This window comes from Myotis myotis, unplaced genomic scaffold (genome assembly GCF_014108235.1).
Source record: "Myotis myotis isolate mMyoMyo1 unplaced genomic scaffold, mMyoMyo1.p scaffold_m19_p_1, whole genome shotgun sequence".
Classification (NCBI taxonomy): Eukaryota; Metazoa; Chordata; class Mammalia; order Chiroptera; family Vespertilionidae; genus Myotis; species Myotis myotis.
This window is the reverse complement of record NW_023416313.1, coordinates 164,295,692-164,439,870: the sequence shown is the minus strand read 5'-3', so window position 1 is coordinate 164,439,870 and position 144,179 is coordinate 164,295,692.

Genomic DNA, 144,179 nt, shown 5'->3' with positions numbered 1-144,179 from the left:
TTTAGACTCTACCACACATGCTTAAACAAATGTCTGATAATTAACAAAACAACATGATGTTTAAGAGTCTGAACAATACATCCCCAGGTTGCCTATAGGTAAGTATATCCTACAGGATTTCTTTGTGTAATAGGGTTTGTTAATGCCTTAATGCTGTTGTGCTATAGATTATACATGCAACTCATTTTGTAAGAAAAGATGGAGGAACAGTATGTCAGAAGTTAAAAGCGCATGATTCAGTGCCAGACATACCTATCTCTAAGTCCTGTCTGAGCCATATATTAGCCATTTGGCCTAGGGAAAGTAGCTTTTAACTGCTTAAAATATGACATCTTAGTCAATAAAACATAATAAGGAAGTGCCCAACTGCTACAGTTGTTGTGATAATTAAATTTCATAATGTAGGTACATATAAACATTCAATAAAAGTCAGCCATTCTTACCTAGATTGATACCAGATACATTCTCTCCAAATCACTCTTTCCCTGACTTTAAAATGATTGGTAGCTATGTGGGTATTAACAAAAATGAAAAGAAAAAAAATCTTGTCAGAGAACATCCTGAATAGATGAACATGACTTTTTACTTTTTATTTACTTAAAATTTGTATTAATTGTTTGCAAATGTACTTGTTAAGATAGTTGAAAAAGAACCTAAATTGATGGGAACCATCTATGGATGATGACATTTTGCCCCATTTTATTGCATTTTTTTTATGGTAACCCCCTTCTAAAGTAGACTTATGTCAAGTTTGGCTCAATATTGTAATAAATTCCAAATTAATAGAGTCCAAATAGAGATTTTTACCTCATTTTCTTTCATAGGCTATTATTGCCACCATTCATTTGGAATGTCAGTTCTGCTTAGTAGCTCTGCCCTTTGATAGCAAAAAAATTCTTTTCAATGAACAGAGCCAGAAAGACTTTCTATTCCATTTCTATTTTGCAAGACAACCCAAGCTTTTACTAGGCTGGAAGAAACTTAAAGGATCCTCACTCATCCACTGCATCCTTTGTAATATAAACCAAATTTATGCCAAGCTACAAAGCACCTCTCTCCAATAACTGTGACACTGCTGGAGTGATAACAATCTGGTTTCTGAACACGCACATGCTCCATACTCAGGCTATGTACTGTCCTTCCTACAGCCGGAGCAGAAGTACGCTCTGTAAGGGGTCAGGATGAACCTCTTCAAGAAAGAGCCTCAAATGCATATGGAGACCTGTTCTTCTCTGGAGTCAAGAAATCCATTGCTGTAAGGCAGGGTTGGGGAACAGTCAGCCTGTGTGCTATATAAGGTCCTCAAAATAATTTTGTCTGGCCCTGCCAGGGTTTTAAGGGTGAGTTAATTAAATGTTTGACTAAATATAGCAGGCTAATTTTTAAGTTGCTTATTTTGTATGGCCCATGAATCTATATATATATATAAAAGCCTAAACAACTGGTCAACTGGTCCCTATGATGTGCACTGACCACCAGGGGGCAGATGCTCAACGCAGGACTTGCCCCCTGGTGGTCTGTGCACTCCTACAGACAACCTCCCGTGGTTCCTCCCCCCACCCCCTGCCAGCCAACCTCCCACGACCCCTCCTCCCCACCTTGGCTGACCAACCTTCCACAGTCCCTCCCCCCAGCCTGCTGGCCCCAATCAGGACTGGGTGAGACAGCCCTGATTGGTCCTGATCACCAGCGAGGTCGAGTACCACCCATGCACAAATTCGTGCACTGTGCCTCTAGTGATATTATAAATATCCAATGGCCCTTGGCAGAAAAAAGGTTCCCCATCCCTGCAGTGTAACGTGTCTTCCTATGTGCTTCCTTTTTTTTTTTTTTTTTTTTGGTTAATCCTCACTCAAGGATATTTTTTCCAATGAGTTTTAGAGAGAGTGGTAGGGAGGGGGAAGGGGGAAAGAGACACAGAGAGAGAAGGGAGGGAAAGAGAGTAAAATATGGATGTGAAAGAGACATATCTATTGGTTAACTCCCACACACACCCAACTGGGACTGGGATCAAACCTGAAACCCAGGTACATGCCCTTGACCAGAATCAAACCTGCAACCCTCAGGGGTGCAGGCCAACTCTCTAACCACTGAGAAACACTGGCCAGATCTGCTTCTTTTTCTTGATGCTACTAGAAGAAATTATTTCTTTCATTATTAATGTAGTAATTAAAAGGTCCTAGAAAAACAAGTTATTTATCAGGCTCCAATTCAGGGTCTATTTTTGCTATATTTCAAAGTTTCAGCAGAAGACTGGAATACAAGATCTGGCGAGTACTGGTTGGAAAACCAATGGGACACATGACCTCTGAGAAATGAATTCTGACTTTCTTCACCAGAGCTCCCCACTGCAATTGTGCTCCCAGCTCCACAACTGTGATGCATGTGTAAATGTGTCTCTGTGCTGGCAAATTTCAGGTACTTGTGAGTTAGGGACCATGGGAGCATTGATGCCCACTCAACCACCCAACACTGGTTTGCACCAGAGCTAAGGATTTTTAAGTGGTAAGATGCTTCATGTAAACCCAGAATATAGGACATTTTAAAAAACTCTTTTATATGTATCTGTATCTATATTTATATCTATATCTATATCTATCAGCAATCAACAGAGAAATACAGAAGTCCATGTAACTACACACAAGCAACTTTTCCAATGTGAACTAGACTCCTATTCAAGGCTTAATATCTAATGATGAGTGCTTCCTAGTTGAGTTTCTGACTTAAGATACATTTGTAGACACTTGACTCATAGTCTGTTTTACACTTAACATTGTCTATGCATTAAAATACGAATGTGAAGCTTATTGTTTTTTGCCTTACAAGACCTTGTGGTTAACTGAAGATCACTTTAGTATCACTGTAGATTATGAAACACAAAGGTACTTTTTGTCTAATAAAATCAATTGTAAACTATTGCTTGCACATCAGGCTACAGAAATGACCTTACCTTCAATTTCTTAGTTTACATACTGGCGTGGGCATCATCATGCAACTAGATACTTAAAAGATTTTCTCACAACAAATTTGATGTGCAATTAAGCATTTGTTGAAGTATAACATGATAGCTAAAATACAAGCTCAAGAGGGGCCCTGATCAATCCAAATGATGATAAAATTATAAACTTAACAAAAATGACAATGCAGTCTTTGGATAAATGAACGACAGTGGGTGAATTCTTAAGGATATTTGTTAAAGTTCACCCCATGATAAGTAAGTGCAACCTAAAAACTGCTTTCACCATTTATATTTTAAAAATGGAAATTGACCACTATAAATTCAAATGAATATATCTCTAACAGCTTCTGAGGAAATTCATGTGGGATATTTGAAAAGCCCATTATAAAACATCAGGTGAGTGTTATCTGAACTAGCCTGGAGAAGTGCCACTGAGATTCCTTTCATTGCTGTCTCTTTTATCCATTGGGGTCTGTACCACACCCATCCAGGAATTAACTGAACCTTGTTTCTGCCAACCTTTGCTTAGAATTAAGAAAATATTTGTGATTGAACTAATAAATATGGAATTATCTGGCAAAGTAATCTATTGTGTAATCACTTCCAGAAATAATATGAAAGGGATTTCTTAAAAAAAAAAAAATCATTCATGATAGGACTATTTTAGTGGTGAAATGACAAACCCCTAACATGAGATAATTGGACAACTTATATCTCTTTCCCTCCTATTTGCCCCAATAACATCTCATACTCCAAGTATGCAGTAGAGCCTTATGGTTAGAATCTCTGGGGTCAAGATAGTCTATGTGCAAATATGATTTGGCCACATCCTATCTGCTTTTTTCTGGACATGTTACCTAATCACTCTATGACTCAATCTCTTCATTGTATAAAGAATGAGTAATTATTACATACATCTCATATGACCATTGAGACAGATTTAATGTGAAAATAAATATGAAGTCCTTTGCACATTCCCTAGAATAGAAAACAGTAAGTATATATGCATGCACATATCTAGATTTGACTTGCTCACTTTATTTTCAAATCATCTCTTTCTCCTGACATCCTCATCTTGGTGAATTGAGACCAATGTGTTTCTTAGTGCTAAGGTTCACAACCTTAAGCATTATCAAACTCTTAATTTGCATTGGCTTATTATCAGTTGCTGAATTCTGGCATTTCTTTCATGCATCATATATCTTCTGAAAATCTTCCTTTTGTTTTATCCACTCTCACAACAGCCATGCATTATTTTTCCCTAGGTGATTATGATGGTGTCCTTGATAAGCAGGCCTTTTCCTTTTCTCACTCTAATCCTTCCCACAAAGCACTTCCAAATTAATCTTCCCAAAATTTAATCTTGATAAGTATTTGTAGTAACAAACTATGATGCTTGCTTATACATTTATTTAACAGATATTGATTGATCAAATGTTATAATAAGCATATAGCACTGAATGAGATAGATAAGTATCTGCCATTAGGAAGCTTAAATTCTGCTGAAAATACTAATACTAAAAATCTGTATCCTATCTAATAATAGACCGTACCTTCGCTATGCTTCCCATTGGCTAATCAGGGCAATATGCAAATTAACTGACAACAAAGATGGCGGTTAATTTGCATATGTAGGCGCAATGCTGGGAGGCGAAAGGGGAAGGATGGAAAATGCCACCTGCTGCTGACGGTGATTGCAAACCCAGGTGGCAGGCAAGAGCAAGGGGGCAGGGGGTCACCTTTGCCCTGCCCCCTGGCCCATGATTGGAGAACCGCAGCCGAATTTGCCTGCCCCCCAGCCGGTGATTGGTGATCAGAGAAGCCGGGAGGGGCAGGGAAGAGGTGGCCACCAGCAGCTACCTCTTCCCTGACCCCCTGGCTGGTGTTCAGAGAAGTACCTGTATTTTTTTTTTTCAAAGTACCTGTATTTTTAATAATTTCTTGACTTGGTAAAAGAATTTTACATTATGATCCATGGGTGGTGGGGTGAGGAGAAGGAGCAGCAGAACAATCCAACAAACAAAAAGGGAAAAAAATGCATGGTGGAAGGAATTTGAGGGGCGGGTAGGGGCATTGCCCAACTAAAATGCAATTGGTTTGTTACTGAGTACTATTCATGGGAAGACACCATCCTGACTCCTTTGCTATACAGCATATTGGGAGTAAAAATGATGCATCCAGGTGAAAATATGATTAGGGATTGGAAGACAGACATGGAAAAAAGAAGTCAGAAATAGACACTGAGAGAATCACTGGCTGGCTGGCTGCAAATACTGACTCTCCAGTAGTGATAGAATAAAAAAGTGGGGGATATTTCTGGAAGATTCAAGAGATAGGGGAAACTCTTCTATGGTTTTGACTTGCCCAACAGATTACCACATACGCACATGTACATTACAGTATATTGTTAGAATTGTCCTATTTTATTATTAGTTATTGTTGTTAATCTCTTACTATGCCTAATTTATATGTTAAACTTTATTGTAGGTATATATATATATAGGAAACAAAGCAGATATACAGGTTTTGGTGCTATTTGCTGTTTTAGGCATCCAGTGGAGTCTTGGAACATATCCCCTGTGAGTAAAGGGGACTACTATAATTCCCAAGGCCCAGGGAATGTTGAAAGGACAATAAATTGCACTTTGCTTTTTGTAACTTTACAGATTGAAATTTTTTTGAAATAGTAGGAATTTTTAAAGAGCAATATTTTCTGATACAGTGAAGCAGGAAAGTCTCAGGTCAGAAACATCAGCTTTACCATAAATTGCCTTAGGGGAGGCCCAGATGTATTATCTGGAGGCCTCTTCCCTCTTTCTTTAGCCCTGGTGTCTGCCATAGCACCATCAATCCATTTCCAGCATTTTACTTAGCTATGAACTTATTAGAGTGACAAGAGAGTGATTCATAATATATAGTAAGGCTTCCAGGAAGCTTTTTTACTTTAGCTACAGGGCAAGTGAATCTGCCTCTCGCTTTCTCGCAGGAACTACTTATCTTCAATCTTTCAATTAAAGGTCAAAAAATGAAAGAAGACACGCTGGTTGTCTATTATAGTATTTCGTCCCCATTGTTAGAGACTGTTCTTTACACAGTTGTCTCTCAACCTGTTCAATAATTGAGCTTTTCTTCCTCTGTTTCTGATTAAATAGGCTACAAATTTTATCAGAAGGTCTGGAAAACTTTGTAAATTAAAAAAAAAATGGAGAACTATAATTACTTCCAAAAAGGAAAAACAAAAGTGAATACTACAATAAGAACAATGTTCTAAGCCTTCACTAAAGGAGATTACAGGCAAAAAATTATGAGTTAAACTAAAATATATTTTAGGAAGTTAAATCATGCTTTTCAGTGTCTTACTCTGTGTATAATTAAGAGGAGGCTAACTAAGTTTATGCAATAAAAACAAAAACAGTTAACAATTATTGGATGCTTACAATGTGCCAGGTTTGACATGAATTGCTATTTTTAATTCTCAAAGCAAAGTTCTGTGAGTACTCCTGTCCCACAGTTGAGAACTCTGAAGTAAATGGTCTAATTTCAAAGAGCTAGGAAAGAAAAGGATAGGGGCTTGATTTTATGAGGTCTGATTTCAGAGCCTATTCTGTTGACCACTAGGCATTACCATTCTATAATGCAGGAAACTGAAATGGAAAATTCAGACTTCTAGCATTAAGAATTGGTTTGACATCTGAAATATTTTAGTGACTCAACTGTTCATTTGCTCTATATATTCTAAAGTAAGATATTTCTATGAGCACATTTTCCTAGGTCTTCAAAAAACATTCAGGAACTATTAAATGCACCCTAATCCAATTCAATTCATACTTACTGAATATCCTGTGAGCTATTGTAGGTATTCAACAAATACTATTGGATGAATGTGTAAAACTAACATTTATTATTTCCACTTCATGTGTAGTTCACTGTGCTAGGTGGTTCTACATATCTTATCACAATATCAAAGAGAAGGATTGGTGTTTATTTCCCCTTTAAATGAATGCTTTAATAGAATTTACAATTGAAACCACCTCTTCCTGGTGTTATTTGTTGGGAGATTTTTGATTAATGATTCAATTTCTGTACTAGTCATTGGTCTGTTCAGACTTTTTGTTTGTTCATGACTTTTAGTCTTGGTAGGGTGTATGTTTTTAGGAATATCCATTTTCTAGATAATCAAGGATGTTGGCATATAATTGTTCATAGTAGTTTCTTTTGATCCTTTTAAATTTGTTGGTATCAGTTGTAAAGTTTCCTTTTTAATTTCTGACTTTATATATTTGAGTCTTCTCTTTTTTTTTCTTAGTCCAGATAAAGGTCTGTCAATTTATTTTCAAAAAACAAACAAACAAACAAACAACCCCAACAAAACTAAAAATATAACAGCGCTTAGTTTTGTTTTTCTTTAAAAAAAAAAAAATCATTTCTGCTCTGTTATTTTCTACCCTGCTAACTTTGGGTTTAGTTTGTTTTTCATTTTCTATCCTCTTGAAGTGTAAGCTAGGTTTTTTTGTTTGGCTTTCTGTTTTTTAATGTAGCCATATATTGCTATGAATTTACCTCGTAGTGTTGCAGAAGACCGGAGAAAAACCAAACCCCACTTAGAGAAAGGGAGTTACATTTTATTATTAAATTCTGTGCAGGCCCAGAGAAAAATGTGTCTTTCAAATTCTGGGCCCCCCAACATGGAGGAAACTTCTCTATTTTTACTTTTCCTAGTCCTTTGTCTCCCAAATTTGAAGTGAGACTTCCAGGCCTTCTGAGAAAGAAGGCCTATGTGCTGGGAAGGGGCCATGAGACCGTATCTCAAGGCCTGGCCTGGTGTCAGCACTGACAACTCTGTCTGGGGCATAGTGTATGGCCTCTCTGGAATGGGAGTTGTCTTATTTTCCTTATTATTTAAGCAAGCAAGCATTTACAGAAGCCATACTATCAGGGTTAAAATTTCAAACAGCAGTTTTTATATAAGATGGATGCTTCAGTAGTATTGCTTTTGCTGCATTCCAAGAGCCTTTCCATTTTCCTGGTTTGGTATGTTGTTTTTTTTATTTTATTTTGTCTTGAGGAGTTTTCTAGTTTCTCTTTTGATTTCTTATTTAACACCATGGTTGTTCCAGAATATTTGCTTTAATTTCCACATATTTGTGAATTTCCGGTTTTGCTTCTGTCTTGATATTTTATTTTTATTCAATTGTGATTTTAAAAAAAGATACTTGATATGATTTCAATATTCTTCAATTTGTTAAGACTTGTTTAGTGACCTAAACCATGATTGGTCCCTGACAAAGATTCCTGTGTACTCCAGAAGTATATATATTCTGTTGTTGGGTGGAATGTCCTATATATCTGTTAGATCTATTTGAGTTAAAATTTTATTCAAATCTTCTATTTCCTTTTTGACTTTCTGTCTAGAAGTTACCTCTTTATTGAGAGTGGGATATTGACATTTACTATTATTATTTTACTGCTTTTTATTTCTCCTTCAGTTTTCCAGTGTTTGCTTTATATCTGTAGGTGCTCCTGATGTTGGGCACATAAGGCTATATTTTTATATCTTCCTGTTAGATTGACCTTTTTATCATTATAAGATATTATTCTTTGTTTCATGTGACAGTTTTTAACTTAAAGTCTATTTTGTTGATGTAACCTGCTCTCTTTAATTTACCATTTGTAAGAAATACCATTTTCTATCCTTTCACTCGACCTATGTGTGTCCTGACCTCTAAAGTGAGTTTCTTGTAGACAGCATATAGTTGAGTCTTTTTAAAAATGTATTTATTCAGTCACTGTCTCTCTTTTGATCGGATAGTTTAATCTATTTATATTTAAAGTAAGTATTGATAGGGAAAAATTTACTATTGCAATTGGATAGTTATGTTTTGTTAATTTTGTATTTCTTTTGACTGCATTTTCCTCTTTATATTTTCCTTGTGTTTTGTTTCTTTTTTGAACTGGTATACTTTGATTCCTCTTTTTCTTTTGTGTAACTTCTAGAGGTATTTTTGTGTAATTACCTTGAGGCTTTCATAAAATATCTTATTGTTGTAACAGTCTATTTAAGCTGATAATTTAAGCACAATCACCTTCAAGAATTACCTGTGCATTGAACAAAGCGGGCACCTCTCCCATTTTTCACAAACTGGACTTCTATCGGTAAAGACTCCCACCAGTCAGCCTTGCTTGAGAGTCTGATTTCCTCTCCAGGGATAAGCATGCAGTTGTGTATTTTTTCTGTTTTCTTTGTGCTAAGCCTGGGGGGAGGGAGCTGTGGCATCAAACCACCATCTGAGTTCTTCCCCAGGTGGTTAGACTATTCCATACCCATCAGAGCTCCAAGACTGGCAAGTCACATGCCTATTCTTGGGCATCCCTGGAGAAGTTGAGTGTTATATGCATGGTTCAACTTTTCCCTTCCTAGGGTAAACTGAGAGCTGGGGTTTTTATACACGCATTCTGTGCTGAGCAAGGAAGGAAGTATCCATAGTGTAGATCAGATCAAGCCACCATCTCTTTTTTCAACCCCAGGTAACTACACTGTGGTGGATCCATCAGAGCTTCAAGGATGGAAAAACTATTTTGGATAGCTCTGGAAAATTCAGTGTGCTGGGTGAACAGATCAACTCTTTCCTTCCTGGGGTAAGCTGTGAACTTAATTTCTTAATTGCTTTATCTTCACTGAGTAGGGTAAGGATCTATGGTGTCTACCAGCCCAAGCCTCCATCTCTATTTTCCCACAGATATCTAGGCTATGTTGGGCTCATCAAAGTTTCAAGATTGGTGAGACAGAAGCTAATCCTCTGGGAAGGCCCCTCAGAAAAATTGAGGGCATTAGATAAATTTTTCAACCTCTTTCATACCATGAGTGAAGAAGGGAGCTAGGAAGTCTCTTTCTGATTATGAGGCACTGTACCTGGGGCAGGGACTTTGGTGAGAGGGTTTCCCAATCTTCCAACTGCCTTTGATAAGTCTGGTTTTACATCCTCAAGGAGTGTAAGAGCCTTTCCATTTTCCTGAATTTTTCACAAAGGAAATTTATCTGTGAATTATTGCTGAATTGATATGTTTGTGGACAAGAGAAGGTGCCTTCTTGCTGATATTATTATCATTAAAGTTTTCTCATTGTTATAATTTCATATATATATTGAAATAAAATTGAGAAGTTGTACAAATCCAGGGCCATCATTACTATAGAATGCAATGTAAATGGTGCCCTTTGTAACTTTACAATTATGTTGCCCTCTGTTAGTATGTTTTGTAGACTGAATAAAGGCTTCGATTAGGATGAGAGGGAAAGGTCAAGAGAGAAGGAGCTATTCAGCTACTGAAGTCTTTATCAGAATAGTATCTCATTGTGGCTTGGTTTGCATTTCTCTAATGTCTAAAGATACTATGAGATATTTGTATATATTTTTTGAAAAACATGTCAATATAAATCCTTGGCCAGTTAATAATTGGCTTATTTTTTATTGTTGAGCCCTTTGTATATTTGTTACTGTATGAGTTTGTTACATATTGTGGGTATGCATACTTTATCATACATATGATTTGCAAATACCTTTTTGCTGGTGCCCTTTATTTTACAGTACAAAAGTTTTTAATTTTGATAGAGTCCAATTTATCTTTTTTTTTTCCCTTTATTGTTTTGTTTGTTTGTTTTTTTTGGTGTGACATCTAAGAAATCATTGAGTAAGCCAAGATAACATAGATGTAGTTACATTTGTGTTTTCTTTCATGAATTCAATAGCTTTAGCTTTTATATTTAGCCAAAGATTCATTTAAGTTAAGTTTTAGATATCATTAAAGGCAGGGGGTCTAATTTCATTCCTTTGCATTTTATATACAATTATAATCACACTATTACAAAGAATTATAATCATTACAAAGAATTTGCATTCCCCATTGAATTGATTAGGCACCTTTGTAAGAAAATTAATTTACTGTAAATGTATAAATATAAAGGTTTTTATGTACTATCTATTATATTTCAGTAGCCTATGTCTATCTTTATGTCAGTATTATACTATCTTGATTACTGTAGCTTTGTAGTAAGTTTTAAAATTGGTAAGTTTGAATTATCAAACTTTTTCTTCTTTTTCGGGATTGTCTTGGCTATTCTTGGAGTTTTTCATTTTCATATACATTTTAGAGTAGGTTTTCAATTTCTGAGAAAAGCCAGCTAAGATTTGATAAGGATTGTGTTCAATGTCTAGATTTATTTGGAGAATATACCCATGTTGTGAATATTATCTTCTAATATTATTTATTTAGGTCACCTTGAATTACTTTCAACAACGTTTTATAGTTTTTATTGTAACAGTCTTATACTTGTTTTGTTAATCATTCCAAAATATTTGAAAATTTTTGATGCTGTTGTAAATGGAATTGTACTGTTAGTGTATAGAAGTTGATGTTTGTAGATTGATCTTATATGCTATAAGCTGCTAAAGTTCTTTATTCTGATATATAATTTGTACACTCGGGGGGAGGGGCCCTCAGCCGGGTCTACACCCTTTCCCAGTCTGGGAGCCCTCGGGGTATATTCAACTGATGGCTTAGGCCCACCCCCATGGGGAGCGTGCTTAAGTCAGCAGTTGGACATCCTTGGCGCTGCAACAGAGGCAGGAGAGGCTTCCACCATCACTGCTGCTCTCACCAGCCTTGAGTCCAGCTTCTGTCTGAGCAGCGCTCCCCCTGTGGGAGCCCACTGACTACCAGGGGGCAGCTCCTGCATTGAGCACCTGCCCCTGGTGGTCAGTGCTCATCATAGTGACTGGTCGTTCTGCCATTTGGTTGATTTACAGATAGCCTTTTATTAGATAGGAAATATTTAAATTTAGTGATTCCTTTTAATTTTCGCTATATAAGATCTGGTAATCTGTGAATAGACATAATCTTTCATATCTTGTTTATAGTCCTGCCTAGTATTACTACCACAATGTTGAATGAAAGTGACTGAATCAGATATACTTGTTCTTATTCTTAGGTCAAAAGCATTATCTTTTGTCATTATGTATGTTATTAGATGTTAAATTTACATAGCTGTCTTTTATCAGGTTGAGGAGGTTTCTTTCTATTCCTAGTTTCTAGTGTGGTTTTATAAAAAAGGAGTTTGGATTGTGTCAAGTTTTCTCTCTTTGCTTATTGAGATGATCTAGCATTCTTTCATCTTTTATTCCATTAGCACTAGAGGCCTAGTGCACAAAATTCATGCACGGGATGGTTAGGGGGTCCCCTCAGCCCGGCCCGCACCCTCTCGCAGTCCGGGCCCACTGGCTCCTAACTGCTGGCCTGCCTGATCACAACTAACCCACTGCAACAGCTTCATTCAGAAGGACATCTGGAAAGTCATTTGGCTGTCTGGTCTAATTAGCATATTATGATTTTATTTTTATAAATAGCTTAGTACAATGATTGATTTTTAGATATTGAACAACTCTTCATTCATGGGATAAATACCACTTGGTCCTGGAGTATAATATTTTTTTGTAATGTTTTACAAATTTTAGTTTGCTAGTATTTTATTCAGATTTTGGTGTTTATATTCATAAGAGATATTGCTCTTGGGTTTCTTTTCTTATTATGTCTTTGCCTGGTTGTGGAACTAGCATGATAGCTCATAGACTAATTTGAAAATTTGAAAAGTTTTATCTTTCTTTTTTTTTAATTTGAGTTTTCTAGCAATATTCTTTTTCTTTTTCTTTTTTAACATTTGGTTGACCTTACCAAATAAGTCACCTGGCCCTGGACTTTTCCTTGTAGAAAGTTTTTAAATTAATTCAATTCCTTATTATATGTGTATTCAGATTATCTATTTCGTATGGGATTGATTTTGGTAGTTTGTATTCTGGGAATTTATCCATTTCATCTAAGTTATCTAGATGGTTGGCATATGATTGCTCATGATACTTACTAGCTTACTGAGTTGGCTGAATTTTCCTGAGCAGGATACAAGGGTGGTTTCTTTTCTGGGTTCTTGTCTAAGTGGATTTGAAGAATGAAGCCATGTTCAAAAGGTGATAGATTCAAAGGGCGGAAATTTATTGGAAACAAGTATAGACTCCCATGTGGGGAGGGGGTCCCGAAGCCCCCCCTTTTTAAAGATCTATAAAGGCTGTAGTATTTGTCTCTTGACATTATCTTCTAATTGCTCACTATAGAAGCTTCAAAGCTTTAAACCCACAAGGAACCCCCTCTTCCTCTCCCCCTTCAGGGATAGAATTCTCTAACTCCTGTGGAAATCTGTTTTCCTCTCCCTCTCATTCGTCAGCATTTCTCTATCCTCTGTGAAAGTCTGTTTCCTCTTTCTCCCCATACCCTGTGTCTTTTCCCTATCTTCTGTGAATGGAAGTCTTCCTCTCCCCTTGTCCTGTAGTACCTTTATCTCTCTCTGTGAATGTATGCCCTTTGGTAGCTTCAAGCCCTCATGTATTGGCTCCAAGCCTCCTGCCCCCATGGACCCTCTTTATTTCCTAAAACTCCCTAAACCTGCCTATTTTACCCCTTTCATTATCTTCTAGTGAGAGGATACAAATAAATAGAATAATTTTAGATATGAATTATTATTATGAAATAATTGGTCTGCATTACCTATATGGAAAATCTTAACCTTTTTTTTCTTGGCATTCAGGTATCTCTATCATGGTTTTCTCCAGTTTCATTTCATTCAATTTTTTAATAGGAGATCTTCGTAAGTAGAAAATGTGTGGCACTCTAGTTAGATTTAAAGATCTATTAAGGAGATAAAAAGTTGATTTTTAAAATTTTTTTGTAATCTTGGTACTTAGCAAAGTGACCTAAAAATAGTACTCAGTTTACACAGCCACCCCAGGAGCCAAGCCTTAGGCAGCAAACTCAGATGCCACATCCACACATAAACAGCGAAGCCTTACACAGCAACACCATACACCATAACCACATTAGCTACCACCAAGCCCTATGCAGCAACTCTGGGTGCTGCACGCAGCAATCCCAGATGCTAGCCACCTCCAAGCCTGATGCAGCAACCCTGGGCGCCACAACTGAGTGTGAACAGGCAAGCCCTATGCAGCAACACCAGTGCCTCACTCAGCAACCCAGGTGCTGCAGCCACATGAATTGCCACCAAGCCCACCACTGCCGTCACAGGCCCATTGCTACTTGACACTAGATCCTTTGGTGAGAGCAATAATTGGGAGACGATAAAACAACCCCCAAAGGAAATGAAAGGGGGAATCTCCAGAAAAGGAAATAAATGAAATGGAGGCATGCAATTCGTCAGAAAAAGAATTCAGAATAAGGGTCATACAGTTCATAAACTGGAAGGATGAGAAATCAACAACTTATGTAAGAATCAAGAGGAAATTAAGAGTGATATAGCTACAATAAAAAACACTATGGAAGCTTTCAACAGCAGGCTAGAAGAAGAGGAGGACCTAATAAGTGAATTAGAAGACAGGGCAGCAAAACACATCCAATCTGAACTGCAACTGGAGAAAAAAGGCAGAAGGAGAGCCAAGGGAGTTTTGAGACAACATGAAATGAAACAACATGCATATAACAGTGGTGCTAGAATGACAAGAAGAAGAGCAAGTATTAGAAAGCCTACTTGAAGAAATAATGTCAGAAAACTTCCGTTTCAGGGAAGAAGAAAGTCACACAAGCACAGAGAGTCCCAAACAATATTAACCCCAAAAGACCCACTCTAAGACACATCATAATTACGATGGCAAATGTTTATGACAAAGAGAGAATCTTAAAGGCTGCAAGAGAGAGACAAAGAGTTACCTACAAAGTCTCTCCCATTAGATTATCAAATGATTTATCAAAAGAAAAACATCAGGCTACAAAGGAATGGAAGGAAGTATACAAAGTAATGCAGAGCAAGGGACTGAGTCCAAGAATGCTTTATCCAGCAAGGCTATCATTCAAAATTGAAGGAGAAATCAGGAGCTTCACAGACAAAAAAAGCCTAAAAGAGTCTATCACTACCAAACTAGTAATGCAAGAAATGCTAAATGGCTTGTTGTAAATAGAATAAATAGAAAGGGAAGAAGGAACACAGGCACAAAAAATAAAAATGGCTATGAACAAGTATCTATCAACAATAGCCTTAAACATAAATGGACTGAATGCTCCAATCAAAAGATACTGAGTGTCTGAATGGATAAGTAATCATGACCCATATATATTCTGTCTGAAGGAGATCCACCTCAGAACAAGGGATGTACACAGACTGAGAGTGAAGGGATGGAAAAATATCTTTCAGGCAAATGGAAATGAAAAAATAAAAAGATGGGTTAGTAATACTTATATCTGACAAAATAGACCTCAAAGTGAAGGCCATAATAAGAGATAAGGAAGGCCACTTCATAATACTAATGGGATCAATACAAGAGGATATAACTCTAGTAAACATATATGCACACAATGCAAGAGCACCCAAATACATTTAAAAAAAAAAAAAAACTTCGGGAAGAAATCAAGGGAGAGATTGACAACAATACAATCAGAATAGGAGATGTAAATACCCCACTGACATCACTGGATAAATCCTCTGGACAAAAAGTCAGCAAAGAAACAGTAATCTAAATGAATCACTAGATCAGATGGACTTAATGGACATCTTTAGAACACTGCACCCCAAAACTATGGAATATACATTCTTTTTAAGTGCACATGGAATATTTTCAAAGATAGACCACATATTGGATTACAAGCAAAGTCTTTCCAAATTCAAGATTGAAATCATATCAAGCATCTTCTTAGAACACAATAAAAAATATTATAAATCAACTGCAATAAAAACAATTTTATAATTCAAACACTTGGAGGCTGAATAGCATGCTATTAAACAGTGGTTTGGTTACTAAAGAGATCAAAGAAAAAACAAAAAACATCCTGAAAATTAATGACAATGAAAAAACAAAAATCCAAAATCTATGAGACACAGTGAAAGCAGTCATGAGAGGGAACTTCATAGCTCTACAGGCCTATCTCAAAAAAAAAACAAGAAAAATGGTAATAAATTATCTAACTCTACAACCTAAAGAATTATAAAGAAAACAGTAAGAAAATCCCAGAGTAAGCAGAAGGAAGGAAATAATGAATAGCAGAGCAGAAATAAATGAAATAGAGACCACAAAAAAAACAAAACAAAAAATCAATGAAACAAAGAGCTGGTTCTTTGAAAGGACAAATCTCTTGCCAGGCTCACCAGGATGCAGAGGGAGAGGACCCAAATAAACAAAATCAGAAATGAAAGAGGTGAAGTAATAACTAACCCCACAGACATAAAAATAATTGTAAAAAAAATACTATGAACACTTCTACTCCAACAAACTGGACAACCTAGACATATTCGTAGAAATTTACAAGCTTCCAAAACTCAATAAGGAAGAATCAAGAAATCTGAATAGGCCAATAACTACTGATGAAATTGAAACAGTAATAAAAATACTTCCAGCAAACAAAAGCCCTGGACCCGATGGCTTCACAGGGGAGTTTTACCAAATATTCAAAGAAGAACTAAAACCTATTGTTCTAAGGCTATTCTAAAAAATTTAAGAGGCAGGCACACTTCCAATCTCTTTCTATGAAGCCAGCATTACTCTAATCCAAAAACCAGATAAAGACACTACAAAGAAAGAAAATTACAGGCCAATATTCCTGATGAACATAGATGTTAAAATCTTCAACAAAATTCTAACAAATTGGATTCAGCATTACATTAGAAAGCTCATACACCATGACCATGTGTGATTTATTCCAGGGATGCAAGGCTGCTACAATATCTGCAAATCAATAAATGTGATACATCACATAAACAAATTGAGAGACCAAAATCACATAATCATATCAATGCAAAAAAAGGCATTTGACAAAAATCCAACACTCTTTTTTTATAAAAACTCTCAGCAAAGAGGGAATAGAGGGATCATGCCTCAACATAATAAAAGCCTTATATGACAAACCCACAGCCAACATCATACTCAATGGGCAAAAACTGAAACCATTTTTCCTAAGAACAGGAACAAGACAAGGATGCCCACTCTCACCACTCCAGTTTGACATAGTACTGGAAGTGCTAGCCATAGCAATCAGACAAGAAGAAGAAATAAAAGGCATCCAAATTGGTAAAGAGGAAGTAAAATTGTCATTATTCGCAGATGACACAGATGTACACAGAAAACCCTAAAGACTCCATCAAAAAACTGCTAGACTTAATAAATGAATTTGACAATATAGCAGGATACAAAATTAACACCCAGAAATCTTTTTATACATCAATAATGAACTAACAGAAAGAGAAACTAAAAACACTAAAAAAAAAAATCCCATTTACCATTGCAACATAAAATTAAGATACCTAAGAATAAATTTAACCAAGGAGGTAAAAGACCTGTACTCAGAAAAGTGTACGATACTGAAAAAAGGAATAGAGGAAGACATAAACAAATGAAAGAATATACCATGTTCATGGATTGGTAGAATCAACGTCAATAAAATGTCCATACTACCTAAAGCAATCTATAGATTCAATGTAATCCCCATTAAAATACCAACAGCATAGTTCAAAGACCTATAACAAACTCTCAAAAATTCATCCGAATAAAAAACAACTCCAAATAGCTGCAGCAATCTTGAGAAAGAAGAACAAAGTTGGAGGGATCACAATACTAGATATCAAGCTATATTACAAAGCCACTGTTCTCAAAACTGCCTGATACTGGCACAAGAACAGACATATAGACCAATGGAAAAGAACAGAGAACCCAGAAATCAACCCAAGCCATTACTCTCTATTAATATTAGACAAATAAATCAAGAGCATACATTGGAATCAAGATAATCTCTTCAATAAATGGTGCTGGGAAAATTGGACAGATACATGCAAAAAAAATGAAACTAGACCAGCAACTTACACCATACACAAAAATAAATTCAAAATGGAATTGAAAACTGTGAAGTTATCCACAAATATCAGTCCTTTTGTTAAAGGAATAACCTGAGGAAAATGTAAGTGACATGAACACATTATGAATTTAGAGAGAGAAAATTTGCTTTAAGTGCTTAAAAAAAAGCATTTTCCCACAGTAGGATTATTTTATATGGAAGTTTTAGGCAAAACAATTTAAAAAATATATGTGTAGTAGAAGACAAAGGGCTTAGAGTTTATTATAGCTTGGTAACATTTAATCTTTAAGTAAATGATAGATTTTTATAAATTCTCTGGTTTGGACTTTTCTTTGTAGAGAGAATTTTAATCACAAAATTCATTTCTTTACTGGTTATAAATTTATTCAGAGTTTCCTTATCCTTGTAAATCAGTTTTAGCAATTTTGTCTTTCTAGAAATTGTCCATTTCATCTGAGTTATATATTTTTTGACATAAAGTTATAAATAGCATTCTCCTATAATCCTTTTAGTTTTTGTAGGTCAGGAATAATGCTCCTCTTTCATTACTGAGTTTGATTTCCTTCTCTTTTTTTTATTTTTTGCTAGATCAGTCTAGCTGAAATTTATCAATTTTGTTTATTTTTCAAGTACAACTTTTGGATTCAATTTTTTTCTATTTTTGCTTGTTTTATTTCACTGATTTCTGTTTTAATCTTTGTTATTTCCACCTCTCTGCTTAATTTGAATTTAGTTAGCTTACTTTAATTTTTTTATTTTTAAATTTTAGTTGACATACAATATTATATTAGTTTCAGGTGTATAAACCCATGATTAGACATTTATATAATTTATGAAGGTATCACCCTGATAAATTCAGTACCCATCTGACACCATACATAGTTATTATAATCTTAATGACTGTATTCCCTGTACTGTACTTTACATCCCTCTGACTGTTTGGTAACTACCTATTTGTAGTTCTAAATTCATTTTTTACCTACCACCCTAAGCCCCCATTCACCTGGGAACCATTAATATGTTCTTTATATGAATCTTTTTCTGGTAGGTTTGTTCCTTCATTTTGCTTTATAGACTCCATATATAAGTGAAATCATTCAGCATTCATTTTTCTCTGCCTTACTTATCTCACTCAGTACCATACCCTCTAGGTACATCCATGTTGTTTCAGATGACAAGATTTTCTTTTTTTTTTTATAGCTGAACTATATCCCATTGCATATATGCACCACTTCTTCATTTTTTTAAATATATTTTTATTGATTTCAGAGAGGAGGAACGAGGGAGAGAGAGATAGGAAACCAATGATGAGAGTGAATCATTGATCGGCTGCCTCTTGCATGCCCCCTACTAGGGATCAAGCCCTGAAGTCTAGACATGTGCCCCTTGACAGAAATTGAACTCAGGACTCTTCATTCCACAGGCCGATGCTCTATCTACTGAGCCAAACTGGCTAGGGCTCCACCAATTCTTCTTTATCTGTTCATCTATTGATAAACACTTAAGTTGCTTCCACACCTTAGATATTGTAAATATGTCTTTTTGATTTAGTGTTTTTGTTTTCTTTGAATAAATACCCAGGAGTGGAATTGCTTGGTACTTCTTTGTTTATTGTTACAGTCTTTGTTTTAAAGTCTGTTTTGGCCCTGGCAGGATTTTCTCAGTGGATAGAGCATAGGCCCAAGAACTGCAGGTTCCTGTGTTGGGTTCTGGTCAGGGACACTTACCTTGGTTGCAGGCTTGATTCCCATGCTGGGGCCCATGCTGGAGGCAACCAATACATGTATCTCGCTCTCTCCCTGCCTCCTTCCACTCTCTCTAAAAATCAATGGAGAAATATCCTCAGTTGAGGATTAAAAATAATAATAAAGTCTATTTTGTCTAGTATACATATTGCTAACCCATGGAGTTCAGAGGATTGAATTAGAGTAAGTTTAAGTTCAGTTCATGTGCAGGCCCTTTAAGTGGAATTCCTGGGACTCCAGAAGCTCTCTATATTACTCACCCACAGTCCCCAGTGGTTTTCACAGCCAGAAGTTATGGGACCTCTCTTCCCACAATGGAACCCTGGTCTGGGGGTCTGGTGTGGGGATAGGACCCTTGGCCTCTTAAGGGGGGACCTCTGCAGCCAAGATATCTCACCCAACTTTTAACTACCACATGTGGGTGTGGGCTGGTGTCTCTCTGCTCCTCCTACCAGTCTAGATGTGGCTTCTTCTTTATATCTTTAAAGGACTTTCGTTCAGGCAGATTTCAGGTGGTTCTGAATGATGGTTGTTCTGTAGTATAATTATAATTTTGATGTGGTTTTGGGAGGTTCTGAGTACAGTATTTACTGACTAGTTAGCTCTTCTTTTTTATTTTAAAAATTACCTTTATTGTTGAAAGTATTACAGATATTCTCTATTTTTCCCTCATTGACACCCTCCATCCCACACCCACCCCCTTAGGCCTTTATTGCACTATTGTCTGCACCCATGGGTTATGCATTTATGCATATAAAGTATTTGGTTAATCTCTTCCTACCTCCAAACCTCCACCCCTCTTTCTCTCTGAGATGGTTAACTCATTATTTTAGTTTCATAAAGTGAAAGCTTAAATTTTTGTTTAGAAATTTTTAGAAACATCTACTACATAAGAAAAACTCAAAAAATCTGGTGGCATGGAAATTTGATCTGATACTTAGAAACAATCTCAAAGAAACAGCAAAAATGGGGAGACAAAGAAAAGGAGGAATCACCAGAAAAGGAAATGGAGGCAAGCAATTTGTCAGAGAAATAATTCAGATAAATGGTTATAAGGACACTGGAAAGGATGGGAGACAAATTCAACAACATGTGTAAGAATCAAGAGGAAATGAAGAATGACATAGCCAAAATAAAAAGATTTTTGTGTATTTTTTTTTAAATGAAAGCATTGAAAAATATGGATTGCCTTTTAGGCACCACTTTAGCTGCATCTTATAAATTCTAATGGTTTTGTTTTGTTTCAATTTAAAATATTTTCTAATTTTTCAATTAATTTCTTTTATCTAGGGGTAATTTTTAACTGAATGATCTATATGAATTTTATGAAAATTAAAATACTTTGAAGGAAAAATCTTTTATTTAGGTAATGTGATCTATTTTCTGACAACTAGTTCATAAAACATAAAAAAAGAATTGCTATGCTTTTGATAGTAATGAACAAATCAAGAAATCAAAAGGGTGTTCAGGTGGCCATATCCTGCAATAATCGTTTTGATTATGTTTAAACTACGGTGTTTGTAAAATTTTTAATGTGGACACTTTTTCAAGGGCTGCAATCTTCAGACTGTCTTATTTTCCATATTGCCTATCATCTTACAACAAAGTTGGCTTCACCCATTCACTTGAATGACCTTTATATGCATATGAGTTTGATACTCCTGACACTGTACTCCAGCAACCTGAAATAGTGTATGCCCCTTTAATAGTAGCCAATGGCTATTTCTCTAGAGAAAAAAATACCTTTAATTCTCAAAGAACTTCTAGCTTTAATAGAGTAGTATCCATGTCTCTTTACTCTAAAAATTGAGAAATTATAGTCTCTTTAGCCTCTTTTGAAAATCACAAGGTATTATAGCTACTGAAGGAGAGGAGCTGAAGAAGAGGTTTCTCACAGCTCATAGACAAGCTTTGAAAGATCCTTCTTTTCTACATTGTAATGTCTCTGTGCAGTTGCTTCAAAATTGAAGTTCTGAATTCTTTCAAAGAAAATTTTGATTTGAGCTGTTCATCTGTAGGAGATGCATAGAGCTATTAGCCACTATTGTGAAGCCTGCTTTTTTAGACTCTCCCTCCAATCAAACTAATTTACAATGCACTTATCTAGCACTGAAATTAAAATATCATATATATATATATATATATATATATATATATATATATATATATGAAATTATACAACAGCAAATAGAAGAAAATTTGATCACCATGAAATAAGTAATATAGATATTCTTCTTGATTTATTGAGGTAAAATTTTCACAGAGTAAAATTCACCCTTTTCAGATGTAAGTTTCTATGAAGCTTGACAAATTCATAAGTCATGGAACAATCACTATGCTCAATATATAGAATATTTTAATCATTCCAAAGTTTCCTTGCATCCTTTCATGGTCAGTTCCATCCTCTTTCCCCCAGACCTTGATAACCGCTGGTCTGATTATTGTCTTTATACTTTTGGTTTCTCCATAAAGTGATAAACTGAACATACAGTGACCATCCTTTTAGTTCTGGCATATTTTATTGAGCATAATGCTTTTGAAAGGAATCCATGTTTCTATGAAAATAAATAGCTTATTTATGTTTATTTTCTACTAGAATTACATTTTATGGATGTACTAGTTTGTTTATCCATTTACCAGTTGATAGACATTACTTTGTTTCACATTCTTGACAATCAGGGATAACGTGTCTAAGTACTTTCATGTGTAAGATTTGCGGGGGGATATGGCTGCAGCATTTTGCATTCTCATTAGCAATATGTGAGCATTCTAGTAGCTTTGCATCTTTGCCACTATTTTATGTACTCATCCTTTTTTTTTTGGTTTAAGCCCTTCTAATAGATATGTAATAGTATCTTATTGAAATTTAAATTTGTATTTCCCTAATGATGTCAGCTGAATTATTTCATGTGCTTCTTTACTAATTTGTATATATAACTTCTTGGTAAGTGTCTGTCAAAATCTTACCCACTGGGTTGCTTAGTGGGATGGAGCATTGTCCCAATATGCCGAAGTTGTTGTTTGATCCCCGGTCAGGGCAGATATAAGAATCAAACAATGAATGCATAAAGAAGTAGAACAACAAATCTCTGTCTCTGTCTGTCTCTGTCTCTCTCCTTTACCCTCTCTCTCTAAAAAATAAATTTAAAAAAATTAAAAATGTATGCACAATTTTTATTTTTTTTGTTTTCTTTATATAGATTTTGAGAGTTTTTATATATTCTGGTTTTATAATATTTTGTTCCAGCCTGTTACCTGCCTTTTATTTTCTAAACAATATCTTTTCAAAAATATTTTGACAAAAAGTTAAAAAGTTTTAATTTTGATGAAGTATAATTTAATATTTTATATATAAGTTTGTGTTTTTTGCATCACACCTAATAAATTTTTGACCAACCCAAGTGATAATGATTTTCCCTTGTTTTCTTCCATAAGTTGTATAGTTTTAGGTTTTACATTTAAGTCCATAATCTGCTTTGAGTTATATTTTTATGTGGTATGAGATCAGGCCTCCTTTTGGTTTATTATTCAATTTTTGACATGTAAGTGTCCAAGTGATCCAGCACCATTCATTGAGAAAACTACCCTTATTTATCTTGTATCCTTTTTGCAAAATAAGAGACTATACATGTTTGTGTCTGTTTGAATCTATGTCTGGACTCTCTATTTGTTTTCACCTATTAATATTTTGAATTTCAAGTAGCGGTACATATGGTTTTATAGAACTGAAATTGCATCATTGTTTTTATCTACTGTTTCTATTATTATATTATGAATGTCTCATTTTACTGAATATTGTTTGTAAACATTATAATTTAATGTTAAATATATATATGTTAAATATATATATATGTAATGTTAAATATATATAATGTTAAATATATATATATATGTAAGAGTTCCATAATACAGATGAAATATAATATCAGATTACTTTGTTAAGGTGGACTAATTTTTTATTTAAATATGTTTTTTCATCTTAAGTAAAACTAAATGAGAGTTAAATGCTCCTAAAAAGCATTTAAAAATAATGTTAAAGTGTAAATTCTAGCATCAGTAGTATATACACGCAAAATAGTGACAGTTACAGTTGAAGATTGTTACGAATTGGTCTGATTGGATTATGTTGATCTGAAAAAAATTCCTGAAGAAACAACCCCATTTTTTTCTTATCATAGTGCACCCAGAGTATCACTTGGTTATGAAAAAAAGCAAAACTAAAGCAAAGACACCTCATTAGCAACAGCTGCAACACTGAGCACCAGAGCAAGTGAAGCATTTTCAGCCTGTCTTGGTAATAAGAGCACAAGGCACACTGTGTGGGCTGCTTGTCAACTTCTAGGTACATCCCTGCCAGCTAGAAAGAACGGCTGTAGTCCCTTTGCCCACAGCAGAGAAAGACTATTATAGCAAAGGCTGGGCTGCAAAGAAAACCTTTTAGATGTATCAGAATATCAGAAAGCATCGCAGCCTTGCCTGATTTCCTTGTTCAGAATTGTCACATCCCCCTTTGCTGTGCGTACTTCTGCTTGCTGCAAGTGGCATTTTTTACTGAACAAAAGAATCAAACAGAAACACCAATATGGGGTAGCTCCCTATCCTAAAGCACATCTCAGCACACTTTGATCACAAACTCTGCATTAGTATTCTGTGCAGGAGTAAAAGGAAAGCTATTCATACTACAGAAGAGAAAACTTCCCCCAGGTTTTAATGAATTACCATGTTTGTTCAACTGTTGACAGGTGTTTGAAGTTGTTCTGTTGATAGTATAGTACTAGGTGTGTTTTATGAGTGACGGTTAAAACTAAATACAGAAGAAAATCTGTCCTTATATAATATGCTACTGTACATTTTGAAAATCTGAAAAGATCTGTAAATTACAGTTAAAATGAGCTGCCTGCAACCTGACTTAGAATCACTTGCTCTGATTCTCCAAACGTCTTAAAAATTTCTCCCTAAAGCTCCACATCAGTTAAAAAGTTGAATGCAGCTGTAGAATGAATGGTAAAGACACAAAAACAACTAAGTTCCCTATAGGCCAATCTAGAACTATATTCATTCAATTATTGTTTTCTTTATTTTAACTCAAAAAAGCTTGAGTAGTTACCAAGGATGGTGTAGACACAACTCTGTAGGGAGTCATTAGGAGCCCAAAGGGCAATAAAGGCAGCAAAGAGTGGCGTTTGAAATGTAGCTGAGTGTCTGAAATCAAATTGTGGAAGCTTGCAAACCAAGGTCTCACTATAGGGAAGCAAGGGCATCTATGCAATATACTTAGAAGCTTATCTGTTTCTGAATTCAGAGTTATAATTGCATTAGACATGCTATAAATGTATTCATGACTTGGGGATTGTTTGAGATTTAGTTATTTGTATTTTTTTAATATTTCAAAGAAAACTTTACATGAAAAGGTGTCACTCCTAAATATGCAAAAGAAAAAGCCATAGGTATGGACAAGTTTGTGGTATTTCTTGAATCTAAAATGGAATACCAATTGTAACTAATTAGTCTAATGGTATTACAGATCACTGACATAATCACACTGAAAGGGGTAGAGAAGAACAATGAATACGTTTAATATTAAAAAACAATATTTTGACTGTACATTTTTAAGGCTAAAGATACTAATAACTATAAAAATACTGTACTCCGGGTAGCAAATATATTTATCTCCTTGAAGACAAAGAGGACGGTTGCATAATATTCAAGTATTTTCCCCAACACATTTAATAAATGTAAATGGAATCTTATGGTGGAAATGCACGGCAAACTTTTCAAATATTCCTTGCTACCTCATTCTTTATAAAATCTACATAGCACACCATCATATGGAAGTGCATTAATATATTTAACTAGAGGCCCAGTGCACAAAATTCATGTACTGGGTGGGGGGTCCCTCAGCCCGGCCTGTGCCCTCTCACAGTCTGGGACCCTTCGCTCCTTACCACCCGCCTGTTCGCTGCTCCTTACCACTCAGCTCACTGCTCCTTAGCGCTGCTGCGGAGGCAGGAGAGGCTCCCACCACCACTGCTGCACTCGCCAGCTGTGAGCTCAGCTTCTGGCTGAGCAGCGCTTCCCCTGTGGGAGCTCACTAACCACCAGGGGGCAGCTCCTGCATTGAGTGTCTGCCCTGGTGGTCAGTGTGCATCATAGCGACTGTCGTTCTGGTCGTTACACTGTAACAGTCGCTTAGGCTTTTATTATATAGCACGTTAAGCGCCCTGTCAGTCACCGGTGACTGCCACTATACTTTCTGTCCGGAAGACAAAGCAGGCTGAGCGCTTAATGTGTTAGGCAATGCTTTATTAAAATGAGTGAAGTTAATCTTCTACTTGCATCTTTGCACAATTGTGTTAGTTTATCATATATATTCAAGAATGGAATGGATATAGGTCAAAAGGTATGCTTACTAAAAGGTGTGTATTCTCATATGTAATTGTCTGGTCATTTGTTCATTACTTCTTGGGGTTTAACATTAAACCATGTTGTTGATGTCCAAATGATTACTGTGAGAATTTTTCTTTTTATCAATTTGACTATAATTAGCTTTTATTTTTTCCTTTTTAGTTTTTTTGGGGAAATTCTCTTCATAAAGTTTAATTACCTGAGTATTAACTAAAAGCATCTTTGTTATAAAATTTTAAATAATAAATAATTATGTAGAATAAAGTATAAAATGTCTTCATGTCTTCCACTAGTTCCGCTTTTCTTTCCCAGGGCAGTCACAGGCAACAGCCTGGTGCCCATATTTACATTCTTCTATATTTTCCCCAATTGAGCTATCATTGTCAAATTTTGTTAAGGTATCAAACCATGTTTGAAATAAATTGATTAATATAGATTTACTGTCTTCTGCATATTTTCATACAATGGAATATTATTTACCCTATTTATCCAGTAAATACTTGAACATCTACTATGTGCTAGTACTCTTTTAAGTACTAGGAATACAGTCATAAAATAAATGGTATAAAATCTTGGCCTGCATGGAATTATAGTTTAGGAGTTTGTGTATCATTTGATCATAAATGATAAGCAAACAAGTAAGGTGTATAACATGTGAACTATGGTAGGTGCTTATAAGAAAAACTAAGTGATAACGGGGTTGGTAGTGTGAATGTAGGCTGATGCTATTTTAGACAGAGTGGACAAGATCAGGTGGTAAGTAGAATGACCCCCAAACATGTGCACACTCTGGTCCCTGGAACCTATGTATGTATTATGTTACATGGCAAATGGATGATCAGATATAATTAAGTTTACAGATTTTAAGATGGGGAGATTATCCTAGCTTATATGGTAGCCTCAATTTGATTATATGAGTTCTTAAAGCAGAGAACTTTCTCCAGCTGGAAGCAGAAGAGGCTTGGTACAAGGGTGCGTCAGATAGATTAGAGTATGAGAAGGAGAAAGTTTGTTGATTTAAAGATGGAGGAGCTAAAGTGATGAGGAATGCAGGGGACCTCCAGGCTGACAACCAGCAAGAGAGCAGACATGTCCTGTAGCTGCAAGGAACTGATGACCTTGGAAGCATTTTCTTTTTCCTAAACACTCCAGATAAGCACTTATACGGGCTGATACCTTAAGTTGGGCCTGGTGAAACCTAGAGAAGAGAAAGCAGGCAAGCCTAAGCAGACTTCTGACCTGTAGAAACGTGAAGAAAGAAATTTGTAAAACTTTAGACAATAAAAAAAAAAGAAAAGAAAGGAATTTGTGCTGTCTTGAGCTGCTTAAGTTGTGGTGATTCATTTTGGCAGCAATGAAGAACAAATACAGTCTCACTGAGAAGCTGACATTTGTACTAAACAGATGATGGAGTGAGCACCATGGTTATACGGGAGAAGGACATTCTAGGTAGAGGGGACAGCAAGTGACAGGACCCTGAAGCCAGAACATACTTTGCATGCCACAATAAAGACTAATAGAATGGTGTAGCTAGGGTTGACTTAGAGAAAAACACAAAGTTGCAAGGTAAGAAAAGCATTTATTTGGGGTCCTGAATTGCAATTTAGGAACAGATTCATTCTGTTAGCAACCAGAAGGCTTCCTTTCCAGGGATTAGATGCAGGGGCTATTAAAGGGGAAAAAGAATAAAGAAAAAAGAGCATTTCGGTTACATTAGTTTTTCAAGGATTATGATTGGAGAGAAATTTATCTTTCGCAAGTTAACTGGTTTTTCATAATCATCTCGTGTCATTACTAGGAAGAAATATTTTTGCCTAGCCCTTGAAAGGTACAGCTGTTTGTACAGCTCTTGAACAATTCTTTCCCAGTAAACACCTTATCTTTGACAAGTCAGCAAGGACAGTGCAACTCGTTTTGTCCAACAAGATGGAGTCCAAATACAAGATGGAGTCACTGTGGTCATCTATTTTCACTCTAGAAACTTTCTAAGTTTCTTTTATTCTCAAGTATATATTCAAGTTTTATGTCTCTTCTTGAGCTATTTTTGCTAATTATATCTTTAAAAAATGACCCATTTCCATCTAGTTTCAGATCTATTTGCAATTAATTGTACAAACTTTTCATTTATGTGTGGGCATAATACATTTTCTCTTTAAAATAATTTTTATGCATAAATATATAAAATACATATATATACCTAAATATATATAAAATACACTTACTTTTTAAAATAATTTTCCTATTTTATAAGATTATATTTCCTTACCTATTTATATTAATTAACATGGATGCTTTTTATTAAATTATTTTTCTTTTATCAAAGGTCCTAACATTAGAATTAGTATATCTATATTCTTCCCATTTTCTAACTCATATATATATAATGCCTCAATAATGCTTACTCTCTATTCTTTTTCTAACTTTGAGTTGAATGTTTAATATATTCTTCATTCTCATCTCTTTGTTAGTGGATTTATATGTTTAACAGAGATTTATTTTCACTATTGCAATTTTCAAGGTATTCTACAATTTGGTTTTGATTTTCTATTTAATTCAAGAAAGGGCATGAAGCCGAAACCGGTTTGGCTCAGTGGATAGAGCGTCGGCCTGCGGACTGAGGGGTCCCAGGTTCGATTCCGGTCAAGGGCATGTACCTGGGTTGCGGGCACATCCCCAGTGGGAGATGTGCAGGAGGCGGCTGATCGATATTTCTCTCCCATCGATGTTTCTAACTATCTCTCTCCCTTCCTCTCTGTAAAAAATCAATAAAATATATATATTTTTTTTTTTAAAAAAAGAAAGGGCATGAAAATAAACTGTAGAAGATTTCTATACAACATTTAAATTTTATTAAAATATAGGGTAATTTAAAATATAGTCCACTTAAAATGATTTATTAATATCAGAGCAAAATATTTATGTGGGGATATTTTTCATCTTTTTTTTTTAATTATTTTATTGATTTTTTACAGAGAGGAAGGGAGAGAGATAGAGAGTTAGAAACATCGATGAGCGAGAAACATCGATCAGCTGCCTCCTGCACATCTCCTACTGGGGATGTGCCCGCAACCCAGGTACATGCCCTTGACCGGAATCGAACCTGGGACCTTTCAGTCCACAGGCTGACGCTCTATCCACTGAGCCAAACCGGCTTCGGCTATTTTTCATCTTTTTATATAGTTAATATTAGTAATCATTTTATTCAGGTTATTTATCTTTATTTTGTGTTCAATTTTCAAGGAAATAACAAATGAGTTAAACACTGTTGTGTTTCACTTTATTTCTTCTATTATTTCCTGAATATGTCATTTATGTTGTTTAATGAAGTACAGTTATAATGTCCTTTTAGAGTGTGTCCTTTTTTCTGACTTTCTGATTTCTTTTTCTTTTTTTCCTTCAAATTCTTTATTTTTGAAATATTACATATGTTTCTTTTTTCCCCCATTGACCTCTCCCAGCCCTGTTGCACCTCCCAGCACTGGCCCTCACCCCCTATTGTCTGTGTCCATTGGTCTGTGTCCATTTATGCCTATATGTATGCATACAAGTCCTTTGGTTGATCTCTTCACCCCCCCCACACACACACACACCATCCCGTGCCTTCTCTCTGAGGTTTGACAGTCAGTACCATGCTTCTGTGTCTCTGTATCTATTTTTGTTCATTAGTTTATGTTGTTCATTATATTCCACAAATGAATGAGATCATGTGATATTTATCTTTCTCTGACTGGCTTATTTCACTTAGCATAATGCTCTCCAGTTCCATCCATGCCGTTGCAAATGGTAAGAGTTCCTTCTTTTTTACCGCAGCATAGTTTTCCATTGTGTACATGTACCACAGTTTTCTAATCCACTCATCTGCTGATGGGCACTTAGGCTGTTTCCAGATCTTAGCTATGGTGAATTGTGCTGCTATGAACATAGGGGCGCATATATTCTTTCTGACTGGTGTTTCTGGTTTCTTAGGATATATTCCTAGAAGTGGGATCACTGGGTCAAATGGGAGTTCCACTTTTTATTTTTTGAGGAAACTCCATATTGTTTTCCACAGTTGCTGCACCAGTCTCCATTCTGACCAGCAATATACTAGGTTTCCTTTTTCTCCCCATCCTCACCAGCGCTTGTCATTTGTTGATTTGCTGATGATAGCCATTCTGACAGGTGTGAGATGGTATCTCATTGTCATTTTGATTTGCATCTCTTGGATGATTAGTGACTTTGAGCATGTTTTCATATGTCTCTTGGCCTTCTGTATGTCCACTGTTGAAAAGTGTTTATTTAGGTCCTTTGCCCATATTTTGGTTAGATTGTTTATCTTCTTTTGTATGAGTTCCCTATAAATTTTGGAGATTAAACCCTTATCGGAGATAACATTGGCAAATATGATCTCCCATGCAGTGGGCTCTCTTGTTGTTTTGTTGATAGTTTCTTTTGCTGTTCAGAAACTTTTTTTAATTTTGATGTAGTCCTGTGCAGAAGCTTTTTGTTTTTATGTAGTCCTATTTGTTTATTTTCTCCTTAGTATCCATTGTCTTAGGAGCTGTATCGGTTAAGGTATTGCTACGACATATGTCTGCTATTTTGCTGCCTATGAATTCTTCTAAGATTTTTATGGTTTCCCAACTTACGTTTAAGTCCTTTATCCATTTTGAGTTTATTTTGTGTATGGTGTAAGTTGCAGTATAGTTTCATTTTTTTGTATGTATCTGTCCAGTTTTCCCAGCACCATTTATTGAAGTGACTATCTTGACCCCATTGTATGCTCTTGCCTCCTTTGTCAAATATTAATTGAGCATAATGGCTTGGGTAGATTTCTGGGTTCTCTGTTTGGTGCCATTGGTCTATATAACTGTTTCTTGTGCCAGTACCAGGCAATTTTGAGAAGAGTGGCTTTGTAATATAGCTTGATATCTGGTATTGTGATCCCTCCGACTTTGTTCTTCTTCTCAGGATTATTGTGGGCATTCGGTGTCTTTTTTCATTCCATATGAATTTTTGGAAAGCTTGTTCTAGGTCTGTGAAATATACCATTGGTATTTTAATGGGGATTGCACTGAATCTATAGATTGCTTTGGGTAGTATGGACATTTTAATGATGTTGATTGTACCAATACATAAACATTGTATATTCTTCCACTTGTTTATGTCTTCATCTATCTCTTTTTTCAATGTCTTGTAGTTTTCCAAGTACAGGTGTTTTATATCCTTAGTTAAGTTTATTTTTAGGTATCTTACTTTTTTTTTGCAATGGCAAATAAATGGGATTTTTTTTTAAGTTTCTTTTTCTGTGAGTTCATTATTGGTGTATAGAAATGCCATATATTTCTGGGTATTAATTTTGTATCCTGCTACATTGCCAAATTCATTTATCAAGTCTAGTAGGTTTTTGGTGGAGATTTTAGGGTTTTTTTATGTACAAGATTATGTCATCTGCGAATAATGACAGTTTTACTTGCTCTTTTCCAATTTGCATGCCTTTTATTTCTTCTTCTTGTCTGATCGCTATGGCTAGCACTTCCAGTACTATGTTGGACAAGAAAGTGGGTATCTCTGTCTTGTTCCTCTTCTTAGGAAAAATGGTTTTAGTTTTTGACAATTGAGTAGGATGTTGGCTGTAGGTTTGTCATATAAGGCTTTTATTATGTTGAGGTATGATCCCTCTATTCCCACTTTAATGAGAATTATTATCAAGAAAGAGTGTTGGATTTTGTCAAATGCCTTTTCTGCATCAATTTATGTGATTATTTAATTTTTGTCTCTTAATTTGTTTATGTAATCTATGTTTATTGATTTTCAGATATTGTACCTTCCTTGCATCTCCAGAATAAATCCCACTTGGTCATGGTGTATGAGCTTTCTAATGTAATGCTGGATCTGATTTGCTAGAATTTTGTTGAGGATTTTAGCATCTATGTTCATCAGGTATGTTGGCCTGTAATTCTCTTTCTTTGTATTGTCTTTATGTGTTTTTGTGATTAGGTTAATTCTGCCTTCATAGACACAGCTTGGAAGTGTTCCTTCCTCTTAAATTTTTTGAGATAGTCTGAGGATAGGTTTTAGTTCTTTGAATATTTGGTAAAACTCTACTGTGAAGCCATCTGGATCAGAGCTTTTGTTTGCTGGAAGTTGTTTTTTGTTTGTTTGTTTGTTTATTTGTTTTTATTATTATTGCTTCAATTTCAATAATTTAAATCGGTAGTTATCGGCCTATTCAGGTTTTTTGACTCTTCCTGATTGAGTTTTGGAAGCTTGTATTTTTCTAGGAATATGTCCATTTCATTGAGGTTGTCCAGTTTATTGGAGTAGAGTTGTTCACAGTATTTTTTTTACAATCCTTTGTATGTCTGTGGGGTTGACTGATACTTCACCTCTTTCATTTCTGGTTTTGTTTATTTGGGCCCTCACTCTTTGTTTCTTGGTGACCCTGGCTAGAGGTTCATCAATCTTGTTTATTCCTTCAAAGAACCAGTTCTTGCTTTTATTGATCTTTTGTATTTTATTTTTGTCTCTATGTTGTTTATTTCCTCTCTGACCTTTATTATTTCCTTCCTTCTGCTTACTCTGGGATTTTTTTTTATTGTTTTCTTTATAATTCTTTAAGTTGTATGTTTAGATATTTTATTACCATTTTTTCTTGTTTTTTTTTTTTTTTTTTTTTTTTTTTTTTTTTTTTTGAGGTAGTCCTAGAGCTATGAACTTCCCTCTCTGGACTGCTTTCACTGTATCCCATAGATGTTGGGTTGTTATATTTTCATTGTCATTTGTTTCCAGGATGTTTTTTATTTCTTCTTGATCTCTTTGGTAACCCAATAATTATTTAATAGCATGCTATTCACCCTCCAAGTGTTTGATTTTTTTATTGTTTTTATTGTAGTTGATTTCTAATTTTATGCCATTGTGATCTGAGAAGATGCTTGATTTGATTTCTATCTTCTTGAATTTGAAGAGGCTTAGCCTGTGTCCTAATATGTGGTCTATCTCTGAAAATGTCCCATGTGCACTTAGAGGAATGTATATTTTGTTGCTTTTGGGTGAAATGTTCTGAAGATGTCAATTAGTTCCATCTGGTCTAGTGAATCGTTTAATGTTTCTGGGTTGATTTTTTTGTCTAGAAGTTTTATCCAGTGATGTCAATGGGGTATTATAAAGTCCCCCACTATGGTCATATTGCTGTCAATCTCTCCCTTGATATCTCCCAGAAGTTTTTTTATGTATTTGGGTGCTCCTGTATTGAGTGCATATATGTTTACCAAATTTATATCCTCTTGTTGTATTGATCCCTTTAGTATTAATTTGTTGCCTTCCTTATCTCTTGTTATGGCCTTCACTTTGATGTCTATTTTGTTAGATATAAGTATTGCTACCCCAGCTTTTTTTTCATTTCCATTTGCCTGAAAATTTTTTCCCATCCCTTCACATTCAGTGTGTGTGAGCCCTTTGTTCTGAGGTGGGCCTCTTGTAGACAGCCTACATATGGGTCATGTTTTCTTATCTATTCAGCCACCTTATGTCTTTTGATTGGAGCATTTAATTCATTTATGTTTAAGGTTATTATTTTTTTTTAAATATATTTTATTGATTTTTTTACAGAGAGAAAGGGAGAGAGAAAGAGAGTTAGAAACATCGATGAGAGAGAAACATCGATCAGCTGCCTCCTGCACATCTCCCACTGGGGATATGCCCGCAACCCAGGTACATGCCCTTGACCGGAATCGAACCTGGGACCCTTCAGTCCGCAGGCCGACGCTCTATCCACTGAGCCAAACCGGTTTCGGCTTTAAGGTTATTATTGATAGGTGCTTGTTTGTTGCCATTTTTATTCTCTATGCCTGTGTTCCTTCTTCCCTTTCTGTTACTTCTTTTTACAACAGTCTCTTTAGCATTTCTTGCATTGCTGACTTGGTGGTAATAAACATAGTTAGCCGTTTTGTGTGTGTGTGTGTATGTGTTTTTGTCTGTGAAGCTCCTGATTTCACCTTCTATTTTGATTGATAGCCTTTCTGGATAGAGTATTCTTGGAGTTAGTCCCTTGTTTTGCATCACTTTTTATACTTAATTCCATCCCCTTCTGGCCTGAGGTATTTCTGTTGAGAAATCATTTCATAATCTAATGGAAGATCCCTTGTAGGTAACTTTTTGTCTCTCTCTTGCAGCCCTTAAGATTATTTCTTTGTCATTAATGTTTGCCATTGTAATTATGAGGTGTCTTGATGTGGGTCTTTTTGGATTCATCTTGTTTGGGACTCTCTGTCCTTATGTGACTTTCTCCAAATCAAGGAAGTTTTCTGTCATCATTTCTTCAAATAGGTTCTCTATTCCTTGCTCCTATTCTTGACATTCTGGCACCTCTATTATGCAGATGTTCCTTCATTTCATGTCGTCCCAATGCTCCCTTTAACTCTCCTACTTCTTATTATTTATTTTTTTCCAATTGCTGCTCACAATTGGTTTGTTTTTCTATCCTGTCTTGTAACTCACTGATTATGTCCTCTATGTCTTCTAGTCTACTGTTGAAACTTTCCATTGTGTTTTTTGTGCTGCTATATCATTTTTAATTTCCTCTTGATTCTTACCCATGTTGTTGATTTTCTCATCCAGCTGGTTTAGGAACCTTGTGACCCTTACTCTGGATTCTTTCTCTGACTCCATTTCATTTACTAGTAGTTCCTTTTCTGTGATTACTCCTTTTCTTTCCTTGGGGGTTGTTTCTTTGTCTCCCCATTTTTTCTGTCTCTTTCTGGTTCTGAGCACCCTGCTTGGGGTTTGAGAGGTTGAAAAATCTAATAGGCCAATCATCCAGAAATTACTAGCCCAGAGTCTGGGTCTGCCTTGAGCCTCACACCTTTATTTTCTCTGCTCTGAGTTGTTTCCCCTTCTCCCATAAATCTGGTCCCTCAGTTGTCTGCTTCAGATGCTTGGGTGGTGGACGCACATGCACAGTTCCTGTTGTGTGACTCTCTGTTAAGACCCAGAGCCCTCTGGCATGCAATTCGCTGTGCGGCCCCTGCACTTGTGTCAGGGTAGTGCCCTAGTTCTTTCTGCAGTGCACTTACTGCGTGGTCCTGTGGCCCATGGCTGGGCACACTAGCCTACTCCTGGTCATCCTGGCAGTGCTCTCCTGTGGCCTGGAGTGAGGCCCATGCTGGGTTGCTCCAGAACTGTCCCAGGGACTGGGGAGAAGTGAGTGCATGTTGCTCTAGGTCGCATAGTCAGAGGTTTCCTATTGCTTGGAATGGGGCATGTGCTGGTTTACTCCAGGTTGCCCTGGCAGCTAGTCCCTGGGCTCGGGGGTAAGTGGGCATGTGTTGCTCTGGGTCACACCATCCTCACTTTCTTGTGGTCTTGAGTGAGGTGCACACTGGGTTGCTCCAGGTCTCCTCAGCAGGACTGTGCTGGGGGCTGGGGTGAAGCGAGTGTGGGTTACTCTGAGTTATACAGTCTGCAGTCTCTTATGGCTCAGAGTGAGGTGCACACTGGGATGTTCTGGGTTGCTCCTCCAGGCCCAGGGTGGAGCGGGGGCAGGTTGCTCTGCGTTGCACAGTTTACACTCTCCTATGGCCTGGAGTGGGACATGCACTGGGTTGCTCTGGGTGGTCCTGGCAGTAGGTCATGGGTCTCAGGATGAAGTGGGTGCTGGTTGGCTCCCAGTCAGGCTAGCAGCACGGTTCTAGGGCCCAGAGTGGGGGTGGGGTATAGGGTCCCAACTGGCTTGCACTTACTGTGGGGCCCTAGAGCCAGATCCTGGGATGTTGGGTCCTGGTGGGCTGATGAGGAGGCTTGGTGCCAGAAGTCACTCTGGTGAGTATTCCTTGCAGATGTCTCTGGGTTAAACTTTCATGATGTAAAAAAACAAACAAAAAACCCACAAAAAATAGATTTGCATAGGTATGATACCTATATTTTATTGATTAAATAATATAACATTTTCCCTCATAGTAATATTTCCCCCATAAAATAGGCTACTGCCTATTTTCACTATAAAAGTAGAGTTCTTAATGTAAACAACAAAGCTTTACTATTAAATAGCAGTGGTTTTTATTGGACCATAAATTAAATTGGACAAAGGTGGTAATGGAGGACCAAGAGAAGCTCATTGACATGACAAATGGGAAGCTCTTGGAGCAATGTACACTGGGTGTGTAAGCATTTGGGAAGGTGATGGGTATGTGTATAATTCATACTAGCTTCTTGACCTAGTTTATATCTAAATTCCATGAAAATCAGGTTTAGTTTATATCTAAATTCCATGAAAAACAGATTTTTGTAAACAAAAAGGACAGAAAATTCTGTGAAATGTCAATGTTAATCTAGAGCACTCAGAGTACACATTAAAATGTGAATCAAAGGAGACAGAAGCAGCCTTCTCAATTTTGCAAAAGAACACCTTGGAGTGCATCCTCTTTGCGGTGCCAATGACTTGGCTGTAGAAGGCTATTACAGCTTCTGACAGAATAGGAGATGCTCAGTGATGACTGACAAGAGGTGAGAGGAACTTGGCAAACTTAGTGGCACCAGATGATGCCAAACAACTTAGCATCTGCATAACAAAATAGCATCTATTTCAGAGACTATGTGACACTCTGGAATTCTCCCAGAAACATGGATAGGATATTTTCATGGGGACGGGAGTTCTTTGCAAGAGTGGAAAGTAGGAACAAGATTTGAACCATTGTTATTAATGTGCTTTTATTTATACTCACAGGCTCTTTAGGCCTGAAGAAATGTGGGATATGCTTGTAACTTATTTTATACTACAAACATAAAATTTTATTTAGAAGTAAATATATATTTTGATGGCTGGAAAATCAGGGCATGATGAAAAGATAAGGTCTATGTGTAATTAGGTACCTTTTTACAGACAGTTAATATTCATAAGTCTTGATTGTTTCCTACATTTTTAACTATTTTTCTAACTTATGGTACTTTATCTTAAGCTCCAGATAGTTTTTGCATGATTTAATGTTTGTATGGCTATTTCTAAGTAAATTTCTCACATGGTATCTATATGATGAACTTTCTGCCTCCCCTTCATAAAGCCAACAGGATCATTTCAGTACAGTTTTATTTTTCTATAAAAGAGTTGTACATGTTCATTTCTTAAGTAGTGTAGAACAGTTGTCCAGTATAATTTCCCCTTCCTCCACTCTTTTAAGCATGAGATTTTCATTTGTCTATAGCTAAACACTTCTGTATTTGGACCAGCGTTCTGTAGTGTGAAGCCAGAACTAGTTGTTTTAAATTACAGATACTTGTTTGTTATACACATTGGCTGCCACCTTCCTTTGCTCCCGTTAGCAATTGCGTGCTCTTGATGGCAGAGTTTCTTGAAGTGTGGCACTTAGACCACCTGCATCAGAATCACTTGAGTTGCTTGTTAAATGCAACTTCCTGACCTTATCACAGACTTTATAAATTAAGTTCCCTTTGTTTTTTCCCACTAAAGTCAGTGAATCACTCCTATTGGCTTCACTTTGAAACTTCTGCTTTTACTTTGTAAAAAGAGGTGCCCCCCACTTTTGAAAATAATGCAGTTTAAATCAGCCAATTGATTTGGTTTCCAGAGGATACAATGGCGAATTTAAAAATCTTACAGTCCAATGGCAATCATCAAGAAGCTCATTATGATAATACAAAAACAAGAGATAGATTAGAAAAAAATGAAAAATATTCAATATTAATAAAGTGCCATAAGGGTTCAGCTGAGAGAGAGAGAGAGAGAGAGAGAGAGAGAGAGAGAGAGAGAGAGAGAGATCAGCACACATTGGGGAAGAATAACAGAAGGTTTGCGTGAAGGGGGCAACTCTGACATGTGACTTTTAATGACTTGGAAATTTAGAGGCGGGCATCAGGAGGGTCTACCAGGAGAGCAGCAGAGCAAAGGCACAGCTGTAAAAAGATGAGGATCATAATCAATGCCAACTCATAACTCAGCACAACTGAAGCATAAAACACACCCATGGGAGGTGTGGGTAATGAGGCTGAAGAAGTAGGTTAGAGTGGCACTGCAGAGAGTCTTGACGGTCTTCCTGGTATGTATTTAGCACTTTCTGAATGTCTGCAACATCTTAAGTGGTCTGTAGACTTAAATTAGAAAGTCATACATTTGTGCATTATAAGAATGATTGCTGATCTAGTCAGCCATATTTACAAAGTCAAATCAGAAGTGAGGTGGCCACATATAGAAGAAAGTTACAGCGAATCTCATTGCAACTTCTTGGTCTCCAGAGAACCTAATGGGGGCACACAGCATGTGGGTGACACTTTCTCTACCACCTAGCATTTTGCAAGTCCTGACAAGTTCATTTCTTATTGTGTGAGTCATGTTTTACTTTGGCGTGATTCATGAAGAACTTGTGCAATCTATGGGTTTCCATTAAATAACATGTGTGAGAAATAGCTTATTTTCTTTCAAACCAAAGTCAGTGCCAGCAAGACCACATTGTCGTCCTGGGTATAGAAGAGGAGTGCTTCATCAGAGGAAAGCACAACTGAGGCACTGGATGTCTGAGTAATATCTCTGCCTACTACCTCCCAACATGATTTAAAACAAATGTCTTTACATCCCACTGCCTAAGACACTTAACATCCTTTCTGTGATTTCTGATCTTCACTTTGTTCAAAAGTCTATAATAGAGCCATTTCCCCATCATATGTTATGAGATATCTGGAACCTGTGGGACCTACAAGGAGCAGGTTAGGATGAATAGAGAAGTCAGCCAGGCCATGCTTTCCTGGGAGACAGGCTACATTCCTGAGGGGCTGGCTGAGGACTTCAGTATGTGTGCCAAGTGCTGAACAAACATTGTCCAAATGAGAGGGAAGCATCCAAGGAAACCTCAGAAAACTTCCCAACACTCAGGAGGATGGTCAGTCTTTGGAGAATAGGTAGAAAATCCTGCAGGGGATGATGGGACCCACAAGTCACAGAGACAGCCCAAATTCAGGTGTGAGCATAAGAGGCAGGGTTTGAGCTCAAAGTGGGGAAGAACTGTTTTTAAGCTTAGCTGGAATGTGCATATATTGAAGTTCCAGTCTGGTTATCAACTTGTGTACTCATAGGTCAGAGTAGTATGGGCCTAAGGTAGAGTAGGAATTATAAAATAATTGATAAAAATGAGCCCATGGAACTCATGTTGCAATTGGGTGCATATATTTTGAGGGACAGGAAAGTGAGAAGTGGAACTCAGTGTACACATTGATTTTGAATATTCTTTAGGGGAGGTGGGGACTGGGAGAGAGATTTGGACTACAAACACATAGTTATAATGAAAACATCTAAACTGTAAAATACACTAGAACCTGTCATCTCTATTTATAAAAAGTAAAAGTGATAATATTTTTATAGTACTGCAAGTAAAAATACAATATTGCCTTCCCCTAATCATAACCACATCTGCATAGTTATTGTATGGATAATCCATAACATAGGACATTTGTCCTTTTTTTCCTAAAACTAAAATTATATAAAATGATTCCTCCTTGCTGGAATACTGTACCTGAAGGCAGTGTGGAGTGCTGCTGGAATGCACATTCTATTAATGGCTGAGAGATGTCACCTTGGCCTGTGCCCCTAGTCACGTAAATGAATTTGGTATTTCTCTTACAGCTACATCTCTTTTCGTGATTCCCCCATAGGGTGAGAGAATGATGAATAAACTTCCCTGACAGCCAGTCTCTCATAGGATTCCTCACACACTGATGTATTTGACAGAGTCAACAACCTTAGTGAAGTCAAAATACACAATCCACCGATCACCACGCTCTGCCCAGCACTGCTCCCACTGCTGTCTAAGGGAGGTTATTGCACTGCAGGAAGTGCTCTGGCTACAGTGAAAGTACTTCTGCCTTAGCCACAGTGGGTCATTGGAATGGATGACTTAATACTGTGCTGCCAACTGCATGTGAATGTGCTGGGTTGGCCTTTTTAATGCACATGGACAACTCCTCAGATAGAACACTCTCACAGCTGGTATAGGCAAGAATTTTCCCTATAGAAACTACTAATCATGAACTTTCCTCCTTCAGCTTTTCTGACTCCTGAGCCAAAATATGTATAGATTCATACTGCAGGACAGTGGTTTCTTCTTTAGGCCATGTGTGTCATGTGTGTTGTCAAAATTGAAGGCAATATGAAACAGATGTGAGTTCCATGTTGGCCTTGTGTCTTCAATTGTCCTTATGGGGTTCAGTTTTGCTCACTCTACAGTTTTTCTCTTACTGTCAATCCTGCTGACCCACAGTAACTTCAGCTCACCATACAATGCATAAGCAACTACGATCCACAGGTTTGTTTGTTTTTTAATCAGTGTTCATAATAGTATAAGATCTCATCCCTATAATCAATCTATTATATCTTATCACTCATGGTAATGATTCCCTGAACAAACCCTGATACCATGTCTGATTATTAAGGAAATCCTATATAATAAAAGCCTAATATGCTAAGTGTCCAGTTATCTGGTCTGTTCAACCAATCAAAGTGTAATATGCTAATGATATGCTAAGGCAGCTCAACCACTTGCTATGACGTGCACTGACCACCAGGGGGCAGACAATTGAGTGGTTGACCAGTTGCTATGACATGCACTGACCACCAGGGGGCAGACGCTCCAACTGGTAGGTTAGCTTGCTTCTGGGGTCCAGCCAATCAGGACTGAGCAAGATGGGCCGGACATGCCCTGGGGTCCTCCCGAGGTCCTTCCCCTGCTGGCCAACCTCCTGTGTCCCTCCCCAGCCCTGATTGTGCACCAGCGGGGTCCCTCGGCCTGGCTTGCACCCTCTCCCAATCCAGGACCCCCCAGGGGATGGTGAAGAGCTGGTTTAGGCCTGATCCCACAGGTCAGGCCTAGGGACCCCACTGGTGCACAAATTCATGCACTGGGCCTCTAGTTATATAATAAGATTTGTCCATTAGCTCAATTCCTGTAGTATGGAAAAATAATTAGAATATTCTAAATAGTGAAATCTTTACTTTTCAAATGAAATCTTATTTGAAATATCAGATAGAAGGGGATACATTTGCTTGAAATAGGGATGAACAACTTAGGATCTGCTTGTTCTGCCTCCTTTATCTCTTCCTTCATCAATTCAAGAAGTACCCAAAGTTCTGAGAACATAGTATAACACTTTCTGCTTTACTAATGTCCCTATAGTCATTTTGTGAGAAATAAAGTGGTCCAGAAATACAGTGTTGGAAGAGGTATTTAGGAATGAAAATTAACACTGCTCTATGTGAGTGGTATGGAAAAGGCAGAAATCTGAGATATTTTTTCAGGTTAGAGGATTAATTGATGGTGTCATTTCTTGGGAAGGTATTGCAAATTGGCATGTTAATTTGAGACTGTTGAAAAGTTTTTGGCTTACTCGAGCCACGATGTGCTCAAGACAGCAGTTTTCTATAGAAACATGGCTTTAAATAATAGCACAACCGAGTCAGTTCTAGATTAGGAAGAATAGGTTGAGAAGTGCTCAGTGCTCAGGCACAAACATAGTCTCTGAGAATTAGCAACATTAATGTGGTCATAAAAGCAAGGAGCTTGAGTTGCCATAAACATAGGAGAATGAGGAAAGAAGAATTAATGGGCTATAAAGAAGGGGAACATTTCAATGAAAGGTTGATCAACAGCACAAAATGTCAAGCATGCCACGGCCATAAAATATCCTTTAGATGAACAATTATAGAATTATTGTGTAGCATATGAGGAGTAAGAGTAGGAGTTGCCTTAAGGACTGAATGAAAGAAAAGGTCATGGAGTCAGTGAGTGCTTTGAGAAGGAAAAGAGTAAAATATGAGAGATACGAAGGGATGTGCCATCAAGGACATGATTTTCTCCTTAAAGATAATTCAAGAATAATTTATTGCATCTTAATCTCTGAGTAATCCATTGTTTTCATTGAATTTCTAACGCATTACCTCAGTCTACAAATTTCTTTCCTCCAAGATCTGTCCTGTCTTCTTAAATAGCACAAAACTCCATTCTTTATAGTTACAGGGTATTATATTCAAACTTCTAAAAGTGTAGCACCTGTTGGCCTTGCCCAAGTTGTACCACTTATTTTTTTTAGCTGTTAAAGTCTCTATACATTTTATTTTATTTTTTACTTTATTGTTTAAGGTATTGCAAATAGTAGTACATATGTCTCCTTCTTTTCCCCCATTGACCTCCCCTCAGCCTCCCCTACCCCCCGGCACTTGCCCTCTCTCCCCACCCCCCAGTGTCTTGCGTCCATTGGTTATGCTTATATGCATGCATACAAGTCCTTCGGTTGATCTCTTATTACCCCACCCAACCCTCCCCTGCCTTCCCGCTGTACTTTGAGAGTCTGGTCGATGCTTCTTTGCCTCTGTATCTATTTTTGTTCAACAGTTTATAATGTTCTTTATATTCCAAAATAAGTGAGATCATGTGGTATTTATCTTTCACTGACTGGCTTATTTCACTTAGCATAATGCTCTCCAGTTCCATCCATGCTGTTGCAAATGGTAAGAATTAAAGTGAAACCAGGCTTCTCACAGTTCACATATCCTGCTGGTTCTGTACTTAACCATCCAAGTCCAGGACTGTGGTTTCCCCACCCCCACACCCACCCTTCCTAACCCCTGGTCTTGGTTTTGATATTTTCCTTCATTGAGTGAGCTGGGTAGGGTCCTTTCTAGAATGTGGCTGTCTGATTACCAGGATTCCAAGCTGTGTTGGCGGTATTGTCAGTAAGTGAAGTCACTGCTCTTGTCTGAGGAGAAGCTAGTGGCAGAGGACCCAGGCAGTGACCTCACTTTCAGACAATGGAGCCCAACAGAAATTTTAACCCTGGTAGCCAGGTAGCTAGACACAATGGAGAGAGCAACATGTTTTCTTGTTGCATCCCCATGTCCCACAGTGTGGCCTCAGCAAAGCCCTCAGCAGCAGTCTCTTTAGATCAGCGGTTCTCAACCTGTGGGTCGCTACCCCTTTAGGGGTCAAACGACCCTTTCACAGGGGTCACCTAAGACCATCGGAAAACACATATATAATTACATATTGTTTTTGTGATTAATCACTATGCTTTAATTATGTTCAATTTGTAACAATGAAAATACATCCTGCATATCAGATATTTACATTATGATTCATAACAGTAGCAAAATTACAGTTATGAAGTAGCAACGAAAATACTTTTATGTTTGGGGGTCACCACAACATGAGGAACTGTATTAAAGGGTCACGGCATTAGGAAGGTTGCGAACCACTGCTCTAGATGATGCAGATGCTGTGGGTCCCTCTGGCCCTTTTCCCAGAGGGACCCAGAGGTAACTCAGGAGGCCTAGGGTGGTCCAGTGCAGGCCAGGCCACCGCACTGATGGCACCTGGGCATCCCTGTGTTCCTGGCAATGTGTGTGTGTGTGTGTGTGTGTGTGTGTGCGTGTGTGTGGAAAGGGGGTTCACCTTTGGTGAGGGACTGCCCAGTGAAGGAGGTCTGTCCAAATACAGGGCTGAACCTGATCTGGGAGCAGAAGGTCCAATTATAGAATTTTTCATTGCCCCAAAATGAAACCCTGCACCAAAAGTACTCACTCCCCATTCTTCCATATCTGACAACCTCTGTTCTGCTTTCCGTCTCTGTTCCTTTACCTATTCTGGACGTTTCCTATAAACGGAATCTTACAATAAGTGCCTTTTGTGTCTGGTCACACATATTTTTTTAAATATATTTTTATTGATTTTTACAGAGAGGATAGAGAGGGATAGAGAGTTAGAAACATTGATGAGAGAGAAACATCAATCAGCTGCTCCCTGCACACCCCCTACTGGGGATGTGCCCGCAACCAAAGTACATGCCCTTGACTGAACTCGAACCTGGGACCCTTCAGTCCGCAGGCTGACGCTCTATCCACTGAGCCAAACCAGTTAGGGCTGGTCACACATATTTGCTTGTTTTTCACCTGAAATATTATTTCTGCTATTTGAAAGGGAAATATTTTTCTTTATATAAAGAAACAGTTTTAAAGAAAACAACCATAGACAGACCATTATTATTTTTTTTCCCCAATTTTATAAGGGGTAAATTCTTGATGCCTTGTGTAAAATGATCAGTGAATATCATCTGTTTCACATTGGACACTTTGCTTTTGCATTTTTTATCTCATTTAATCTCACAATAACCCCATATGAGAGGTATTATTATACCTTCTTTATAGAAGGTAGAATGAGTCTCAGAGTCATTAAAAATATGTTCCAAATATACAAAATTAATAAATATCAGAACAAGAATTAAAATTCACTAAATATAATGTTAGCATAGTGTCTGGCACATACCAAGTTCTGGAGATCGTTATTTATTTATTATTAATACAATTTCTAATAGTTTTTATAGTTCATATCCAGTGTTCTTTTATTATGACACAGTTTTATCCTGTTCTCACACAACTAATACAAAAAGATACTGAAGAATCATTTCATGATGGCAACACCTCATAAATGTTGTTAGCTAATAATCTGAAATTAATACCGTTGAACATTGAAAAGCATGGCTGGGATAGGATAAAAAAAATGGAACTGGGACCTAATGATAGATGCCTTTCCTACCAGTACTTAAATTGAGTTAGAGGTTCATTACCAAGAGTGGATTTAATATGAAATTGATCACTTCTCATCTTTGGCGGACGGATGGTGATGAGTTTGTGATAAGGTATTTAAGAAAACACTGAGGAAGACATGGACTCTTGGAATTTCATAATTCTTTTCTTTTTTTTTTTATATAATTACATATTGTTTTTGTGATTAATCACTATGCTTTATTTTTTTTTATTTCTTTTTTTTAATTAAATCTTTATTGTTCAGATTATTACATTTGTTCCTCTTTTTTTTCCCCCCATAACTCCCCTCCTCCCAGTTCCCGCCCCACCCTCCGCCCTCACTCCCCACCCACTGTCCTCATCCATAGGTGCACAATTTTTGTCCAGTCTCTTCCCGCATCTCCCACACCCCTTTCCCCCCCAGGAATAGTCAGTCCATTCCCTTTCTATGGCCCTGATTCTATTATAATCAACAGTTCATTCTGCTCATCAGATTATTTATTCACTTGATTCTTAGATTCACTTGTTGATAGATGCATATTTGTTGTTCATAATTTGTATCTTTACCTTTTTCTTCCTCTTCCTCTTCTTAAAGGATACCTTTCAGCATTTCATATAATCCTGGTTTGGTGGTGATGAATTCCTTTAGCTTTTCCTTATCTGTGAAGCTCTTTATCTGACCTTCAATTCTGAATGATAGGTTTGCTGGATAAAGTAATCTTGGTTGTAGGTTCTTGGTATTCATCACTTTGAATATTACTTGCCACTCCCTTCTGGCCTGCAAAGTTTCTGTTGAGAAATCAGCTGACAGTCGTATGGGTATTCCCTTGTAGGTAACTGAGTTTCTTTCTCTTGCTGCTTTTAAGATTCTCTCTTTATCTTTTGCTCTTGGCATTTTAATTATGATGTGTCTTGGTGTGGTCCTCTTTGGATTCCTTTTGTTTGGGGTTCTCCGCGCTTCTTGGACCTGTAAGTCCATTTCTTTCACCAGGTGGGGGAAGTTTTCTGTCATTATTTCTTCAAATAGGTTTTCAATATCTTGCTCTCTCTCATCTTCTGGCACCCCTATAATTCTGATGTTGGTACGCTTGAAGCTGTCCCAGAGGCTCCTTACACTATCCTCGCATTTTTGGATTCTTTTTTCATTTTGCTTTTCCGGTTGGGTGTTTTTTGCTTCCTCGCATTTCAAATCATTGACTTGATTCTTGCGCTCCTCTGGTCTGCTGTCGGGAGTCTGTATAATATTCGTTATTTCAGTCCGTGTATGCTTAATTTCTAGTTGGTTCCCCAATATAAGATCGAGGGTCTTATTAGTTTTCTTGTAGATCTCATTAAGTTTATCGGCGGCTTCTAAACAGTTCTTGAGAGACCTTAAAAGTGTGGTTCTGAACTCTATATCTTCCATTGACAATTTTGTCCTGTTTCTTTGTCTCCGCATTTTGTTATGCTTCCTTGGTGCACCCCCTAGTGGTCTTTGTTCGCAGTCTTATAGTTAAATCTTGATTGTTGTAGCTAATTCCAGGGAGGGTTTGACCTCCAGGCCAAGTGGCTATGAGAATCAGCTGTGTCAGCAGTGAGAGAACTTCTGTCCTCTAGGGAGGTGCTAATCTAGCCTTTGCCTGAGGCTATCCGGCAAAAGCCTCTGTGCAGGGCTTGGGCGGGGCGGGTCGCACAGGATCAACAGGGTGGGCCAGAGAGAGCAGTTATGGCGGCTCTCAGTCCTGTCCCCAGGGGCTCTGCCTCTCTGAGTCCCAGCACCCGCTGCAAAGCTCAGAGAGAAAGCTGCACTCGCTCTGACCGAAGCCAGACAGTCCCGCTTCTCCCGTTTGAGTCTGGGTCCCTAAAGACTCGCCGGTATCTGGAGCTCAGAGTCTGCGACTCCCTCCCGATTGAAAACGCCAACCGCGCCCTCCGCCGCCAGCCCGCTCTGCGTGCTCTGCACCTCAGAACTTGACTTCAGCACTGCGCCTCCTCTGAGTGTCCGTATGCGTTTCTCTTTCCTCCTAGTTGTAGGACTTCCACTCAGCCAGCGTTCCTGTGGTTCTGGGTGATGTCCCTTCCGTTTTTTGGTTTCACTTTTGAAGTAGTTGTTCAAAGCAGCAAACTCCGGCGTTAACCTATGCCCCATAATTCTTTTCTAAATGTGAGGATTCTGAAATCAATTGCTTTGTCCACAAGATTCCTTCTAGGTATTTTGTTTGCACTTGATGGGAAAAAATGAGAACAGAATAAATAAAGAGGCAAAAGAAAGGAAAAAATTGGAAAATATGTTATTCTGTTGTGTGTTACAAATGGGTGAACATGGGCTAGAAAGAGACTCTAGGACTTTAAAGATATATTTACTGTTACATGGAGAAAACAACTGTGATAAATTCTGGCAGGATATATAATCTATGAAAGGCCATTTGCTGAAAAAAGAAAAAGGATACGAAGATAATGGTTTTCAGAGTACACAATCAGTTAATAAAAAGCAGAGAGCTCTCTGATAGGAACCCAGCTTTGTTTGACTCTGAAGATGGCTCTGGATCAGTACACTGCCCTGAATTTCTAGTCCTTCAACAGTCAATTCTCAGAGACTGCAGTCACCTTCTGGCTCCCTATTAATTATCACTTTAGCAGCCACAGACAGGAGCAGTATGCCCTTACGGTTTTCACAGTGTGCATGATTGCCTTGATGCTTTCTAACCCAAGCAGTTCTTCATTCGGCAGCAGAACTTCCATCTGCAGCTGAATGGTTTTAGAAATTCCCCTTGAGAACTGTTGGCCATAGGGTTTGTGATGTCAGTAATTAAGCTATCCACTCCAGCTGCAAGCTGTTGGACACTGTGGGTAGCAGAAGGGCACAATCCCGCTGCAAAGCTCGGGCTAAGTGAGAATAGAAAGGCCAAAGCCCCCTGGTTGGTTAGCCATGCACTGGGGAGTTCAGCTTATTCTGGTTTCACCCATGATTTTCGCATCAGTCTTGCAACATTTTTACAACAAGGTGGTATTTGCCTCAAGGCACCTGGCCTGTACGTTGCTTTTAGGTTTTTATAGTGTCTATACACAAAGAACAACTGTTTTCTGCCTCTGCCATCAGTACTCCATGGCACAGTATTATACTGGGAACATTGCTGATTCTATTATAGGCCTGAAATTTTATAGCTTGTTCCTGACATGGACTGTGGTTGGTTTCATGTCACTCATAAATAATTATGCGTTTCCATGGTTTCTGTCAAAATCATTTCTGTCTGGACCCTTTCGGATAGAGAACACTTGTTACACATTTTTAAATATTTACTCTGCTTAATCATTGAAGCATAGCTATAGGAGTGAGACCTTTCTGTAAAGTATCATCTAGAATTATTTCCCAATGTGGGAGCCTCCATGCATCCCGTTCGCCTGTTAGTTTTAGGTGTGTTTGATACAGAACTCTTTAGTCACACCTGACATGTGCTGATGATTGGACTAGCAACCAGTGCTGATTGTGTCATATTGTCATTATGTATCCCACACCTAGCATATAGTTGCATATTTGCATATAGTAGGTGCTAAATAATGTACACTGTTTGCATCATGCAGCGGTTCTCAACCTGTGGGTCGCGACCCCTTTGGGGGTTGAACGACCCTTTCACAGGGGTCGCCTAAGACCATCGGAAAACACATATATAATTACATATTGTTTTTGTGATTAATCACTATGCTTTAATTATGTTCAATTTGTAACAGTGAAATTGGGGGTCACCACAACATGAGGAGCTCTATTAAAGGGTCGCGGCATTAGGAAGGCTGAGAACCACTGACATAATGCCTTTCTAAGTGGTGTTCAATTTCTGGCCTTCTCATTTTGCCTTGCAAGCTCCTTCCTTCATTTAGTAAAAAAATGTATTTGTGCCCTGGCTGGTATAGGTCAGTGGTAGAATGTGGGCCCCATGCACAGAAGGGTCTTGGATTTGATTCCCTGTCAAGGGCACACTCTTCGATCCCCTCCCTGTTTGGGGCACATAGGAGAGGCAACCAGTCGATGTGTCTCTCTCACATCAATGTTTCTCTCTCTCTCCCCCCTCCCCTCCTGCCACTCTCTCTAAAAATCAATGAGAAAAATATCCTCAGGTAAGGATTAACAAAAAAAAATGTATTTTGTATTTATCATGTGCCAATAACTCTCCTCAAAAAGATCAAATCGCATCTGTGGAGAGAGAGAGAGAGAGAGAGAGAGAGAGAGAGAGAGAGAGAGAGAGAGAGAGGTATTGAAAATAAGCCTGAGCATTGAGTGGGGTGTAAACAGACAGGTGAACAGTTAATCACTACTCATGTCTAAATTAAGTACAGGTGCAATGAAGCACCGACAAACCTAGGCCTAAGGATAACTTCCCAACAGAGACGATTCTTTTGATTCTTTTACTGTGCTCTTTAAACAGGTGAGGTATTCAGGGCAGGGCCTGTGGAAAGAAGAAAGAAGTCACTAGCAGTGTCACACAGAGGTGCAAGCATAGCATGCAAGTAGGGAGGCAAGGCTGCTCAAGGTTAGGTGTTGAATGAGAACTGGGCTTTGCCAATTCTCAACACTACTGACTCCACCATATTTCAAACCAGTATTATTTCCTTGGCTACAGTAAATAAATAGCCTTTGACATGGTCCCTCCGATTCATTCTAATAGTCTCTTCACAGAACAGCTGCCTGAGAGACCTTTTTAAAATGCAAAGTACGTCACGACTTTGCTCAACACTCTATGTGGCTGACCATCTCATTGGAAAGAAATCAAAAGTCCTTAAAATAGCCTACACATCTCTAGGTGCTCTTGTGCCTGACTTTCCCCTGCTCTTGCTTTCGGTCAGTCTTCCCATGCTCCTTTGCAGCCATACCTGGGATTCCTACTCTCTCTTGAGGGCATCAAATACTCTCCCAATTTAGGAATTTTGTACTTGTTATTCTCTCTTCTTAGAACATTCTTTTCCCCAAATATTACCAAGACCATGCTTCAGGTATCACTCAGAAAAGTCATCTCTGACCATACTATCTAAAATCATAACTGCCTTTTCACCTTTGTTTTCTTTGAAAGCCTATCAGTATATTACTACCTGACATTGCACTCAGTATGTACTTGTCTATTGCCTGCCACTGCACAACTAAAAGTATGCTACAGGAGGATAGGAACTTTGAGTGCTTTGCTCCTCATCTTAATCCAAACACTGTCTTAGAACAGTGTTTTCCATGTAGTGGATCCTCAACACATATTTGTTGGATTAATAGATACATGTATGAATGGGAATTTGGTTTTATTAAAGACCCTCTTCTCATGCATTATTATTACACTTGAGTTATGTTGAATAAATAGAGTAAATATTCAATTAATTACCATGAGTATGGAATATGTTATACTATGTTCTGTTTAGTAATTACACAATAGGTCAAGCACTATTTAACAATTGTCAAAATATATTAGCACATCTCAGAAAAATGTAATGATCATAACTGAAATCTTGTTGGTAAACCTCATTCTGTTTAGTAATTATGTAATAGGTCAAGTATTGCTTACTAATTATCCAAATATATTAACATATATAGGAAAAGTGTAATATTCATAACTAAAACTTCATTGGAAAATGGAAAAAAAAATTCAAAAACTGTATTGAGTACCTACAGTCCTCTGGACACTGTGCTAGATGCAATTTTGAGATAGAGGGTTCTAAAGAGCTCTTAGATGTGATAAAAAATGATAAACTCTTCACTTTTGTAATTTCATGAAATTGACATTTCTCTACGAATGTCAATAAGAGATTTTCTTAAAATTATAAAATAATCCTTAAGGAAATTGGTGACTTCTTGAAAGCATTTAATTAGTAAATGGTTTGGAGGTTCAATCCAAAATGCCCTCTTCCCAAGGGTAACATTGGTTTTTTACACAGGGCAGTAGTGTTGGCAGGAGTTTAACACACAGGGAGAGAAAAGCTTGATAAAATGAATCATCTTCAAAGCAAAATGTCCTTGGCCGTGTGCAGAGTTCTCATATAGTGTTTTGCCTTCATTGTCCACAATCTAATTTCTTATAAGCACAGATACATTTCTGTCAAGGTAATGTCTCGAATTCCTAAGTCAGTCAACAGATACTTATCGAATGTCACCATGTGTGGAACATCTATATAATAAAAGCCTAAGCAACCGTTACAGTGGAATGACCAGAATGATCGGTCACTATGATACACACTGACCATCAAGGTGCAGATGCTCAACGCTGGAGCTGCCTCCTGGTAGTCAGTGCGCTCCCAAAGGCGGAGCACCGCTCAGCTAGAAGCCTGGCTCATGGCTGGTGAGCACAGCAGTGGTGGCGGGAGTCTCTCCCACCTCCACAGCAGTGCTAAGGAGCAGCCAACTGAGCAAGAAGCAGTGAGCAGGCAGGTGGTAAGGAGCAAAGGGTCCCGGACTGGGTGCAAGCTGGGCTGAGGGACCCCCCAGTGCATGAATTTCATGCACCAGGCCTCTAGTAGTATATAACTGTTGTCATGGTGTCTCAAAGAAAATCAACTGTCACGTTTCTTTGCCATGTGCTCAAAGTTTATTTTCTGGGAAGAGAAACATAGTTCTATGTGAAAATGCACATACATAGCTCTAAGCTATGTAATACAATCAATTACTAATTTTTAGTTTCCTCAGTGAAGTGATCATGAGCCAATTTTAGGTATTAAATGTAAATATTAATTACATAGTAGCTTTATTTTTTGATTTTGGCCTACAGGAGCTGAAAAAAAATACAGAGAAATCCATATACCATATACTGAAAATGTCATTCCAATGTTTTAAAATATTTACAATCTTTCTCTAAGAAAATGATTAGAATGGGAATACCTGAGGCACTTTAAAAAGTCTGAGAATTGAAGGCAATAATATTGAACTAAAAGCAATGCTGTCTTTAAGGCAAAGTGAGAATGTAAATTAAGTTTTCCACAATTACCTAATTACATTCACAACTTTTTTTCCCCAGGTTGATTCAAGGCTCCTTTGTTGTTTCAAGCATGAAGGTCAATAATAGGATTTGCCAAAGAAAGCTCTTAGGAAAGATTGTTCCAGAAACACATAGGGGTTACTTGAGGAACCTGGGGGCAGTGGAAAGAATCAAAACATTTAAAAATTGGCTTTCACAGTGGTTTTCTCCTAGTAGATATCTCCTTCATTTGTAACTACTGAGATCACTGCTTCTGTTTGCATGAAGTGAGGCTGTCATTTCCAGGGAATAAAACAGCAATATCATTTTCTTTCTGTGTGTGTTTTTGCTGACTCACTAACAGCCTTAATGAAAACTACGTGTTCTCAAAGACTCCCTTTCTCCCCTGTACAATTGGCAATATTTTCATCATTCACAAGGAGACCTCAGATATCATCACTTTTATGAAAATCTTCTGGAATATCTCCCAATGTTGCATCAAAGCACTTTCCCACTAACCTCCCATACCATTCTGCACCCATCTCTACCAAAGCTAACTCACTGTTTTACATACAAGACTCTCTCCCCGCATGGAGTAGGCGGTCATATAGGACAAAACTACTAGAACAGTTACCTAAAACTACATGTTGCTAGACCAATGGAACTGAACATATCATCTGATTCTTTAGTTCACTGCATATATGTTCTTATATCTCTCTTAAATTGGGCATTCTCTTCAAAGATTCCGTTTTCTATGTTGCACATAGTTTAGCGTATACATCAAGAGATTAGGAACACTAGGAGATGACAGATATCAATAGTGAGCTGGCATTTATTGCGATCAAACAACAAACTCAGTCTTGTAATTGCTTAAAGTTTTTTACTCCATAATTATATGGTTGCCTCACTGTAGCCATTTGATGATATTATAATTAGTGAATAATTAACTAAAGCTTTTTCCAGGATGCCGCAAGGCATCATACATATATGCAGGTTGATAACATGAGGATTGAAAAAGTACTTAGTCAACAATTCTCTGAAAATACTTTAGCAGATCCTTGTCAAACCTCAGCTATTGTAAACCACTTTCCAGCTTGCAGACTTAGCACCTTATTCCACAAGTGGTTTTGCATGCCCTCCCAAGCCTGGAGTGGGGAGACCCAAGCTCTGCCTAGTGCCTCCTCTACCCCACCCACCTGCACTTCCACACATGTCCTTCCCACTCCCACAACTCCATAACCTTATAGCAATTGCCAGTTCACATTTGTGACCATATTTGATGTATCTGATGTGTGAGGTAGGTTTTGTAGAACATTATCTCCAATTTAGAGATGGAATAAAGCTCCAATGGCTTACACCACTTGCTTTAGTTTAAATGCCTTAATTTAAAAAGCTGTTGGTAAAACAGAGCTGTCTCAAAACTGAGTTTTTAAGGCTGTATCAAGCACTCTTTACAGCCTACTTTGTGTAAAACAAGGCATATCAGAAGCAGAACAGAATACATTTGGGAGAGAATAAAGAGGTAAAATAAAAATTAAAAGTGACAGTTAATGTTGAAGGAAAATAATCGGGCATGCTGTTGCTACCTAACAAAAATACTCCAGGGCACATAGTCTCTGCTTTGGCGACAGTTGCTCCTCCTTGCCCACCCTGAAGATTTATATATGGGAATCCAACAAGCCTTCTTGTTCTGATCCATCCTTGCTATGAAACCTTCTGCTTACGCTTTGTTTTCCCTCAGAGCCAAAGAATCGATGCTCTCCAAAGGCCAGTGTCTCTGTCCAGAAGGCACCAGTTTCACGGCTGGATTGTGTGTTATCCACAGCAGTGCGGCTTTCTCTTCATTGCCCTCCTTTTCTCCACTGGCTCACTATCACATTCCCCTATTAGCATTCCTTTTACTTTCCAAATAAACTAGTCTCCCTGGCCTCCTCGTCTCTGGGTATATCCCTGGGAGAACTCCAGCTATGACTATTCCCATGCTTTTCCCTGTCTCTCTGCCTGTCATCTTGGCCTCTGCCTCTTAGATTGCTCTGCACAGTGGGAGGTGTAACCACCAGTGGGACTTATGTCAAGTACATATAGGTCCTGATGCATGGGAAGAATGGCCATCCATTCACTTCTAATTTCTTAAAGTCTTGGAAAGACCTCTTATCTGTCATAAAGCAGGTATCAAGGGAGGTGTAGTGCTTTGCGTTTCCCCTCCTGAGTGACAAGCCCAGCCTTAAGGGACAGGCTGCTGTGACCAGCACTCCTGTCAGAAACTCAGTGAGAAGCAATCCCCAAAAGGAAGAAAAAGAGAATCACTGTTACTTAGAGAAGAGTTCAAGTGTGCTAAGCAGGCAAAAACAATCGCTGCCCAGTATCCTATATAATCAAGAGGTATTATGCAAATTAACCCTCACATCTTCACAAGATGGCTGCCTACGACCAGGTTGGCAGGGGGGTTAGTGAGGGATCGGGCCTAAACTGGCAGTCGGACATCCCCCAACGGGTCCCGGATTGGAGTGGGTGCAGGCTGTGCTGAGGGGAACCCCACCCATGCACGAATTTCAGGCTCTGGTCCTCTAGTAGATATATATTAAAGATGCCTCGCTCACCAAATATAAATCAGCAGTAATGACATCTTGCCACTCCTCCAGAGATCAGGAGGAGCAACTGTCAGACAGTTTGTCCAGTCCCACTGTGTCCTTCGCTAAATGTGCCCCAAACCCAGAGCATCTGCATGAAATGCAGCCAGGTGGCCAGCCTGCGTTTCTGCCTAGTTGGCAGGTGCTGCTGGTGAAAGAGCATTGGGCCAGGTGTCACTAAAACTGATTACCTCCTGCTCATGTCAAACACATGACTCTACCTCTTTAGGCCTCAGCTTCCTGTTTGTAAAGAAGTTTTAACTGGATCTCTGAAGTCCTAGCCTTCATTTGTCATAATTCATGGGAACTTTATAATGTCTGTGTACCAGAATCAAAATGGAGTAAGGACCAGAAAAGTGAAATCTTGTGTTGACATTTTTATTACAATGGAATAATGTCCATCAATACCAGTTTAAAAGATTGGGGAGTGCTCAATATAGTAAAATTCTCAATATCGCTTTATTGTATAATTTATTTCACTATTGCTTGTCTTTCCAACCCTGTTTTTCCTATTGTAGTTAGAATGATCTTATTTATTTTGAATTAAAAGCTAAGTAATCATCATACTGTTTTTCTATTGAAACCCACTTTGCCTATTTGGTTGCAGAATAGAAAATTACCTTGTTTAGCTTCTCATAAAAAATAATAACAAATAAATAAAACCTTCACAACCTGACCCCAAGCTGCCTCTACAGATTCCTAGACTCCATCTAGCTTTTCCTAATGTTAACATCTTGCATGGGCACAGTACATCTATCCCAATTAAAAACAATATTTGTACATACTATTAACTAAACTAGAGACTTTATTTGGAATTTGCCACTTTCCCCCACTAATTTTCTTTTGTGTTCCAGAATCCAATCCAGGAGACTGCTTATTGTATTTAGTCATCCTGTCCCTTTAGTATCCTCTTTTCAGACCTTTTTGTGGTCTTTCCTTGTCTTTCATGGTCTTGGCACTTTTGAAATATACTAGAAATATATTTTACATACATTTTCTCTCTTTTGCCTTATAATATCTGGGCAAAACAAGGGTTTTTGAATTTCCTTTAGGATACCTCCTTTGTTCTCACTTTCTTCAATGAGTTTATGTCCTACATTTATGGCACATACCCATTTAAACAACCTATATCCTATCCTGGCTTCTCCCAACAACTTAGGGGATTTTTTATAAAGTGTGCATATAGTAAAACATACTTCTAGTGATGCGATTCTATGGATTTTGAACATAACAGAGTCCTGCATGTACCCACCACCACAGTACCATATGGAACTGTTCCATCATCCTAAAATTCACATTTGATCTGTTTGTCATCCCTGTAGTTTCTCCTTTTTCAGAATTTCATACAAATATATTCTTACAGAATTTAGGTGTCTATATGTGGTTTTTCTTTTACTAAAAAAATCACTTAAAATTCATCCATTTTGGTGCCGCTTTTTGAATTCTAACTAGTAGTATATTAGATGGAGGTACCTATGTTTGCTTATCAATTTACCAGTTCAAGAACATTTGAGTTGTTTTTTTAGTTTTTGGCAATTATAAATAAAGGTGTTAGGAAGCATTGGTATGCAAGTTTTTGTGCCAACAAAAATTTGTAATTCATGTGGGTAATTTTCTAGGAATAGAAATACTCAATCATATGGTCAGTATATGTTTAAATTCATAAGAAACTGGCAAACTATTTTCTAAAGTTGTGATATTTAGTGTTCCAAATATCATTGGTAGGCAGTTCTTATTGCTTAGTTTCCTCCTCACTACCATTTAAAATTGTCAGTTTATTTATTTTAACAATTCTACTAGTGTATAGTGGTATATAATTTTGTTTTTAATTTGCAATTCTGCCATAAATAGTGATCAGTGTATCTTTTCATATGTTTATTTTACAATTGTGTATATATAATTTGTGGTGAGCCAATTGAGATTTACAATTTTTATTGGGTTGTTTTCTATTGTTAAATTTAAGTATTTTTATCATACATCCTTTAGCAGATGTGTGATTTACAAACCTTTTCTCCATGTCTGTCTTGTCTTTTTCTTCTCAATCTCTCTTTTATTTTTTTATCCTCACCTGAGAACATGCTTATTGATCTTAGAGAGAGGGGAAGAGAAAGAAAGAGAGAGACAGAGACAGAGAGACATATGCCGATATGAGAAAGAAACATCAATGGGTCATCTTCCGCATATGCCCTAACAGAAAACTAAACCCGCAACCTGGATATGTGCCTTCCTAGGAATCAAACCCCCAACCATTTGTTATATAGGATAATGCTCCAACCAAATGCCTTATCCGACCAGGACACCACTGATTTTCTATGTTGATTTGTTTATTTGTTCTTACAGTTTTTGTGGAAGAATCTTTAGGGTTTTCTATATGCATGATTATGTCATGTGCAAACAGAGACAATTTTACTTCTTTCTTTTAAAACTGGATGCCTATTTTTTTTTTCTTGTCTAATTATTATGACTATGACTTCCGTACTTTATTGAATACAAGTATCAAGAGTAGACATCTTTGTTTTGGTCCTGATCTTATAAGAAACATTTTTAGCCTTTCACCATTGAGTATAATGCTAGCTATGGGCTTATTATATAGAGCTTTTATTATGTTAAGCTACATTTTTTATATACCTAACTAGAGGATCGGTGCACGAAATCGTGCATGCACCTTGAAAGGAACTGTGGGCCACGAGGCTGTGGTGGGCACAGGGGTGGGTCTCAGCCCATTTCCTGAGCCCCTGCCAGTCCTCTCCCACAGCAGCCCCTGGTCCCCTGTCTGCCGGCAACCCTGATCTTGCCTCCACCACTCCCACACACTGACAGCACCAGCCCCACTCACACCAGCTGACTGCGCGGAGCAATTGGGGCCGGTGCCAGCAGTGGGTGTGAGTGGTGGCTGCTGCTCCAACCACCCCTCAGGAGCAGGGGCAGGTGGAGAAACCCTGAGAGGCAATGGGGGCTGGAAGCCACCACTTACACCTGCTGATGGTGCCGAGCGATCGGGACTGGCACCAGGTACCAGCAGCAGGTGCAAGTGGTGGCTCTGGAACTGGCTGCAGGTGCAAGTGGGGCCAGCGCTGGCAGTGGGTGCAAGCAGTAGCTCAGGAGTCGGCAGCAGGTGTGAGTGGGGCTGGTGCCAACAGGTGCGAGCACTGGGCAGGACCATGGTGAACAGGAGCAAAGAATTATCAGTAACCACCAGAGGCTCACCCTGCCTTGGTCTGGCAACTCTGCTCACCTGCTCCACCATCCTGCCGCAGCCAATGCCCACCATGTTCTGTGCACACTCCCTGGTGATCAGCACACGTCATAGCAACTGGTTGTTCAGTTGTTCAGCTGTTCTGCTGTTCAGTCTATTTGCATATTAGGGTTTTATATGTATATATATATACTAGAGGCCTGGTGCACAAAAATTTGTGCACTCGTGGTGGGGAGAGGAGGTCCCTCAGCCCGGCCTGTGCCCTCTCGCAGTCTGGGACCCATCGGGAGATAACGACCTGCTGGCTTAGGCCTGCTCCCGGGTGGCAGAGGGCAGGCCCAATCCCTAGGTGCAGCCCCTGGTCGGGCTCAGAGCAGGGCCGATTGGGGAGTTGGGGCGCTGCCCCCTGTCATGCACAGAGCAGGGCAGATAGGGAGGTTGCAATGCCACCCTCAGTCACGCTCAGGGTAGGGCCGATTGGGGGGTTGGGGCACCATCCCCTGTCACACTCAAGGCAGTGTCGATAGGAAGGTTGCAGCGCCACCCCCTGTCACGCACAGAGCAGGGCCCATCAGGGGTTTGGGGAGCTACCCCATCACACACAGAGCAGGGCCCATCAGAGGGTTGGGGCTCCGGACCTTGTCACACCCCGAGCCCAAAGGGCGATCAGGGGTTTGGTCTCTGCCCCCTGTCACACTGATCCCGGTGCTGGGAGGCCTCGCTGCTCCGCTGATCCCAGGGCCAGGATGCCACTCGGCTCCGCTGATCCTGGGGCCAGGACGCCTCTCTGCCCTGCCGCTTCAGGGCTGTTTGGCTTCACTCTGTTTGGAGCCTGAGTATGCAAATTAACCGCCATCTTTTAGCTTCTATAATTAAAACATTGTATCTTTTGGAGTTGTTGCTTCAGGAGCTTAGAGCCCCCACAGCTGCAGACGGGGAACCTTGGCTTCCTCCATCGCTGGGGCAACCAAGCCTACTGTTCTCAGCTGCCTGGCTGCCGGCTGCCATCTTGGCTGTCAGTTAATTTGCATATCTCACTGATTAGCCAATGGGAAGGGTAGCGGTAGTACGCCAATTACCATGTTTCTCTTTTATTAGTATATATATATATATATATATATATATATATATATATATATATATATATTAGAGGCTCGGTGCGCAAAAATTTGTGCCTTAGTGTGGGAGGTCCCTCAGCGCAGCCTGTGCCCTCTCAATCGGACATCCTTAGTGCTGCGGAGGAGGTGGGAGAGGCTCCTGCCACCACCGCTATGCTGGCAGCAGTCAGCCTGGCTTGTGGTTGAGCAGAGCTCCCCCTGTGGGAGCACAATTACCCACCAGGGGGCAGCTCCTACATTGAGCATCTGCCCCATGGTGGTCAGTGTGTGTCATAGTGACCAGTCATTCCCAGTCATTCTGCTGTTAGGGTCAATTTGAATATTATCCTTTTATTATATAGGATGTAGATCATTTTAGTATTTTATCTATATTTATCAGGGATATCAGCCTGAAATTTTATTTTCTGTAGTGTACTTGTCTGGCTTTGGTATCAGAGCAAATCTGGCCTTGAAAATGAGTTTGGAAGTATTTTCTCTTCTTTAATTTTTGGCATAATTTCTGAAGGATTGATAGTAATTGTTTAACTGTTTGGTAGAATTCACCAGTGAAGCCATATCTGGTCCTACCTTTTCATTTTTGGGAGATTTTGGATTACTTGTTCAATTTCCTTACTGATCTGTTCTGACTTTCCATTTCTTCATGATTTAGTTTTAGTACTTCATATATTTCTAAGAATTTTTCAATAAGGTCATCCAACTTGCTCATACCTATAATTGTTCATAATAGTCTCTTATGATTATTTTTATATCTGTGGTATATGTTGTAATGTCTCTTCTTTCATTTTAAATAGTTTTCTCTTTTTTTTTTAGTCTAGCCAATGTTTTATTAGTTTTGTTTATTATAGTTTGTTAATATTTAATACTGTTTTTCTAGTCTCCCTTTTATTTGTTTCTTATCTCATGTTTGTTATTTCTTTTCTTCTGCTAACTTTGGGCTTAATTTGTTTTTGTTTCCTTAGTTCCTTGAAGTATATAATGTTTGTTTAAGATTTTTAATATAAGCCCTAACTTGTTTGGCTCAGCAGATGGAGCATTGGCCTGCCGACTCAGGGGTCCCGGGTTTGATTCCAGTCGAGGGCATGTACCTTGGTTGTGGGCACATCCCCAGTGGAAGGTGTGCAGGAGGCGGCTGATAGGTGTTTCGCTCTCATCGATGTTTCTAACTCTCCATCCCTCTCCCTTCCTCTCTGTGAAAAATCAATAAAATACATTTTTAAAAAAAGATTTTTAATATAAATCTAGTGACTGTAATACATTTGCATTTATCTCTATAAACTTTCCCCTTAGAACTTTGCTTTATTCCACAAATTTTGGTACATTATGTTTTCATTTTTATTTGTCTCAAGATATCTTTTGATTTTCCTTTTGATTATTTTGCAATTTTATTGTTCAAGAATGTGTTCTTTTCTAACTATTTGAGAAATTTTTTCCTGCTGATTACTGATTTCTAATTTTATACCACTGTGGTCAGAAAAGATACTTGATAGAATTTCTATCTTCTTAAATTTGTTAAGACTCATTTTGTGGCCTAACATTTGATCTAGCCTGGAGAAAGTTCTCTCTTTATGTCCTTGAGAAAAATATCTATTTTTCTGCTGTTGAATAAAATGTTCTATATATCTATGCTAGCTAGGTCTACTTGGTCTATAATGCTATTCAGGTCTGCTCTTTCTTTTTTTAATTTTCTGTTTAATTCTTTTTTTTTGTTTTTGTTTAAATTTTTATAGCAACTTTATTTAAAGTTGTCATATTTTTTAAATATATTTTTTATTAATTAAGATATTACATGTGTCCTTATCCCCATGTTACCCCCCCCCAATCATACCCTCACCCCCCTGTTGTCTGTGTCCATTGGTTAGGCCTATATGCTTGCATATAAGTCCTTTGGTTGATCTTTCCCCCTTACCCCCACCTTCCCCTGCCTTCCCTCCAAGCCCAGACAGTCCAATCAATGCCTCTCCGTCTCTGGATCAGCCCTTGTTCATCAGTTTATGTTGTTCATTATATTCCACAAATGAGTGAGATCATGTGGTATTTATCCTTCTCTGACTGGCTTATTTCACTTAGCATAATGCTCTCCAGTTCCATCCATGCTGTGGTAAATGGTAAGAGTTCCTTTTTCTTCTTCCTCTTCTTAAAGAATACCTTTCAGCATTTCATATAATGCTGGTTTGGTGGTGATGAACTCCTTTAGCTTTTTCTTATCTGTGAAGCTCTTCATCTGACCTTCTATTCTGAATGATAGCTTTGCTGGATAAAGTAATCTTGGTTGTAGGTTCTTGCTATTCATCACTTTGAATATTCCTTGCCACTCTCTTCTGGCCTGCATAGTTTCTGTTGAGAAATCAGCTGACAGTCATATGGGTACTCCCTTGTAGGTAACTGACTGTCTTTCTCTTGATGCTTTTAAAATTCTCTCTTTGTCTTTTGCTCTTGGCATTTTAATTATGATGTGTCTTGGTGTGGTCCTCTTGGGATTCCTTTTGTTTGGGGTTCCCTGCGCTTCCTGGATTTGTATGTCTATTTCTTTGACCAGGTAGGGGAAGTTTTCTGTCATTATTTCTTCAAACAAATAGGTTTTCAATATCTTGCCCTCTCTCTTCTTCTGGTACCCCTATAATTCTGATGTTGGTACGCTTGAAGTTGTCCCAGAGGCTCCTTACACTATCTTCATATTTTCGGATTCTTTTTTCTTTTTCTGTTGGGTATTTTTCAGGTTGCAAAGGGCCAGGGCATTCATATGCAAAAGCCTCTGCACACAGCTTGGGTGGGGCAGGGTCTCAGGGAATCAAAGGGTGGAGCAAGCAGCTATGGCTGATCCTCAGCCCTGCCCTAAGGGGTCCCGCATCTCAGTGTCCTGATAATTGCTGCAAGCACCTCTGAGGGAAAGCCGCCCTCAAGTTCCGAGTTCTGCCTGCTGCTAGACAATCCAGTTTCTCCCCGTATGAGTCTTGGGTCCCCAGAGACTTCCTGGAACCGGAGTTCAGAGCAGTAGGGAGTTTGTGACTCCCTCCCGATTCAAAAAGACAGCCCTTCCTCAGGTGCCAGCCCCTTTCCACGTGCGCCCGAGCCCTCCGTACCTCTGCACTTTACTTCCACACCTCCTCTGAGTCTCAGTGCTTTTCTCTTTCCTTCTAGTTGTAGAATTTCCACTCAGCCAGCCTTCCTGTGATTCTGGATGATGTCCGTTTTGTCTTTTCATTGTATTTTTGAAGTTGTTGTGGGAGGCAGCAATTTCCAGTGTTTACCTATGCCGCCATCTTGGTTTCTCCCTTAATTTTCTGTTTAGATAATTAATGTAGAAAGTGAGATGTTGAAGTCTTCTACAATTATTTTATGTCATCTCTGAATCCCTTAGGTCTGTTAATATTTACTTTTGCTTTATATATATTTTAGGTGCTCCAATGTTCATTGCATATACGTTTACAGTTACTTCCACATTAAGAATGTTTTGGTCAATGATAAACTGTGTTTACATAGTCCCATAAGATTATTGGAGCTGAAAAATTCCTATTACCTTGTGATGTCATAGCTGTTGTAATGTCATAACACAATGAATTACTCACTTTATTGTCATGATGTCCGTGTAAACAAACCTCATGAACTTCCTGGTGTACAAAAGTAGAGCACATTCATTTATGTATAGTGTATACTCCTTGATAATAATAAATGGCTGTTACTAGTTTATATATTTACTATATTATACTTTGCATCATCTTAGAGTGTATTCTTTCTCCTTATGAAAATTATTTTCTGTAAAACAGTATGCCATATTACTCTGGCAGAAGCATAATTTATTCAATCATTTACTGTGTCAGGACTCATAAATATTTATTTTATTTTTCAGGTTAAAGTCCATAGGTACTGTTATTTATTTTGTTGCCGATATTAACGCATGTTTAGTTGTGGAAGATCTTTCAGGCTGTCTCCCGTATATTTGTATTTGTTATTGTTTCTTTGTCTTAAATAAACATTTTATTTTAGAACACTTTTATTTTTATGGAACCATTATAAAGGTAATACTGAGGGTTCTCATATATCCCACAAATAGTTATCCCTACTATTAGCATTTCACATTATTATGATGCATTTTTCTCATAATTAATGAATTAATATTGGTATGTTATTAACTCAAGTTAATATTTTATTCAGATAAAGTTTTCCCCTAATATATGTTTTCTGTTATTTTCACACTGAAAATAATTTAGTAGTCATGTTTCTTTATGACTCTCTTGTGAAAGTTTTTTTAGATGTTTCTTATTTTTTTGACAACAGTTTTGAGTATTGTTGGTCAGGAATATGTAGAATGTCTCTTAATTAGGATTTGCCTGATATTTTCCTCAGGCTGTGATTATAATTTTCAGAAAGAAGACAAGAGAGATAAAATGTCATTTTTATCACATTATATCAGGTTTAAAACTATTGAGATGCCTTCTCACTTTTGATATTAACCTTAATCAGCTGGCTTGATGTATATTTGTTTCTACACTGTAAAGTTTTATTTTTGGTTTTATTTTTTCACCTCCATTTCCATACAGTATTTACTTTGGGAAGAAAGACATCATATGCAGCCCATACTGACAGAGTAGAGTTATATTCAACTTCCTTAAGAGCAGAGTATATATATATATATATATATATATATATATATATATATATATGTATATTGTATATTGCCTGGAATTTTTCTGTATAGGAGATTTATATAATATTTTTCATTTAGTCAAAGGACTCATTGATATTTATTGTATATATTTGGCCTATAATTCAATATTACTTTATTTATTATGTTCCTCAAATTTCTCCAGCTTCAGTCATTGGGAAGTATTTCAGTCAATTTCTGCATCCTTTGTCATGTTTCCCACATTGCAGGGCTTAACCATATATTTTTTGTATACTTTCTTGTCTTCTGGCATTATAAAATACTACTGGCTCACCTTGTATATTTCAAACTCAGCATACATATAAAGTAGTTTCAGAACTGGTAACCTATGTCCTGTAAGAAACATATTTACCAACGGTATTCAGTGTTTATCAGCAGTTTCTTTGTCTTTAATCTTAGAGACTTCAATCAAAGCACCATCTTCTAAAGTTATTTAAATGAACTATCTGTATTCCTATCTTAATCTGTAATATGGTTAGATTCATTGTAATAGTCTCTTGCTAATGAAAGTTGGATTGGTTTGAAATTCCTATTTTTACTTTTACTTTGTTAGAGTAAGAGATATAATTGATATTTGTGTATTGATTAAATATCCTTTAACTTTGAAACAGCCACTTATCAATTCTTGAGGCATTTTTGTAGAGTCCATCAGATTTTCTGCATACATCATGTTGTTTGCAAATAAAATAATTTTACTTCTTTATTTTCATTCTAAATGCTTTCATTTATTTTCCTGCATTATTTCCTTGACTAAAACCTCTAGTATAATTTTGAATAGAAATGGTGAAGTTGAACCTCTTATTCTTCTGCCTAATTTTAGGAGAAAAGTATTCAGTCTTTCATAGTTAGGTATAATGTTGTCTGTAGATTTTTTTTATAGATGGTCTTTATTGGATTGAGAATTTCTTCTTGCCTGAGATTTTAAAATAAAAAGTGATGAATATTGAATTTGTCAAATAGTTTTCTACATCTATTGATATTATTTTTAATATTTTATTTTTATTTTTTAAATATATTTTATTGATTTTTACAGGGAGGAAGGGAGAGGAATAGAGAGTTAGAAACATCGATGAGAGAGAGAGACATTGATCAGCAGCCTCCTGCACACCCCCTACTGGGGATGTGCCCTCAACCAAGGTACATGCCCTTGACCGGAATCGAACCTGGGACCCTTGAGTCCACAGGCTGACTCTCTATCCACTGAGCCAAACCAGTCAGGGCTATTTTTTAATATTTTAATTTGGAGAATTATATTAAGTCCTTTTAAAAAATTAATCTAAGCTTGCATTACCGAAATACATACGATTTGCTTATAATATATTATCCTTTTTGTAAATTATTGGACTCAGTTAATTTATGTTCAAAGTTTTGCATCTTGGTTCATGAGGGATATAGCATTAAAATTTTCTTGTTATATTGATCTGGTTTTAACATTTGGGTAAGGATAGAGTCAGGAATGAATAACAACATAATCTGTCCTCAGTTTTCTAGAGAATTTGTTTATAATTCGTATTATTTCTTTCTGAAGTGTTTGGTAGAATTTACTAGTAAACTAATTTGTGTCTAGAGTTCTTTTTTGTGCAAAAGTTTTTAACTAAAAATTCAATTACACATGCACATATATTTAAATTTATCTCTGTTTTATTCATTTATTTATAACTTGGCTTACAAATAATATATGTTTAACGTTAAATTTAAATTATATGTAAATTTATAAATTATATATAAACTGAAATATGTATATGCACATGTATTCAATTTGTTTTTTCATGAGTAAGTTTTTGATAACTTGGGTCTTTCAAAGTATGATTTCATATAAATTGTTAAATTTAATACAATCGTTTGGGTGTATTTTCTCATTTTATTTTAGTATCTGAAAATCCGTTAGTGATGTCACCTTTCTTTTTTCAGATATTGACAGTTGACAACTTGCTGAAGGGTCTGTCTAGAACAGTGGTTCTCAACCTGTGGGTTGCGACCCCTTTGGGGGCTGAATGACCCTTTCACAGGGGTCGCCTAAATACATCCTGCATATCAGATATTTACATTGCAATTCATAACAGTAGCAAAATTACAGTTATGAAGTAGCAACGAAAATAATTTTATGGTTGGGGGTCACCACAACATGGGGAACTGTATTAAAGGGTCGTGGCATTAGGAAGGTTGAGAAACACTGGTCTAGAGGCTTATCATTTTACTGATCTTAAAGAATGAATTTTGACTTCATTATTTTTTTTAAATGTATTTAAGTTTTCTATTTCATCTTTTCTAATATAGACATTTAGGCCTGTATACATTTATCCTCATGTATGTCTTCAGTGATATTGCATAAATTCTGTTATGTCTTTTTTCTGTTTTTATTTAGTTCACAATACTTTGGAATTTTTTGGAGATTTTTTTTTTTGCTTGTGTTATTTAGCATCAGTTTTCATATAATTGGAAATATTCCAGATATCTTTTTGTTACTGTTTTCTAACCATTATGGTTAAAGAACATATTTTATATTACTTGAAGCTTTTAAAAAATATGTAATCTTGTTTTATCACCCAGAATTAGTCTGTCCAGGTAATTGTGCCATGGTATCCAGGAAATAATGTATATTCTGCTTCTGCTGTAGTTGGATTAGTGTCCTGTAATATCAAATAAGTCAAGATGCTTAATCACATTATGAACATCTCCTACATCCCTGTCAGTTATCTGTCTACTTGTTCTATTAATTATTGGGACACTAGAGGCCTGGTGCATGGAATTCATGCACTGCGGGGGGGTGGGGTGTCCCTCAGCCCAGCCTGCACCCTCTCCAATCTGGGACATCCCTCTCACAAAATGGGACTGCTGGCTCCCAACCACTCGCCTGCCTGCCTGTCTGATTGCCCCTTACTGCTTCTGCCTGCCAGCCTGATCATCCCCTAACCACTCCCCTGACAGCTTGATCAATGCCTAACTGCTCCCCTGCTGACCTGGTCGCCCCCAACTGCCCTCTCCTACTGGCCTGGTCACCCACAACTGCCTCCCCTTATGGCCATCTTGTGGCTGTGGGTGCCACCATCTTTGAGGGCATGGCAGTCAATTACCATATTCTCTCATTGGCTCTAGGCGCCACCATCTTTGAGGTCAGGGCAGACATGTTTGCAATGGTGTGAGGGTCAATTAGCATATTTCCTCTTTATTAGATAGGATTGCATTGAACTCTATGATTGTGACTGTGCATTTATCTAAATTTTTTTGCAGTTCTGTTATTTTCTATTTTTTTTTTAGCCCTTTGATATTTTAATCACTGATGCTAGTTATTTAAAGGTTTTATGATTGCTGTGTCCTTCTTAATGAATTGACCCTTTTATCAATATGAAATGACCTACTTTATTCCTGGTAATATGTGTTTATATGACATCTACTTTATTTATTTTATTTTATTTTATTTTATTATTTTATCTTATTTTATACTTTATTACTAGAGGCCCAGTGCACAGATTTTTGCACTGGTAAGATTCCTTGGCTTGGCCTTCAGACATCCCTCGAGGGGTCCCAGATTGCGAGAGGGTGCAGGCCAGGCTGAGGGACCCCACCAGTGCACTAGTGGGGCTGGGGAGGGGTCATGGGAGGGCTCCAGGGCATGTCCAGCCCATCTTGCCCAGTCCCAATTGGCCAGACCTCAGCAGCAAGCTAACCTACCAGTCAGAGCGTCTGCCCCCTGGTGGTCAGTGCACATAATAGCGAGCAGTTGAATGGCCTTAACATATCATTAGCATATTATGCTTTTATTGGTTGAATGGCCAACTGGATGATCAGACACTTAGCATATTAGGCTTTTATTATATATGATAGGTTTTTTTCTATTACCATTTATCCTCTTTATACCTTCTTCCACCTCCACCAACCCCCTGCCACCTATAATCACCACACTATTGTCTGTCTCTTTTTAATGAATTCCGTCTCTTTTTTCTTTTTTCCTCAAGACCTTCCCCCAACCCTTCCCCACAGAGTTGTCAGCCTGCTCTCTAACTGAACTTACGTGTGAAACCTACTTTGATATAAGATAGCCACCTCAGCTGTACATTAGTTTATGTGAAGGTATACTGTTACAAGCTATCATTTGCATACATTGTACTTTTACATAACTTATAAATTCCATACTATAGTATTAGCTGTTTAAATAATTATCTTTTTAAATATTAAAATAATAAAAAAATATTATATATGTAACTGTAATTATTCCCCTTAGTGCTTTTCATTAATTTGTGTAGATCTGCATGTGCATCTAGTATAATTTTTCATCTGCCTGAGTGACTCTCTTTATCATTTATTATAGTGTGATTTTGCTGATTATAAAATCTTTTCAGCTTTTTATGTGTATCTGAAATTTCTTTATTTGGCCTTATTTTTGATAGATATGTTTACTGTATGTAGAATTTTAAGATGACAGTTTGCTTTCTTTTAGTACTTTAAAATGGTCTTTCGCTGTCTTTTACTTGGACTTTTTTTTTTATGAGAATTCTGATGTCATCTTTATCTTTGTCCCTGCATACATAATGTGCTTTTTGGTCCTTGACAGTTCCATGCTTCTATATCTCTGGATCTACTTTGCCAGTGATGCATCTAATAAGGGGTTAATATCTGAAATATATAAGGAACTCAAACAACTTAACAAAAGGAAGACAAACAATCCAATTGAAAATGGGCAAAGGACCTAACTAGACACTTCTCCAAAGTGGACATACAGAATGGCCAGGAGATATATGAAAAAAAAAATGCTCCTCAAAGTCACTAGTCATCAGAAAGATGTAAATTAAAATGACAATGGGGCATAACCTCACACCTATCAAAATGGCTACTATCCACAAATCAACAAATGATAAGTGCTGGTGAGGATGTGGAAAAAAAGGAACCCTATGACACTGCTGGTGAGGGTGTATCCACTGTGGAAAACAATATGGAGTTTCCTCAAAAAATTAAAACTAGAACTGGCATTTGATCCAATGACCCCACTTCTAGGAATATATCCTAAGAAACACAAAACACCAATCAGAAAGGATATATGCACCCCTATGTTTATAGTTGCACTTACACAATAGCTGATATCTGGAGATATCTGGAAATAGCCCAAGTGCCCATCAGTAGATCAATGGGCAAAAAAGCAGTGGTACATCTACACCATAGAATACTATGCAGCAGTAGAAAAGAAGGATCCCTTACTCTTTGAGATAGCATAGAGGTACCTGGAGAGTCTTACACTAAGAAAAATAAGCTAATCAGAGAGTCAAGTATCATATGATCTCACTCATATGTGGAATCTAAGAACAAAAATAAACAGACGAACAAAATAATTTTGTATTTTATTGTAGTTTTTGTCATGGTCTTGTAATTGGATTTTGTTGAGCTTATTAGGTCTGTGGACATGTAGTTTCCTTAAATTTGGGAAAAAAAATGTGATCACTATTTCTTCAAATATATTTTTCTTCCCCTCTCTCTCCTCTCTATTTTGGGATTCACTTAAATGTGTGTCAGGATGTTTGAACTTGTCATACAGCTAAATTCACTGACAGGCTTTTCATTTTATTAGTTGGCTTTTCTCTATGTATGTTTCATATTGAATAGTTTCTATATTACGCTTTAAAGTTTATTATCCTTTACTTTTATAAAGTCTTATGTGCCATCAGTTTCATCCAGTGTAATTTAAATCTTAAACATTATAGTTTTCCTCTCAAAGTTTGATTTTTTTATGTCTTTGATGTCTCAACATTGTATTTTGAACATATGGAATGTAATTATAGTAAAGTTTGAAATGTTCTTTATTAATTCTGATATCCGCCTCAGTTTTACATTGGTTTTGATTTGTTGATTATTATTATTGTGTAAGCTTGTTTGGCTCTCTGGCATGATTAATAATCTTTTGGATGACATAGTGAATTTTACCTTGTTGGGTTTTAAGTATTTTTGTATTCGTATAAATCTTCTTGAGCTTTGTTCTGGGATGCAGTTAAGCTCCTTGGAGAAGTTTTATTTATTTATTTTTTTGAGCCCATATTCCTTCTTTTTGGAGGGACTTAAATATTTCTCATTCTATAGATAATTATTTCTCACCACTGATATAAGACTTCTTTGCATTACCCACTGACCCATCAATCTTGAGGCGATCCAGTGTGCGAATAGGTACTATTCTTGGCCTGTATGGGTATCAGACACTGTTACCCTTACTCAGTTATGTGGTTCTTTTTCTGGCTTTGGATGGTTTTCCCTTGCACACGTGCTGATCAGTTCTCTGCTGATTACTGGAACTTATCTGCATATTTTCAGAGTTTTCTCTCTGTGTAGTGATCTCCTCTATGGTACTAAATTCTGTAAACTCTGGCCTTCACTCCTCTCCAAAATCTCAGCTCTATCTTGTCAAGCCAGGTAATCTGGTGGCTCTACCTGACAAGAAGCTATAGCAGTCACAATAGTGTGTCACCTCATTTGTTACCAGTCTTGTAAACTGTTATCTTCCTTCCTTCCTTCCTTCCTTCCTTCCTTCCTTCCTTCCTTCCTTCCTTCCTTCCTTCCTTCCTTCCCCTTTTCATTTCGTTTGCAGTTTCATGAAGGAATTACTCTATCTTTGTCAGAAGAAAACTCACAATAAAGCAATTTTCATTCTATTTTTAAATACAAATTGTTATATTTAAGGTGACAACATAATGATTTGATAATACGTATGCATAGCTATGTGCTTACTCTAGTCTGCAGATCGTTATGCTCAGTGAAATAAGCCAGACACAGAAAGAAAAACAATGCATGCTCTCACTCATATGTGGAATCTTAAAAGTCTAATACATAGGAGAGAGGAGCACTAAGGTTTTAACAGGGGTGGGGACATATGGGATATTGGGACCTCTTGGTCAAAGGTTACAAAGTTGCAGTTGTGTAGGATGAATAAGTGGAGATATCTAATATATAGCATGATGATTACAGTTATTAATACTGTATTGAATATTGGAAATTTGCCAAGAGAGTAGATTACAGATGATCACACACACACACACACACACACACACACACACACACACACACACCACCTTTTTTGGTTTGTTTTGATCTTCTCTATTATTGCATTGTTTTTTAGGGTATTAGTTCCTGACTCTTTTCCTGAATCACTTTTGTCAGTTAATTCTATTTTTATTTTCTTAACTTCTTGACATGGATACTTGACTCACTGATTTTTACTTCTTCTTTTCTAAATGTAAGTATTCAATAATTTGTATTGGTGGGATACATCATGTTTTAAGTATTCAATAGCAAATATATTCTAATTTTTGTTAAGATTTTCTCTATGATCAATGAGATGTTTTGACCACCTTTTGTTAATTTTCAAATATATGGGAATTAATTGTACCTTTGATATTGATTTATAATTTAAATACATTCTTTTATAAAAAATACAGTCTGCATGTTTGAAGTTCTTTGGTTATAATTGAGATGTTATTTGTGAGCTAATTTTGTTTTTTTTGTGGATGTTTCATAAACATTAAATACATATAAATTATTTGGTGAATATTCAGTTAATAAAACTAAACATTGTACACTTTAGGGTTTTTTGTCTGTTACTCTGGTCATTCAAGTGAAATTACATAATCATATAGTAAGATAAATGGCAAAAAGAGCCCAATCTCCTTATCTATACTAATAGAAGGGTAATATGCTAATTAATGGGTAATATGTTAATTAAACTGGGAGACCTTTGGGAGACCTTATGGAAGTCCTTCCAGACAAAGCCATAGTGGGGGGGCTGAGGAAGAGGTGGTTAGGGTGATCAGGCCAGTGGGAGGGGCAGTTGGGGGTAAGCAGGCCAACAGGGCAGGGCAGTTAGGGAAGAGAAGGCCGGCCAGGGGGTAGGTGGATGGAATCAGGCCGGCAAGGGGGGGGGGGGGGAGTTTGGGGTGAGCAGGTCAGCAGGCAGAGTGGATAGCTGTGATCAGGCAGGCAGGCAGGTGAGCGTTAGGAGCCAGCAGTCCAGGGTTATGAGAAGGATGTCCAACTGCCAGTCTAAACCGGCAGTAGGACATGCCCTGAGGGGTCCCAGAATGGAGGAATCCCAGATTGCAGCTGAGGGAGCCCCCTCCCCCCCCCCATGCATGAATTTCATACACCGGGCCACTAATATATATATATATATATATATATATATATATATATATATATATATATATATATATTAGACGCCAGGTGCACAAAAATTTGTGCACTCGGGGGTGGGGGGGGTCCCTCAGCCCAGACTGTGCCCTCTTGCAGCCTGGGACCCCTCAGGGGATAACCACCTGCTGGCTTAGGCTGCTTCCTGGGGGATTGGGCCTAAGCTGGCAATCAGACATCCCTCTGGCAGCCCGGCAGCCCTCAGGGGATGTCCACTTGCCAGCGGGGAGCATACCTAAGCTGCAGTCAGACATCCTTAGCGCTGCTGAGGAGGCAGGAGAGGCTCCCACCACCACCGCTGTACTGGCAGCCATCAGCCTGGCTTGTGGCTAAGCAGAGCTCCACCAGGTGGGAGCTCACTGACCACCAGAGAGCAGCTCTTGCATTTAGCCTCTGCCCCCTGGTGGTGAGTGTGTGTCATAGTGACCAGTCATTCCCAGTCTTTCTGCTGTTAGGGTCAGTTTGCATATTACACTTTTACTATATAGGATAGAGGCCTGGTACACGGGTGGGGGCTGGCTGGTTTGCCCTGAAGGGTGTCCCGGATCAGGGTGGGGGTCCCGCTTGGATGCCTGGCCAGCCTGGGTGAGGAACTGATGGCTGTTTGCAGCTGGTCACACCCCCTTCAGGGTGGGGGTCCCCACTGGGGTGTCTGGCCAGCCTGGATGAGGGCCTGATGGCTGTTTCCAGGCTGGCCACACCCCCTTTAGTGTGTGGGTCCCCACTGGGGTGCCTGGCCAGTCTGGGTGAGGGGCTAAGGGCCTTTTTCAGGCTTGCTGGTGACTAAAGCTCCGAGCCTCTCCTTTTTTTCTTTTTTTTTTTTCATTCTGGGATTAATTTACCTTCTATAATTGAAACTTTGTTGCGATCACTGGAGCTAAGAGCCGGTTCCTGTTCGCTCCAGCTCTGTGGCCACGGCCGGCTGAAAGCAGGTATCTGTGGTTTGTTTAGCTTCTATAATTGAAACTTTGTTGCTTTCAGAGCTCAGAGCCAGGCCGTGGCAGGTGGGGAACCTTGGCTTCCTCCATCAGTGGAGCAAGCAAGCTTCCTGCTTGCTTCAGCTGCGTGGCTACCGGACGCCATCTTGGTTGGGTTAATTTGCATATCATGCTGATTAGCCAATGGGAGGCATAGCGAAGATACGGTCAATTGCCATGTTTGTCTGTTATTTGATAGGATATGGCTAATATGCTAAATGTCCCTCCGACTGGTCACTATGATGGGCACTGACCACCAGGGGCAGGCGCTCAACACAGGAGCTGCTGTAACATGCACTGGCCATTTACAAAGAAATGGCACCATGGACCTGGCCCCGACAAAACAACACTTGGCTTCCCCCAAGTGGGACATAGGCCCTGCCACCACCCAGGAGTGACAGCCCACCAAGTTGCAGCCGATGCTGCTGAGACCCATGGCGCAAAATGTGGCCCACAGCGCAGCCCAGCCCAGAAAAGGTTGCTATGGGCACCAGGTAATGGTGTCACATAGCAACACCCAACTTCCTCTCCCTAGCAACTAGCCTCCTTACAGTTTCTTCAGCCCAGGAACACGACTTGCTTTATAGCTAGGTGCAAACATTTTATACTTTAGCCAAAATTCTGTGAAGTGTTTTCCCATGCCTCATATCATTTGATCCTTATATAAATCCTGGAGTAGGTAGATAGGAGACTCAGTGGAATCCTATTTTCTTTTCATTAGCCAGAAAACAGAGATTTAGAAAGTTTAAAAACTTGACCCAACTAAAAAGAAGTAAGAAATGGTGGAACTTGCCGAAACTGGTTTGGCTCAGTGGATAGAGCGTCGGCCTGCGGACTGAAAGGTCCCAGGTTCGATTCCGGTCAAGGGCATGTACCTGGGTTGCGGGCACATCCCCAGTAGGAGATGTGCAGGAGGCAGCTGATCGATATTTCTCTCCCATCGATGTTTCTAACTATATGTCTCCCTTCCTCTCTGAAAAAAATCAATAAAATATATTAAAAAAAAAAAAAGAAATGCTGGACCTTGAAAATGACTTCAGTTTTTCTTACTGTGCAGAATATAGTCAAACACTGCTGCAGTTAAATATTTTACACTTAGTTTTCCATGCGTGATTTACAATAATAATGTGCTTCATGTAGATATTTATTGCTGTGTTGCTGACAATAATCTGAAAGAGAAGTTGGGGTGTTTCACTGGACTGGAAAAAGTTTAGCTACATCACAAAGCAGGTCTAATTAAGCAAGTTTATTCTATATATACTAGAAGCCTGGTGCGCTCGGTGCGGGGTACCTCAGCTCAGCCTGTGCCCTCTAGCAGTCTCGGAGCCCTCTGGGGTTGTCTGACTGGCAGCTTATATCCGCTCCTCATGGGGAGAGGGCCTAAGCTGCAGTCTGGCCTCCCTCTGTGGGAGGGAACAGGTGGACTGATCGGGGATGGCACTGGCTGGCGAGGGGCCAGCCCCACCCCCCTATCACCCCTCTGCTGTTGCTGGTCACCTCCGCCTCCCAATTACTGTCCCCTCCCTCTGCCCACTGGCAAGCACCATAGCTGGCCTGGCACTACTTGCTCACTGGCTCCCACTGTTTGGTTTATTTGCATATTATGCTTTTGTCATATAGGACAAAGGCTAAGTTGACTCACGCATTTGTTGTACCTATAAAGCTCTCACTGGTGCCAATATCATGCGTGTGTTTTGATCTGTCATTGCCAATTGTGAATTTGATTGACACTTCTATTATAGAGAAAGGGCAAATAGCAATATTAAAATATTTCTTCTCATTAATTTCCTTTCTTTTTTAAATATATTTTATTGATTTTTTTACAGAGGGGAAGGGAGAGGGATAGAGAGTTTCTATGAGTTTCTCTCATAGAAATATCCATGAGAGAGAAACATCGATCAGCTGCCTCCTGCACACCCCCTACTGGGGATGTGCCCGCAACCAAGGTACATGCCTTTTACCAGAATCGAACCTGGGACCCTTCAGTCCACAGGCTGACGCTCTATCTAGTGAGCCAAACCAGTTAGGGCAAATTAATTTCCTTTCAATGTGCACAAATCTGTGCACTGTGACACTAGTTTTTAATAAAAGCACATGTTGCTTACTCCATTGAATCATTTTAAATTGTTATATTAATTTTAATTACAATATAGCAAGTTTGCCAGCAGATAAAAATAGTGGAGATATAATTTTAAATACTATAATAATAAAATGACTTTTACATTCTTACTGTGAATTCATTCTTACTGTATATGTACTTTCTCTTGTAAGTCACAAAGCAATATTTTTGGAGTAATGGTTCAAAAAGTTTAAATGACCTTTAAAATATATCAATTTAAGTATTTAAGTTACAGATCACATTTACTTTAACTCAGACTCTCCTTTTCTTTCATTTCTACAAAGCCTTAAAAAACTTGAGTGAATTTTATAGAGTCACCTATGTTTAATGACATGAGATATTGGACAGGTCTGTGTGCTCAGAATGGGTTTTCCTTTAAGCAAAATAGTTTACATTTTATAATTGTAATGCCTGATGTATTTCTATTGTAAAAATTACATGAACTATAGAATTCACTTTCACAGTGACACTATCAGGCTGAATTTGATGGGAGGGACCAGCTAGTTTAAGTTATGACTTTCTCCAGCACTTGAAAAATACTGCCCCTTTGAGAGGTTGTGAAAAATTGTGAAGAGCCAATTATTGCATCTAGACTTTCTAAATAAAGAATTGTTTTTGTTTGTTTTTATGTGTGTGTGCACGTGTGCACACAGAGTGAATGTGGTGGTATTAACCATTGTAGCTTAGTAGAAAATGTACAATAAAAATTCTTCTTTGTTTTTTGGGGAACTATCAGGATGGAGAGACCACATCTTAGCTAGCAATTTGGTACCTTCCTCACTTGAGTTGAATTTCTCTCTCTCTCTCTCTCTCTCTCTCTCTCTCTCTCTCTCTCTCTCTCTCTCCTTTTTCACTTTGGGATACAGCTAAAATATGCACATATAAAGAACCCTAGCTCCTGAGTCAGCAAGGTAATTAAAGCATTTAGTACTTTAGTTCTGGAGTGGATAGGAAATAAAAAAACAAGAGGCTACACGCTATTTTGATGATTGATTTGAAAATAACACATTGGGTAATTAATTCAGTCTTCTATTGGGATCATATATAAATTTTATGGATTTTCCTGGGTGGCTGGAAACAGAGTATCTAGGAAAGGTCAAAGAACATGAAAACTAGAGATAAATGTTTAAATATAACCTGTCACTGAGGTCAAAAGGATAATGTATTCAGATTCTCTGTAGTGGACCTGAGGGCTTCGAGCCTGCCAGTCTTTCAGCCATACTTCTCTACTTCTTAGTATCCTCCATATGTCAGGTTCCTACTTGAGGAAATAAAACCAAAGATGCAGTTTGAATGTTGTCTACCATACAGCTCTATAAGTTTCTTGAATCTAAAGATTGCTTATTTTTCTTTGGACCTCTCATTTCTCACAATTGTTCCTGGCATAGGATAGATATAAATTATATATCCTTCACATTAAGTTACTACACCATCCCCATAACAATCACTGTCCTAAACAACAACTTTTGTTGTTTAAACTTGCTGTTTCTGTTAATTCAAACTTCTCAGACAAATTGAATAGGAGCACATGTCAAGTATTTTTGCAAACTTTTCATGGGAGAAGAGGTTCCTTAAAAAGTGTATTCAGCCAAACCAGTTTGGCTCAGTGGATAGAGCATCAGCCTGCGGACTGAAAGGTCCCAGGTTCAATTCCGGTCAAGGGCATGTACCTTGGTTGCGGGCACATCCCCAGTAGGAGGTGTGCAGGAGGCAGCTGGTCAATGTTTCTCTCTCATCGATGTTTCTAACTCTCTATCCCTCTCCCTTCTACTCTGTAAAAAATCAACAATATATATATATATATATATATATATATTTTTTAAAAAGTGTATTCAAAGGTTTCTGTCCTGGAAAGGCATTTTACAGGAAATAAAAATTGCTAAATAAGTATTGTTAAAAGAGATTAAAATGCATATATCTTTGTTAAAATAATGTTATGAGTTTTACTCAGCTGCATGGGCAACCTTCACTTTCCAGAATGTCTTACTTTCATTTAGGTATATAAAAATATTACTCAAGTGTTTTACCAGAAACTAGAGGCCTGGTGCACGAATTTGTGCACCAGTGGGGTCCCTCAGCCTGGCCTGAGGGATCTGGCTGAAACCGGCTCTTCGACATCCCCTGGTGGGGGGGTCCTAGATTGTGAGAGGCGCAGGCCAGGCTGAGAGACCCCACCAATGCACAATTGGGGCCAGTGGAGGGGTACGAGGGAGGTTGGCCAATTGGGGAGGGATTGCGGGAAGGCTCCAGGGCATGTTCAGCCCATTTTGCTCATTCCTGATTGGCCGGACCCCAGCAGCAAGCTCACCTATCAGTCGGAGCGTCTTACCCCTGGTGGTCGGTGCACATCATAGCGAGTGGTTGAGTGGCCTTAGCATATCATTAGCATATTATGCTTTGATTGGTTGAACGACAGATGGGATGACCGGACACTTAGCATATTAGGCTTTTATTGTATAGGGTAATAATTACCTCCCAGATGGAGGTCATGAATTATATGAAGAAAAATATTCCATCTAAGCCCAGATTTGGGAAACATTCCTATTTATTGCAACTGCTTTTGTTTTGTTTTGGTAACGGTGGGATATTAGCTATCGAGTTGTGTAAAATATTATGGATGCACAGTATAGAGTTCACCTCAGCCATTAGAAGTAACGGCCGATGTGCACAGCAAAGCTGAGTGAATAAACTAAGAAGCAGAATGCATTAGAAAAGATGTTTTATGCAGTTTTTACAAGAATACTTATAAGCGAGTGACAGATTATTCACATGCTATACATCAAAATTTAGGGCAGGAGAATGAGAATGGTAATGGGAATAAAAATAAGTTATTCATAAAACGTTTTAGAGGAACAATTGATAATAAAGTTTCATTACAACCATGACTTAACATTCACTGCATCTGAGATCAAATAAAGAAAATTAAATAATTTGACCAAATTGTCTTTGTAGGAATTCTATTTTACCTTCATGGATATTTTAAAGAATGTTTCTCTTTGGTTCTCGGTAGTTCCAATATAATATATCTACGTTGACTTTTTTTTTCTAGGTTCCTCAATATAAGAATTGGAGTCTTTTCAAGTCCCAGCCATATCTCCTCAAATATTTCTTATTGGCCATTTTCCCTGTTATAACTATTTGAACTTAATATTTTGGAACATCTTAGCTGTTCCTCTAAATTTCTTATATCTTTTTTACATTTGATATCTTTTCATATTTCTAGGTTGCATTGTAAGCAATTTATTCAGCTCTATATTCTGATTCATAAATTCTTTTTAAATATATTCAATAAGGTGCTTAACTCTGTTGTCACATTTCTACTTTTAACTACGTTTTCAAGTCTGTTTAGTCAACTTTGATAATAATCCCTTGTGCCTTCATCATTCCTGTAATTCTTTATCTTGTTAGAGACATTAAAACAATTTCTTTATATTCTGAATCTGATGATACTAATACATTTGGTATTAGGGGATCTGATGCCCTGTTCTTTTTTAAAATATATATATTTTATTGATTTTTTTTACAGAGAGGAAGGGAGAAGGATAGAGAGTTAGAAACATCAATCAGCTGCCTCCTGCACACCCACTACTGGGAATGTGCCCGAAACCAAGGTACATGCCCTTGACTGGACTCGAACCTGGGACCCTTCAGTCCACAGGCCAATGCTCTATCCACTGAGCCAAACCAGTTAGAGTGCCTTTACTGATGCCCTGTTCTTTATGCTGAGTCACGCTCATAGTTCTTGCGTCCTTCTATGCCTAGTGTTTGGTTTTGAGTTTGGATTTTAAAACATTATTATAATTATTTGTGGCCTGGGAAAGGATTTGTGTTTACTTCTTCCAAGGATCCAACATAAACCTCAACTTAGGGTCATTTAAAACTAATTTCTTCCTTGGGCTTTATTGGTATGCAGATATTATATGAATTATTTATTAAGTCCATTTAAATGTGAATTTGTGATCAGCATTTTCAGGGGAGACTCATTTTTAATTTGACCTAGAGAAAAGGGTAACACAGTACAATTCTCAGTTTTCTCCCTCGAAGGAGTGTTTTAGTTTATCTGCTGAGAGTGCTGCCCTTCAGGAATCCTGGTTTTCTATAGAGGTCACCATCCAGACCTCTCATCCTTCTTGAAGCTTCGAATTTTCTCTTGTCTATGACAGCAGCCATTATAACTGAGGCGATGGGCAACAAGTATGACAGATTCCTACTGCTCTGATCCCCATTTTGGATTCTTGCCACTTATGACTAATTTTCCTGATTGACACCAAGTCAACATAGTATTTATAAAACACACAGGCACAATATTCATTTTGTTCAGGATTACAACTTTGGAGCATTTTTCCTGAACATCTAGTCAGCCTTATTGCTAGAAACAGAAACAATGATAGTTTTATGTATTCTCAGGTATCACGTGGTCCCCTCAGAGGAGCCATGCTTTCTTTGCCTTTTCCAGAATATAACCATTCTTAGCACATAATACCATGGAATCACTGATGGTTTGATGAATGCATTGATTAATGAATAGATGAATAAGTAAATGAAAAGTATTATTTTATAAGGCCTATATAATTTTTGATGTAGTATACCTGACATGTATTCATTATATATTATATTTTACTTTGATGAAGTTGCCTAATACATACTTTATACTCACATGTTTGTTCTGCTAAGGTTTTCAGGAATAGCTGACTATGACTAGCCAACTGTATAATTCCCAGAAGAGAAAAACTACTCTCAGTGTTTTATCTATAGAAAGAGATAAAGTAACTCAAACTTTAGCAACGATTAGTAACATGTTAAATTTAAATTTCATGTTTTGTATAGGATGCAAAACAGCAGTAGCCACATTAATAGCAAGTAAACTAATTTCAAAATTTGACGTCACATAAATTGCTCAGTATTTATTCCATTACAATATGAATAGACTAACTTTCATTAAATATTTCTGTCAGAAAAGCTTTTCAACAATTTAATGTGTTAGTTTGCCATTGAAAATAGAATTAATACTATTTCTAAAATGTTATTATAATGTAACCATTTCTATTTTCTGATTTTTTTCCTTGTTTTTTTTTTTATTTTATTTTACCTGTGCCTGAAACCCTGAAATTTTATGTAATAGATAGAGCTGAGGCTAAGCCTGGTAAAGTAAATATTCATGGACAACAGCAGGCTGTGCACATAAATGCAAGTTTTATTAAAATTCTGGGTGATACAATCATGCTCCATACCCTACCTTGGGAATGTCTGAAAGCTGAAAATATGTGAAGATGTCATTCTGTTGACACATGTAAATGGGCATTGGTGCAAGCATAGTTCAGGGCACCAGGTGCCGTTTGTGAGACAGAATGCCTTCTGGGAAAGGAAGAAATGCTTTTTCTAGTTTTATACACTATACATGAAGCATGGAAGCACTATACAAATGTATCGGTGTTTTAATAAGGACAACATTAAAATGCTAACATTACCTTTCTTAAAACTTATGTTTATACAAACTAAATTTTCCAGGAAAAAAAAAAGCAAAACATTTAGTTTTTTCCAAGGACTCATGCTGAGCCAGGAAATTTTTGTGCTATCCTCTTGTAGAAACAAATATAATAGTTGGTCATTCTGTCCATCAACTTTTATTAAAAATTGTATTCTTGAAACCTATATAATTTTATTAACCCATGTCACCCCAATAAACTTAACAAAATTTTAAATACATAAAAAAATTGTATGCATCTAATTTCATCCTAGTGACTTGGAAAAGGTAAACATACGGAAGACACAGTATTTGCCTGGGGAGTCGGTAGGGAAGCAGAAAACCATTCTAAAGACAAGTTAAAATACAAGCTCTAACTGGAACAGAAACAACACAAACAACGTATCGGAACACCATAAAGGGAGGATTCCAGCAATTAGGAAGGCTTCAGGGAAACTGCTGACTTTCAGCCAAGTCTTGGAATAAAAATAGAGTAGGGACATGATGGGCTGTTTTCTGAGCCTTAGCAATAGCATGGAGGCTTGCATGCAGGCAGTGTGCTTAGCCACGGCCAGCTGTCTGGCGAGTGGAAGAGTGCGGTGGATAAAAGTTATAGCTGTAAATGAGGAGGCCCACCTACCGTCATCCTGGAATTTGGTGCTATGTCCTGAACTTGGCTGCTGTGAATGGATGGCCTCCCCCAAAGCACTTCTGGATCAGCTCTTTTTATTTCCAGAATGGTCCATGACTGCACTACAGGGTCTGCGTAAATTCCCTATGGAAACTGGTCATGGGCCCCTCCATTTTACAAATAGAGAGTTTGGAGATATAGGTTGGCCACTTCTCCTACTTCATTATAGCTACACCCACAGTGGACTGGACAGTTTCCTGATCAGCCTCAAAGTCTTCAGTCACTTTAGAAAGCTTGGAAGCATCACTTATTTTTGGCAACACAATAATGGAGAGGTATGGAGAGGACAACTCAAAATCGACTAAGGGTCCTGATCTGGATCATAATTGGGACTTGCTATTATTATTATTTCTCTGCAGAGAATTGAATAATGAAACAAGCAGTGAGCTGTCAAATTGAGTTATACAGAGTGAAAAGCATAAGGACGACTTTTGGTTTAGGGACCCAGAATCAGAAAATATGGACTCAATATAGAATACAACACAAACTAAATATACACAGGAAAAAGGAGGCCACCTTTGGTGACATCCATCACTTACTTACGGCCATATTTTATGGCATTTCTACAAGTAATAGAACACCGTTTCCAAAAAATATGGAGAACACACAGGAAAGTAACATATTTATTTATGCCTTATTTTAAAAGTCATTGAAAACTATGTATGTAGATGCTTATCTTATCACTAGAGGCCCAGTGCACAAAAGTTCATGCATTGGGGAGGGGGGGTCCCTTAGCCCAGCCTGTGCCCTCTCGCAGTCCAGGAACCCTCTCGGGGGGGGGGTGTCCGACTGATGGCTTAGGCCTGCTCCCCCTGTCAGTTGGACATCCTTAGCGCTGCCATGCAGGCGGGAAAGGGTCCTGCCACCGCCGCTGTGCTCACCAGCCTTCAGCCTAGCTTATGGCTGAGTGGCGCTCCCCCTGTGGGAGTGCAGTGGCCACCAGGGGGCAGGTCCGACCTTGCCCCCCATTCCCCCACCACCCCTGCCAGTCACTGCCCCCTCCCTATGCCCACTGACATCCACCTTGGATGTCCTGGCGCAGCCAGCTCACTGTCCCTGCCCTCCACCAACCAGTCATTCTGCCTTTCAGTCGATTTGCATATTAGGCTTTTATTATATAGAATTTTCTCAGTTCATTATTATTTCTTCTTTACATTAATAATGGGACATATCAAAATTTAAGTAATGATTAAATCATTAATTAAATAATGCTATATTTACTTGCTAAAATAGTATACCATACTATAATGACAATTGTAAAGGCAATGTAGCAACATAGATAAATGTTCTTAAAAAATGTGAAATGAAAACAAAATAGAAATTAATATTTGCATTGAGATGACCACCATGAAGGCATACAGAAAAATAATGAAAAGAAGCCTAGCAAATAAAAGTTGATGTGCTATTTGATAGGAAATGGCATACTTCAATTCCATTTTTATTTTATAATCCTATTTTTGTAGTCAACATTGTAAAATCAATCCCTGTTTAACATGCAGTCAAAATTTCTGAATTTCAGATAGAATGTCAGAAATACTACATCACATTTTTAATTAGACAAGGAGGTCTCCCCTTCACTTTAAATTTAATTCACTTTCATCTGAAAATAAATCTGCCTAAGTAGTTGCAACAAAAGGAAGATACTAGGACTGTAGGGAAAGCTATGTGAGGGAATCTGGGTGGGCAGGGATCCATGCATTACCCCAAAAATGAGAGAAGCATTGTAGACAGAGGGCTTATACTATCTGTGATGAAATGTAAATTGTAGTATTTTATATATTTCAAGCACTGCTGTGGATATCTATGAAGTTATTGTTAAAAATGCTGATGCATATCATAAAGCACTGAAAAAAAAAGAGATGATATCAAGGCTGGAGGCAGAAGGAATATCCCCTCTATCAGGTATCTGCAAGGTGGTGATAACCAGGCATTATATTTTAAAGGAGAATGGAAGGGTTGTGTGTTGTTGTTTTTCCTTTTAAGCAGAGAAAAGCATTGAAGTATGATTGGAAGGAATGAAAATGCAGAGAAGGCAGGAGAGAAGAAGAGGTTATCTCAATAAGAGTTTCCAGAAAGAAAATAGAGGAAAAACTGGAAAAGTCAATGGGGAAAAAATGAGACATATAATAGAAAAGAATAATAACAGAATACAGATGAAGAAGTGATTGTCTATAGTTTTTGAGTGAAAAAAAGCGGCCACAATCACAAGTTAAAAAGAAAGGATAAACAGGGATTCCTAGAGCAGGAGAAGCACGAGTCATAGGATATGAAAAGTGACCGCAGGAATGACCTTGCACTTCTGGCGGAGAAATTTCTTAGTGTGCTTTATGCTAATTACTGTACTATATGCTTTCACAGATGTGAGCTCACAGATTCTACATTTGCTGCCTTTCAAAAAGACAAAAGAGGGTTGTTTGTGTGCATGTTTGTACGTACATGTGCTTGTGTGTGCACACACATGTGTTGGAAGGATGTTGCCGCACAGCAGACATTAATTTTAGCTTGGTGAGAGATAACAGTATCATATTGTTCCTCTAAAACACTTCGCAGTTATGAGGTACACTGGGATAGGGGACAATACCTCATACTTGTATGGTACTTTGCAGGTGAGAAAATTCTCCCAAGTCATAAGTAAATTTACTATGACTGCCTTGGGGTAAAAAATGTAGCAGTTGCTCCTTGAATACTGCTGAAAACAATGACCAAGTCCAGTGCTACATGGAAAGTAAAGATGAATCAAAAGCAGTTATTTGACTTCAGAAATTAACTATTTAGCATCTAGAATGATGTAATAAACTGTTGGAACTAGCACCTGATGTGTTTAATCCGCTGTTCCTGCTGCTTCTGGTTTATGGATTGACCTTGAACTGGCACCTGGGGTATTAGTGAGCCAATGGTACAGATGGACATTGATTGTCCTCATGCTCTGTTCCAAAATGTTCCTCTCATGTGATTGAGGTAGGTTGGTTGTTTTCTTTTTTGCAGTGCTAAATGTGAGGCAGCTCTTAGAAGGCGTAGCAGGTGACTTCGGTGCCCCTGCCAAATCCATTTAGCCCACCTGGCAGCACAGCTGTAGCGGGCAGCCTCATCATGCTGCCAGCCTCCCTCATGCATGCCGCCTTCCACACTCCTCTCAGGATTTTTTCTGCTTTATGGTTACTGTTAGTAGCACCAAAGACTATCATGCCATCTCAAACTCCAAGCCTGCCCTTGTCCATTAGTTGAGCTATGAATCAGGGTTTTAAAGCCACATCCAAAGAGACTTTGCCTTGAAATATTATAAAATAGTTAAATATATGATCAAACAGGGAATAATATCTTACCATAATGTTTGTATAGTATGAATGAGGGTGAGACAAGTTTATAAATAAAAACTTTATTTCTGACATAAATATAATCTAGGAAGAGCTCAAAGATTTATTACTAAAATTAACACAGGTAAACAAAATGAGTTTCCATTTCCAAATCAAAAGAGGATTTAATATTCAGAAATAAAGATGCAGATTGTCACAAAATGATTGTTATCATAATTGGAATCATGAAGTAATAGTTGAATGTGCTGAAAAGTGGGATTAGAAAAATAGAAGGCAGACATAAACACAAGGGAGAAAAGTCAAACTGATCTCACAAGCTTTTAGCCAGTCCTGCACCATCTTCTAGTGTGTTAAGAGCTCAGGGATGCTTCTGAAACTCCAAAATATTAGGAAAAGTTGAATTTAATATGTTTTACTATAAAATGTAAAATACTTAGATAAATTCTGTATAAGTTAAAGCCATAGACCCTACAAAAAGTTTAATTCTGTATCTCCCATGAATTAAAATCATTCAGTCTTTATCTTGAAGTTATTGGAATGCCTCTACGTTGATGCCAACATTAAAAAAAAAAAGCAAATTAAATCAATCAACATATAAAAAAGAATTTTTCAGCATGGCCAAGAGGTGTTTAACCCAAGATTGAAAGTTTTTTAACATCTAAAATTAAATTAATAAAAAACATTATATAATTGTAATAAAGATTAAAAGCCATATAATTATTATAGATATTGAAAAAAATTTTGACAAAATCAAACGTTTATTTATGTTCAAAACTCAATATAAATAGAAGGAAATGGTTGAGAGGGCATTGTCCATGGGTCTTTTATATTTCTGTCTGCTTTACAAGCAAGGTATTAATAGTACTTTTGTTCTGGACTCTTTTTAATGATATTTATAGAGCAAAACTCTTGGAAAATAGAGACAGTGTCTCTCTTCAGAATAAACAGTTCACAACCTTACACATTTAGTAAAGATAATGTCTACTTCTGGGGCACAAGGCAGGAATACTTACTACCTATTATAAAATATTCAAGCCCCATAAAATTAGAGTTCTTCTTCAGAAACACAACCCAGGGAATGTTCAGGTATAGCTCCTCCCTCTTTACATCACTGAAAGTGTAGGTGTAACTTGAACTGCTAGTCATCTATTAGGGCTCAAGGAATTAGTGCAAGGACCAGCTGATACTTCAGCAGCAGCTATCAATATGAGTTCAAAATATTTGTCTTTGAGTCAGCAGTTGTATACTTTCTGCCAGTATCCACTAAACTGTTGCAGGATAATTCATTGGCTTGAAAGTATAGTAAAAATCTGAGACCTTTCACAGTTCTTTATATGAGTTTCCTCAGTCTTATAAAGGACATCTTATAAACATACATTTAACATCATACTTAACATTCAAGAACTAATTCTTTCCTACTAAAATTAGGAACAAGCCATTGGTGTCCATTATCACCATTTATGCTTTAATTGTCCCTGAGATTGTATTCAGTACAGTAAGGAAGGGGGGGGGGGAGTGTAAAGATTAGAAAGAAAGAAGTAAAACTATATATCCATGAATGACTTGATTTCTATGTAGAATATCCTACAGATTTTAGGTAGGGGTGGGAGGAGGAGCTACTAGAGGTAATAAATTCATTTAGCAAAGTTGAAAAGATTCAAGTCCAATAGACAACAATCAATTGTATTATTATCTGTATATGTAAAAGGCTAAGTGACTGTATGACCATATGACTGGTAGCTATGACCTACAATGACCACCAGGGAGCAGACACTCCAACCGGTAGCTATGACTCACACTGACCACCAGGGGACAGATGCTCAATGCAGGAGCTGCCAAGCTGTGGGTAACATGGCAGTGGTGGTTCTCAGGTGACACACCCAGGAACCAGAGAGGAGGGAGCCCGATACTGGAGTGCGTCACCCAAGAAGTGCCCTCTCACAAACCAGGACCTCCCCGGAGAACCAGTTTTGCCCTGATCCCCACAGGCCAGGCCAAGGGACCCCACCTGCTGGAGGGACCCCGCTCACTCCGCAGATGCCCTTCAACCCGCAGCACTACCCCAGGTGTGGCTGGCCTGGGAGGGACCGCAGGAGGTTGGCTCCAGGGCGTGTCCACCTGTCCACCCGCTGGTCACCTTCTAATCAATTTCCTTTCAGTGTGCACAAGTCCGTGTACCAGGGCACTAGTATACTAATAACAAATAAAATAATGTTGAAAATATAAAAACAATACCATTTAGCAGAGCATAAAAATATGAAATAGCCCTGGCTGGTTGGGCTCAGTGGATGGAGCTTCAGCCTGTGGACTGAAGGCTTCCAGGTTCAATTCTGGTCAAGGGCACATGTCCTGGTTGCTGGCTCAGTCCCCAGTAGGGGGCATGCAGGAGGCAGCCTATCAATGATTCTCTCATTACTCATGTTCCTCTCTTCCTCTCCCTTCCTCTCTGAAATCAATAAAAATATATTTTAAAAATATGTGAAATACTTTGGAATACATTTGAGGAGTAGATTCAGAAGACATATACATTAAAATTATGAATTTTATTGATTGTTAAACCATGTCAATTAATCAGAAGTTTCAATATATCAAGATGTTTAATCCCCAAACTGATATATAGATTTAATGCAATCCCAATCAAATTGTCAGCAGGATATTTTGTAAAAATTGACAAGCTAATTAATAATTCTTATGGAGCCTGGTCAGCTTGGCTCAGTGGTTGAGCATCCACCTTTGAGCCAAGAGGTCACAGTTCAATTCCTGATCAGGGCAATGCTGGGGTTGCAGGCTCATGCAGGAGGCAGCTGATCAATGATTCTCTCATTGATGTTTCTAGCTCTCTCTCCCTCTGCTTTCCTATCTGAAGTCAATAAAAATCTGTTTAAAAATTTTTGGTGGAAATTAAAAAGATCTAGACCAGCCAAAACAACTTTGAAATAAAACAATAAAGTTTAAGGACTCATATCATTTTATCTCAATTATTCTTAAAGAACTAAAATAATCAAGAGAGTATGGCAGTGGTGTAAAGAGAAATGAGTCAGTGAAATAAAAGAGGGAGAATTCAGAGTTAGAATTCAGAATTCTTAATCTTTCCTTCTTTTGCATGACCTTCACAATATTTCTCCTTGTTTTTGTACTAACAGCTAAGAGTTATTACAGTGAAAGGATTAAAGGAAAATCTACAAAAGGGAAAAAGTGCATACTTTGAAATCCAAAGGGATTCAGGCACAAGCTTTCAAGATTCCTCAGCCAGTGGAGTCACACAGGATATGCTCAGGTATTTTGCAGTGTTCTTCAATTGCTGTTTCTTCATGATTAGACTGTGTGGTTATAGTTCGCAGGAATAATACCACAGAGGTAAGTACCTTCTCAGTGTGTTTTTACTAATGACATAACCATGTGCTTTCTTCAGTGAAATGTCTGAATTGACAATTTAATCTTATTTTACTCTTATTATCAAACAATGTGCTAAATATTTTCAATTATGTTAATATTATTTTATATCTACCAACAAAATTTGGACTATTTTTTAATTTGACTGATTTCTTACAAGTTTGACAAATGTTTTAATGTTTATTCCTGTGTATTTTATACTTTTATTAAATCTTCATTCAATTTTGTCCATTAACAGATTATACTATGTCTAAATGAAGACTACTAAGTCTTAATAATTATTCTACTCACTTGTCTATCTTACAGTTTATAGTGGTTTTTAATTGATCATTTTTAATACTCCAGATATATTATCCTATATAATAAAAGGCAAGCCACCATAAGCGTAACGACCAGAACACCAGAGACAAGAACCACCATGGCTCCCCCCTGAGCTGGCCCTGCACCCTAGCAAGTGGTTAGGGGCAATCAGGCAGGCAGGTAGAGTGGTTAGGGGTGATCAGGTAGGCAGGCCAGCAGTTAGGGGTGATCAGGTAGGCAGTCAGCCCCTTGCAGTGCTGGCCCTGCCCCCAGCAAAGAAAGAGGGAGGTCCAGGCCACCGGCGGTGGTGACTCTGTGGCATGTGTGTGGTTGGCCAGTGATCGCCCCTCAGGGGGAGGCCCAGGCCAGCCAAGCCATCGTACCCTACACCTGTCTCCTGCAGAGGGAGGCCACCAGTGGCAGGGGAGGTGGGTCCAGCGCCGCACAGATGGCAAGCAGTGGCATCAGTGGGGGTGGGGTCAGCTGCCTGCAGCCAGGGGAAGGAAAGCCCCGATAGGCCCTGATATCAGGCCAGGCCTAGGGACCCCACTGGAGGGGTCTTGTATTGCGAGAGGGTGCATGCTGGGCTGAGGGGCCCCTCCCTGAGTGCATGGATTTTTGTGCACTGGGCCTCTAGTATATAATAAAACAATAAATTATACCATTGCCACATGATGGAATATTAAGTTGTCTTTAAAACAATTTTGAATACCATGCTAATACATGAAAAAATGTTTTATCATTAAGTAAACAAAACAGAATAGTGAGTGATAAATTTTATCCACGGTTAAATTTACTTGGGGCACTTACTAAAAATATAGACTATTATGCTTACCATTCCAAAGCTACTAAATTAAAAATTCAGGGGAAAAGCCCCTCCTCTGCATCATTAATAAATACTCCTGATTGCTCTGATAGACAAGTCACAGTAAAATCAGGTTATATAATAAGACATATGAATGTATAAGAAAAAATTAAAATAATGTATTTATATAACAATGAATCCAATAATAATCTATATCTATAATAGAGAAATATACTAATTAACCGGGACGCTGTAACGAGTCAACCGGACAGGAGGAGGTTGGTGCACAGCGTAGTGGGTGGGGTGGCAGGGGCCTGCGTGCCTGTGCTGGGGAGGGCCTGATCAGCAGCCGCCATGGCTGCTTCAAGGGCCAGAGAGGGAGGCAGGGCCGGGCAGCAGTGGTTGCAGCTGCTGTGGGCCCAGGGAGCAAGGCAGCGCCAGAATGGAGACTCGAGGATGGGCGGTGCCACACGATTTCGAATCACGGGCTGGGCTCCTAGTTTTTAATAAACACATATTATTTGATCATCATACCGCTCTCTCAATTCAACATAAGATTTGGTAGAATCCCATCAATGGCATAAGGAATTCATCAAATTATTTCTATTTCAATATTAGTAGGAAATTGAAAAGGTCTTTTAAAGTTTTAATTATTTTAAAAACAGAATCGAATTGTGGTTTTGTTGTTGTTGTTTGGAATATTTTAAGAATGACAGTGATTCTGTTAATGTGAAAAAGGTTCAGGCCTTGTGAAAGACAGACTGTATTGCTGGTTGAGGAGGGAATCAACAAAACTCTTAAAATATTAGTTTGGCTAGATAATTTGTGAAGCCCAGTGAAAAGTAAAAATATGATGCCTTTTGTATAAAAGTTGTGAAGAGTTTTAAGCCAGCAACAGCAGAGCATTGAACCAGGTACAGAGCCCTGAAGCATGCGGTCCTCTGTGACTGCCCAACTTGCACATCCTCGCAGCTGGCTCCACACTTAATATTCTAAGAGCAAGTTACAGTTTAAAAATAATTGTGGTCTCAGCGTTTCATGTACTCACTACCATTTTTGGTAACTATTATGCATAGAGTACTGAACAAAACTGCCAATGGTAAGTCTTTTTAAAAGACATTCATTTTTCAAACACTCTTTCCTCAGGTGACCTAATTATTATACTTCTTTTTCAAAGGTAAGACATTTCTTGCACAGTGATTTAAATTCTTCCCATACTCTTTTGGCTTCTCTGAATAATCTTTAAAAATATTTTAATGCATCTATGTAGTAAAAATCATTGTAAATAATAAATAAATGCATATAAAAGTAATGATAACATATGCTTTAAAATGTTTAACAAGATAAAAGGTGTTTGAACCAGCTGATATTGCCTTTTAAAAATATCTTTAGCTATTCTTGGAAACAAATAATATTTTGATCTCTCAGAAATATTCATCCTAAGAGTTTAAAAGGTTCGGCTCTTTTCATTATAAGATTCATTCCAGTGAAGAAAAAATTCTTTCTTGTTCACTATAATGGTAATGGTGAAGTTTTATAATTTAAACTGTTATCACTGAGAGAAAATCCTGGTGTCTTTTGAGTAATAGGGAAAATGGATTTTAAATGTTATAGTTAGGTCATTTTGTATTTCTGAATTTTAGGTCTTCAAAAATTTTGTTAATGAAGCTTGACTCACCTAAATAAATGAATAAATAAATAGTCATTCTCTCCTAACCCCATCCCAAACATATTCAGTGTGAGGCTAGTAGTGCCTGGTTTTCACTGTAATGAACGTTAGTATATCTGTGAGTGTTCAAGGAGATTCTCATCTAATGGAAATGTGCAATGGAGCCTTTTAAGTTGTCTCAAGCACATCTCTAAATTCTCTCTTTGTTAAAAGCCATGTTGTCTTGGGGTAGTGTATTAGAACCCATTCTGACTCTTTCTTAAAAATTTTATTTCTTAAAAAGCAATAGGAGCCGAAACCGGTTTGGCTCAGTGGATAGAGCGTCGGCCTGCGGACTGAAAGGTCCCAGGTTCGATTCCGGTCAAGGGCATGTACCTGGGTTGCGGGCACATCCCCAGTAGGAGATGTGCAGGAGGCGGCTGATCGATGTTTCTCTCCCATTGATGTTTCTAACTCTCTATCTCTCTCCCTTCCTCTCTGTAAAAAATCAATAAAAATATATTTAAAAAAAAAAAAAAAGCAATAGGAATATTCTTTGTGGGTTTATAATTGTTTCTTTTTTTTTTAGTGGAATGTAGTAATATAAGAAATAAAAAGGTATACATTAAGCAAAAATAAATTGGAAAATAATTCTACAATCATACAATTATATCTACACAGGCAGCAGGAACTAAAATTTAAAAGGCATTGTGCTTAAACAACATTAAAACATCCTTACAGCCGTCCTCTAAAATGAGTACCGTTCCCAATATACTGGAGAGGAAACAGGCTCAGAGAGGACAGTGTGACCTTTGGTAAGGCACACATATTTTTCTTGAACCTGATTCTTCACCCTCCAAATCCCAGAAATGTCCCCACACACCACAGCAGTGCAGGGTTGAGTTGTATGATGCCTTATCCATATGTTTCACTAGTTTCATCACAACTCCTCATTGATAAATTTTCTGCCCATGGAGGAACTGGACAGTTCACTCTAACTATCTTTGATCTTGTTATTTATTTATGCCTATCAACTAGTCTTACCATTATCCAAAGTCCTAGTTAAGTTATACCTCTACAAATATGCTCTAAATTCAAACCGTATAGAGTTCTGTTAACACATGAGAACATGACTTATATTAAGTGCTAGGCTGGCTGGTAGTTGTATTTGGGGTAAAGTGCTAGGGGCAGAGAAACCTGGGATTTTGACTTAAAAGTTCTGTGATATTTTAAAAGAGATACTATATTTCAGTTTTTTCAACCTTTAATAGAACTAATAGCTAATACCTTGTTTTGTGAAGATTAAATAAAAAATAATATCTAAATGCCCATAGTAATCAGCACATAGTGAGTCATTTGAAATATTATTTCCTTTTTTTAATTTTTTTCAATTGTACATCAGTAAACTCTATTTTTAATCAACACAATAAATACATTAAAATTACTGGTTATCTCAATCTAGCACTTTAACAATTGTTCACCAAATGATATAGCAACAGCATTAGATCCTTGAGTATTTTTCAAATAAAAGGCAAACCTATATATGTACTTTACAATAATATCTTTCTTCTAAAACTTCATGTAAAGCAATGTCAACCTCTGGAAAGATCAGAACAACATACAGGGTGTGGCAAAAATAGGTTTACAGTTACTTGCATGGAAAATAATACAGAAGTCAATAAGTAATCCTATCTAATAAAAGGGAAACATGGTAATTGGCATACGACCGCTACCCTTCCCATTGGCTAATCAGGGCAATATGCAAATTAACTGCCAGCCAAGATGGCGGCCGGCAGCCAGGCAGCTTGAAACTAACATGAGGCATGCTTGCTTCAGTGACGGAGGACTCCAACGTTCCCAGCCTGCCTTGCTGGCCTCTGAGCCTGCAGTTTAAGAAACATTGTAACAAATATAGAAGCTAAACAAAACCCCAGAAACCAGCTTTCAGCGAGCTGGGATCTCAGAGCTGGAGTTATACATTGTTTCGATTATAGAAACGAAACAAACCAGATACCTGCTTTCTGCAGCGGATGCCTAAGAGCTGGAGCCTCAGAGCTAAAGCTGGCCCAGAATAAAAAAGAAAAAGAAAAAAAGGAGCAGTTGGGAGCTTCAGTCCCAGCCTGAAAACAGCCCTAAACCCCTCACCCAGACTGGCCAGGCACCCCAGTGGGGACCCCCACCCTGAAGAGTGTGTGAACAGCTGCAAACAGCCATCATCCCCTCACCCAGGCTGGCAAGGCACCCCAGTGGGGACCTCCACCCTGATCCAGGACACCCTTCAGGGCAAACCAGCCAGCCCCCACCCATGCAGCAGGCCTCCATTCTATATAGTAAAAGGGTAATATGCCTCCCAGCACCTGGATCAGAGGAGCCGCAAGGCCTCCAGGCACCAGGATCAGCATGACAGGGGGCAGCGCCCAAACCCCCTGATTGCCCTGCAGCTCTGTGTGTGACAGGGGGTGGAGCCACAACCTCCCTATCTGCCCTGCTCTGTTCCTGACATGGGAAGGCACCCCAAACCCCTGATCAGCCCTGCTCTGTGCCTGATAGAAGGGAGCTCCCCAACCCCCTGATCGCCCTGAGGCTCTGTGTGTGACAGGGTGTGGCATCCCAACCCCCCCACCACACAGGCCCTGCTCTGTGTGTGACAGGGTAGAGCCATAACCTCCCCATTGGCCCTGCCTTGAGTGTGAGAGTGGCGGTGCCCCAACCCCCTGATCGGCCCTGCTCTGTGGGTGATAGAGGGTGGCGCCCCAATCCACCCCCCCCCCACGGGCCCTGCTCTGTGTGTGATGGGGTAGAGCCATAACCTCCCCATCGGCCCTTCCCTGAGTGTGACAGTGGCGGCGCCCCAACCCTCTGATCGGCCCTGCTCTGTGGGTGATAGAGGGAATTGCCCCAAATCCCCTTGGGCCCTACTCTGTGAGTGACAGGGGGGAGCTCCTCAACCCCCTGATGGGCCCTGCTCTGTGTGTGACAGGGGGGAGTTCCCCAATCCCCTGATCGACCCTGCTCTGTGCATGACAGCGGGGAGCTCCCCAACCCTCTGATCGGCCCTGCCCTATGCATGACAGGGGGCAGCGCCCAAACCCCCAATTGGCCCTGCTCTGTGCATGACAGGGGGTGGTGCCACAACCTCCCCATCGACTCTGCCTTGAGTGTGACAAGAGGCGGTGCCCCAACCCCCCAATAGGCCCTACCCTGAGCGTGACTGAGGGTGGCATCGCAACCTCCCAATCCTCCCTGCTCTGTGCATCACAGGGGACTGTGCCCCAACTCCCCAATTGGCCCTGCTCTGAGCCCGACCAGGGGCTGCACCTAGGGATTGGGCCTGCCCTCTGCCACCCGGGAGCAGGCCTAAGCCAGCAGGTCGTTATCTCCCGAGGGATCCCAGACTGCGAGAGGGCACAGGCCGGGCTGAGGGGACCCTCCCCCTCCTTCCCCCCGAGTGCACAAATTTTTGTGCACTGGGCCTCTAGTAATATAATAATAAACTGTATTTTGAATGCTCACAACTCTAAACCTACTTTGTCACACCCTGCATGTATTTTGGTGGATTGACAGTGCTTTTTAATTTTTTAAATTAGTGATAAGGATATTGCCATTTTATCTTTCAACATCTGAACAAATTATAACGCTGGTTTGTGTTCCTTTTGGGCAAACATCAACCATTACTCATACGTAGCTGCTCAGTCTGTTTGGTGCATGCCTTCTCCAGTTCTCTATGTTCCCAAGTCTGTCTATTTTCTGTATCCAGGAATATTCATTCAGATACCTGCTATATAAGTCTTCCTTCTGAGTCCATGCTAGTGGAATTGTTAATATCCTTATGCCTACCAACAATTTGCTTAAGGCAATATAAGGTTTTCCTATCCTGCTCTGATATTCTTTCAGCCTCTGCCCTTTGTCCAGTACAAAGTCACTTCTACATTGTTAGGTATTTGTTATGGTGGCACTACACTTCCAGATACCAAAATCTCTTAATGCCCTGTCATTGCTATGACAAATTATCAAAATTTGCTGGCTTGAAATAATACAAATTTATCATCTTTCATTACTAGAAATCAGAAATATGTTTCACTAAGCTAAAATCAAGGCTTAAGCTGAATTGCATTTTTTTGGGAGCTCTAGTGGAAAATTATAGGCCAATGTCCTTGATGAATGACACAAAATTGCTGAACAAAATATTAGCAAACCAGATTCAATAATACATGACTAAGTGGGATTTATCCTAGAGATGCAAGAATGGTTCAACATCAAACAATGGTTTAAAAACATAAATGTAAAACTTGAAATTATAAAACTCCTAGAAGAAAAGATAGGCAGTAAACTTTTTGACATCAGTCTTAGCAGTATTCTTTTTGGATATGTCTTCTCAGTAAAAGGCAATGAAAGCAAAAATAAGCAAATAGGACTACATCAAAGTAAAAAGGAAAATACATCAACAAAATAAAAAGACAACCAACTGAATATTAGAAGATACTCACTAATGATATGTCCAATAAGGGGTTAATATCCAAATATATATGCAATTCATATAACTTAATGCCAAAAATAAGCAATCTTTTAAAAATGGGCAGAGGACCTTATTGACAGTTCTCCAAAGAGGATATATAGATGGCCAAGAGACATGAAAAGCTGCGCAACATCACTAATCATCAGGGAAATGCAAATCAAAACCTAATGAGATATCACCTCATACATGTCAGATGGCTATCATAAAAAATCAATAAATAACAAGTGCTGGTAAGGATCTGGAGAAAAGGGCACCCTCTTTCACTGTTGGTGGAATTGTAAACTTATGCCCCCACTTTGGAAAACAGGAGGAAGATTCCTCGAAGAGTTAAACACAGAGCTGCTATAGGACCCAACAATTCCACTTCTGGGTATTTATGCAAAGTTAGCAAAAATACTAATTTGAAAAGATATATGCATCCCTCTGCTCATTGCAGCATTCATTTATAGTAGCCAAGACATGGAAGCAACCCCCGTGTCCATTGATAGATGAATGAATAAAGAAGAAATATCAATACATATTATATATATGTAATCCTATCTAATAATAGAGAAACATGGTAATTAACCATAACTTCGCTACCCTTCCCATTGGCTAATCAGCAGGATATGCAAATTAACTGCCAACAAAGATGGCGGCCGGCAGCCATGCAGCTGAAGCGAAAAGGAGGCTTGCTTGCTCCAGTGATGGAGGAAGCCTAGGTTCCCCACCTGCCTCAGCCAAGCTCTGAGCTCCAGATGCAACAATGTTACAATTATGGAAGCTAAACAAACTCCAGATACCTGCTTCTAACCGGCAGCAGGCTCAGAGCTTAGAGTGCCAATGATGGTAACAGAGTTTCAATTATAGAAGCTAAACAAACTCAGATACCTGCTTTCAGCCAGCTGCGGCCTCAGAGCTGTAGCCAGCTCTCAGCTCCAGAGACAGCTATAGAAGTTAAATAAATCACAGAAAAAAAAAAAGGAAAAAAAAAAGAGGCTGGGAGCTTCAGTCACCCGCCAGCCTGAAAAAGGCCCTCAGCCCCTCACCCAGGCTGGCCAGGCACCCTAGTGGGGACCCGCAGCCTGAAGGGGATGTGACCAGCTGCAAACAGCCATTAGCCCGTCATCCAGGCTGGCCAGGCACCCCAGTGGGGACCTGCACCATGAAGGGGGTGTGGTCAGCTGCAAACAGCCATCAGCCCATCATTCAGGCTGGCCAGACACCCCAGCGGGACCCCCACCCTGATCCGGGACACCCTTCAGAGCAAACCAGCCAGCCCCCTCCCGTGCACCAGGCCTCAATCCTATATAGTAAAAGGGTAATATGCAAACTGACCTTAACAACAGAAAGACTGGGAATGACTGCTCACTATGACACACACTGACCACCAGGGGGCAGATGCTCAATGAAGGAGCTGTCCTCTGGTGGCCAGTGTACTCTCACAAGGGGGAGCTCTGCTCAGCCACAAGCCAGGCTGATGGCTGCCAGTACAGCGGTGGTGGTGGGAGCCTCTCCTGCCTCCTTAGCAGTGCTAAGGATGTCTGACTGCAGCTTAGGTCTGCTCCCCGCTGGCAAGTGGACATCCCCCGAGGGCTGCCGGGCTGCCAGAGGGATGTCTGATTGCCATCTTAGGCCCAATCCCCCAGGGAGCAGGCCTAAGCCAGCAAGTGGTCACCCCCGAGGGGTCCCAGACTGCGAAAGGGCACAGGCCAGGCTGAGGAACCCCCTACCCCCGAGTGCACAAATTTTTGTGCACCAGGCCTCTAGTATATATATAAAATAGACTATTACTCAGCAGTAAAAAAAATAATGACATCTTGTTATTTGCATCAACATGGAAGGGCCTAGATGGTATTATGTTAAGTAAATGATTCACTTATATGTGGAATCTAAAAAAAATAAATATATAATATGCCACAGAAACAGACCCATAGAGAACAAGGTGATGGTTGCCAAAGAGGAATGGTGTGGGAGGATTGATGATTTAAAAACAAACAAAATGAAAAAAGAAAAATCAAGTAGAAAATCTAATAAATTGGCCAGAAAATATTTTTGCCTTAGTTATGTAGATACTTCACAAAAATTAAAAGAGGTACAAAATTCTATTATTGAAGGGCTTTCTTATAACATGCTGCATTGACAAATATATTGTTACACTGTTACCATTAGAGGTAAATATATTGTAAGAGGCATGAGTTGTAGGGTGTGAGAATGCAATCAAGTCACATTTCCCAAAACCTCTAGAGAGCCTGCCTGCATCTCACAGACTTGGCGTCTTGGGGTGATCACTGGACTCCCTGACTCTAAAAATTCCATTCCGTGAGACATTCTCTCAGCCTCACCCTTCTCTTGGTCTAACCTCAAGGAGCATGCAATTACGGTAATATGCTTTTTTGAAGATACTATTATCACACCCACTTATACTAACCCAGTGCTGAGGTGACCTGGACTACATTCCACCTTTATACAAATTGGACCAGCATTAGTTTCTAGTAATTTTTAAATTGTGGAAAGGTTTTCAGAACCATTTTTTTTTTCAGCCATCCTAATAAAAGGCTAATGAAATATAGATTTTTTTGCTATTATCAGAATTTTTATATTTAGTTGCTAAAGATCACTTTAATAAATAATTTACCTTTTAATGGATAAATGAGTATACAATAGGAAAGTAGTGACATTACTGAAAAAAAAAAAACTCTAATGGGTTTTCAGCACTATTGTATTTTTTAATTTACTCTGTTAACTCCCAGGCTCCTGTTTCCCAAGTACTCATCCATGCCTTTATTTGCTTTTAGATTGTTAAGTCCATGAAAGTAGGTACTTATTTTTCTAAAATCTGAATTTTCAGTCTTTATTCTTTCTACTACATGTCTTTTATTGAACAGCTGAATGACTACCTAAACAGCTGCAATAAAAACCAGATTTTTGGAAAGGAAATACAGGTTTTATCAAACATAAGTATTCTTTGCAAAAAGCTGTTTTGCTTTTATAAGCAGCATTTTACACTGATGTAAAATTACTTTAATTATACAACTACTCATATTTCATTATTATAACTACTTATATTTACACTAGGAATCTTCTCACTTCCTGTTGTTTAACATGTGTATTGCACTGTAGCATCACCACGGAAGAGATGGGAAAAAAGAAGGTTGCTTTTTGTATATACCAGTAATTGAGCAGAACCTTCATTTGCCAGGACACACCATTATACATCAGAGAATATCAGAATATAGGACACTAATTTTATCATTGAAGAGAACCTGGGTGAATTTCTAAAGATTAGAAACATAAGTAAAGCTAAGGCTGCCTTATCACTGAAAATATTTGTGAAGGTACTTAGTGAATATAAATCCTTTCTTCTAAAGAAAAATAATTAACACAATCAATCATGTTCTCTTTATAGCCTATGCATACAGATTTCTAGCCTAGCCTGTGTTTTAGATTTTAATATAAAATAATCTACTAATGTTAACTAGCGAAGGGAAAAATAAAACTGGGTTCAGGATTACTTCAAGTGTATGCCCTTAGCAATATTTTAATGTTATAAAATCATTGCAGAAACAATGAAATTGCTCTTAGTCTAGTGATGGGATGAATCAAAAAGCATTATGTCTCTTTTAGTGTAGTATGGACGAAGATACCCAAAGTTAAAAATTAAAGGAAAAATGAAACCATATCTTAAGATGATATGGGAGAACCTCAGTGTTATTGTCATTTTCACCATGTATTGAGGGGACGATAATCCCCAAGCACACCCATACAACAGCAGCAGCAGCAGCTAAAGAGCATAGAGACTTGATACACATGAAAAATGTTTGAAATTAATTAGTAAAGGAAATTTTACAGAAGCTGTTAGGGACATGAAAAGTATTATTACTTCTCTAAATATAGTAAAACCAAAGGATGTGTCTTTCTACTAAAAGGAAGAATGACAACCCTGGACGGTGTGGCTCAATTGAGTTGAAACATCATCCCATGCACCAAAAGGTTGCCAGTTTGATTCCCAATCAGGACACGTGCCTAAGCTGTGGGTTTGATCCTTGGTCAGGGTGCATTTGGGAGGCAACTAATCACTGTTTCTCTCATACATCAATATTCCTCCCTCTCTCTCTCTCTCTCTCTCTCTCTCTCTCTCTCTCCCTCTCCCTCTTTTTATCTCTCCCTTCCCCTCTCTCTAAAATCAGTAAAAATATATCCACGGGCGAGGATTAAAGAAATAAATAAAATAAAAATAAAAGGAAGAACAACAATAATTTGCAAGTAGATTTATAGTATTACTTTACACATGGAGAAAATCCAGTGTCCTGGGCATCTTTCCTTTACACCTTCTGACCTCTTTTCTATTCTTCATTACCCAGCTCAGAACTGGCCTATCAGATGGCATCATTAGTTCTTTCTCCTCTGGCTTTCAGATGGGTTTTGTTGATAATAAGAGGAGGGTCACATGTAGGAGATAATAGGGAAAAAAGTGATAGCATAATCATTCTCTTGGCTCCCTCTCTACATGGTTACCTTATGCTGGCTGTGTGTCTCCACCAAAAACCTCAGCTCCATAACCTCTCCATCCAGTCTTCTCTCTCCTCACATTATGGTTTCCCTCCTTCTCTTTACCCTTCAGGTCTAAGAATAATATTGACCTCTCCTGTTACTAGTTTGCCAGCCCTAGTATGGAACTCTTTTCCTTTTCATTGCCTATTGACTATAAATTTGCAAACACATCCTCCGTTAAACCCTCCTCATATTTTCTTCAGTGTTCCATTTATTTCCTCCTGAGACTAGGTCTGATACATCAAGTATCCTGTATAATAAAAGGCCAGCGACTGTAACAGCGTAACGACTGGAATGACTGATTGGCCAGTCACTATGAGGTGCATTGACCACTTCTCAGTCCCTCTCCGCAGCCCGCAGACTCCGATCACTGGATGGCCAATGGGGAACCATGGGGAACTGGGGTGGGTGGAGGCAGGGTGGGACTGGGGACTGATGAGCAGGTGGAAGATGGCCCTGAGCACAGCCTAGGCCTAGGGACTCTACCCTCACATGATTTCGTGTGCTGGGCCTCTAGTATTATTATATGGTCTTAGATCCTCACAAACAGTTACAAACAAGGATGGCATGGTTCACCTTAGTCATCTCTGAGCCACCAGATTAGACATTCATAAGAACAAGAGTCAACTGGTAAAAAGTTACTTCCGTTTCTTTATATGTATATTGATAACTGAGGCTTTTCTAGAAGAAAAAGGTAGGCCTCTCATGAAGATGAAAGCATGGCTTGAGAGAGCAAGGAAAGGAGACTGGCGAGAGGTTTTACTTGCGGTTATGGGGTGGGGCCAGGGTGAGGGGTCCTAGGCAGTTTGACAAGGGGCTTAATAGTTTGAACTTTCCTCCAGTGCCAAAAGATTTCTTTTTTTCTTTTTCTTTTTTAAATATATTTTATTGGTTTTTTTTTTATAGAGAGGAAGGGAGAGGGATAGAGAGTTAGAAACATTGATGAGAGAGAAACATCGATCAGCTTCCTCCTGCACACTCCCTACTGGGGATGTGCCTGCAGCCAAGGTCCATGCCCTTGACCAGAATCAAACCTGGGACCCTTCAGTCCACAGGGCGACACTCTATCCACTGAGCCAAACCTGTTAGGGCCCAAAAGATTTCTTGGTTTTGTCAGAGAACTGAGAGCCATGAACTAACCTTAAATCTAAAGAGCTACGGGGAGTGTCAAGGAGAGACAGGACAGAGGACTTGTTTCCCTGGGACAGATGCTTCTGGTCCCATCAGTAGAATCCAGCTAAATTTTCCTAACAAATTGGTAAAGGCTAAGCATGTACTAGTTGAATAATATAGAACATTTGGGGTACACATAATTGATGGGAATTCAGTATTTTCAGACCTACTTACAAGCCATTCTCCTCACTGGGTGCTCATATAAAAGTGTCAGTGGTCTTAAGACAGCCTTCTTCATGGTGCAAGCCTCAGAGAGGAAGATCAACCAGTATAGAGAAAGCACAAAACCACACTCAAATTCTTTTCCTCTACCTACCTCTCCTATAGAAAAAGAGTTTTAACATTTAAGGAAGGGCGAAAACAAATTGTAACACTTAGGAAACAAATTTAAAAAATAGTGACTGATAAAAAGGAACGGAATAAGACCCCTACCCTGTGGGAATGGTAGGAATGCTTGCTGGTCCCAAACCAATAGAGGTCTAATATAGCTATAGGTAGACAGAACCTCTGAGAATGACTCACCCCTAAGAACCAGGGAACTAGTGCCCTCCTGTTTCTTAGATTAATCAGAATAAAAATGGATAGCCCATCTCTGAACCCCACCACCAGATTAACAAGACAGCATTTCTTTTTTGCTAGACATAGGCCAAGAGTATGTAGAGATACTTTCTGGATGAAGCACAGTGCAAAGGAGAGACCTAAAGATTAGGATGAGCGGATACTGAAATAAAGCCATTGGAAAACCAACTCCTACCCTAAAAATGAGGTAATGCCAGTGGAATTTGAACCCCATGCTACACTGAAGGAAACCATGGTAACAACAAAATCCTAATTACATATTAACTCCTGACTAATTTGACTCAGTCCCCACACTAATACCTTATCAGAAAGAGAGTAAGCCCATTTCCATTGCAATAATGAAAAACAAAACTATTAACTCTATTTTATTCTCTAGGGCTCTACACAAGATATCCAAATACCAAAATAAATCATTAGGGATACAAAAGTTAAAAATAACGTGTTGTCAAATAGGAAACAGTAGAACTAAACTTAGATAAGATGTAGATTTTGGAACTTTAAGGCAGGAAATTTAAAATAACTAAGTTTAACGTACTAAATATTCCAGTTGAAAAGATGGATAAAGCAAAGTATCCATCTGTGATAGTTCTATGTGTTAATCAGGCTAGATTATATTAACCAGTTTTTCAATCAAACACTAATCTAGATGTAACTATGAAGGTATTTTATAAATGTGGATGTAAAAGTTCAGGGGAGACTAAACAGGATGAATACACACAAATAAAATACCTAGTCATATGATAATCTAATTACTGGAAACCAAAGACAAAAATCTTGAAAGAAAAAAAACACTTTACTTACAGAGGAACAGAGATAAGAATGTAGCACATTTCTTATCTCAAACTACACAAGTCAGATGACTTGTTCAAAATGCTGAAGGACAAAAAAAAACTATCAACTGAGCATACTATACCTAAAAAAAATATCTTTCAAAATTGAAAAAAAAACAACTTTTACAACATTATTTAAAGAATTTACTGCCATAAAAGCCCATAAAATATGTTTAAGGGTGTCTTTAAGACAGAAGGAATTTATTCAGAGTAAGAAAAATTACTAGGGATAAAGAAAGGTATTGCATAAAAATAAATGGGTCAGTAGATGGTGTATCTGTCTGGATGGTGTATCTTTTACCATTCTTTTACTTTTATCCTACCTTTATGATTGTTTTAAAAATAGATTTCTTGCGGACAGCATATAATTGGATCTTGTGTTGTATTTCTTCAAACCCATTCACATAATCTCCATCTTTTGACATGATTAGGTCACGAATATTTAATGTAATTTTTGACATGTTCTTATTTAGGATACAATTTATTTAGGATACAATTATACTACTTATTTCTGTTTGTTTCCTTTCATTTTTGTTCCACTGCCCCCTTTCCTATCTCCCTTTATGTAAAATAAATACTTTTTAGTATTCCATTTTACCCATGGTAATATTCACTATATATTTTTGTTACCTTTTTACTGGTTGCTCTAGAAATTAAACATAGTCTACTTAGAATCAGTATTTTATCACTTCAAATGCAATGTGGAAATCTTATCAAATGCAGTGTGGAAATCTTATCACCATATAAGTGGTAATAATCTTTACCCCCCCCCCATTATAGTGTAGCTGTGTGTTTGTGTGTGTGTATATCCTCAAAAGACAATATAATATTTTCCTTCTAACTATATACATGTTTTAACAAAAGAAAATGATAATTTTACTTATCCAGATATTACAATTTCTGTTTTATTTCCTACATCTACGTTTTCAATAGTTTATATTCTCTCCAATATGAAACCTGTACTTTAAATCATTTTATTATATTTAATGAGGCATTTGTATTTGGATTCTCAAGATTTTTTTATTTATCTTTAGTTTTGAATATTTTGATTATGATGTATTTAACATAGTTTCTTTTTATCTGGAGTTTACTGGGTTTCTTTAATTTGGAAAATTATTTTGACATATTTTACCAAAATTTAAGAAGATTTTAGCTATTATTTCCTTCTGTATTTATTTGGTACCACAGTCTTTCTCCTTACCTTTTGGGACTCTAATAACATAAATGTTAGACATTTAATTATTGTTTCATGGACTCCTGAGTTTCTACGTACATTGTCTACAATCTTTGCCTCTTAGATGTTCAGCCTGAATAATTTGTACTAAACTATATACAAGTTCAATTTCACTGACCCTTTCCTCTGTCATTTTCATTTTATTATTGAGCCCATCCAGTGAATTTTACTTGTTAATTTATTTTTCAGTTAAAATTATTTATATTTGGTAATCTGATTCATTCTCTTACTGAGACTTTTCCTCTTTCTATTCATTTCAAGAATATGCATCCTTACTTCTTGAGCATAATTATAATAGCTGCTGTAAAAGTCTTTGTCTGATAATTACCATACCTAGGTCATGTCAAGGTGTACCTTTATTGGTTGACTTTTCTTTTGAGAGTGAGTAAGATTTTCCCAGTTCTTTGTCATGTAAATTTGGATTAAATTCTGAACATTTGAATATTATGTCATAACATTCTTGATGTCATTTAAATTCAAAAGATAATGTCTGATTTTAGCTGGAAATCAAGTAAGTTGGGTTTAACCCACAAGTTCTCTCACCCATGTTCTAGGAATTCAGGTATCTAAGTGTTTGCCATATTATTTCCATCTGTACCGCATGTGCATCACTCAGTAGTTAGTCTGGGATCTGGGTGGTCATGTGCATGTGAGTGCCATTCTCAAAGCCTTTGATGTGCTGTTTAAGTCAGAAACATGCATGTGAAACATCCATACATGCTTAGAGTGGTCCCAGATGTTTATATACAGCATCTTAGTGTCTGTTTCCTGAGATATTTTTTCTCTGTGATTTCCCTAACACTTTCCAGCTCTCAGGGTCCCCCTTCTTGGTCTTATTGTCCTTTAGTTTTCTCACTTGTTCACATAATTTTTACTACTCTGTCTACCTCTAAGGCCAAAAACAATAGTACATATAGAGAAATAAAGCAATGTGGATTTTCTTTTTGCTCTCAGGACCACAGTTCCTAGGGTCATAGAGAACAATATTCTCTCTCAGATTTGTAGGCCCTTTGGCCAATTGTACTGCCATCATTTTGCTGCTGCTGCCACACTAGGAGTCTAATACAGAAGTAGAAAAATGAGAATAAAAAATGCAATAGGATATGTGAAAATTAGTTTCACTTCAGTAAAAGGAAACATTTTAAAAACTCACAGAGAAAACATACATTAGGAATAATATTTAGATTAGAAATGATGAGAATAAGCTTTTTTTATCATTTGCATCTTCAGTGGAGCTCAAGAAGATGTGGCTTCTGATAAATAGGGCAGACGTTTATAAAAGGAAAGTCTAAAATGAAGGAAAAGGAACAGAAAAAGAAAGCTGTTAAGAATACAATGCTATAGTAACAGACAAATTACCAAACAAAATTAGAATTCACTTTGGAGTGAATTAGAAAAGGAAATGACATCTATGCAAATCACATCAATGAAATGTTGGATCATTAAAAAATTCCAACATTGAAGAAATAATGAGAGAAGATAATAGATAAAATACTGAGAGAACAAACATAAAAAATTGTGGTTCTTCATGCAAGAAAATATTGAATAATTAAACAATGGCATTTATTTCAAGAAATTGTTAAAAAGCTGAATAGATATTTAAATAAACCTATGCACACAGAGAAATATCAACACATATTTGCAATGTTAATTTCAGATAAAGTAGAATCTGAGAGAACACTACTACATGAGACAAATAAAGACCTTTTCTGTGGATATTAGGTTAAAAATATCACAAAACAATTATAATACCACCCCATATAATAAAAGGCTAATATGCAAATTGTCCCATCAGGAGTTTGACCAACCAGGAGTTCGACCACTTGCTATGATGTGTGCTGACCACCAGGGGGAGGTGCAGAATGAAGGAAGGCCCTGGCCGGCAGCCAGCAGCTGGGGAAAGAAGGCCCCGATCAGCCCTCACTGCTGGCCAGGCCTTGGGACCCCACCCATGCACAATTTCGTGCACTGGGCCTCTAGTAACATATATATGCAAAATAATGTGGCATTAAAATGTTTTAAAAAATTCTGATTTCAGCTACTTGTTGGTATTGGATTTTTCCTCATAGCTTACAGAGGTATGAAACTGAAAAAATTTATGATGGTACTTTTTTTCAGATATGGCATAGCAGAAAAATCAGGGCTGATATACAGAGGAAAAGAGAAAGCTAAAGTTATTTTTTCAGCATTCAATCTTGCTTTTTGCCTAAAGGTGATTTCTGAACCATGGAGCAGAGTGGTAGAATCCAAGGAAAGATCATTGATTGAATTTAGCCAAAGAAACAGATGAAAGCAAGGAAAGAAACTGGAATTAAGGCCTGGAAAAGCAATTAAAATTTTCAGAACAAAGTTATTAGAAAGTAAAGAGCTCCTAAAATCAGCACTGAGGTTTCCCTTAGATCCCTGTTAAACACTAAGCTATGAAATTGCTCTGCAAGACTTTGCATTCTAGCAAATTGCAACTTCTAGAGGGCTTAAAATTGAAGACATCTGAGAGGATGCACACACTGCTAGAGATATATCAGAGTTTAAACCCTGCTAGAGAAGAAATACTTTTCTGAACAACCCTGGCATTCAGAAAGATCATGCATTAGGGGAAAGACCACACTGTAGAGTAAGGGCTATGGTGAAGAACAAAGCACAAAACAAAAATAATCCTGAAACCAAGCTTCAAAAACATCATGAAGGTCCCCTATTAATATAGCAACCTTCCAGAACAGAAGTCAGTATGTTTTAGTGCAAGATTAGATACTCAAGGGGAAGCTCTACAATGGATTTGTCATACCGTCTAATATACAATTAAAATTTAAAATATATGCAAATAAGAAAACTGTGACCCTTAATTAAAAAAATGAAAGACAATAAAAACAATCCCATAAATGCTTCAAATGTTAGACACAGCAGGGCTTTAAATCACTCACATGTAAGTTTAACATATAGCATAAAATAGTGTACAGATGTAATAAGTGAGTTTAGAAAGAAAAATTGAAACTTTAAAATGAAACAAATTCTAGAGCTAAAAAATTCAAAATCTGAAATAAGAAATTTATTAAAAGTTCTAAGAAACAGACTGGTATACAAACTGAAACGCATGATAAAAAAGATTAAAAAATATAAAAAGCATCCAAGACCTGCCAAAAAAACAATTAATAATATAATTAATGTTTAATTAATATCCAGGAAAGAGACAAGAAAACAATGTGAGAAAACTGTGTAAAAATAATACAAAAATGTTCATAACTGATAAAAATGTCAATCCACCTATGCCAGGAACACAGCAAACTCCAAGCAGCATAAAAACAAAAATACCCAATGGTTCCCAAGACATAAGTTTGAGACAAAATTATCAAATGCTATCTATAATAATAAAAGCACAATATGCTAATTAGACTGGACGTCCTTCCAGACGTCCTTCTGGACGAAGCCAGGACTGGATGGAAGCCCAGGTCCCGCGTGCCAGAGGGAAGCCAGTGCTGGCAGCCAGAGGAAGGAAGGCCTACTCTTGCACAATTTCTTGCATTGGGCCTCTAGTTTATTCATAAATTCATGGCAAGAAAACACATCTGCCAACATTTTCATTGCATCAGTGATTCGAAAGTTTTAGAAAGAATAATGAGTTTTATAGAATAAAAAGAGGAAAATTAAGACACTCATGAACTGGCAAGTAATCTACTAAGGTGGGTGTTTTTGAAATGGGGAGACTTTCTAATTGGTCTTCAGGTACATTTGTCAATTCTAGTAGCCTTGGCTACAAGAGGGCAAGCAAGCAGTTTGGGAACATTTCAAAAGATAACGGAATATTAATATAGTATTAGGGGTGAAGGATTTTCTGTGGTTAACCATGTCCTAGAACAAGTGGTGGTAAAAATTGTCACTGTCATTATGGTTTTTATGTGGGTGATGTCTGCCATGGCGGGCACTTTCTCAATGGAAAACTGGTGAAACCTAAAAAAAAGTCAAGAGTATAGTTGGTAGCAATGTTCCAATCTCAGTTGGGTACATCAGTGGAAGAAAGTAGATGAAGGGCATGTAGAAACTCCATATTATATCTGCAAAACTTTTGTAAATTGGCCTATTTTTTTTTGCTTCAGCCAACGCAGAAGAAGTACGTATAATTACTCATTGCCCGGTATACACTTTTTTTATCTCACAAAAGGTAAAGATTAGGGCTAGGACTTTAAATGTAGGGATTCTCTTAAGAAACAGAATTATACATCTTAACTCTTGAGGGAAAAGGATTAAAGATTGACAAAAGTGTGCGAGGAAACACTGGCACAGGCAAATGGGAGTATTACAATTATCTCTCACTCCAATCCAACAAACTAACCCTAGAATTTCCAGCACAATTTCTGCCATTATTTTTACCTCCCCCTCCAAAAAAAAGAAGGAAGGATTTCTTTTTGCTGGTTTTGTCAACCAACCTGGTGAAGTACTAAGCAGAAGGAAATGGTCAGTAATGAAGATAAAAGGCACAGAAAGAAAAAAGAAAAATCATAAAGACTGAGTGTAGAAGAGGGGGTTTTGTTGAGTGATTTAAAATGCAGCTGAAAAGGTTTTGGAGTGTGAGGGAATATATAGAAGAGGAAAGGTACGGTGTAACCTTTTTTTTTAGAAATTATAATTTTAAATCATCCTTAATGACCTTCAGATATATGCATGAACATTGAAATTTCTTTTTAACTACTTCTGGCTACTCATCTGTGTGTTTGTTTTTGTTGTTGTTTTTGTTTTGTTTTGGTCATTGTTGTTTTTAACACATTATCTTCCTGAGATTGAACTACATTGGTCCAGGTGTTAGAAATTTACACAAGAAAATATGTTGACATTGGAGCTGGTGACCATTGAGGCTTTTCTCTGTGGTTCTCACTCTTGGCTGCTCATTGGAATCATCTGAGGAGCCCAAAAACATTGATTCCACCTCCAGAGATTCTGATTGTATTACTCCAAGTGGCCTAGTGCTCAGTGTTTAAATACCCCTCAGTAAGTGTAATGTGAAGCCAAGACTGAGAATCACTGAGTACTAGGTGGATGCAAAGCTGACAGTGAGGAATAACACATTTCTGCTTAAAAGTTATTGGTTGTTGTGTTTACATGAGTTTTACATGAAGTAGCTGCCATCTTTGCAAACATGTGATAAGCAAGAACTAACAGAGTACATACTTCAGATCACCTTTTCTCGATTAGCCATTTCTATCTACTTCCTCAGTAATCCTACTGTCCTACCAAAGGATCATGCTCAGTAACACAAATAAAGAAGATGCAGCAATAGCAGACATCATAGAATTCAGCTTTTCTTTTACACTCCTGTGGAAATAGATACTTAATAGGCAACTTTTCAAGATCAAAGCTAATGCATAAAACAAGGTATAATCATATATCCTAATTGCATAGTATTTATTTTGTTCCTTTAATATGGAACGAAATATCTGGAAATATCCAATAGCCTTTTATGTGATCTTTTTGACTCTGTTTAAAGAGAAGCTATGATAAGATGCATGTCCTGCTGGTAACCACCCAGGAGGCCAGATGAGAGATATATGTAAAGCTGAAAACAGTTTCAAAGTGATGAGGGGGAGTAGCCTGAATCCTATAAGCAAATAATGGAATTTGTACATCCCCTTCAACTCCAGAGAAACTTGCCTGAATGCCTTTTCTTATTACAGAATTCCCTTGCTCTTATAGAGTGTTCCTTTGAAATCTTGTGTAAGTCTAAATGACACAAAGTGAAGATGCAATTATCATCCATATATAAGGTGTTCCAAAAAAAGTATACACATTTTGAATAATTATAAAGGTAGTGTTTATTAAAATACATTTCATTTTCAAAATATAATGGAATCAATTGTTAAATTGTGTATACATATTTTGGTACACCATATATATATATATAAATAAATAAGAGCATTCTCCGACCCTCAAAATAGCCTACCAAGTAACACTAAATATGCTTAAGTATGTCTAGTTTACACTAAGTGTAAGAGAACTATTAGCTCTCTTAGGCTGCTTTGGTACCGCAGGACACATCTTGCTAACGGATGTACAAAATAAGTCAGGGTAAAGCACAGATGCTCACAGACACAGTTCAAAGCTATGGCAGCTTGATGCTGAGGGTAGTTCCTTGGTAAATCGCTTGGTGGTGCCACTCTGACTACACGGGGTTTTGTTGCCCTTATACTGGCTTGTTGCAAAACAAACACAATGCTATTTTTGTTTTTCACCTTTTTCATAAAAGTGAAAGTCCTCTTTGGATTTCTTTAGTGATGTGAATACTAATGTAGATCATTTGTAAAACTGAAGTGGTGTAATGTGAACTTTCAAAAAGTGGAGGATACCTGTATTTCTTTTGCACTTAAAAGGTTATTATCACTCTTGGAACAGAGCACATTTTCTCATTGTGCTCATTATCAGCCACAATAAATAGATTTGAGCTTAGAGACTCAGGCACTTTAATTGCCACTGTGCACTTTTCTCAAGTAATAAAAAGAAAATATCAACTTTTATGTGTCCCCTTTGATATGGTCTGTGTACAGTGCCATCTCTGCAGTCCCCCAGACTCACTCTCTGGGAAAGAAAAATTGGTCTGATGGTTTTCTTTGTCTTTAAAGAAAATCAATAGTCAGACTGAAAATGTAATCTCACTTAAAATAAAACATGGAAGCTATTCCACATATAAAATAGATACACACGGGCATCAGTTTGTCTCCTTTGGTTATAAATGACCTAAAATGGAAGTTACTGAAATGAGATGGAGAATGGCCTAAATGTAAGTATTGAATGACTTTATCATCTTCTGTAGACATTACCAATATCAGGGATTGGCTGTATTACATAGTGTGAAGGGCATATACCTTAATGTAAGAAAACGTGGATTTGAATCTTGATTTCATCTTTTACAAATTGCATGACATTGGGCAAATTATATAACCTCTCTGTGCCCTATTTCTATAGGTCTAAATAAGAATAGCAGTATCTATTACATATTGCTGTTATATTAATAAGAAACATCATAAGTATATTGCCTAACCTAGCATATTTTAGGCACATAACAGTAAGTAATAGGTAAATTTTATTGTCTAGCATCATTTTATTCTCTACTATACAAGCAATGCCAAAGGTCTTGGAATTTTTTTGTTTCTTAAACATAAACTTAATTTTTAATGAGCTGTGAACTTTGAAAATGGGCTGAGTAAAATGAATTCTTTCTCCTATTACCATCTTTGTATCTACGTTACACTTTGTTATTTTTTAAATATATTTTTATTGATTTCAGATGGGAAGGGAGAGGGCAAGAAAGATATAAACATCACTGATAAGAGAGAATCATTAATCAGCTACCTTCTGAATGCCCCCCACTGGGGATCAAGCCTGAAACCTGGGCATGTGCCCTTAATGTGAATCAAACCTGGGATCCTTCAGGCTGATACTCTATCCACTGAACCCAACCTGCTAGGGCTATACATTACACTTCATATAAAAACTAGAGGCCTGGTGCACAAAAATTTGTGCAATCGGAGGGGTCCCTCAGCCCGGCCTGTGCCCTCTCGCAGTCTGGGACCCCTTGGGGGATGACCACCTGCTAGCTTAGGCCCACTCCCCAAGGGATTGTGCCTAAGATGGCAGTCAGACATCCCTCTGGCAGCCCGGGAGCGATCGGGGGATGTCCACTTGCCAGCAGGGAGCAGGCCTAAGCTACAGTCGGACATCCTTAGCGCAGCTGAGGAGGTGGGAGAGGCTCCCACCACCACCGCTGTACTGGCAGCCATCAGCCTGGCTTGTGGCTGAGCAGAGCTCCTCCTATGTGAGAGTGCACTGACTACCAGAGGGCAGCTCCTGCATTGAGCGTCTGCCCCCTGGTGGTCAGTGTGTGTCATAGTGACCAGTCATTTCCAGTCGTTCTGCTGTTAGGGTCAATTTGCATATTACCCTTTTATTATATAGGATAGAGGCCTGGTGCATGGGTGGGGATGGCTGGTTTGCCCTGAAGGGTGTCCCGGATAAGGGTCGGAGTCCCACTGGGGTGCCTGGCCAGCCTGGGTAAGGGGCTGAGGACTGTTTTCAATCTGACCACATCCCATTCAGGGTGGGATTCCCCACTGGGGTGCCTGGCCAGCCTGGGTGAGGGGCTGATGGCTGTTTGTATGCTTTCCAAGCCCCTCAGCAGGGACCCTCAGCCCATGAGAGTGTGACCAGCCTGGGTGAGGGGCTGATGGCTGTTTGTGGGTTGGTCACAGCCCCTTCAGGGTGGGGGTACTGCTGAGGTGCCTGGCCAGCCTGGGTGAGGGGCTGATGGCTGTTTTAAGGCTAGCCACAGCACCTTCAGGGTAGGGGTCCCCGCTGGGGTGCCTGGCCAGCCTGGGTGAGGGGCTGATGGCCGTTTTCAGGCTGACCATACCCCCTTAAGGGTGGGGGGTCTTGCTGGGGTGCCTGGCCGGTCTGGGTGAGGGTTTGATGGCTGTTTGCAGGCTGGCCAAAGCCCCCAGTGGGGACCCTCATCCCATGAGGGTGTGGCTATCCTGGGTGAAGGGTTGGTGGCTGTTTGTAGGCTGGCCATGGCCCCCAGCCACCCACACTCCCAGTGGAGGCTGGCTGGAAGCAGGTATCTGGAATTTATTTATCTTCTATAATTGAAACTTTGTTGCCATGAGCAGAGGCCTCAGCTGGCTCAGGGCTGATGGGAAGTTTGGCTTCCTCCATTGCCAGGGCAACCAAACCTCCTGCTTGCTCCAGCTCCGTGCATGCCGGCTGCCATCTTGGTTGGGTTAATTTGCATATAGTTGCTTTGATTGGTTGGTGCGCGTGGCTTAGTGCATAGTGGCGGTGCGGTCAATGTGCATGTTTCTCTTTTATTAAATTAGATTGGTTAAAAGCTTTTGTTACACAGCTACTATTCTTCCTTCCAAATACAGTAAGACTCATTTTTCAGAAAGTACCCTGAGTGCTGTTACTAGGGAAGAATGAGAACTAAGAGACCATAGAAGTGAGGTCAATAGAAGTGATTTCCATTCACAGTGAAGTGCTCAATAGTGTTTTCCCTGATTCTGGAGGCAAGGGCAATCTGATGATTTCCCTAGGACATTGTATAGGACAGTGGTCAGCAAACTCATTAGTCAATAGATCCAAATATCAAGAGTACTTCTTCAAAATAGACTCGCCCAGGCCGAAAACCGACTTCTGCGCATGGGCCACGAAGTTTCAATCACACTGTACTTGCGCCTGCACATGGTATTTTGTGGAAGAGCCACACTCAAGGGGCCAAAGAGCCGCATGTGGCTCACGAGCCACAGTTTGTTTTCATTGTTATCCTGTATAGTGGAATTTAGAAGCTTGAAGTTACAAAAACTCCACTTGAATTACTAGACTTCAAAGTGTGATTATTATGCTGGGAATATGTTCTCAGTTGATCAATATCTGACATATCTAGCAAATTTTTAGGTATATAATGCTGTTAGTATTCATTTTTTGTGTGTAATAATATTATTTTTTCAGAGTTTTACAATAATAAAGTTAAATCAATGGGAATATCTGGTCCATAAAAAATAGGCATGAACCAATAAACAATAATTGAGATAAGAGATGTGCACTATAGTCTTTTTTATTGCTATTGTTTGAGGAAATTATATTTTCAATTTTACTTATCTCTCAACTACAGAGCTAGGCCATGTAACATTATTCTAAGGCTGGAACTAAACTCTGCCGATGTATATTTTGCAGTCAGTTACCTCTCTTTTATTGCATTACTGTATTTTAAAATTGGGATTGAATTAAGTGTGAGAAGTCTACTTAATACTAAATGTAAAGTATATCCACTTTTCATCCAATTACTCAAAACTTAAGTATTTCTATACTTGTTTGATCTTCCATCTGGTCAGTCTTACATCATCTATGCAATTGACATTATGGGATACTTCTTTTGAAAGAATAAATTTGTGTTAATGACACTAAGAATAAGTCAAAGTTAACCCTATTTTTTTATATCGGAATGCAAATAAGTCAAAGTTATCCTTATTTTTTTTATATCAGATTGCAAATATATTATCTTTTTCAGTTACATTAACATAGTCTCAAGAGTACATATTTATTGAGCCACTTACTTGTTCCTTGAACAGACAGCAACTGAACTAGATAGAAAAGGGTTCCACTGTTTTTTTTAAAAAAGCCCTCAGTCTAATAGAAAGTAATTATATAACATATGATATAATATATAATACATGTATATCATATTGTCTATCATGATAATAAATATTATTTATGTTTTGTCCAATGTGCTATAGTCCTCCAATTTAATTATTTTTTCTTTTTGTTTTTACCTGTTCCTGAATCCTTGCTTCTCTAAAATCAAAAGAATATTTTAGAGTCAAAAAGCATATTACTTCAAATTATGTTTCTAAAGGGGCTCCACTTGAGGAATCTTTCTGTAGCATTTCTACCATAGGTGTGGATTAAGGGAAGCATTGGTCAAGTATTCTTTAGTAAATATTTGGTATGAAATGGACAACACAAGAAAAAAAAGTCGTTGCTATTTTATGACCAATTTCTTCCTGGTTCTCTAAAACATAACTTAACTAATCTGTTATTATACTCAGGTCATAGGTTCGGATGCTTAATAAATTGACTCATTATCTTAAATCACACACACACACACACTCACACACTCGAGGCATGGTGCACGAAATTTGTGCACTGGGGGTGGGGGTCCCTCAGCACAGCCTGCCCCTTCTCACAGTCCGGGAGGACCGCTCCCCACAGTCTGGTAGCCGAGGCTTGGAGCAGGCACCCCGTGTGTGTGTGTGTGTGAGTGTGTGTGTGTGTGTGTGGGTGTGTGTGTGTATCCGCTGGGGGCCTGCCCCCAGCCACACCATGGAAGCTTGGAGCAGGCGCCCCTCTGTGTTGATCTCTCAGGCTCCTGGCTGCACCTGCGTGTTGTTCTCTCCCTTGAGCAGCGGCCAGGGCAGGCGTGAAGCTTGGCTTCCTCCATCGCCAGGGGAACCCAAATCTCCAGCTCCGTGGCCGCCTCTCACGGAGTGGCTGGGGGCCTGAGTCACCAGGGGAGACCCAGGCTTGCAGCCTGCCCTGGCCACCGCTCAAGGTACAGAACAACACGCAATAGGCCTTCCTTCCCCTGGCTTCTGGCACCGGTTTTCCTTCGTCACCTGGGACCCAGGCCTATGGTCCAGCCACAGTGGTCGCAGCGAAGCTTGGCTTCTCCGCGGTCACAGTGAGGCTTGGCTTCTCCTCTGAGGCTGTGGTGGAGAAGCCAAGCCTCTTCAGTCTTCAGTCTTCACTCTTCACTCCGACTGGAGCCTTCAGTCTCCGCTCAGTGCCTGCATATGCAAATTAATGGCCATCTTTTTTGGGTTAATTTGCATACTCATCCAATTGGCTGGTGGGTGTAGTGGAGTGACACCAATTTGCATGTTTCTCTTTTATGTGTGTGTGTGTGTGTGTGTGTGTGTGTGTGTGTATTTACTGATCTGACCAAAAAATAGGTATGATTTTAATTCATTCACTATTGTTGTGTTGGCTGTTCTCATTTTTTAATTTGACAATCTAAGGGAAAAGAGGTCAAACAGTCAAATATTGCATGTTTTAAAAATTCTTCTGGCATACTGGTTGAAATTCACTGTTTTGAGGAACCACAGTTCTCTTCAAAATAGATTGCATTCGTGAAACAAATTCCTCTCTGTGTATCTAACCAGTCATTTGAAGTGCATATCAGGTCACTCTTCATCAAGTCTGCTACTACATCTCTTTCATTAATAAACACTGACATTTCAAATTTCAGCAGTATGTACCTAAACATATGTTAATTATACAAACAAAAGAGCAACTGCAGGTATCTCCGGCATCCATTCTGCCATGTGTGGTTTTATAAAACTGTTTTATTTAGGTTTTATTTTAGTTGGTTTCTCAGTCATGATTGTGCAGAAGTTTTTTTCGCCACATTATTTTAAGAATAGTAATAGCAAGAAGGTAGTGTTCATCTACAGATTTAAATTCCAGAGAAACATCAGCAGTTGCTGTGATCAGTAATGTGTGATCAGTGCTTGACCCTTTGCCTTCCCTATGGAATTGCATTAATTCTGATATAGACTGGGGAAATATCTGTTTGCAGAAGTACACAAAACTAAGTGGTATATCATCCTTCTGGGATGGGACTTACTCTTTAGAGCTGATGTTAGTAAAAGTAGGTTCATCTCACAAATAGCAATTTCAAGGTAAAATAAGGTAAATCACAAAACGGTACAGAAATTAGTAGGAAAGTTCTGAGGAAAAATATATGGATTAGAAATGATTTAATATTCATTCATGGGCTCAGTCATTCCACATATATGGATTGCCTATAATGTGCCAGGTAATGAAGGAGTTAGGTGGGATATTTGAAGATAAATCCATATCTTGTATAAAGGGGACTGCTAGCAAGTTCACAGAAAAACCGTATACTGAAGTCTACCAGGAGCAAAAAACCAGAATCTTGGAGACGTTAGGAGGATCATATAATTTATAGTTTTCCCCGGGAGAACCAGAGGAAAAGCCCAGGGAGGAGATATAAAAATTTGCCAAGGGGAGGAAGTAGTCAGAGAATGTTGTAATTGAGATACAAGAGAAGACAGGGCATGCCAAGCGGTAGAAATCATAAAGGATGGTGAGAGCATGTAGTATGCAGGACAAGTATGATAAAGATGAAACACAAGCCAGTTTAGAGTTTTGCATTTCATATTGGAATTTGTCTGAAGGCCTTGGAACCATTAAGAAGTTTTTAGCAGAGGAGGACCATGATCAGATGGACACGTTAGAAAAATCACCTTTGAACACTGCATAGGGGATTGATGATGGGGTGGAGAGAAACAGTGATACCAGTTAGGAGGCTATTACAGAAATCTAGGCAACGAATAATGTGGAATACAATTATGATAATGGCATGATGAATGCAATGGATGAGTCAAGAGATAAAGGATATAAAGTGATACACAGCTTGGCGGCTGGTGAAATATACAGGATGAAATGGAAGAAAATGTTCATGCTTCTGTTTTAGCTAGGTAATGGGATAGTTGGTGGAACAATTCAATGAGATAGAAAAAAAAAGTAAAAATGAAGGGAAAATTGAGTTTTTAATATAAATGGTATAATCCAAAAGTGATGTCTAGTGACAATTAGATATTTGGGTCAGGGGCTCAGAAAGAGAACAAGGCTGGAAATCTAGTTTTGAGAATCAAGAAATTGAAGTGAATATAAAATGTGCAGTGAGAAGGATGAAACTGTGAAGAACATCATGTTTTACAAGACAGGCCTAAGGACAATGACCCATGAAGGAAAATTAGAACTATGTGGAATTCATAAAAGGCAAAGAAAAAGCAGTAGAGAAAAAGCAACTGTGCCCAATTCTAGTTAGAAGTTCTATAGAAATAGCATCAAAGTTGTCATTTTGATAATTATTATGAGAGCAGTTTCAGTACAGAGATGTAAATGGCAAAACAGGAAATATTGGCAACACTTTGAATAGCAGATAATCAATATAAGCCTTTAGGAATATAACACATAACATATTTGAATATAACATATTTAAATATAAAATTCTAAGGGCCCAAATACTGGTGAGTGGTCTAAGCAATGCATAGGCATGGCAGGGTGTGCTAAAAGGGTAGTGAGGTTTCTTTGGCTAGAACAGAATCCATGAAGAGAAAGAGAGGTTCAAAGCCCTATATATATTCCCATGCATGAAACTGCTTCTGCACTTTATATCTGAGCTTCATAGAAACTGTTAGTAGCAACCTTAGGAACTTCCTGGTGGGGTGTAATTTGAAACTGGCCCAGTATCCGGATGGCAGGAGAGACCAAAGAAAGAGGCAGGACACTCCAGATTAGTAGGTGGCAGGTTTAATAATCAGGAGAACTGACGTTTGAAGCTTGGCGTGGGTGGGCCACAAGAGGAGGAGATCTCCACTTGCTCCCACCAGAATCTTAAACTTGATATTCTGGCTTTAACTAGGCTCATCATGTAAACCATCAAAATGGTCTCACTCACCTTATAGTACTACCTCTAGGGTGTGTCCATGGAAAGCTTCTAGTATGGGGGAGGTAAATGGAGTGTATATCCAAGGTGAGGAGTCTCCTATTGTCTGGTTCAAGCTTGTGGGTCAACTGCTGGTCATGTCCTCTCAATGATCTCTTCCAACAGAAGTGCCTCTGAATGGCAAAGCCTGGGTCACCTGACCACAGGGGAGGATGTCTGGGTGAGTTTTCTAGCTTCTCTCTCAGAAAGCAGGACTCATAATGTAGGCAATTTTCCCAAATGTAAGAAGGGTGATGATCAAAGATTATGACTGAAAATATTAAAATATCCACCACTTCCCCTATTATTTGACATTAAATTTGAAGTGATATTGTTACCAGATGGGGTCTGGGCCCAGGGGCGGGGATCTGCCTAGGGCCCATTGATACTGTATGAGTTCCTGACTTTGTGCAGGAAATATTTCACAAGATGAATCCAGGTTGCTTTTAAAAGTATGTTTATTAAAGTTGGGGACAGTGAAATGAAAGAAGGGCTTAAGGTAGGAGAAGCAACAGGAGAGAGCCTGGTGGAAGGGGGGATTGCTTTGGATCTTTGAGAAAGTAAAGTTACAGTGACAGAGGTGAACTCACTGGGAAATCAGAGAAAAATGGGGCCCTGGGGACAGGTTAAGGGGGTTAGCCTGGGATGAGCTGCTGCTACCCACTGCTCCCCTGGTTGCAAGTCTCCTGGGATCCTTTGGCTATTAGGAGATGTGTGCCTGTGGAGGAAGACATCCTTGTTGCATTCAGTTACTATCTGGAAGTAGCTCATAGGGAAGGGAAAGTTTCAGGCTTGCTCACGTGAGGAAGAGTGTGCTTGGGATCCTTTGTTTGAGTTTTGTTGTTGTTGTTTGTGTGTGTTGTTTTGTTTTGTGTGTGTGTGTGTGTGAGTGTGTGTGTGTGTGTGTGTGTGTGTGTTTTATATTTTCTTGGCCAGCTGGAATCCTACCGGAGGTGTCAAGGGATGTCCTTAACAGATTTTTCATTAGCTTTTTTTGGTGTGTCCTTCAATATGTTGATTCATTAAAACGTATATATAAAGGGACCAGAGTTATTTTCTGTTTAGTTTTATTTTTAAAGAATGTTATTGAAAAGGGACTAGGATTGAAGCAGATCTACGCCCAGACAATCTGGAATGTGTAAACCTTTTGCTCCTAAGTGTCCTTGGTTTTAGAAGACAAAACCTTGTAATTTATTAACTGTTTTTAAGTTGCTCTAATTGTTTGGCCTTGTCTAATTAATTGTCTCAGTTTCCCCTATTCCACTTGTTGAGGAATTTTCCTAGCTTCTTACTATCCTGCCTCCATATAAGGCAAATCAGAAATAAAAACTGATTTGGAAACTATGCTTACAGAAGTTCAATTTAGTTTGGGATATGGTAAATATAAATGTTGAAGTCAAGAAAAAATATATCAAATATAAAGTTCATGAATATGATACAGGATTAGGAGTTCTCTGGTAAGAAATTATGGTTAAAATTATGGACATGGATGACACCAAGAAAGGAGAAATTAGAAAATGACAATATAAATATTTCAAGGTATTGAGGGGTGCCTTTGCTTAAAGGATAAAGTGAAACAAAAATAGGAGTCAAGAAAACTATGGTGAGAAATATAGAGAGGATAAAATAGGTGCCAAATCAAAACAGGACAGTGTTTTAGGGTAGGTAAATGCTTAGAGAAGTCAAAAGGAGGGAGAGTTCATTTGGATCTTGAGCAGTTGTTGGTGACTTTAGAGAGAATATCTTCATTAGACACTAAAGAGTAAAGGTTTGGGTTACTGGGTGTATTAGTCCAAGTCCTCCAAGCAGTACACACGAACAGGATTAAAGATCCAATGATTTTATTAGAGGAAATGTCTGTGAAAGATGAGGATGGAGCAAGACAAAGCTGGGAGAGTCATCAGATAGTTATACAAGTGAAGGAGAAAAGAGGGGGAGGTAAGTAGACGCTCTCAGATTCATGTGCAATTTAAAGAAGGTTCAGGAAGGTCATGAGGGAGTCCTTGAGCCAAACCTGGCCAGGGGAATCTTGTGTCTACCAGGAAAGAGCCTGTCTTAATATCCCTGTTGCACTCAGTTACTTCCTGGAAGCAGCGCGTAGGAAACTTGACCTCTGAGCCGGTGTGGCATTAGATTTCAGAACCCAGCAACTGGGTCCCTTGATTAGTTTTGCTCCACGTAGCTGGAGGCCTCCAAGGCAAGTTCTTATGGGCAGCACAGCAGCAGCAAATGAGGATACGGTGAGAAATGGGCAATGCAGCATATCTACAAGTAAAGCAACTTAAGAAAATTGCAAAATATTTTATGTAATATGAGATTATATGGTATTGCTTAAATTACATTATTTACTAGGATAATGGGAATGTGAGAATATTTGCAGGTGTTTAAATATTGTCTCTAGAATGTACTATTTACAAACATAAGTGCTAGCAGGTAATAAAACATAGTCCCAAAATTGACAGGAGGGCTTAGTTTGGGCAAGGAAAAGAGATTGTTCAGCCTCAAAAACCAAAGTGAGAAAAATATGGAAGAGGAAATACTGAGAAGTTTTAAAACAAGAGGAGGGAAAACAAATTAAGTTCTGTAAATTAGGAAGCAAGGTGGAAGAAAAGTGAGGATGAGAGCAAGTTGGGATTGAGCCAAGAGATTAAAATTTGCTTTTCATAATGTGAAGGACACCTAATTGTTACCAACTATGAATTAATGACAGGTTTTCTGTGAAGCCAAGTGAACTGGCTGGAAAACATTCTTCAAACAATATGCGATTCTTCATTCAAATAGTATGCAATTCTCTAGCATTGTTCAGCAGCCTAGGATCTGAAGGATACAGAGTGAAATTTTGGAAGAGCAGATACCTAGAGAAATTATCCTAAAATGATATTAAGAATGTGAATGAAATAATTTTAAATGTGAAAAGGCAAGTGAAAGTACAACCAGAGTGACATACTTTCATAGTATAAATTCTGAAGCTTGTACAATCATAATTATTTAAAAATATTTTCTTTTTATTTTGTTCTCTAGAGTATTTTTTTTTCAATTACAGTAGACATTTGTTGTTATATTAGTTTCAGGTATGCAGTGTAGTGGTTAGACATTTATATAACTTATGAAGTGATCCCCTGATAAGTCCAGTACCTACCTGGTACCATACATTGTTATTCCAATATTATGGACTATTGGTATTCTTTAACATTTTAATCTTGTACACAATCAATTTTAATATGTCTAGGTCATATGAACATTCATAATAAATAAATCATAATAAAATTCGATCATAATAAAAATTAAGATCCTTGGTATCATTTACTACAAATACAGAATTCCTCTTCTATTCCTTCATTAGATTGCCTACAAATCACCCACATGTAATTAAGAAGCAAATATGGTTACTAGGGCCCAGAGAAGCAATTTGTAATGTATCATATGGCTGAAGATATGTAGGTAGTAGCCATTAGCAAATTAGCAGAACCTATAATCGCCTCAAAAAAATGAAATACCTTGAAATAAATGTAACCAAAGATGTCAACGAACGGTACTCAGACAATTACAAGACACCAAAAAAAGAAACTGAAGAATATACAAACAAATGCAGGCATTCTAAAAACTGTTACTTTATACTCTGTTTCTGATAAATTGCTTGCCTCCATTTCATTTAGCTCTTTTACTGGAGATTCCTCCTTTTCTTTCATTTGGGGCCTCTTTCTTTGTTTCCCTCCTTGGCTGTTTCTCTGTGTTTGTTTCTGTGTGCTGGAAAAGACTGCTCTGCCTCTCGGTCTTGGTGGGGCGGCCGTTGTGGGATCCAGAGATCTAGTCTCCTTGGTCATCTGAGCTGGGTGCTCTAGGAATGCCTCTTGTGTGGGTTATGTGGACCCTCCTATTAAGTTTGGATCTTAATTTCTATTGTCCCATTCATGGGTGGGCTCAGCCGTCAAGCTTGCTGACTATGAGTTTCAACCCTGACCACATTGTGCCAACTGTTATATAGGTGCCTCATAGCATCTTCTCCTGCCCCCTCTTTGTGCTTCCTGCTCACAATATTTCAGATCAGCTCTTTTTCAATTGTGTTTGTTGTTTGTTTGTTTTTTTTTAAGCCAAATGCTCTACAGTTAGGATGCAAGTCCAATCCAGTGCTGGGAGTAAGCAGATGAGGCTTCCCTAGCCTGCAGTCATCTTGACACTCCAGATCACAATTATTTTTAAGACCCGAAGGACTGGTTCTGAGAACCTCCCAAGAGCTAGAGAAAAACCCGAAAGCTGTAATGTGGACAACCACCTCCAAAGGAAGTGTACCTGCCTGCCAACTCGGTAGTCTCCTTCGCAAAAATCCAGCAGGTCCTCCCTGGCAGGGAGAGTGTTCTGAGGGGATCGCTGAAGCCTGGAGTGGGGAGGGACAGTGGGAAAGTGAGCAATGCAAAGACTTTCTTTGTCTGGCTCTCACAATGACTCTCTTCCCGCCTTTGGTATCTTGTTAGGAATTGCATTGAATCTATAGATTGCTTTGGGTAGTATAGATATTATAATGATATTAATTCTTCTGGTACATGAACACCATATATGCTTCCATTTGTTGGTATCTTCTTCAATTTCTTTCTTCAGTGCCTTATAATTTTTTTAGTAAAGTTATTTTATAGCCTTGGTTAAATTTATTTCAATTGTTGAGGCAATTATAGGTGGTGTTTTTTGTTAGTTTCCATTTTTGATAATTCATATTTGCTGTATAAAAATGCAACTGATTTCTGGATATTTGTTTTTATCCTGTTACTGAATTAATTTATCAGTTCTAGTAGTATTTTTGGTGGAATATTTAGGCTTCTCTATAAACAGTATCTTGTCATCTGCAAATAATGACAATTTTACTTCTTCCTTTCCAATTTGAATGCCTTTATTTTTTCTTATTTTCTAATTGCAAGAAATATTAAAGGGTCTTCTTTAATGATAATAATAAGAAAAGCAGAGGAGCATAGTTAAAAAATAAAATGGTAATAAATATGTACCTATCAATAATCATTTTATTTTTGTATTATTGTTTAAAGTATTACAAATAGTAGCACATATGTATCCTTTTCCCCCCAATTTATCTCCCCAGCCTCCCCAACTTTCCATGCCCTGGCACTGCCCTTACCCCCGCCTATTGTCTGTGTCCATTGGTTATGTTTATATGCATGCATACAAGTCCTTTGGTTGATATCCCCGCCCTCCAACCCTCCCCTACCTTCCCAATGAAGTAATGTAAATGTTCTAATCAAAAGACATAGGGCAGCTGAAGGGATAAGAAAACAAGACCCATATATATGTTGCCTACTAGAGACCCACCTCAGAATGAAAGATCACACACACTAAAAATAAAGTGATGGAAAATGATATTTCATGCAAATGGAAATGAAAAAAATAACTAGGATAGCATTACTTATATCTGGCAAAATAGACTTTAAAACAAAAGCTATAGTAACAAAGAAGGACACTACATAATGATAAAGGGAGCAATCCAACAAGAGGATATAACCCTTGTAAACACTTATATACCCAACATAGGAGCACCTACTTAGATAAAGCAAATCTTGATGAACATAAAGGGAGAGATCAACAGTGAGAATGTTGTAACTTTTAAACATTTTCTAGATTTCCTATTAATCCCTCACCCTGATTTTTATTTTGCCTCAATGATAAATTATTATATAACATTTTTCACTTTATGCTTGTTGGAAGTTACTTTCAGTGAGTTATTTACCAGCTGTCCTCAGACAGTTTTTGTAGTTACTGACATCCATCAAAACATTCAGATAAGTAAGTGTTTTTCAGAAGGTCAACCTTCAAGCTTCCTCCTGTCCCCATTTCACTTAATCTCTGCCCACAATAAGGTCTAGAATTCATTATATGTCACCTCGGGCAGTAGTCAATTTTGCATTTTATTTTCTACTGATATGTTGAAATCTCCACTACAGAAGGTCATAAAAAATGGTTTGATGCAGTAGTGCTCTGATAAAAATTACTGCCACTAGTGATAGTGATAATAATTATTATTGCTGAAGTTTATAGAGCATGTTTTATATTCCAGGCCTTGTGCATTGCACCTTAGAACTGGAAGAGACAGAATTCACATCCAGATATGTTGAAACTTATCACATGAGCTTAATGCCCCTGTTATAAGGAGAAGGACATAAAAAAGTAAACAGTTGTAAGGATCTTGTATTGGGAGGAAATCACTCAAGAAATAACATCTTTCTCATACATATGCAAATCTGTTTTTTAAAATATTATATCTTGGGGATTCTAATTAGCTTTTACTTTTGAGAGGTAGGAATGTGTTTAGGGAAGACACACTTCTTTGATAAGAATGATTCAAGTCAATGACACTAGAAAAGGAAGGGTTCCCAGCTTCTGTGTTTTAGTGTCTTGGTCTCCCAACAAACCTGAGTGTCATTCTGTTGTAATATCCTAGCTCAGCTTTCTCTGGCCTTATTTATTTGGAAAAGGTACCACCTTAACTATCACACTTGTCTGAATTTCTGTCTATGAAAAAACACTGTGAACATTTTTTTTAAATATATTTTATTGATTTTTTACAGAGAGGAAGGGAGAGAGAGAGAGGTAGAAACATCGATGAGAGAGAAACATCGATCAGCTGCCTCCTGCACACCTCCTACTGGGGATATGCCCGCAACCCAGGTAAATGCCCTTGACCGGAATCAAACTTGGGACCTTTCAGTCTGCAGGCCGACGCTCTATCCACTGAGCCAAACCGGTTTCGGCAAAAAAAACACTGTGAACATTTTTCCAAGCCTCTCTTCAAGCATCTCTAACAGATAATCCTGCGTTGATTGCAAGTCATAAGTAGCACAATAAGCCTAAACCAAGCATAGCATTGTTAATTTACTTGGCTGTTGATTTTTAAAATCTTTTTAAATCTCTGTACTCTATTTCAGCGATACATTTTGATAAAATGTTGGTGACTGATTCTCAGGGAACAGCAAGATTCATGAAAGAAAAAAAATGAAGTCAGGGAAGCTTTACCCCCCAAGGAGCACAACAATAACCTTTGCTATACAGAATAGAGGGCTTCATATTATAATTATGGAATAGAATTCATACTGACAGTGTGGCCAGTCAGAAGAGAGGCTTAGTTGGGTTCCTTTGATGTGACCCTGACATCCTGCTGGACAAATCTAAAGCTCTATTTCTAACTGAACGCTCAATTGAATGTGCCACAATCTTTTAAAAATTCAAACTAACAAACCTACTCTATGTGATAAATATTCTGCAGACACTGACAATGGTGCCTGCGTTCTATCTGGCATTCACTAATGTGTTCCTAACATTAATAACAGAATGAAGGAGAGGGTGGCCCACCTGTGCTTTGTTTCTTCCTCAATCTTCTCCAATTCTGCATGAAAATGTCTTCAAAGTGTTCGAGAACAAGTGCCTGATATTTAGAGTTTGGAAGAAAACAAACAAGGGGATGGAAATAGGATTGTAAAAGAAAGACAATGTTGACCTTGAACTATTTTGATTAAAAAAAAAAAAAAAGCTCTTTTAAAGTTTTTATTTAAATTATCATTTGTTGACAGAACATGAAAATCCTTCTTTAAACCTGTTATTAGAATGAATATTTAATATGTGTTTCCTACAATATCTTGGGTGATATTGTACAGTGTTTCTGACAGCAGGGATCAGCCCCAGCAGGTCTGTCATTATGGTCCTAGGTCAACAGAGCCATAACAAAATAATTTAGACCTTTAAATATAGCTTTCAAATTTAGCTTTGAAAACAGAGATATAAATAGATGCATAACTCATGAATAAGTTGATTATCCTATCCTAAGGATTCAGAAGTGGAATCTCTTAAAATAAATGTCAAAATCAAGAATGAGCTAAGAAAAAAATATAATTAGCTAAGAACAATGTATTTGTTATGTAGTATGGTCATTTTTAGAAAAATGTTTAGTAAATATTTAGTAATTATGGGGGAAATGTTTTGAAGTGCCAGAAAATGGATACATTTTTTCAAGAAAGATAGCTTCAAAGTCATGTGAAGCTGTTTAATTTTTAATAGGAGACCTTGAGAAAGGATGAGAGAGACTAAGGTTTAGCAACTGTAAATAAGTTGGTAAAATGGTGATGTCATTTTTTCTGATTTGATCTTTTTTTTTTTTTGTAGTATTCTACAAACCAACCACCCCAAAAGGTATTCCTCTGTCTTTTCAAGGACTCGGTAGCTATGTCTGCTTAGGAAAAGGATGGAGGTAGGAAAAGGAATTAAGGAGGATTTCTTTTTGAGTTTGAATCTCTCCAGAACCTACTTTGCATTCAGAAACTCAGAAATGAAGCAGCATTATAACTAGTTTGGTTGGTATTCTTTATTCATGCTTGGGGTATTCATCCATTCATCAAAAATACTATCTATTTCTACCAAAGCACTACTGTGGATTTGATGGCAAATATGGTGACCGTTGAGAAATATAGACAAAGTTTTTATCCTATAGGAATTTACAGCAGAAGAGAAGTAAAGAAATAAACAAATACATAATAGTGCACAGTAGTACATAGAAAGTGCCATTAAAGGTTACCTGAAATGTGCTCTGAATGTTCAGAGGTCAAGAGATTAAGATAAATGCATTAAGAATTTATAGGTTATACCATGAGATCGAATAAAATGAAGTCACTAAAAGGAATATTGTGTATGTATGTTTACAACAGAAGAAGCTTCATGATATATCCTATCTAATAATAGACAAACATGATAATTAACCATACCTCTGACATGCTTCCCATCGGCTAATCAGGGTGATATGCAAATTAACTGCCAACCAAGTTGGCGGCCGGCAGCCAGGCAGCTGAAGCGAACAGGAGGCTTGCTTGCTCCAGTGATGGAGGGAGCCAAGGTTCCCCGCCTGCCGCTGCAGGCCTCTGAGCTGCACTCTAAGAAACAATGTTGCAATTATAGAAGCTAAACAAACCCCAGAAACCTGCTTTCAGCCAGCCAGGCCTCAGAACTGGAGCTGCAACAGTGTTTCAATTATAGAAGCCAAACAAACCCAGATACCTGCTTTCAGCAGCTGAGGTCTCAGAGCTGGAGCCGAGCCTCAGAGCTAAAGCTGGCTCTCAGCTCCAGTGACAGCCATGGAAGGTAAATAAATACCAGAATAAAAAGAAACAAAGGAGAGGTTGGGAGCTTCAGTCACCCGCCAGCCTGAAAACGGACCTCAGCCCCTCACCAGACTGGCCAGGCACCCAAGCGGGTCCCCCACCCTGATCCGGAACACCCTTCAGGGCAAACCAGCTGGCCCCCACCCGTGCACCAGGCCTCTATCCTATATAGTAACACGGTAATATGCAAACTGACCCTAACAGCAGAAGGACTGGGAATGACTGGTCACTATGACACACACTGACCACCCGGAGGCAGACGCTCAATGCAGGAGCTGCCCTCTGGTGGTCAGGGCGCTCTCACATGGGAGGAGCTCTGCTCAGCCACAGGCCAGGCTGATGGCTGCCAGTATAGCGGTGGTGGTGGGAGCCTCTTCTGCCTCCTCAGCAGTGCTAAGGATGTCCGACTGCAGTTTAGGCCTGCTCCCCGCTGGCAAGTGGACATCCCCTGAGGGCTGCCGGGCTGCCAGAGGGATGTCTGACTTCCAGCTTAGGCCCAATCCCCTGGGGAGCGGGCCTAAGCCAGCAGGTGGTCATCCCCTGAGGGGTCCCAGACTGTGAGAGGGCACAAGCCGGGCTGGGGGACCCCCCTCCCCCCAGAGTGCACAAATTTTTGTGCACTGGGCCTCTAGTTGTCAAATAAAATACAGTAATAGCAATTAGGATACAATCCAATTTATTTAAAAATGCTTATATGTGGATTTGTCTACACTGCATATCTACTGTGAATTTGTGTATAAAAGTGATGTAGGTCAATGAGAATGTTATCCAAAAGCTTACTGGTAGATGTATCTAAAGAGTGGGACTCTGCCGAGATGGATTTAAAAAGTTCCCTTCAAAGCTTGACAGAGCTTTATACATGTTTCTTTCTGAAGATAGACCCCAGAACTCCCTTTTCTCATAGCACTTGCTTTAGAAAATTTGCTATTGTAAATTCATTCCTCTTAGCTTCTTAACTGTTTTAAAACCCAGGCCTGTCTTTCTCAAGGACATAAGACCCATCCTTTTTAAATGTAGTCACCAAGGAAGCTAAAAACCCTGTTTCTCAGTCTCGGTGGTTGGACAGGAGCCTAACTTCCATAATGTCCAAATAGTAAACACAAATGACTTAATCACATTGACCAACCTCCTCCTTAATATACCCAGTGCTTTCCCACAGCTCAGCCCACTGCTTAGAAACTATCCTGCCTTTTGTGTCAGCAAACTTCCCTGCTATTGCAAAGTCTTGACCCCTATTGAAAGTCTTGAATAAAGTCCTCTTGACTCCATATGATTCAATTTTTTCTCTGACAGGCTTCAGACATATATTTTTAGATCTGTCCTCTTTAAAATGTTGTAAGTATCATGTCACATCTTTTGGAGATAACAAAAAGCTTTAAAACAGAAACAAACAAACTTATTATTGACTAAAGCCCGATGCACAAAGAGTCGTGCAAGAATAGGCCTTCCTTCCCCTGGCTGCCAGCACCGGCTATCCTCTGGTACCCAGGACCTAGGCTACTTTGCTCCAGCAGCTGCCAGGCATCTGGGACTGGGGCTGCTTTGCTCTGTCCGCTGCCGCCACCAACCAGGGGCGTGCTCTGAGCTGTACTGCGGTGGCTCAGAGCACACCCACACCCCTGGTGTGTGTCCGCTGGGGCTGGGGTGGCACACAATCCCCTCCCGCCCATCTGCATGTGCAGCTCCTCCTAAGCCAGTCATGATGCCCAGCTAATTTGCATATTACCGCTTTATATCTTACCTTATAATAGACAAACATGTAAATTGACCATCCCTCCACTATGCTCACCAGCCAATCAGGAGAGTATGCAAATGAACCCAACAAAAATGGTGGTTAATTTGCATACATAGGTGCCCAGCGGCCTGGGTCCCGGGAACATCATTGGCACCTAGGTCACTCTGAGGTAGGCCATGTGTGGGCCCTGAGCAGCTTAGGAAGGGCCTGAACCAGGGGGCTCCCGGGCAGGGCCTGAGCCTGCGATCAGAGCCAAGGGAGCCCCTGCCAAGGCCTAAAGCCTCGGCCAGAAGCCTTAGGCCTGGGCAGAGGTGGAGCCAGAGATCGGAGGGAGCAGGGGTGGAGCTGGCGATTGGAGGGAGCTGGGGGTCCCCTGCCCAGGCCTAAAGCCCTGGCCAGAGGCCTTAGGCCTGGGAAAGGGCTGATGGGAGGGATCTGGGGGTCCCCTTCTCAGGCCCCGGGGCTTTAGGCCTGGGCAGGGGCTGAGCCAGGGGTCAGTGTGAACTATAGAGGAAACACCTTTTCTGACCGCTCATTGGCTAAGCTCCCTGTATGCCACTGGAATATTCTTAGTAACTTGGGTAATAAGAATCCAAGATGGTGACCTAGAGTTTCTCCACCACAATCCTGGCGAAAAAAACGAAGGTCCGCTGCTGGAGGGCTAAGAAATGTCATATCCTGCCCTTGCCAGTTTGGCTCGGTGGATAATGCCTCGGCCTGCGGACCGCAGTGTCTGGGCTCAATTCTGACCAAGGGCATGTACCTAGGTTGCAGGCTCCTCCTTGGCCGGGGCCCAGGTCAGGGCTCATGCAGGAGGCAACCGAAGTGTTCCTCTCACTTTGATGTTTCTCTCTGTCTTCCCCTTTCTCTTCCACATTCTCTAAAAATCAATGGAAACATATCCTCAGATGAGGATTAAAAAAAAATAATAAAGAAAGAAATGTCATATCCTATGAAAGACACATCTTGAAAATGCCTAAAGAAGGTTGTCATTTTTTCATGGTGAAGGGCCTAGAGTCCGTATTGATGAAAACACCTTGGTGGCTGAAGTGACTGGCAATGGCTGCAGCAGCGGGGTGATGGGGCTGGTGCCTTCCCCAGATCAGCCCAGTCGCCTCCCACAAAGGGAGGCCAGACTGCGGCCTAGGCCCGCTCCCCAAGGGAAGCAGGGAGCGGGCCCAAATCGTCAGTAGGACATCCACTGAGGGCTCCCAGTATATGAGAGGGGGCAGGCTGGGCTGAGGGATGCCCCCCCGCCAGTGCACGAATTTTGTGCACTGGGGCCCTAGTATGTATGTATGTATGTATGTATACATATATACATATATATATATATGGCATTGTCATTGGAGTTCACTGAAAACATTTGCCTTTTAAGTTTTCATAAGGTGTCTCTGTTTGGGTATTTTCAAGGATATAACATTGGCACAACTAGACTATATATATATATATATATAAATTTATTTTTCTTCTAGATCCCTCTAGTACTTACTCTCTAAACTCTTCCCAGCAGTTATTTCTCCTTGCAGCATTCTCTTGTCCTTGTGTTCATGTCTTGTTTTGCAATTGAAATTGCCCCCTGACAAATAACACACAGCATGTCTTACCTTCTTTACATTTAATTTTTTTTTAAAGTGTAGTCCTGCAATATATATTCTAAAGGTAAGATAGATGATAGTAAGCTTTCATGCATTATTTTACTAGAATTCTTTTTTCTTTACTTTTATTCTTTTTTTAAGTTGAATTTATTGTGGTGACATTGGTTAATAAAACCGTACAGGTTTCAAGTGACCAACTCTATAATACATCATCTGCATTCTGCATCATGCACTCACCACTCAAAGTCAGGTCTCTAACCCCAAAATCTCAATTGCTTAATGTAAATTCATTTTTCCTAAATAATGCAATCTCATGTCTCTCAGTCATAAAAACATCTTCCAATTATTACTTTTCTCCCTGGTTAATGTCACTCACTTTGTGGTTGATAATGCTGCAAATCAAATAGCAATCAGAATAATGGGCTGCCATCACTTCGAGTCATAGTTGGTGCTATATACTGTCAAAGATTATTCACATGAATCAACTAATAATGACATGGATGCTTCCATCATGCTAAACAAAATTCCCTCAGTTGTGCAACACAGTTAATAATAACCTCTGAAACCTTCGCATGCTTAAGGAGCCTATTTCAGAGATCATCTGGAGACTTATCAGAGAATAAGCCAGGGAAGAGAGAATCTACCAGATGGAGATGACTCTTTAGTAATTAACTAGACATTGCTCCTCTGGGTCCATAACATTTTCTAACATCGCGAAGCATTTCCTTTCTCATAATGATGCATCTATATTAATATATTAGACTGGGAACAGCTAGGACATAGTGTTAAATATTAAACATTTCATACATGAATTATATCATTAATAGTCTTTCTTTCATTTAAAAAAAGGTATGCTAAAGTGGCAGTCAATAAACAATTTAGAGGCATTAATATTAAAAGGGAACCAATGAATTCAGACTCATGACAAAATGCATATTTGTTCATTTCTCAAGAGAGACATATCTTCATGATTATTAATATAGTAGTTATAGATTTACTTTGAAATGAAAAAGCTGAAAATACCTTGAATAGAGTTAAGACAATGAGTCACATGGGTAAAGCATTAGGATTCACTACCGGAGAGAACCAATCTCTTCCCCTGTGGGTACCAGGCTGCTCAGAGGTGCAAGGTTAGATGACAAATGAGCCATGACATTCTCTGTGACACAGACATTGTACAACTTGTTTCAGAAAACATGTAAGGGGGGTGGGCCCCTCAGAGGTTGTGAGAGTTTCATTAGGTTAAAGAAGCCATCCCTCCATTTGTCACTGTTAAAAATTGTGATGAAAAGCGTAAAAACACATTTAGGTTCAAGCTGAGTGAATTCTAAGGGGCTGACAGACAGCTGCATTTTCTGGTTTTGAAATGCAGATTCGGGGTGATACAATGTGGCGTCATTATTTCAGGTCTTATAAGGTATTTTGTCTAAGCAACAGCTTGTTGCCTCAAGGTCATTTTACTAATATTTCAAGGTGAGGGTCTTAGTAAGGCTTGAAGCTCTGCAATGTTAGTTAACCCTTCAATACTGGCAGGCAATTTACAATACTTAAATCGCAATTACTTGGAATATTTAACTGTCAAAACTATTCCTCAAGTGGAAAATTGAGACTTAAGTAAAACTCTCATAAGGAATATCATATTAGAGACAGTGGAAAAATGTTCAAAATATACCTCTTTCACCAAAGTATGTGTTGATTACGAATCTACTGCACATCAGATATTGGTGATTTCATTGAATTACCACATTCACTTCTTTACAACAACATAGAGGGTGTTATGACATCTACTCTGGAGACTAGAAACTGAACCCTGGCAATCTTCTGTAGCTAGTCTAGTGGCATGAGCATCACCTGATAGCTGTGAGAAATGCAGAATCGCAGGAACTCCCACAAACCTACTGCATTATAACAAGATCCCCACGTGATTGGCATGCACCCGAGTTTGATAATCACTCTCCTGGGACACAGAGTGTGTGACAGAACCTGATTTCCGATCCAACCTGGGTTAGCAATGCATAGATCCCATTCTGTTTTCAGTTAAGTCATGCCACTTGTTACACCGTTTTGTTGTTCTTGTTTTTGTTTGATTCATTTTGTTTTTGTGTATCTGTTCTTCAATGAGGCATAAACAGGAATTGAAGCACTTTATGTAAGGCAGAAACTAGTAGAAGTTTAGATCTATTTAGGTCATTTTTCCTTTTCCATTACCAAATTTTGATGTTACAGGTATTTGGAATCATGAAACACAGCTTGACTTGGGAACTAGAGCTTTAAAATACAGGGTGTCCTAAAAAGTATATACACACTTTAACAGCTGATTCTATTATATTTTGAAAATGAAACATATTTTAATAAACACTGTCTTTATAATTATTCAAAGTGTGTATACTTTTTTTTGGGGGGGGGGTGCACCCTGTATAGCTCTACCAAGTTATTTACCAGTTAAGAAAATCATGTCTAAGTGTAAGTGAGTATGTATGGGTCAGGAGCATGAGTATGAATGTGAAAAAATAAAAACTAATGTTAATAGCTATTGCAACATTGAACGGGATGTGGAAGATAAATAGGAATTGAAATCATTGAAAAATTCCGGACATTTCAATGGACCTTACTGTGTGCTTTATGTGTTTCTTACCAATCGTGGTATCTTCTTTCTTCCTCCCTCCCTCCTTTCTTTCCTTCTTTCTTCCTTCCTCCCTTCCTTCCTTCCTTCCTTCCTTCCTTTCTTTCTTTCTTTCTTTCTTTCTTTCTTTCTTTCTTTCTTTCTTTCTTTCTTTTCTTTTTTTCTTTCTTTCCCTTCCTCCCTCCTTTCTTTCTTTCTTCTTTCTTTCTTTCTTTCTTTCTTTCTTTCTTTCTTTCTTTCTTTCTTTCTTTCTTTCTTTTCTTCTTTCTCTCTCTCCCTCCCTCCTTTCTTTCTTTCTTTCTTTCTTTCTTTCTTTCTTTCTTTCTTTCTTTCTTTCTTTCTTTCTTTCTTTCTTTCTTTCTTTCTCTTTTGCCTCCTTTTGCCTTCCCTCTCTCTTTCCATTTCTAACATTTGCTTATACATTTGAGAAATATTCCCCATACCTTAGGCTGTAAGGAACCGTTAACAGTCAGGGTTACAGATGTTATGTACTTTTTTTTTTCTTTATTGATTAAGGTATTACATGTGTCCTTATCCCCACATTCCCCTCCCACCCGACTCTCACTCATGCCCTCACCCCCTAGGGTCTGCGTCCATTGGTTATGCTTATATGCGTGCATACAGTCCTTTGGTTTATCTCCCCCCTTACCCCCACCCTCCCCTACCTTCCCTCTGAGGTTTGAGCATCTTCTCGATGCTTCTCTGTCTCTGGATCATTTTTTTGTTCATACTATACTGCTGTAAAAAGGAAGGAACTCCTACCATTTGCAACAGCTTGGATGATGCTGGAGAGCATTATGCTAAGTATACTTTTAAATTGTGGCTTTCGTGTAGAGAAAAAAAAATCCATGAAGCAATGAAACATTTTATGCAACATTATCATCTTTAGGAAAACTTACTCATTATAAATAAATATGAGTTAAAAACTATCTGGACAGCAACTGTTTCCAAAATTCTAATTACTTATTTGACTGGATGTATTTTTAACATAAAAATTTATTTGTCTTGAGTGTAGTATCGTTAGTAAATGCTCTCAACTTGTCATTTTGTGTTATAGCTAAAACATAAGTAGGTATTGCATCTTTTTGTTTAAAAAACAAGTCAACTATTTTTTTTTAAGAAAAGGCTGTCCTTTTCTTTACAATGTTGTTGTGGACTAAATGTGTCCCCCTCCCACAATTACATGTTGAAAAATCCTAACTCCCAAGGTGATGGTATGAGAGGTTAAGCCTTTAAGAGGTTAGTTGGTCAGGAGGGTGGAGCCCTCATGAATGGGATTTGTGCCCTAGACAGTTCTCTCGCACTTTTCCCCATGTGAGGGTACAGCTTGAAGACTCATCTAAAATCCAGGGAGCTGGCCCTTACAAGACAACCAATCTGCCAGCACCTGATCTTGGACTTCTTAGGCTCCAGACTGTGAAAAATATATTTCTGTTGTTGATAAGTCACTCAGTCTATGATATTTTTGTTATAGCAGCCTGGATGGACTAGGAAACCAAGTGTCTTAGTCTAAACCAGTGGTTCTCAACCTTCCTAATGCCGTGACCCTTTAATACAATTCCTCATGTGGTGGTGACCCCCAACCATAAAATTATTTTCGTTGCTACTTCATAACTGTAATTTTGCTACTGTTATAAATCGTAATGTAAATATCTGATATGCAGGATGTATTTTCATTGTTACTAATTGAACATAATTAAAGCATAATGATTAATCTCAAAAACAATATGTAATTATATATTGTGAAATATTTATTTCTAATTACAAATAAATGAAATTTTGTCTTGAAGCATGGTGTAGCATGGGTAACAGTCTTAATATAACAACAGTAAACTACATTGCTACATTTTGCGACAGTATGCGTAAAAAGCCAATGTCAGTGCAAAGGTTGAGTTTGCTTCTTTCTCACCAGATCAGAAATTCTCAGGGCAGTCTTTGCAAGAGCATGATGAAGATCATCTTCCACAACAAGTCTACTTCTGTATTTAGACTTGATAACCAACAAGCTGGAAAACCCTGTTTCACAAAGATATGTTGTTGGAAATGGAAGAAGAAGGCGCAACACAGTCTCAGACAGAACAGGCTATGACTGCAAACACTTGATCCAGAATTTTGTAACTGGCATTGTAGGGAAATCAGTTCCCGTTGCATCGCTGTTAATAAGTTCAATGAACTCCTCTTATGCTATCTCAGGAACATCTTCAACTTTGACTGTGAATGGGCTTCTGGCAAGTGCAAATGGGGTGTCAGGTAGATTTGGAAAGTACAATGAAATTTCTTCTGCAAGCATGCGCAAGTGTTCTTTCACAGAAATTATCATCGTAATCCTTTTGTCTGGTTCAATGTCATGTTCCTCAAAGAAAGCAGATAAGGTAGGCAACATGTAAATTTTATTTTCATCCAATTTTTTTTGCCAAAGCTGAAGTTTCATTTGGAATGATTGGATCTTTTCAGGCAAATCAAGGCATGTTGCATTTGGTCCTTGCAGTGATAAATTTAACTCATTCAAGATGGCAAAGATGTCAACCAAGTAAGCTATTTTCTGCAGTTCAGTTTTATCGCTGAAAAGTGCTTTGAACTGCGGTTTTGCTTTCTGATTAAAAAACGTTTTGAGTTCATCACAAAGCTCAAAAACACATTTTAAAATTTTTCCTCTCGACTACCATCTTGCTTCAGCGTGAAATAGAAGAGCATTGTTCAGTGCATCCAACTCGTTGCACCATTGCAAAAACAGTTGACTGTTTAAAGTGCTCGCCTTTACAAAATTGACACAACTGATGACGCTTTTCATTACTTCTTGTAACTGTTGTGGCAGCGTCTTCGTTGCTAATATTTGCCGATGAATCACACAGTGAGTTCCGATGACTTTTGGTGACTCATTCAGTACCAAACGTTGAAATCCAAATCAACATCCTAGCATAGGTAGAGCACCATCTGTGCAAACACCACAAACCTTTTCCCAAGTGATCTTTTGCTCTTTCAGAAATGAACCAACTGTGTCAAATACATCACATGCAGTAGTTGTTGCTTCAAGAGGTTTGCAAAAAGGAAACTCATCTTTAAAGTAGCCATCATTAATATACCTCAGGTAAACCAGTAACTGTGAACAGTTTGCAATGTCTGTAGATTCATCAAGCTGGATAGTAAATATTGGAAGTGGAGCAGATTTAATTTCCTGGATTACCTGATCAAGAATATCAGCAGACATGTCATCTATTCTTCTGCAGACAGTGTCGTTAGATAAGGAAATTGCACTCAATTTTGTAACAAATTTATCTCCGATCATAACTCAAACAATGTCTTTGGCCGCTGGCAACAGTAAGTCCTCAGCAATGGTGTGAGGTTTCATAGCTCTGGCGATTCTGAAGAGTGCCACCAAATATGAAGCTTCAATGGCTGCTACGTTTTGTTTGTGGTACTTGCCACCAGTGTCAAGTCTGACTTTCTTGAGTCCATCAGCTTTGCTTCTAAAATAGTTGGTATCCTTGCCGGCAAAGCTTGGATGCTTGCTATCAAAATGGCGTTTTAGTTTGTTTGGCTTCATAGATTCGGCTGATAGAACTTCACAACAAATAACACATTGTGGTTTCTTAATTCCTGCTGCAATTATTGAGGTAAAACCATACTGTAAAAAATCCTCACTATATTTTCTTTTCTTAACATTCTTCTCTACACTATCCATTGTCATCGGATGGTTTGCTAATGAAAATAATATATAACAATAGCTTTAATAATACAAAAGATGATACATGGCATAGTTCAGTCAATACAGTTCATTAAAGTTTCCTATGATTTACCATTCTCTGTGTTTTTTTTACATACCTGTTACTATCACAAGAGGGCAGTATTCACATCAACCACAGCTGAATATAAAAAGACTGATCAGCATCTAGATTAAGTTCCCATGGTACAGATATTTTTTTTTACAGTAGTTGATGATTTCACAGTACATGATTTTACATTTACCCAGTAATTATAATTCATGAAGTGTCGTTTTACCTCCAATACTGCTGCTTTTAACAGAGTAGCTGCTTTCAACACAGCAGCTGCTTTCTACACAGTAGCTGTTCTCTACACATGTGTGACTGGTCCGCATAAGTACATTATGGCACCAACCCTGTCACATACGCCTGTATTTGTACGGAGTGTATGTGATAGAGTTGGTGCAATGATGTCATCACACTGGGTCCCCGTATGTGGGCGTATCTGCATATGGATGGACCTGCCTGGAGACGGATAGAAGAGCGGTGTCTGGGTTCCTAAGACCATTGAAAATATGTGTTTTCTGATGGTCTTAGGTGACCCCTGTGAAAGGGTCGTTCGACCCCCAAAGGGGTCGCGACCCACAGGTTGAGAACTGCTCGTCTAAAGTAACCTCAAGGGGTGAGTGTTTTTAAATTTAAATCATTAGATTCCAGGTTAAATAGATTTAAAAGGACAAAACAAAGAACCATCACAAATGTAAGCCCAAAGTACCTCTGATACCTTTTTTATTCCTCCCATCTGTAACAGCCGCCTGCTTTTGGTTTATCTCTCTGAAGCTTGTCCATTCTCTCAGGCCCACCTCAAATCCACCTCCTTCTACATTCTGTCCGCTAAAGCTTCCCTTCAGACAAGTGCTCCTTTGACAGTTCTTTTCCTTGTCATTCACTGTTTCTAACAATTTTTACATTTAATTATATTTTATTAGTGTATTTTCCTTAAAAAAAGCAACAACGAAGTCCCTTAAAATCAGAAACCTCATACCTTTTGTAAAAAAGATATTTTTATTGATTTCAGAAAGGAATGCAGCGCGAGAGAGATAGAAACATCAAGGATGAGAAAGAATCACTGATCAGTTGCCACCTGCATGCCCTCTACTGGGGAATGAGCCCGCAACCCAGGCATATACCCTGACCTGGAATTGAACCATGACCTCCTGGTTCATAGGCCAATATTCAACCACTGAGCCAAGCAGACTGGGTGAAACCTCATACCTTTATATCACTCAGAGGACTGTGCATGGGGCTGAGAACTCAACACAGATATTTATTGAGAAAGATTTCTCCAGCCATAGGGGTGCTTATAAAGTGAAAATAAGTTCTTTAATTTTGTGATTATTCAGAAAACAGTTGCATCTTTCCTGTTGTCCTTTGCTATCGGGCACTTGGACAGAACATATGATTAAGATAAAATGCTTATTAATAGCTTGAGATATTACAAAAATGTCTTGGTCAAGTAGTATAGAGAACAGAATCAGAAGTATAACTTTACTTCTTACCAGCATTGTGCTTTTTTTATAAGTTTCTTAACACGCCTAAGGTCAAATACATCATATACAATGGTACTAATGATGATACCTTTATGTAGGTTTTTGGACATTAAATAAAAAGATATATGGAAAATTACTCAGTGTAATGTCTTCTAAAAGGTGGGTACTCAATGAGTATTTTCTTTGTCAAACAGTGTGAGAGTATTGTCTGTATTTAAGTCCAGTGAATACTATAAAAATGTATCTTAATCATAAGTGAAATGTCTAATTGAGCTAGGAATTGTCCAGCAAGTACTATTTAATTTTTATTATTAGTCAGACAGTGTTAGATAATTTAAATAATGTCTCTTTTTAAAAAAAATTTATCTTTATTGTTGAAAATATTACAGATGTACCATTTTACCCCCACTGACTCCCTCCACCCCATATGCACCTCCCCAGGCCTTCACCACACTATTGTCTGTGTCCATGGGCTATGTATATATGCATTAAGTTCTTTGGTTAATCTCTTCCCAACCCAACCCATCACCCTTTCCACCTCCCCTCTGAGATTCATCAGGTGGTTAAATACTTCTAAGATTCTGGATCTATTTTGTTCATCAGTTTATTTTGTTCATTAGAGTCCACATATGAGTGAAATCATGTGATACTTGTCTTTGACTAGGATATTTCACTTAGCATATACTCTCCAGGTGCCTCCATGCAGCCTGTCTCAAAGGTAAGAGATCCTTCTTTTTAGAGCTGCCTAGTATCCCACGGTGTAAATGTACCACAGCTCTTTTATCCACTCATCTACTGGTGGGCACTTAGGGTGTTTCCAGATTGTGACTATTGTAAATAGCACTGTTATGAACATAGGGGTGCTTATATTCCTTCTGATTGGTGTTTCAGAATCCTTAGGATATATTCCTAGAAGTGGGATCATTGGGTCAAACAGCAGTTCCATTTTTAATTTTTTGAGAAAACTCCCTACTGTTTTCCATAGCCACTACACCAGTCTGCATTCTCACCAGCAGTGTACTAGGGTTCTCTTTTCACCACATCCTCTCCAGCACTTGTCATTTGTTGATTTGTTGACGGTAGCCATTCTGACAGATGTGAAATGGTATCTCATTGATGTTTTAATTTTCATATCTCTGGTGATTATTGACTTTGAGCATTTTTAAAATATGTCTCTTGGCCATCTATATGTCCTCTTTGGAGACATGTCTATTTAGGGTCTTTGCTCATTTTTTCATTGGATTGTTTGCCTTCATTTTGTTAAGTTGTATGGGTTCCCTATATATTTTAAAAATTAACCCCTTATCAGATGTATCATTGGCAAATATGTTCTCCCATACAGTGGGCTCCATTTTTTTCATTTTGTAGATGGTTTCCTTTGCTGTGCTGAAGCTTTTTATTTTGATGTAGTCCCAATTGTTTATTTTCTCCTTTGTTACCCTAATCCAAGGAGATGTATCGACAAACATATTGCTGCAAGAGATGTCTGAGATTTTGCTGCCTATGGTTTCTTCTGGGATTTATATGGTGTCACAACTTATATTTAAGTATTTTATTCATTTTGTGTTTATTATTATGTATGGTATAAGTTGGTGGTCTAGTTTCATTTTTTGGCATGTATCTGTCCAATTTTTCTAGCACCATTTATTTAAGTGACTGTCTTTACTCCATTGTATGCTCTTGCCTACTTTGTCAAATATTAATTGAGCATATTGTTTTGGGTAAATTTCTGGGTTCTCTGTTCTGTTCTGTTTATCTATATACCTGTTCTTATGCCAGTCCCAGGCTGTTTTGATTATAGTGGCTTTGTAGTATAACTTAATAACCAGTATTGTTATCCCTTCAACTTTGTTCTTCTTTCTAAAGATTTATGTGGCTATTCAGGATATTTTTTGGATCCATATAAATTTTTGGATATGTATTCTAAATCTATGATACATGATAATGGTATTTTAATAGGGATTTCATTGAATCTGTAGATTGCTTTGGGTACTATTGACATTTTAATGATGTTAATTCTACTAATCCAAGGACATGATATATTCTTCCACTTGTTCATGTCTTCCACTATCTTTTTTTCAACTTCCTGTAGTTTTCTGAGTACAGGTTTTCTATCTCCTTGGTTAAGTTTATTCCTAACTATCTTAATTTTTTGTTGCGATGGTAAATGAGATTTGTTTTACTTTCTCTTTTGAGAGTTTATTATTAGTGAATAAAAATGCCATCAATTTCTGAGTGTTAATTTTTTATCCTGCTACATTCCTAAATTCATTTATTAGATCTAGTAGTTTTTGGTGGAGTGTTTAGGGTTTTTTATGTATAGTAACATGTCATCTGTGAATAATGACAGTTTTACCTCCTCCTTTCCAATTTGAATGACTTGTTTTTTTCTTCTTATCGAATTGCCATGGCTAGGACTTTCAGTACTATGTTGAATAAGAGTGGTAAAAGTGGGCATCGTTGTCTTGTTCCTGTTTTTAGGGGAAATGGTTTCATTTTTGCCCATTGTGTATGATGTTCAAAAGCATGGAGGCTAAAGAGGTTATTAAATAATGAATAGATTACCAATGAGATCAAGGAAGAAATAAAAATCTTCCTGGAAACAAATGAAAATGAACACCCAACAACCCAAAATCTCTTTGATACAGTGAAAGCAGTCCTGAGAGAAGATCATAGTACTACAGGTCTACCTCAAAAAACAAGAAAAAAATTTCATATAAATTACCTAACCCTAAAACTTAAATAATTAGAAAAAGAAAAAAGAGAAAAACCCAGAGTAAGTAAGAGGAAGGAAATAAAAAATATCATACTGGAAATAAATGGATAGAGACTAAAAAAATACAATACTATAAAAGATCAATTAAACCAAGAGCTGGTTCTTTGAAAATATAAACACGATTGATGAACCTTTAGCCAGACTAATCAAGAAACAAAGAGGGAGGGCCCAAATAAATAAAATCAGAAATGAAAAAGGTAAAGTAACAACAGACACCACAGAAATACAAAGGATTGTAAGAAAATACTATGAACAACTATATGCCAACAAACTGGATAGCCTGGACTAAATAGAAATTTCTAGAAAAATATAATCTTTCAAAACTGAATCAGGAAGAATCAGAAAATATGAATAGGTTGATAACAACTGATGAAACTGAAGCAGTGATAAAAAACACACAAACAAACAAACAAACAAAAAACAACAAAAACCTCTGAGCAAACAAAAGCCCTGGTCTGGACAGCTTCACAGCAGAGTTTACCAAACATTCAAAGAAGAACTAACATCTATCCTCCTTAAACTATTCCAAAAAATCCAAGAGGAAGGAACACTTCCAAGCTCTTTTTATGAGGCCAGCATTACCCTAATTCCAAAACCAAATAAAGACACTACAAAAAAAGAGAATTACAGGCCAATATCCCTGATGAACATAGATGCTAAAATCCTCAACAAAACATTAGCAAATCAGAAACAGCAATATATTTAAAAGATCGTATACCATGACCAAGTGGGATTTATTCCAGGGATGGAAGGCTGGTACAATGGTCACAAATCAATAAACATGATATATCACATAAACAAATTGAAAGACAAAAATCACATGATCATATCAATAGATATAGAAAAAGCAATCAACAAATCCAACACCCATTTTTGATAACTCTCAGCAAAGTGGGAATAGAGGGATAAATAAAGTTTCTTATAGCTAAGAAATATTTGACTTTTCATAGCAATATTATGAAGTATTAATGTTTAATTTTACATATGCGAAATTAAGACTTTAGGTAACTTGCTTAAGGCCATAAACCTAATTGAATTAATCAAACAAGACTCATGAGGCTTAAATATAAAAAGCAATTTTATTTTCATTTCCTTCTGTTCTTTGAAATCATCCCAAGAGAAAAGCTTAGAGGAAAATGAGATTTTTTTTTTTTTTTTTTTTTTTTTTTGGTTACTGGTAGATAGTAGACAGTCTAAGTCAATTTATTTCACAATCAGTTTAATTTACTAGTTAAAAATGTCCACTACCATATAATCATCAAAGCTTCCAACTTAGTCACAGGTAAAACTTCTTTGTCCTTTCTTTGGCTAGAGCCAGTGACCTCCAGCAAGGGCCTGTGGCAGCATCATCTCTCTTTTTCAGGTACTGTCCCTCCATAGAAATAGAGCTTTGCATGTCCTGAAGATGATGAGGAACAAGCTAAGTGAGTAGAGTTAAAGGTATAGGAGAATAACTTTTGACTGGTACTATTGTAACGTGGCTTTCTGCTCTCTTCCCTGAGAGATATTTAAAGCCCCTTTTGGTCTGGTGCTTCTGAGCAGCCTTTGGAGACCTCTACCACTTTCACTTGTTATTGCTGATGATTTTTCACCTATAATTTCCTAAATCTGGGCAAGTGAACTCTTTTCTGAAGGTCACTTACTCTTACTCAGACTCTAGGAATCCAGTCATTTAACTCATTATTAGCTGCACCAACTCTAAGTAGTGCAGGCTTATCTTAACCACATCAACAATCTCCTTCACATTGCCTTCAAAGCTGCTAGCTAGCCCATCCTTATGCTGCAGATTTCCTAGGCAGGAATAAGATGCTAATTCAGTGTGTCTTATCACTACTTAGGGTACATATCAAACTCTGAGTGGTCCCTTTGAAGACTCTCACTAGGCTTAAGATGAAAGACAAGTACCTACTCCACCTCTTCTGCGTGTGCATGTGCGTGCATGTGTGTGTGTGTGTGTGTGTGTGTGTGCAGGCAGTGGGATGGGATGAGAGGGAGGTATTAATAACATAACAGCAGCTGTATCCTCATTTATCTACATACAAATCCCCAATACACATTCCCTCCACTACATCCAATCTACCACATCAAAATACGTTTACAATCTTAATATGGTGTATGGTTCAAAAGGCTTTCTTTACAAAATTTATGTATGGTTATTCACTTTTTAAACCAGAAATTTTAATGCCTGGAGTTGAAATCAAACCCTTGTCTGTCTGGGGTCATGCTCTTTCCACTTTATAGAGGAAATCAGGTTAAAGGATAGTTTGAGCCTTGTCCAGTGTGACTCGTTGGTTGAGTGTCCTCTTGTGCACTGAAAGGTCACTGGTTTGATTCCCAGTCAGGGAACATGCCCAGAATGCGGGTTTGATCACTGGTAGGGGTGTGTGCTATGCTTCTCTCTCACAGGGGTGTTTCTCTCTCTCCCTTGCTCCCTCTAAAAATCAATAATGTTTTAAATCATTGTTTGAGTTATTTACTCAGTTTAGGATCAAAGTGATTTCTGAAACATATGTATCATTTAAACAGTTAGAGAAGGCAGCAACAAGTCCTTTTTGTAGCTCCTTTGGTCAAATTCAATTATATTTTCTTATTTCCAGTACCATTGTATAACTAGAAACAATATATTCTTCAAAGGAATCAATGACAGAAATTGCAGAATGGAATCACTCAAACACAGAATGCAGAAGTGTAAGAACATCATCACACAAAAACCACAAGACTTGCAAATCCTATATAATAAAAGCTGAATATGCTAAGTGTCTGACCGTTCGTTCGACTGTTCGACCAATTGCTATGATGTGCATTGACCACCAGGGGGCAGATGCTCTGACCAGTAGGTTAGCTTGCTGCTGGGGTCCTGCTGATCAGGACTGGGTGAGAAGGGCTGGACACGCCCTGAAGCCCTCCCATTGTCCCTCCCCGGCCTCCATCTTGCACCAATGGGGTCCCTCAGCCTGGCCTGTGCCCTCTTACAATCCAAGACCCCTCAGGGGATGTTGGAGAGCTGGTTTCACCCGATCCCCCACAGGCCAGGCTGAGGGACCCTACAGGTGCATGAATGCATGCACCGGACCTCTAGTTAAATAATACAGGAGAAGTGGCTGCATTCTTGAGAAGATGCCAAGTGGATGAATCCACAGCTGGGGCAGAAAAAAATAAAGAAAACAGTAAAATAAAATATACAACGATGCACTTAGGATAGGTTTTCAACCTGCTCAGGGAAATATTTCTTCCATTCTTATGGAATCTAATACAGCATATATCAGAAGGCATTAAGAATAAAAACATACAATGATTTAAGAATTTCACTAGATCTCTTGAAAGCTGCCAATTTACAAAGACATCAGGTAAAAGAGTGGTAAATGAAATAAAGAATATTGGGAGACGGGGAAGAAAACATGTGACATTTGTGTACACTTGGGCATAATTAAGAAGGCATAATGACACCACTTAAATGTCAAAACTTCTGAGAGTAGGATAGCATTTAGTCCAAGATAATGCTCCATATTTTCCTTTGGCATGCTTAAATTATTCAGTGTCTGAATAATAAGCAAATGAGAAAAGCTCCATTATGTCTCTATTATAATTTTGGAATCACTGTATTGAACATTGCTTCAAGCTATTTTTCTTATTCTTTTTTTCTCATCATCATCCTTTTAATTGTTTAGAGGGTTTTACATAGAAGGCCTATCAACAAGTTTCATATTGGGCAGCACGTTTTAAAAATATTTGTATGTAAAAACTTCATACTTTTACAGCTTAGTTCTTTATTTTTATTGAGATATAACTGATACATAAAATTACATTCATTTCAGATGTACAATATGCTTATTTCATATTTGTATATATTGCAAAATGATTACCACAATTCATCTAATTGATATCTATAATCATACATAGTTACAAAAGTTTTTTCATATGAAGAGAACCTCTAAGATCTGCTGTCAATAACTTTCAAATATATAACACACAGGATTATTAAGTACTAGAGGCCCGGTGCACAAAACTTTGTGCACTCGGGGGGGAGGGGGGTCCCTCAGCCCGGCCTGTGCCCTCTCGCAGTCTGGGACCCCTTGGGAGATAACGACCTGCTGACTTAGGCCTGCTCCCGGGTGGCAGAGGGAAGGCCCAATCCCTAGGTGCAGCCCATGGTCAGGCTCAGAGCAGGGCCGATTGGGGAGTTGGGGTGCCACCCCGTCAT